General features: G+C 41.8%; 6 protein-coding genes across 19 annotated transcripts in view; 5 read left to right on the top strand and 1 right to left on the bottom strand.

The window, feature by feature from the left end:
• LOC113010685 (C2 calcium-dependent domain-containing protein 4C-like) overlaps positions 1 to 1,187 on the top strand; it is a 2,919-nt gene extending 1,732 nt beyond the window's left edge. Inside the window, exon 3 of the mRNA XM_026149868.1 lies at positions 28 to 1,187. Within this exon, the coding sequence (XP_026005653.1) occupies positions 28 to 582 (555 nt within the window). The 3' untranslated portion in view covers positions 583 to 1,187. The remainder of the gene's footprint in view (positions 1 to 27) is intronic.
• Positions 1,188 to 4,591: 3,404 nt separating this feature from the next.
• Positions 4,592 to 8,351, top strand: fem1a (fem-1 homolog a). The gene has a single exon (XM_026150284.1). The coding sequence runs from the start codon at positions 4,812 to 4,814 to the stop codon at positions 6,663 to 6,665; it is 1,854 nt and encodes a 617-aa protein (XP_026006069.1). The 5' UTR covers positions 4,592 to 4,811; the 3' UTR covers positions 6,666 to 8,351.
• A 2,914-nt stretch (positions 8,352 to 11,265) lies between these two features.
• ptprsb (protein tyrosine phosphatase receptor type Sb) lies at positions 11,266 to 82,762 on the top strand. 14 transcript variants are annotated; one of them, XM_026150886.1, is made up of 37 exons: positions 11,266 to 11,601; positions 24,698 to 24,911; positions 28,249 to 28,394; positions 29,726 to 29,867; positions 38,673 to 38,861; positions 48,383 to 48,493; positions 49,241 to 49,252; positions 52,516 to 52,530; positions 53,947 to 54,216; positions 54,617 to 54,996; positions 55,947 to 56,148; positions 57,012 to 57,148; positions 57,406 to 57,550; positions 59,590 to 59,907; positions 60,013 to 60,206; positions 60,349 to 60,375; positions 60,633 to 60,750; positions 60,944 to 61,594; positions 62,332 to 62,426; positions 63,379 to 63,632; positions 63,873 to 63,960; positions 64,170 to 64,388; positions 65,530 to 65,687; positions 68,184 to 68,198; positions 68,430 to 68,542; positions 70,261 to 70,358; positions 70,630 to 70,753; positions 71,231 to 71,406; positions 71,556 to 71,675; positions 73,570 to 73,724; positions 74,296 to 74,581; positions 75,272 to 75,450; positions 75,822 to 75,948; positions 76,052 to 76,177; positions 76,957 to 77,111; positions 77,275 to 77,410; positions 80,000 to 82,762. In XM_026150886.1, the coding sequence occupies exons 2-37, from the start codon at positions 24,767 to 24,769 to the stop codon at positions 80,066 to 80,068; spliced, it is 5,895 nt and encodes a 1,964-aa protein (XP_026006671.1). In that variant the 5' UTR covers positions 11,266 to 11,601; positions 24,698 to 24,766; the 3' UTR covers positions 80,069 to 82,762. The 14 variants fall into 14 exon arrangements, with proteins under 14 accessions (XP_026006671.1, XP_026006668.1, XP_026006670.1 ...); XM_026150883.1 differs by having other exon boundaries at positions 68,427 to 68,542; XM_026150885.1 differs by having other exon boundaries at positions 28,249 to 28,397; positions 68,187 to 68,198.
• A 10,122-nt stretch (positions 82,763 to 92,884) lies between these two features.
• LOC113011416 (GRAM domain-containing protein 2B-like) lies at positions 92,885 to 100,803 on the top strand. The gene is made up of 13 exons (XM_026150989.1): positions 92,885 to 93,099; positions 93,736 to 93,879; positions 94,030 to 94,075; positions 94,672 to 94,741; positions 94,995 to 95,098; positions 95,427 to 95,513; positions 96,869 to 96,940; positions 97,047 to 97,106; positions 97,212 to 97,302; positions 97,449 to 97,505; positions 97,609 to 97,690; positions 99,624 to 99,734; positions 100,436 to 100,803. The coding sequence occupies exons 1-13, from the start codon at positions 93,059 to 93,061 to the stop codon at positions 100,449 to 100,451; spliced, it is 981 nt and encodes a 326-aa protein (XP_026006774.1). The 5' UTR covers positions 92,885 to 93,058; the 3' UTR covers positions 100,452 to 100,803.
• Positions 100,804 to 103,682: 2,879 nt separating this feature from the next.
• On the bottom strand, positions 103,683 to 110,733 carry LOC113011065 (alpha/beta hydrolase domain-containing protein 17A-like). The gene is made up of 6 exons (XM_026150437.1): positions 110,550 to 110,733; positions 109,752 to 109,837; positions 108,521 to 109,002; positions 108,154 to 108,348; positions 106,927 to 107,106; positions 103,683 to 106,105 (listed from the first exon to the last, which is right to left on the bottom strand). Exons 3-6 carry the CDS (start codon positions 108,997 to 108,999, stop codon positions 105,880 to 105,882), a joined length of 1,080 nt encoding a protein of 359 aa, XP_026006222.1. The 5' UTR covers positions 109,000 to 109,002; positions 109,752 to 109,837; positions 110,550 to 110,733; the 3' UTR covers positions 103,683 to 105,879.
• Positions 110,734 to 112,976: 2,243 nt separating this feature from the next.
• The window catches only part of LOC113009927 (semaphorin-6B-like), a 65,433-nt gene continuing 52,289 nt past the window's right edge, over positions 112,977 to 126,120 (top strand). Inside the window, exon 1 of the mRNA XM_026148584.1 lies at positions 112,977 to 113,088. The gene's annotated coding sequence lies outside the window, so the exon portion shown is untranslated. The remainder of the gene's footprint in view (positions 113,089 to 126,120) is intronic.

Raw genomic sequence — 126,120 nt, 5'->3', positions numbered from 1 at the left:
ACAGTTGCTTTTCCTCTCTCCCCCAAGGTGTCTCGTGCCAAACGCTCCCTGGCACGCCACAGTTCCCTCTCCACTGATGAATGCAGCTCAGCAGACAACAGCCCCAACATGCAGCGCCGCCGAATGCGCTGCCCTCCCTCTCCCGCCTTCCGTGGATGTAAAAGCGGTGGCTTGAGGGGAGCAGCGGCATCGGACCTCTGTCAGCGCGAGCACACTATAAACCTCAACAAGGGGGGGAAACTGAGGCTGAGCACTCACTATGACAGGGAGGCAGCCCGGCTGAGGGTGCGCGTGCTCGCAGCTGAGGCCCTTTACGACAGGCAGACAGACCTTAAAAGCATCAACTGCTGCGTAGCACTCTACCTGAATCCTGGTAAGAAGCAGAAACAAAGGAGCACCATCATTAAGAACAGCAGGAATCCGGTGTTCAATGAAGACTTTTTTTTCGATGCTCTGCCTCAGGCACAGGTAAAGACTCTGGCCTTGAAAGTAAAGGTAGTGAACAAAGGAACCAGCCTGAAGAGAGATGTGCTTCTTGGAGAAAGAGAAGTGCTGCTCAGTGAGCTGCTCGCAGGCCTCTAGGGAGCCCCTGTCAAGACTGGCGGACACGAGCTGGTCCACACCTTGAGGGCCCCCAGTCTTTTTATCCCACCTCGCCCTTCTGACAAATACTGGACAGGAGCAAGCACACAGATGACAAGGAAGATGTTTCTTCCACACTGGGTTATATATGCGCACAGAAAAAAATGAAGGTCTCTGTTAAAGTCTCGCTTTGCCAATTCTTCAAATTCAAAATTAGGGGCAGCCCACAATAACCTATAGGCTTATCAGTGAAGTGACTATGTGAACAGTGGGCCTGTGATCCTCGTTTGTGCGTATTTCTCTTTGAGTATTGAGTTACAAACAGTTTTACTCTCACCGATGAGCGTTGTATTGTGGCTCAGTGTCATATCAGTTGGTATGCAATCTTGTTTAAGTTGGAGCTGCTTATTGTTTCGTAATGAATGCGGTGATATTATCTGTAAGCATTTGCACGTCACTGTGGAAATTAATAATGGCTCTGTGTGCTTGAATTTATATATAGGGAAGATATTCGATTTTAATTGCTAGTAAATGTAATGTTGATATGAGTGTTGTTTTGTGATATGCTTTTGAACTCACGAATAAAAACCATGCTAGGGCTTTTGTCTCGCCTTGCACTTTTTGTCTGTGGTTTTTGTCTTTGAATTAATCCCCAGGATCACATGAAATCCCCAGAAATGATAATAAACCTCTCATTTTCTCACTCGAGTTTTAAATTATTGCAAACAACCCTCAGGTGGGGTCTTCTGAGCCAGGCACAAGCTGGGTGTCATTTGTGAGCCTTTTGATTCCAAATACCCCCCCAACCCCAATATTGTTTCTGTGTGCATTCAAAATCCCTGTTTAATTTTAAAAGCATGTTTCCTATTCAGTCCTCCAGTGAGTTTCAAATAGTTATTAAGAAGGCTGGTGTTAATCACAGTTACTGGCACACACTGTCTTTCTCTGGAAATAATCCGTCTGCACAGGGAGGTTAGGTCTCGATTTATGAGTTCAACATTTGGGTTGACAAGTGGAAATGTATTTGTGCTACTATAGGATAATAAAAAAAAATGTAGAAGACACACTGCAATCCACACTTGTACATTTGGCAGACATACATGGCAGAAGTCCCACTACTAAAAAAGAAAAAGAAAAAATATTAAACGTGGACTTTTGCCTCCTCTGCTGGTGCAACAGCAGAATGACATGCAAGTGAGCTAAATCATCAAAACGTCACTTCATTTTTATAAAATAAGTGCTGAGACAGCCTTTGTTTCAATCACCACCTGCCCCCCGATATATCAGGCAGACAGTTTGGTGACCCAGAGCAGAAAATAATCCAGGATTTCATTAAAAATGTAAAAACTTGGGAGACGACGCTCAAGTTTGTGCACAAGAGTGATGACCCCTATTTCTTCACTGGTATAAGCCTGTGGGAAACATTCATCTGTAAGCTAAAAGGAGATGCATTTCCTACAAACTCAAGAGCAGAGCGATAAAACTGAAAGAAAATTAAGTGTGTTAGCTGCCGTAGTGGTAATACTCAAGAAGGGAAATTATGAAACTTGAACCATCTAATAACCTCCTAACTGGAAAAAAAAATCCAGAGCTCAACAACAGCCTACACAATCAAATGAAGATGAAGAGTTTTTTTGTTTTTAACTTGAGGTAATCAAAAGCAGAAATTAAAAGTCCTGATTGTTTCTGTGAGTGCAGTTGTTGGTTTGAGGTTTGCGGGTCTCGCTGGAAAATCTTCTCACACATGCATAAAGACATTTCCACACGGCAACCAGGGTCCATCAAAAATCTCCTTATTCATTAACAGACTGTTTGCAGCACAGTCAGATGGTTTTTAAAACAAATATTCAGCTCTGACGACTTAAAAAACAAACAAACACTTATGTAAGCATAAAAGCTTTAATTAATTTGACCAAATAATGTCTCCCCCCCCCCCAAATTTTACTTTTATGATTTCATGAGACAGACTGGAAATGATATTTTTAAGAGGCTTTAAAAGAGAAGCACAGTGGAAGCTTTTATTTGCATTCAGACTGTGTTTCCTCTTCATGTTTTACTGTATGCAAGGACTGAAAATGACTGCCGTGTAGCAGCATTTATCCTCTGAATTCATTTAATGTTTTAACCATCAGCTATAGCAACTCTCCATGCCACAGTGTATTTATACATATGTTATATGTTTCCAGTTTCCACTTTACAAATAAGATAAAGTCATATGAAGCACGTAGGCTACAGATTTTGGCACTGAACATTTAAGTCAATATTCTGGCCCCTGGCGTTGAGTAGGAGGACAGAGTGATGTGACCTAACAACTGTTGGGATCAGTGGTGTAGGTTTCCAGCTCCTTACTGTTTTCATTTGGATTTTTTTTTTTTAACTAAAAATGAATCTCATCCCTGCTGTCAAATTTAAAACTGTGTTATCCCCATAACATTAACCTAAGTAATAATCTTCCAAAGTAATATGTAGTCATATGGCAAGTAGGGGATGATGGTGACTGTTTGCTCACAGTGCAGGAGGCCTCGCTGCCTGTGAGATAGGATTCTGTCATTTGATTATTCGGTGATAATCATTAGATTTAGAATATTATGCTATTTAATTCAGACTGACTGAAACTCCTGATTTGAATTAAGAGCTGGTAGGATTCATGCACATTCAAAATGTGCATGCAGACAGTCACAGTTTGGCACGACGCAGCTGTCTAAAGGAGGAGAATCCAACATTTCAGCTGCCTGCAACAGGAGTTTTTTGTTTATCTGTTTTGTTTATTTTTATTGTTATTTATTTATTTTTCATCGTTTTTTCTCAAAACTGACCTAAGATACATATCTTAAGGGATGAACTAGAGAACAAATTTTAAATGGTCTCTTTTGGTGCTTTGTTGCTCTCAGACTGTCACAAAAACAACAACTACTTTGACTGACTCTATGAAAAATGCATAAGAAGATCTCACAGAGGTAACAAGGTGAGCCCCAGGGAACTTTCAGGCACAAATGTGACATCTGGGCAGGATGTGCAGGGTGTCCTTAAAATGTTTGAGGAAACCAGACCAAGTGGAGGACGAAAGAACTATTTACAGCAAATGAACAGTATCTGAAAGTCATATTCTTAAGAAGCAGAAAGAAAATCCAGCAATGACCTGATACAGAACCTGAGAGATGCGTCTGATCCTTTGGTTCCACCTGCTGTTCAATGACACATCATCACGAGGACTCAGTGGTTGGCTGTCAAGAAGCCATTCTTAAGGAAGGGAAACAGGGGGAAGGCTGACGTACGCCAGATCGCACCTGGACTGAAAATCAGTGGCAACAGGTCTGATGGAGTGATGAATGCATATTTGCATCCAAATTTCCCTTCTTTATTTTTTTTTTGTTCAAATCATCATTAATATGTATGAAGAAGACATCAATAAAACATGGAGAACGATTTTCATCCACCATGTAATACCACATGGAAAGAAACTGATTGGTGCCAATTTTATTTTTTAGCGTGACAACGAACCAAAACATCCGGATAAGAGCTTTGATTGTCCTATTCCTGAATACTACTTAAAGAAATTGAAAGAAAGCTCAATTAAGGCTGAGTTGAAAAGCAAAACAAATATTGATTCTGTTCGAAGTTTTGTTTGTTTTTGTATATATACTTTTTCCTCGCAAAATATAAAGAAATGAAGGGCGGCTCGAGGCTTCTGCACAGTACTGTATAATAACGGTGTACAGTTTTGTGAGACTAAACTATATATCAAACACAGCATATGTTCTACCAGCGGGTGGATTACACCGACTTTTATTATAAGTAGCCGCTACCGTTTTCATTACAACTCTTTTCGGGTATACTTGCTTTGTAAGCGCGGAATCAGCTGGAAACACTGCGCTTTGTTGGTGCGATCGCCACAACAAACGAACCCATCAGCTGGCAGCTCTTTAACTGACACACATCACGGGAAATGTAGTTTATCTTCCAGGAAACGCCTCCTGCTCTTGAGAACTGGAAATTCCCCCAACACTACATCACCCACAATGCCTCACCGTCATCGTAAACATAGACCTGTCAAACAACATAGACGCCATCTTGACAGCACCCTCAAAATGGCAGAAAGATGTGAGCTAGAAACCGAGTCCAAACTAAGATCTCAGCGCTCTGCTATTTAAAACCAGTCGGCGCCGTTTTTCCCCAACCGCGGGTGGTTATGGAGTTGGAGCCCAGCGAGGCAGCACAGAGCCTGTAACATGGATATATCGACGGCGGTTTTCAACGCGGCCAGAGATGGTAAGCTGAAACTTATCCAGAAGTTGCTGAGCAACAAAAGTCCAGAGGAGCTGGAGGCTTTGGCTGAGGAGAAAACACAGGGGGGAACCCCTTTGCTGATAGCCTCTCGATACGGACATTTAGAGGTGGTGGACTACCTCCTTGAACATTGTAAAGCGAATGTTGAACTCGGGGGTTCGGTGAACTTTGACGGCGAGACCATCGAGGGGGCTCCGCCGCTCTGGGCGGCTTCGGCAGCCGGTCACCTCCTTGTGGTGAAGACGCTACTGAAACACGGTGCCTCAGTAAACAATGCAACACTAACTAACTCAACGCCGCTCCGAGCTGCCTGCTTCGACGGTCACCTGGAGATCGTCCGCTACCTGGTGGAGCACAGAGCCGACATGGAGGTCGCCAACCGCCACGGCCACACCTGCCTCATGATCTCCTGCTATAAGGGCCACAAGGAGATAGCCAAGTTCCTCCTGGATCGCGGTGCGGATGTTAACCGCAAGAGTGTGAAAGGAAACACTGCCCTACACGACTGTGCCGAGTCAGGTAGTCTGGACATCATGAAGATGCTGCTGAAGTGCAGTGCCCGCATGGAGAGAGACGGATACGGGATGACCCCGCTCCTGGCCGCAAGCGTGACGGGTCACACCAACATAGTGGAGTACCTCGCCCACCAGCCTCGTACCTCCAGAGAGGAGCGCATTGATGCACTTGAACTCCTAGGGGCTACTTTTGTGGACAAAAAGCGTGATCTGTTGGGCGCCATGAGGTACTGGAGGAGGGCGATGGAGCTGAGGCAGCCAGGGGAAAAGACCGGTTCTCTTGCCAAGCCCCCACCCGGTCCCCCGATCCCCGCCTATGGCTGCGCACAGGAGGTGTGCACTGCAGAGGAACTCGAGGCTTTGATCACCGACCCGGACGAAATGAGGATGCAGGCCCTGTTGATTCGCGAGCGCATCCTGGGCCCGTCCCATCCAGACACGTCTTATTACATCCGCTATAGGGGAGCTGTGTACGCTGACTCGGGCAACTTTGAGCGCTGCATAAGTCTGTGGAAGTACGCTTTAGACATGCAGCAAAGCAACCTGGACCCTCTCAGTCCCATGACAGCCTCAAGTTTCCTGTCTTTTGCAGAGCTCTTCTCGTTTGTTCTTCAAGACCGGGCAAAAGGCTCGCTGTCAACACGCATCACCTTCCATGATCTCATGACTGTGTTGGGCAAAAGCGTGAGGGAGGTAGAGAGAGCTGTGGCACAGAGGGATAATCCCCCAGAAGCTCCTCAGTTCACCAAAGCCCTCTCCATCATCCTCCACCTCATCTTTCTACTGGAGAAGCTCGAGTGCAGCCCGGAGCAGGAGCACCAGAAGAAGCACACGGTGTACCGACTTCTAAAGCTGAACCCCCGAGGGCGGAGCGGCTTCACCCCCCTGCACATGGCCGTAGACAAGGAAACGACATCTGTCGGCCGCTACCCGGTAGGCCGCTTCCCCTCCCAGGCGGTGGCTGCACTGCTCCTAGAGTGCGGCGCGGACGTTGATTCGCGGGACTGTGAGAACAACACACCGCTGCACATTGCTGCTAACAACGGTTGTCCGGAGATTATAGCGCTCCTCATGAAGGCTGGAGCTCACTTCGATGCCACAAATGCACAGAGGAAGACGGCCTACGAGCTGTTGGATGAGCACAGCAGCGGGCACCCGGCCCTCTACCCGCTAAACTACGTCACCCTTCAGTGCCTGGCAGCACGTGCAATCGAAAAGCACAGACTGCCCTACAGGGGACTCATCTCTGAAGAGATGGAGGCTTTCATTGAGCTGCACTGACTTCCACTTCTGCATCAACCGCCCCCTTCTAATGAAGAGGCATCCCAGCAACTACTCTTCCCGTTCTCGCCTATTCTTTACTGTGACCTGACACAAACTATTCTTTTGGGGGTTTTTTTGCTCGACACAAGTCTCCCCTTGACTTCTGCTCCACTGCTGACTGTAACCAACGTTTTTATCAGACCAAACCAATAGCAATAAACATCCAACCTCTGGGCTTAAGTGTCTGCCAGAGGTCTGGTCAGTTGTTGCTTTATTCTAACACAGACTTTTAAGGTGATTGTTGGTTTCCACTGCTACTTAATGCCAGGTGAAACGTTAACATCATATAGACTCTATTGCGTCTCCTCTCAGTGTCTCCTTCTAAAACAAACAAGCAAAAAGGGAGCGGTACAAGCTGATGGGGGTTTGTGTGGGTTTGCTAGTGGCTGAAGTGTATGAGAAATGGGCTCGTTTTTACTGACACAAAGCATCTGATCAAAGTAGCCAGATAACATGCATGAAAATGAAGTGTGACTGTGGTAGCTCACTTGTTGTTTAGCAGATTCATTCAGAAAGGAAATATTTGAACAAACTCAACGAGTCACTGGCATTTTTTTTTCTTTTCTTTGTGCCTGGTTCTACTTGTTCGCATTCGGTGTACCATCTGTTATGTTTCTCTGACGCTGGGAACGTGTTGAAAGTACTGTGCCAAATGTTCCGTTACAAACTGTAAACCGGTGGCAAAATGGCAAAAGCAATGAATGTTTTCTTCCTGATTACAAGCAAAAGTAATAATATGAAGTTACAGACATGAACCTCTGAGCTTGAGGAGAACATTGACTGGACTGTGACAGTATTTTGTCAGCCTGCTGCACCGTCTGACTTAGTAAAAAAAAAAAAAAAAGAGAGACAGGTGCCATTATTTAACACTCCCCAGTCTCCAAACAAGATAACCTATGCAGTTGTTAATATTATTCCAAAAATTGTGAAGCTAAAAGTCGCTGCATGAACACGATTTACATGTTGTTTTTGTTTTTTTGGGGTTTTTTCCCCTCTGTTGTACATGTTCATCCTAATATGATGACTTAAATGATTGGGGCTGCTTCTTTAACAATAATTTGGTATCTTCTGAATATTTAAATCTAAGAATGTTTTGTTAATTTCTACTTATTTCTGAATGAACAGTTTCTAACAGAGCCTGACGCGTACCTGCGTGCCTCCTCCCAGGATTATGAAATCCACAAGAAAGACATCCAAGTTAATGCAAAAGAAGCAGCCTCATGACGTTTGCGGGGACAACGACGGACCTTTGAGCGCGCTCTCGTCGCTATAAAAAAAGGCACAAATCAACTGTCGAGGATCATGTGTTGGTTTTTGCCTTGCAGTGAATTTTCCCTTTAACATCAGATGCAGTTCACAGAAAACAAAAAGGAACAGATGGCTCTTTGGCCATTCCTGCATCTCAGTCTTATATTTAGTTGTTTTTCTTGTGTTTTCAGCAATATTTTATTTGTCAGTCTGTGTTAAGCACCACTAAAAAGTTGAAATACACACTGAAGAGGCTCTGGAAGATCCTAAACACCTTATATTCAGGCTCTAAACTGTCGCTGCCTTTGTCTTTCCCAGCAGATTTGCGATAACTCAAGATTAAAAGTGTGTTGGAGATGCCTGAATAAAATTCAGTATCACAACAGAATCCCTGTATGTCGGCTCAGCGTTCCTGTGGCTCTTGTCTGTGTGCAAAAATGTGAATGAGAGTTGTTCTTGACTTAGGCTGGAAAGCTGGAAATGAATCCCAGTTTTCGATGTCTTGATTTTAATTATTCAGTCTGAGCGCTGTTGCTCACATGGCAGCAGCGTTTGCATTGTGATAGCAGCAGGACATAACAGCCTTACCATGCCATTGTGACAGCCAGGTCCATGAAATGATCTAATTTGGACACTGGAAGTGACATTATCTTGGAGTGCACACGTATCAAAAACAAAATCTGCGAGCTCTCATTACGCAGGCTTTCCACAGCTCACATAAACTCCAGCACCCTGAAATAAAGCATAACAGAAACTTGATCTTTCAGAGTCCTGCACTCTTAAAATATAAATAGAGTGCAATTAACGTCACTGCTGCAGGGTAGTGCTAGAGACAGGCCACTTACTCTGCTAATTTTAGGGATCTTTTGCCCTAGCTTCCACTCTGAAAATGGGAATACTGTAATGCTATACAGTCAGACAGGCAGGTCACAGGGTGACTGGCAGAGACGGCGCACGGACAACAGAGACGGCATTATTCTTATAGTAACAGACACAATATTAGCTATCCATCGATAAAAGCTTAACCTAACTACATTAAGTCGGGCAGTGTGGTGGCAGCTAGTCGAGAAACACCAGGTGGTAAATGTAGCGTCTACCCTGCATAACAGTCATGAAATAAGAAACTGTGAACACTGACGTAATCCACATGGTCTCCCATGGCTGACCTGACCCCTCTGTTAAAGGGAAAAATGGTCATTAACTTATTGTGTTAGATAATAACTGTGGAAGTAGCCCTTCTTCATATAAGATATTTACAAGTGGTAATATTGGGATAAATAGAAGAGGAAAGTGTATTTTTGGTACTTGAAGGCAAAAAAAAAAGGAAATCCCAAAGCTCGGCTTCCTTTTAGGAACTTATCTTCTGCAAACTGAAGAGACTTGGCATAGAAATACTGACATACCTAAACCTGGAGTCATGAATTTTCTTTGTTCATATTTCCATCCTCAAGTAAATGTAACATCATATAATAGTAACTTCCCACTAGATGTCACTAGCAACAAAGAAAATCAATCAGACAAGAAGTCTTTTGTTCCTTTAAGATCATGTGAAATGCTCAGAAATGTAGCTCTCAGGCAGAAATGGTGGTGGTGGGTTGATTTTCTTTTTCTTTGTGTCTCTTTCAGCAGAGAGTCTGACTCTGACAAAGAAGTCTTTGTACCGATAGAGAAACAGAATGAGCTGTTGAGGATGGCATTTATTTGAAAAAAAAGAAAGAAAATGTAAGCACTAAATGTGCATTTTTAGGTAAAGAGGAAAAGAAATCTTGGTAGATGGGAGGCGCTGAGTCTTTTTGCAGGGTTTTCTATGGGGGTCAGCAGAAAGGTTAATATAAAACCTCCTTCGTGACATCCTCAGGTGCCATGCCAACGTCCAGCACCACACTCCAACACCTCACGATCTGCCCTTGTGGCTGTTGCTTTTGTCATGCTGCGTGACCCAAATAGCACCAGATCATTAAACTAGATATAACAAAGTCCTATGTTGAACTATTTCAATTTGCTTCAGGTTAAAGAATAGTGCTTTGTTGCCCTGTTTTTCTTTTCTTTTTTTTTTTTTTATTGATATTTTAAATCAAATTTGTGGGCAACGCCAGAAACGAATATAAGCTAATACACCAAATTGGTTACATTACACACACACATTGTTTAACTGCAGGCATTTATCCTGATAATTATATTTCATTTGATTCATTTCTTACATTAACCTGTTCGGCAGTCACTTCCATATATTTTTACCGACCCTTTGCTACTGTGATATTGATTAAATCCCCTGAAAACCATTTTTGATATATATGTACTGTAGATTAAGAAAACCAATGATAAAAGTGCACACATTTGACCCCACTGATATAAATGATCAATGAATCCACCTTTGTTAATATAACAGGACTGAATAAATTATAAGGAACAGCTCATTTATAATAGACTACTGCTAACTCCAGCCTAAAATAGCCAAGAATATCAGTACTGGTATATATGATGTATACGTATGCATCAAGAGATAAACATCAGCCGCTGCTACCAGAACACTCCTTCTCATTAATATTGGTTGATACTGATGCTCAGCCAGTGATGTAACCCTAAAGTAAAGGTAAAACTAAATCAGCAGCTTAAATGAAAGCTGACCATAACCTTGATGAACGTGGATTTGTTGCACTGTTGTTGGCTTTAATAGTTGTTCATTTTAGGCAAGTGAACCTATAAACTTGCTACTGAGTCTGTCTCCAGAACAATAAATAATACTTTTAAACTCCTTCCATCTGTTGTCCTCAGATGCTACTGCGTTATTTACCTCCTGTGGAATTATTAATGCATTTCCATAACATCTCAGCAGGACTTGTATTTCCCTACAATATTTTAGAGTCCAGCTGTAATTTAGTGTGGGAGTTCTGCTCAGTGGGAGCCGTTATGAGCCTCTCACTCTTTATTCCTGCCAGCAGCTATAATTAGATGCTATGTTATGGGAATCTAAGAGGTCTAGGGTGCTTCTCTTCATTTTAGCTCCTTGGGGAGCAAAGTGGGGGCAAATAAATAAATAAATAAATCAGTCACTAATACACAAGACCAACCTGCCACAGCTGCTGCCTCTTTTGCACCAGTCAGCGATACCAGAGAGAGCTGGAGGAGGTGGGGGTTGAAGTGGGGAAGTAATGGGGGTAATAGAGGTGATGGGGGATACGGTTGCTATTGGAGATCTTGCCTGCATCACGTCATGTGTAAGAGGGAGGGGTGGGGGGAGTGCTCCGGTGTGTGCATGAAAGAGAGAGAGAGAGAGAGAGAGAGAGCTGGGAGGGGTAGGCGAGGAGAGGGAAGGAGGAGGGCATTAAGGAAGAAGGCAGGGAGTATCAATGACATCAACCAGCAGTATCTGAGGCCGCCCGATCAGCAATGCTCTCCCGACAAAAGGGCTGAGGAGCAGCCGTGACCCGCTGCGCTCCGAGAGGTCGGTGGACAGCCAGGACGGTGTGTGGGGGGGGGAACGCCGGCGATGTGTGCATGCACCCTCCACAAAGGAAGACCTTCATCTGAGTGGAGCTGCCACTGGATTACATTTATCCTTGCTGTTTCTAAGGAAGCTTCCAGCTGCAAATCCACCCACATGAATCTACCAGACAGTAAGGAAGACGGAGCACTTCCTACCGAGGTAACCCGCACCATCCATTTATACATATGTATATTTATTTTAACAGTTAATGTTTGCAGTCGTGCACCCCACCCAGGCTGGTTACATTTTTACTTGTCGATTAGCCTTTTGGAAACTAAAGCGGCAAGAGTAGATCCCAGCCCGGATGGAATTTCACCGCTCAGTCTTTCCCGGGGTGTTTCTTTGTGGTGTTTCTCTTTTACTCAGCAGCTGCAGCATCACTTCAGATTTTGTTTCAAGCGTTTGGGTAAAAAAAAAAAAAAAAAAAAAAAAAAAAAACACACACAAAAAAACGAGGTTGTGCAGATCAGGCTGGTTGGCAACAACGCTGTGAGTGCGCGTCCCTCTTCATCACCCCCTCCTCCTTATTGTTGGCTGGGCAGCATGAGGGACCCGGGCAGACTGGCAAAGCCTTTGTTCCTCATCAACTGTCATTAAAAGTGGCTTTTATTTTGATGGCCCTTTAAAGCGCTCTCCAGGCGCGACGAGTCTATGTTGAGTCCGTTTTTTTTAAAGACTATTAAAAAAAAGAAGAAGAAAAGAAAAAGAAAGAAAAATATAAACAGTAGACTCAGACAAGAAAGAGCTCATCTTTATGATCAAATCTATGTAACACAGGCATCTTGTATATCTGCCAAGGATATTTTTTAAAAGAAAGAAAAAAGGAAGAAAACTCTTAGTTCTGTTTCTATTGTGTCTAAATTTCACTGATGCCACGCCAAAGTAAATATAACACTATGATAATGTCATTATGTCAGCATGCTCAAAGGGGCCCTCGCAGACACATTATGAATCCATACAGGCTATTATACCAGTATTTGTGAATCATTTATGGTATGGAAGGCACCAGGTGGCAAAGCGGATGGACTTATTTAGCAGGACTGGTTCCTAGACAATAGAGTGGTTCTGCTGCTGCTGCATCTGCTACTCTCCAACATTACTTAAAACAAGCCCATCTGCACATATAGGCAGTGTTTCTAGTCCATAGACCTCTCAGATGTCTATAATTATAAACACAAGGTTTTGACTGTTAACACAGCCAGTCACGCGTGCAGGCAGAATGTAATTTAATGATACGTCGATTCATCCTGACACATTTTCCGATGGCTATTGCCCGTTTGGGATTTAATCATGTAAACTTCAAGGGCCTGTTTAGTTTTTCTGGGTTTCCGTTGTGTGGCCTCTGTAAACTAGAAAATCACGCTGTCGTGGTGAATTTGAGGGAGGTCTTCCTCCTCACACACAGATGGGAAATGTTCCCTGGGGCACCTTGTGTTTGCTGGTTATTGTTCCAGACCATTTCCACATCCCTAATTATTTTAATCAGTCGTTTTTATGCATGGATTCCTCTCTTTAGCAGATCCCCTCCCGATTTTTTCCCTCTCGTCTTTTCAGCTCCACTCTGTGTTTAACAGAAGGCTACACTATGCACCTTCATAAGATGGCAAGCAATGTGTATATTTGCATCATTATGACAAGGAAGTCATTATGGTGGAAGCAGAATAACTGGACTGGTTGATTACCTCTGTGTGCTGGAAATAGATCAGATTTTCTCTTCCAAGAGTCAAGAGATTCTTGGCCCCATAGGTATTCATCTACGCGCTGTTAGGAGCGGTAGCTTATGAAATCAGTGATGGCATGTACTCTTTAAATAGCATTTCTAAGGGTTCAACCATGGGCCTCAATGGTTTTCTGCTCCCTCTGAACAGATACCACTGTAAGATCCATCCAGACTTTAATATGCCGGGTGACGTGTGCTCCCACTGGAGCAGCTTTGGTTTCCAAGTCAAAGGCTTCATTGAAGTCTCAATCCCACATTCTCGCTGCAGCGTCACCCTAACTGCTCTGCTCTCTTACGTTCTTCCCCTGTGTTACATGCTATGCCCATCTTTGGATTTTGCCAGGCTCTGTGCCTACCCTCCATTACCAGGAAGGAAGGAAGGAAGGAGAACATAAAGGCGTGCGACTTTGATGCTGGGAGCGTAGCCACCTGTATTACAAGAAGGAGGGAAAAAACAACTTGTTGTTGTCTAGGAATAGATATTAATTGACCTTTTCAAAGCCTTCCAAACAGTGAGCTTTTGTCTGCTTTGCCTCTGTTTATTTATATGCTCCTGAAAGCAATTCATATACAGCATGCAGAATGAAGCCGATACGCCTGTGTAATGTGGTTGGAGGCACCGCATTACTCAAAACAATACCCTTTAAAAATCAAAACATCTATTTTTTGACCTAATAACTGGAATGAAACTTGAATGAGGGACTATCAGGATGCACACTAAAACTATATTGTTTTATATCCAAATCTAACCCTTATCTTTAGTATGGCTGGGCATTAAACCAGCTTTCCTTATTATCATATCATCGTAGCATAGCATTAATGCTTTTCAAAATTCTGGTGGTCGAATTAGTATTTCTGAGCTAATCAAATTCATAAATGGTTAAATGAGGTGGCTGAGCCTTTCTATAGCATGTAGGAAGTATATTCTGTGGTATTTTATATGTTCATTTTGGTAATCGTCCAGCCATCAGATTATTCATATGACGACATTAGTTGCAAAGAAACACACACACAATTATCAACAATCACATACTAAATGACCACTTTATGGCTTCATCACCACATCTAATGATAAAAGTTCAAAACTGGCTCCAAGAGTGCGTCGAGACATGCTTATTGTGTAATGGACTGGTTCTTATATAGTGCTTTTCTACTCGAGTCAAACATTCAGAGCTCTTTATACATCAGGACCTTTTTTTATGTAGCATTCACACTTCAAACAGCATCTTGCAGACTGGAGCACCCAGGGATTAAACCACCAACCTTCCAGTCAGTACATGACCTGCTGTACCTCCTGAGCCACAGCTGCCCTACTTTAAAATTGATGATGTGTACAAATAATTAAAGTACACAAAAAAGTATTAGGTAGCTGCTTTAACAGTTGAAACCTGCACTATAATCTAGTTATGTAAAGATGCGTCTCTTAAACCAGACCCATTATGATCCTTTCTTCGACCACAAGGGTCACTTGCGGTTATGTGAGTGTGTCTTTTCTTCATGGGTCTGTGTTCCCGTGCGTACACATGAGTGAAGGCTCAGAGATAGGTTTTGACTTGACTGATGCCCTTCTCCAGATGAATCAGAGATTCTGATGTGTCAGCAGGGATGAATAATGCACGCTGCTCCACTACCTCTCTTCTCCACCTCTTGTCTTCAGTCATTTGCTTCTCTTTTCATCACAACTGCCACATCTGAAGAGATCTTCACCTTCATTTTCAGCCCTCCCCCCCCGGCCTCCTCCCTTATGCAAACGAGGTTTTGCTGCCGCCGCCGCCGCCACCTCGCTCTCCCCTGGGTCAGCCCTGTTCTCCTTCCGAACAGCTAACTCGTTCTTATCATCGGGCGTTGCAGAAGTTTCTCCTGTTGAAATTTCGGCGCATTTCAAGATGAGGCGCGTGCAAACATTTGCGCTGAAAATGGCCAAGTGCTTTGACGTGCACAGCTCGTTATCAAGTCACGGGAGGACGACGTGCAGCCATTGACACGGGTTGACAGTTACATCCCTGACTGACAGGAGTCATTAGGAGGATAAGGTTGACTGACAAGAGGGCTGATAAAGCAGGAGACAAACTGACTAATCAGGACTTGGTGAAAGAGGGGATACCATTTGTTTTGAAGCGTCCAGTTAGATGTCATTAAATGTTTGACAGAATAATCCATGCTCCTCCACAGCAGCACTTGGCTGCTCTCTGAGGTATTTTCAACTCGTGGAGTAAAACAAGCAAACAAAAAACCCTTCTCTTTGAAGAAAGTGTAGGTTTCCATCAGTTAATTTTGGATGAAGTGATGCCAAAATCATTCTGATTGGAGGTCTTGTAAAGCATAAAATCATATGGCTTTGGTTTAATTGGTGTAATAAAGCCAATGCAAATGCTCATGGAGGCAGAAAAATTGCATCTGTATAGCTGTCATATACTGCAATCCCTTTTTTAGTACCATTATGTCATTATGGTACACGCTGTGTGGCAGAAGACTGGATTTGATAAAGTTAGCTCAGGTTTCTTAGCCGATTGTGGCTTTAAGGATAGCACTGTCAGTCTATAGCTATTAGATGTAAACTCATACACTTTAGTTCATGTTGCATAGAGGATGAATCCTACTGTTCAGCAGCATGATTGCTGATCAAATACCCACAACGCTAATAGCAGTCCCAACCCCCCAAGGCTTTATTTGGATACACTGTGTTTAAAACTAAACAACAAACTAGGTTCACAATGCAAACATTACCCCTGCGTTCTTGTGTGTTCAACTCCAAGCACTGCTGTTAATTACAACCTCACCGGCAGCTAGTAAACTTAAAATAGTCTTTATGTGAGTAATTCCGCATTACAGCAGACTTAATGATTTTAAATTTCCCTGCAAATAAGCCCGGTGCTTGTGCCACCTATTTAAACCCTGCTGTCAGCGCTAGTCGTCCAATAAAAGAAAAGGTTTTGGCGTGCCTCCATATGCCAGTTGCCTTTGAAAGAACATCTTTATTGCTTTAGTGAAACAGCTTTGCTATGAAGACCTTTACCATGCAGGATGGTAAAGGGACGATGTCCAGGAAACTTGTGGCTCTATTCCATCGTCACAAATCACAGAGGGGAAATTTAAAAGCCGGAGGATTAGGCCTGATTCAGCAGGAGCATTCTGCAGTCTTTAATGTGTGTGTGTGTGCAGGTGCCGGGCCTGCCTGGTTGACATGGCTCTTGAATGCACCTCCACATTTGTCTGTGGCATTTCATGATTACTCTGTCTCCGCAGCACTGAAGGATGCCAGTTTGGATGAAGTGTTTGCTTGACAGGGGTGAGAGTAATGGCTAGTCATTGGTGAAAGGCGTCCGTGCACAAGTCTGTTACCCTTGACAAGCATTTCATCTCTTTACTTACTGAGACAGACTCCCCGACTGATTTCAGTTCTGAGGCAGAGGACAAATGCAGTTTTTCTACCCCATTACTTCGCTTTTCAATTCTATTCACAACTTTATTGTCCCTCAAGGAGAAATTCATTTGGCGTCACAAATCTCATCTCCATCAGGAAGTCATGCAATGGCTGGTTAGTGACAGACCTTTTAAGAGTAGCGCCTGTGTAGCACGTAAATAGGATTCGTTCACCGGCGTATGCGGCAAAAACATTGCAAGTTTTCAGTGTTTTGCCTTATTTTATATGTTTTACATTGACCTTAACTGCATACCAAACAGTGTGGCGTGTGAAATGAATGCTGATGCTCTACAGATGATCTCAGTGTTGCTGGAGAAAAGTGCTGCAGTTGTGAGTTAATGAGCTCTCAGTGGACGGCGTGTCATGTGACCACAGGAGACAGGTGATACCATGGCAGCGAAAATACTCTGGAGAGAGTGGCTTCTTGGGCAAACAAACAATGTGTCGACAGGAAATGAATAAGGACCTGCCGAAGCGGTTGCACATCGTTTACCTGAGCAAATATTAAAAGGAGGGTCGCTTCAAAATCGCAGCACAAAAGCTGCCTTTAAACACTTGTAAGGTTATGCCCGGGGCGTGTTGGACTTTAAACCATCTGCTGTGTGTTTGCAGACAGTGATTTTCATTTTTATAAATCAATAAGAAGATGAATCGGTTTGAAGACTCTCCGTGAAGCTTACATTAATGACATCCTCGTTGTTGGGTTATGTATGAATGGTAAATCAGAAAGGCGCTGTCTTTCTCAAGGCTGCTGTTATTACTCTCGAGGCTTTTAACGGGCTCTGAAATCCGCTTCACACAGCGTGGCTTTGTCTCCTAGCTGATGTGTAGGTTTCGAGAAAGAGCTGAAACGTGGAGGTAAAAATGTGTGGCATGTCCCATTAATGAAGCGCAAGTGAAATATGATGATGGTCAGGACGATGACAATGACGTCCAGGAAGATGAAGGTGCTCTGTGTTGTCAGGGAGCCTCAGTCCTGCTGCAGGAGAAGCTCACTAATTGGTTGTCAGTGTGTGTTTGTGTGTGTTTTGCTTGATGGGCTTGATAATTCATCTAAAACACATTTATTACCAGTGTTTTGGATTTATGTAAAGAAGCAATCGCCCTGCTTACATCTGAATCAGGAGCGGACAATTTACACTCTGCATCTTTTCTCATATGTCAGAGCTGTTTAACAATTAGGGACGTACATGCAAGTGCATAACTATGTGGACATCAGTATGTATATACAGTTCTTTCTCCCGCTGGGATAAGAGTCTGTGCCAGCCTTGGATATGCTAATTGGACAGTGAGTTGACAAGGGCTCAACCATCAGCCTGCGTAATGAGCCGCTGCACAGAAGATCGGCTGCCTCTGAAGAAGCGGCAACAGAGGAGGCAAAAAAACAAGGGGGTGCGGGGGGGATTGGGTCGCTGAAAGAAAATTACGAATTATGTTTGGGTGTTTGCGAGCTCAGTGTTGCCGTTTCAGCTGAGTGAGCATTGCGTAGGTGTCTGCATGTGGACACGCGCGCATCCTCTTCCTCTGCTTTTGTCAGATAAAAACCTTCATCTGTCAGGTGAAAACGCATCTGCTAAAATGTCAATTGTTTTTTTTTTTCTTTTCTTTTTGTTTTTTTTTAGGGAGGAAAGAGCCATGTTTTAGCTGGATGACAATGCATTTTGGCATTACCCTAAGGGATTTGAAAGAGGTTTATGAGCCTAAGGGGTTGAAAAATTGACTGAGCTCACGGAGGAGCAAATAATCCTTGAACTTATTTGAAAGCGTGAAAAATTGTCAAATTGAAGCTGCAAGGTTTTCACACAGTTCCGTGATGCATAGATCATGAATATGGGACCTGTTGTCAGGGCCTATGGATTCTGGGCTGACTCTTAAATATCCTGGCTTTCCTACCAATCTTAACAAGTATAAAGATTACACACAACGTTCAGCTGAGAATCAGATCCATCTGGCCCTTGTGTGTACTGGCTTCATAATTATATTACTATCATATTTTTTCAAAATCACTCATTCGACTTGGAGCCTTGTCAGACAGTAACATACTTAAACTCGGTGTAAGCAGCTAATGGGTAAAACTACCACCTCAGAAAACAGGTGGCAGGGTATTAAAGAACCCTTAGCTGTTAAAATAAAGGTCAGAGAGTAATTTAATTTTTTTAATTAAATGTAATCTAATACCAGTGCAATGAATGTGTTTAACAGATGTGTGACATTAGGAAAGGATCTTTTTCTCATTGAAATGTTAAGGACACCAGAAGGATCAAATCTAACTTCTTGCGAGGAGGCGACAAGGACTTCCTTAGCCAGTAAATGCGTGTCAACCCTCTGACCTCCCGTAAGATAATCAGGCCTGTGTACACTTTTATAGCATTTTACAGGCATTTCCTGCTTAGCAGGATCTAGTCCATCTGTTGCTAGGCTTATCTGAGGCTGTTTTATCCATCAGAAAGAGATGCCTCTTTCTAGTTGTGTTGGTCAGTCTGACCTTGGAGCCCCTTTTAAGACGCGTGGGTGTACATTTGCCTCACAATTGTTGGGATACGGCAGCTTTAGTCCGTCCCGGGTATGCAGCGATTGAGGTCAAAGTGAAAGTTAGTTTGGTTAGTCACGCTTCTGTCTCTCCTCTCCACCCCTCCCTTTGTTCATCATCACGAATCAGTGTGTCGTCTTGGCTCGGAAACGTAGTTTTGATGGGGAAAAACTGAAGCGCGTCCAGATTTTTCTTTATAATGGGGAACAGCGATTTTAATGCTTAAATAGTCACATGATGCTCGTGCTGCTCTATAATTTTATTGATGTGCTGATGTGCAGAGAGAAAGGCTGTACTGGTATCTTCTCTTAATGCTGGGATTAGAAAGAGGGGTCAGACACCCAGGACGTTGCTGCAAATCTGGCTAAAATGAGGAAAGTCAAAGCGTAGAGTCCAGGAAAGCTCTTCTCTTTTTAGCTGTGGTTGATCAGTTAATTAAACTGTGACCTAAAGCTAAATTCACGCTCCCCACCAGAGAAAGCCTGAGAGAGTATGTGGGTAGATTCAGTTTTGAATTTTGTTTTGTTATCATCCCGAGAAAGTGTATTTAATCTGTAAAAGCTTATTTCATCATAATGAGAAAGCTATGCTGCTTTTTCTTTCTGAAGAGCTTATAATAAGGTATAAAAGGAAACTTCCTGCTGGAGACAGAAAGATTTGAAAGCACCCACAGTAGCACCCACACCAAACCCACCCCTGAATACCTGTGTATGTTCACATCAAAACTGTGCAAACAGAAATCTCTCTAAAACATTCAAGTAAAGCAAACCGTCAGCTACATCAAGGTGTCGAAACAAATGAGGAATTAAAGTCAGCACTCACCTGTCACACAGTATGACCCAGAAACAAATTAAACAAACAGAAGAACTGATGAACAAAGACACATGTATTAATAATGTATGCTGTTCTCCGTCTACTAATCCAAATAGGAAAATGAAAATGCATAATTTTCAAATAAAAAAAGACGACAGATAATTTCTAGTGATTTGTTTTTAAATGTACTTTTTAAAATTGTTGAGATGTTGTAAGTCAGATCTGGCAGAGTTAAGGATAGTTATTTATAATTTTACAACAAGATACTTTGAGCTGCTCCCTTTTTCACACGGGCTCGCCACAGCAGGTAGCGCTCCGTGCTTAATTTGGCAGATGTTTTTTTTTAAATACCAGATGCCCTTCCTGACGTAACCCAAACAGGTTTGTGTTTTCTCCTAGGATTGAACCTGGGAGCTTTCACTTGCTAAGCAAATGTGTAAACCGTACTGCGGTACTACCACTACTAAGTACTACCACTCTAATCCTCCAATCTTATTTTCTTTATGAGCAAAGCTGTTATTCTCTCTTGGACAAGTAATCATTTTGTGTGCAATTAGTGCTTTCATTCATAGTTCACTTTAGTAATTATTAACTAAGTCGAAGAAAAATGCAAGTCACAGAGTGGTGCCTTTAAATTGCCTTTTTTCCCCTGACCAACCATCAAGCCCCCTAATTACTCAGCTCAGTGTGACATGATTTAAAGCAAAATAGTCACTTAGTGAAGATAGAGAATAACAGTAATTGGGATAAGGCTTAAATGAATGGATGACAGAAAAGTCACAATCTCATCAATGAATTGATGATCCGCATTTCCCCTCGGTTATGTGCTACGTGACGATTAGAAAAGAAGGCAGCGCACGCGACATATATGGGTTTTCCTTCCATGCCTACATGTTTCTTAGGCTATTTCTGTGAGTCATGTTTGCTCTCAGAGGTGTGATTTGAAACTCCAGCAGCAGCCTTGTTTATAGGCTCAGACCCGTGATGAAAATGGTAGCTGCGGGTTGGGAATTTTATTGGTGTTTGTCAAAATGTCCCCTGATAACGCTGTTTGGATGCGCGTTGTATGAGGCAGCCCCTGCTTCAGCATCCTGCAGCATTAAGCAAGACCGATGGAGGTTTAGTTGGAGTACGCAGGTCTACATATGCATTTAAATTCCAGGGAGGGGTAGGGGGTGGGGGGCATCTCCGTGTTTGAGTGACAGCTGTTTTTTTTCTTGTTAGAGAGGAGCCTCAGATATTTTATTTCCACTGCTAAAAATGTAACCAGGGCGGTGTAGCTCATGCCTGCAGTAAGCCGTACTTCATCCTGTGCTTCTGATCCTCAGCGTGTGAGCATGTGTGTGTGTTCATAAACGTGTGTGTGTCTGTGGGCTGTGTGTTTAAGAGAGAAAGTGAAGGGAAGTGTGAGCGAGCGAGTGCCAATCTCCCCCATGATGCTTTGCCATCTGCCATGTTTATGTGTGTGCGTTCGTGTTGTGTGCGCACGGCCCTGTGGGTGTGCAAGCATTTGCGAGTGTCGTTTGCCTACAGGGTCCAGGGTCGTAGAAACATGAAGTAATATCGCTTCTAGTCTGGCCATGTATGTTAGTGATACAGGATTTCTACTCCAAATGCCTCCACTCCAAGCTGGCACTAAAACGTGCATAATTCAAGACATGGTTATATTTGTGCCGAAAAAGTTTAAGTGCCCATATTTGTGTACATGATTTCAGAATCACTGATAAAAATGTGAGAGAAGGCTAACTGCAGTGCATGCATTCTCATTAAAATCCAAAAATAACTCAGTGGTGCACAGCCATGTGTTTATTTCTGTTTATTTCAGTTGTGTTCCCTGTAATTATAAATGCCAGACTACGTATATACATATGTATAGTTGGACTGATTCCTCCTCTACAAGACTCCTTTGATGCTTACTCCCAGAACTGGATCCAAATTAAAGGTAAAAGGAATCAACACGAGCCTCCTTATCAGGTGTGCTCACTCACAGCTAACGTGGTGCAGCAGGAAACAGATCTGGTCCTTCCATGAGTGCTCGTGGCTCGTTGTCATGGAGACGGGCCTTGGGAGACCATCTCAACCCACTTGTGGTGCAAGGCATCGCGGGTACGGTGGGAAGGGAGGGAGTGAGGAGGGTGGAGGGAAGGAAGGTGCGGGGTGGGAGGACGAGGTGAGGAAAACAAAACATGTCATCTTTCCGAGGGGCCCCAGCAGAGCAGGGCCAGGTTGGATGCCACCTAAACAATGTTATTTCATCAGCCTGATGGGGCACAATAACCGGTGTACGTTTCACCACCTGAGCTTTGGTGTCATTATCGGCTTCCCCGCAATAAATAGCACACGCATCCCCATCAATCTATCTGTCTGGCTGACCATCTGTGTTGTCACACTGAAAAGGTAATAAGCACAACCCCTGCTGTCCTCTCTCTTTCCGGATGCTGAGCTCGGATGATCGGGGTGGGGGGAGTTGCAGTATCTCTGAGGGGTTATTGGCCTGAGTCATGAGAATTTTTGTGCTCGCACCTTTTAATTCTGCTTCGGCAATGAGCAACGTGCCTGGTTGTTGACTGTTTGTATGCTGAGAGGTGAAGACGATTGTTAGTTACCATAAGCACGAGCTCAGATATGCTTAGATGGGCCTGGTCTGCTGGGTCTGCTCCTGCTGGGGCTTCTGTGTATCTGTTTTGGCTTCTTCCCTCAACTTTCACAGCTGTAGGATGCTCTAAGCTCTTTTGTTTGAACTGTGTCAATGGACCAACAACAGCTGGAGCAGCCGGTGCAGGGCAGCTGGGGCGGAGGAAGAGGATTTGTATACAAGCAGGGGTTAGAGTGCGTATAAAAAAAACAAAAACGAGTAAAGGAGATGAATGATCGGGTATCACAGAGAAGATGGCATCGAGGAAGGAAAAGAGAAAAACGGGGAGGAGAGGGGCGGAAGCGGATGAAAGGAAATGGGAGAAGAGGAGATTTCTGGAATACTGAGACTAATGCAGGAGTGTGACGAGAGTAAGATTAAGGATTAGAGGCTGTGCGTCTATAGTGAAGGTAGAGGTAGAGAGGGGTTTTTGTCAGTAGGTGAAAAGACAACAGGGAGGAGGGGATAAACGAAATGATAGAAAGGGTTGGACTGAGGTCACAGAGAGATATTAGTGCCACAGCAAATCCAGCACACAGGACAGTGGTAGCAGACGCTGCATCATGCAAGGAGTGCCTAATGTTTCAGTGGCCATGTGGCTCTACGCAGAACGGTAACCCTGGTTAGATTAACGCTGGCAAATTGAGTTTCCGTAAGAGGGGAATTTACTTAACATGCTACCAATGGTGCTCGAATGAGCTCTGATCTGATTTTTCTTATCACATTGTTCAATTGAAAAGGGGACGCTGAAAGCTTTTCTATTCAGCGGCTATTACACGGCGTTAGATAAGGCGAGGGCAGAGCGGCGAGAAGAGTCTCTATCAGATAGACGGCCATGTTTTCAGTCGAGCTATTTTTAGTGTAGGAACTGGCAGACAGTAATGTTTATGAGCAGGTCATTAGCTCAATAAGTGGTTGGAGGAGACTTTGAATATGTAACTCACCAGAAATGCCGCTTTCGCTTAGGAAAGGCGACTAAGTGTCGGCCTGATCGCTGCTCCTCCATTTCTGGCAGCGTATCGGCGGATGTCAGGGTGAAAGTGTGCTTATGGGTGTTTGCGCATATTTATGTGCCAATCACAGCCTGCCCTGTCACCTGTTAATGCTTATTATGTCTCCCTGGGAGCGTATATGTTATCCCGTACTGCTGCTTGAAAGGAGAACATGTATGTGCGTGATTTATGACAGGTTAACAAAGGCTCCTTTCTCATTTGGCCTCCCCACCTGCGTTCTGACACATCGGGTGAGAGGGGTGGGGGTCGGAAGAGCTCGATAGGACTGAGGAGTTATTGACTCCCAGACGGGGAGCTTCTGCACAGCTTGTCTAAATCTCTGTAAGCAGACAGAGCTGAATTATGTTCAGTCTTACAGATTTGTGTGCCCATGTGCGCTTGTGTTTGTGTGAAGAAAGAGAGTGAAAAAAAGAAAAAAAAGAAATGCTGATGGAGATCCCCCCCCAAGGCTAGGGATTAACAAGAAGGGGGTACATCTATTAAAGCAGCAGCTTCTGATACGTTTGCCGTTATTGAATTTTGCCGCATTCCTACTGACCCCCCCCTCACTCTTCTTTGTTTGAGTGTTTTCCATTACGGTGGTACACTCTGGATGTATTATTCCATTAACACTTTTATGTGGCACCAGAAAACTAAAATACTGAACGCTAAGAAGGAATTAGGCCAGAGCAAAATGAAATTATTAGGACGTCTTAGAAAAAAAAAGAACTTAAAACTGTATCATTGCAGCTCATTTCACGGCTCACTAGAAAAGAAGACTTATTAATACAGAAGCAGTATGCTGGAAACTATTTCGGTCTGTTTCTTGTCATAGTTATTGAGCAGTGGCTCTATTGTTCTGGTATTAGTTCAGCCAGAGCTGGCCTGCTTGAGCTGTTAATCCCAAGTCAGAAGTGCTCTGACTAAATCAAAAGACCTAATCCTGCATTAGCATGAATATGTCTTTAATTTTCTTCGTGTTTTTATTATTTTTTCTACATTAGTATAAAGTATTGTATGTTTTCCCTCTTCCTTCATGGTGCGTTGACATTTCAGATGCTGCTCTAAAAGCAGAATGATGAATCAGAGGTGACGGAAATATGCCTGACCTTCCTTCTTTTTTTTTCTCTTGTGTCTGCAGAGTGCCTATCCCTGTTGAGTGAAGCCCTACTCAAATCTCCGTCATCTCTAACCAATCCACGGTGGTGCCATGCCTCGGCCCAAGACTGGTGGAGTCCTGGCCCAGGCCAGAAGGCCAATCCTGGGGCTGTGGATTAGCCTATCTCCCCTGTGTCTGCTGTTGCCTTTGATTATCCTGCTAACCAGACCTTTGAGCAGCGTGGGTGAAGCACTAGGTACATCTATCTATCTATCTATCTATCTATCTGTCTGTCTGTCTGTCTGTCTGTCTGTCTGTCTGTCTGTCTGTCTGTCTGTCTGTGTCTATTTATGTGTTGGTAGTCTTTTTTTGTCTTTTTGTCTTTTTCTCAGTTGAATGGCAGCTGGTATATTGTCAGCAATGAATGCGAGGCACAGACGTGTATATATATGTGGCTGTGTGTGTGTGTGCGTCTTTGATTCTGTGTGTGTGTGTATGTGAGTCTATGTGTGCGGTGTGTGTTGTATATGTGTGTGTGTGTGTGTGTGTGTGTGTGTATGAGAGGAGTGGATCCAGGCCCGTCAGCACATCATCTTAGGGCTGTAGCGTTGTTAATGTGTTGTGATAAGCCAGGAGGTTCCATCAGCATGTTCCTCATCATCTCCTTGATTACAACATTTCCACAAATTTCCTGCCTCAGTTGGCCACACACATAAGATACACAAATGCACACACACACACAGCTGTCAGAGCTCTGAAAATGTTACTAAACTGATATATTTAGATTTTCTTGGATAAGAAGGTAAGATAGGTTAAAGACAGAGATGGCACCTCTCACCATTAGATACGGCAGTTGCCTCGTGCATTTTTTTTTTCATCTCCCATTTGCGTAACCAATTTGCGTCCACGGTTCTTTTATAAGACTGACATCATATCTGAAATCTTTTTATATTCAGTGAAGAGAAAAAAAATTACACAACAGCCAACTTTCAGCTGAAATGTTGTGGGACTGAATATTGCTGCTTTTTGACCACCTACAGTGTTGCTCAGCAGAGCAGATAGTATTGTGGAGGGGAAAATAATCTTTCTTTCCCTGTAGATCCAAATCTCTCTAGCTTTCTGAGTAACGAAGGAGATAAAATCATAACTGGAATTCTTCCATTAACAATATGTATAGCAGAACAATGACCAAATTAGCCTAGGTAAACAGATTACACCATATAATGGACAATAAGTACTTCTAAAAACGAGAGATTTGCTAGTAGGCCCTCAGTGCCTCTGAGTATTTACTGGTTCAACTCAGCTCTTTTCCAAATTATTGAAAATTAATTTCAGATATTATGCTTCACCATCACTTTGTCGAATTTTATGCAAAACATGGTTAGCGTTTCCCTGACAGCGATCCTCTTCCGAGACAGTGTTCCTTTTATTTCCGTCTCTTATGTGCCCAGCAACACATCGTACTCTGCAGTCATCATCTTTGTATCACAGGAGGTTTTATTTTTAAATTTCCTTTCATTTTTGTCACGCATTTAGCCAGGAAATGCAAACAAAGTTGACAACAAAAAACACACAATCAGGAAGAGATGCATTATTAAAGTGGCTTAAGGGCTTGTCAGACCACAGCTGGTTGCACTAATACCTTTGCCATAAGTAGCGTCTTTTAGAGCTGTACATTTCACAAGAGGTTACTCTAATTCCCCCAAAAGAAAATTTCCAACCCAAACTTATTCCTCTTTAGCCCACAGCGTTACTTGAAACAAGCTCCGAACTCATGGCACTACGCCTGCAGGTGCCAGCTGTATCTCAGCTCAGCAGCAGTCAGTCTTTCAGTCAAATGATTACCGGTTACAAAGGTGCTCCCTTAAAAACAGACAATAGGTATTTCAGTGGTAGACCATCCTGTTCCGTGGAAACAGAGTGGGACTTGGTATTAAAGAGCCACGGTTTCTCATTAGTGCCTCTTTTTTCGGGGCAGCTTTCTGGAATCTTCCTCTCATAACTAGTTGCTGTTCAGTCCACATCCATCCAGAGCCAGTAGCTTGTAGGGCTTTTCTCTGGCTTTCAGAAGAGGCTTAAGTGGTAACACTGCCAGTGGGGTAGGTTTTGCACGCGGATTGGTGTTGAAGTACATTAAAAAGAACATAGAAAACGTTTTGGACTCAAAGTAAAGCCACCGAAAACCATGTTCAATCCCTAAGAAGAACATGAAATTCATTCATAACCCTATAGGATGGAGAAAGCAGTTTCAGCCATGGCATTTAGTCTTTTTTGATTTATTTTTTTTTTGATAGTTCTTATATTGTTGTCAGAAAAAACCAGCAGCCTGCTCAATAGTCTGTGCTTTTCTAAGAGTCCTCAGAAAAAACTACCCTGCTCTTGAATCCCAAAATGGTGGGCATAAATTTGTTCTGATTGACTCTACTGTACCAGCTTTTTGCTTCTTCCTGTGCGGATTATGGCAAACCACTTTATTTCTGACATTCAGAGTGGGTCTTTAAGAGACAACACGGGGCAGTCGGGACAGGAGCAGTCTTTTGACATAATGTTATTCCAGTTACTGTCAAGGCACTGGGAAGTGTTCTGCATGGCCGTTAACCAACGAAGTGAGTAGGAGTGGGAAGACGTGCAAAAAGGCTTTAGAATCTGCTGGTGATTTCTTGATAGGCATGGCTTCTTTTTTTTTTGCTCCTGTGTGGTCTTCAGAGCAGAAGTGAATCAACACAGGCAGACCTCACCCACCCAGATGTAGGGGAGGAGGCATCCAGGTTGCCATGGTAAGGGTCATCCTGATTTCACCCTGATGGATAGCGGTGTTTCTGTAGCTGAGGAGGAGTTAAGCTGGGCACCATGGAAACAGGCCACAGACAGATAGCAAAGGGTGGATGCATGAGGTTGTTTGACTGATCTGACTCAGCCGCTGTGAGAAGTGTAGGTTCGCTACGCCTGGCTCAATATCACACTTGGAAATTGCTGTTTTCGTCTTAGAGGGCGACCGCAGCGCTCATACGTCCCACCTAAGATGCTTTCGGCCTCCAAGATGAAATTGTCTCCTTGAGTCGACTCTGAAAATTAACAAAAGCCTGTGCTGCTGTGTTCATTGTGTTTGCTAACATCATCAGGATCTCTGTGCAGTTCTTTGGCATGCACAGGCATAAAATGACACCTCTGATATTAATACATTTAAACCAATTATATGCTGTGAATTTGCAGCCAACACTTCACCTACCTGTGAAACACTCATGTGTCATGACAGCCTGTGCTGCATGAAATACAATGGCAGCCTGCCCTCGAGAAAGCAGAGAGACGGAGAGAGAGAAAGAGATGTTCCTGTGAAGCCCAGCCCCATCTTTTATTTATGGCCCACAGGAAGTCCTTCAGTTTGTCCTCTAGATGATACCCAGGAAGTAAGCACAACACATAGCCATCAGAACACAAGTCGGCCTGACCAGTCACTGACAGTGAAATGGGGCGTGGTCAGCGGGGACGGTTGTTGCTGGTTGTGGAGTTCATTTGTAGCCCTCTGGTGTCTTGTTTTAATTTTCCCCCATCCCTCACTCACTTTTCTCCCTGCTTTTCTCTCTCTCTCTTAGCTCCCCCAAAATTCACCAAGACTCCCACAGACCAGATCGGAGTATCAGGAGGTGTAGCATCATTTGTGTGCCAAGCCACAGGCAATCCCAAGCCCTCTGTCTACTGGAACAAGAAGGGCAAGAAGGTCAACTCCCAGCGTATCGAGGTGGTTGTCACAGTGCTCAATGTTCAACTCCTACTGTAACTGCATGACAGATATGAATATGCAAATCCATTTAAAAAACATGCATATTATTTGAATGTATACATTAATTACAACCTTGACGTTACACTGTAAATAAATTTATACAGAGAGTGGATAGGCGAAAAACTGTTAAGATAAAACTTTGTTATGTATGTGAGAAATAGTTTTTTTTCCAGTTATTTTTTTTTTAATTTTAATATAAAATACTAAAAATATGTTTTGGAATCAAGGTATGTTCACAAATTTTTGAAATACACAGACTGGTATCTTTGATGTGTCTGATTAAATAAGAGGCTACACCAGTGCGCTGATTAGCTTAGCTTAGCATACAGAATGGTAGCTGGGTGAAGCAGCTATTCGTTCTTTTTAAGTCTCTGAAAATAAAAATATAAAGGTAATTCATTGTTTGTTTAATCTGTACAATAAGTATAATATGCCAAACGTATTAAAGGGTTTATTATTATTGTTTTTACATGCTAAATCAGTACTCTACGCATGCAATTAGCCAGCTAGCTTGTCTATGCTGAAGCTAAGTGTAGCGCACACCTTCTTTAATGCTGATCTAAGTTAACTGACCTCTTGGCTGCAGCTCCAAAGTTAAACAGGCGGTATCAGTATTATCAAGAAGATAAAGAGACCCAACATTTAAACTATTAGTGAAAAATAATTGTTTAAAAATACATGTTTCCAATATACAGTAGATCACAAGGTTCCATTAAACGTCCGATCATTTTACAAACCTAAAATAAAACTAATCAATGGACCCTTAAGTATTACTGACTTCCTATTGAATTCACATATTGCTGTCATGGAGCTATACAGCAGCCTAGTCCAGAGAGTAAATTCTTGTGGCTCAGTAGAGGCCTGACTGTGTATTGATCCTGTGACCTAATGGTTAGAAATACTCAGTTTCTACCAGAGGACCTCATTCAACCCCCCCATCTCAGTAAGTATCAACCCAGATGAAGTGTATTTGTGCAAGAAACTGCCTCCTTCTTTACCCGCTCCAGGTAAATGTGTGAGCACAGGTAAATGTTTTGTATCTGTGCCTGACCTCTAGCATTTCTGTAGAGAAGAGCAAACAAAATCATTATTTGTATGTATTATTATTATTTGTATTTCTTTTTTTCTGGTGGGGCATGATGAAGTGCTTAGCTGTAATTGTTGTGATATTAACACAACACACACTGGGCCGAGGTGCTGACATGCAACATTATAGTCAGCTGCTCTAATAGTAGGGTTTATGTGCCTCCTCTGCTGTGACTAATATGTCTTGTTCTGTGGCTGTCCAGACCATAGAGTTTGATGATGGTGCAGGTGCTGTGCTGAGGATCCAACCACTTAGAGGTCCCCGAGATGAGAACACCTACGAGTGTGTGGCACGTAACAGCGTAGACGAGAAGTCTGTCACTGCAAAGCTGTCCATTATCAGAGGTAAGACAAACAAAAAACCCTCACATATACTGTACACACACACGCACACACACTGTGTCTACTCAAGAGGTGCTTTCTTTTGCACGCTCGCCTTCAACCGGCATCCCTGCTTCACTGAGCTGTCAGTCGTAGATGTAACAGCGAAGCAGGGCCGCACCCTGCCAGCACAGGAGGCTGCAGGGAGCTGCTCTTTTTATAGTCCCTCTGAGTGCAGCGAGCGTGATCTGGCCACAGAGAGGGCCAGCTAGCATGCTAGCTAAGGGGCATTTTAGCAAATTGTACCGGCTTGCTCTAAACGTTGCACTTCCCGTCCAGAGCGAGGGTGTTAATCGAATGTACACTGGCCCCTTGAAGGAAAACTTATCTAATGTGGAGCTCCAACATGTTATGGACTAAAATTGCAGCATGTGGCTGATAGCTTGGCATGAGAGCACCTACCATCTACCCAGCACAGCAGGAATGAAAGAAGAAACAGAGGCATGACTGCTCAGGCTGTTAATACATGAAGGAAAATCAAGGGATTACGCCCTGGTTTGGCAAAGAACCTTTGCTCGCTAGGAGTAAATAAGGAGGAAAAAGGGAAAGGGGGGATGGAAGAGGTCAAATGGAGATGATGGAAGATGAAAAGATGGCAGTAAGTTGCGTAACACAGCAGGATGCTGTGAAACAAAAGAGATTGAATGGGATGTCATAGGAGATGGGGTTTGGTGGGAGGTGGGGGTGTAGGAGTGAAGGAGATGGATGAGGATTGTGGAGCTGGCAGGGCGGTGTGGTAAGCAGAAGGCTGGTAGCCCAGGGAATAGACTCCTGTCCATCTGTTACCCAGCCCATCCTCTCTGCACACACAGCCCCAATCTAAAGCACATTACCACATAAACTACACCTCGAGGGCGAGCTTCCCAGTGTGTGTGTGTATGTGTGTGGTCGTGTTCGTGTGTGGGTGGTAGTGTGTTCCTGGTGCCATAACCTATTCTCTCAACCCGTTCTGTGTGCGGTGATGTCCCCATCCCTTCAGTGACATTATAATCTTCAGTCTTTGAGAGCAGAGTGAAGGGTAGCAATGAATAAGATAATATTTCACCGAGAGTACCAATCAGAATCAGAGCTGACTGTAGCTGTAATAGTTAGATTTGGCCTGAATGATCATGCACAGGCACGTCTCTGGCATTCAGTTGGCAATAAAGGCAATAATTTTGTGTATATATTATTTTTTTTGAGAGTTTTATGCTGCTTAGAAATTTGTTGCACATCAGCCATTTTTTGTAAGCTGTCCCTTTAACGTATCAGGGCGCATGAAGTCATTCTGGAAAGTGCTGCACATCAAACAACGGTGTAGGCTGGTTGTCAAGGTTGTCCACTAATCCCGGGGTTGGTGTTTTAATCCCTGGCCATTACCCTCGGACAATACACTAAACCCACAGTTGCTAGTGATTCCTGTTGAAAACCTTGATTTGCGTGAGCTGAGGTTAAAATTTTAACATGATGAACAATTTATTTTTAGATGATTAATGCCTGTGTATTTTAAATCAAACTTTTCAGAAAATTTTAAAGTAAAGATATAAAATAAAATAAAAGTTTGTTGCCAAGATGTTTCTAAGTGTTTTTAAATTTATATTCAAAAGTAAATCTAAAGCTTCTTTGCTCTATATATACATAAACACGAGGAGAGGGATTTAAATTACCTGCAAGTTACTGCGCAGTTTTACTTCAACTTTACACAGTGACGGCACCTCCTCCTACTTCAAACATGACAGGATACTCCCAGTGTCTTGCACCCATGCAGCCTACTGTAGGCTCAGTGATATTCTGCAGAATAGATCATGCCATCCAAGAATGCTGTTAAGTGCACAAATGTCTGCAGAAATTGTGCTTGGGTCAGTCTTTAAAAAAGAACCAGTCCATCGTAGAAAAGGTCCACCACTGAAGTAGAAAAAAGGCTTTCCATTATTGGCCAAAACCCTTCCACTTCCACTGAAAAGTCTTTTTCATCCACTGATGTGCTTTATCTCATCGTTCTGTATAATGGTGGACTAAGACTAATAGCAGTTTCGTACAGAGTGAGGGGCTTGCAGTTGGCCACAGGATATTTACTGCTGCACTGTTGGCTGCCTAATGGGTGGAGATGTGGTAGGTTATGGGCTTTCACCAACATCATCATCATCTTTATCATCCTCACACATTACCTGTAAAATGACCTTTTTTCCTCCTTATATCTTTCTTTCTTTAACTCCAGGAGCCGTACTTTGGCCCTACAGCAATATCCGTTTCTAATTTCTTCTCTTCTGTTTTATTCATGCTTTCATTTTCTTAGCCATCTATTCTGTCTGTCTGACTCTGTTTTTAACTCCTCCCGTTGCATTGCTACATGCCCTCCGCTGCTCCACCCCTTCCCCTTTCCATCCCAGCTGCTCTTTTCTATGGACACTGCAGTTGTGTTGCTCTCCCTTCAGGAGACATGAATATCTGCAGCTCTGCATGTTTGAAAGCCTCTTGTGGGCGAGAGATTCTCATCACCGCAGCGCTGTATGTGTGTGCGCTGGTAAGCGTGCGCACGGGTGTGTGCGTGAGTGCATACATTTGTGTGCGTGTGTATGTCTGGTTTTGTGCAAAGTAATCCTGATTATACTCACCTCCCAGTGTCCCATTTTAGGAGAAAGGCAGGCGGGGGATGGGGGAGAAACAGGGTGAGAGAGAGAGAGAGAGAGAGAGAAGAGGGAAGAGAGATGTTCTGCCACCACGGCAAACACCCTTCATATGAACAACAGAGTCAGATCAGTGATTCCCCCTAGGCGTCTGCTGCATTGGCAGGCCGGCGGCTCAAGCAGCATTTCGGTCTGGAAACAACTAAGAGTATCTACTCAGCCTGCAGGAGGATTACACTCCTCGAGTGGAGAACTGGCTGTTTCATCATTTTTAACCCCTCGTCTTTGCTGTTTATATTTGGTCCTTCTTTCATTTTTTAAATTCTTCTTGAATGTTTATATGTGGTTCGGGAATCAGCCTTACATGTGGGATCCTGTTTAGTCCTGGCCCCCTAAAGTAGGGCACACAATGGTGAAGACACATGGGTTTTTCATGTGATTGGTCTACAAAGTCTGCATTTGCATTGCATTGTGATCTATTATCATAAAGGTCTATTAGCATTTAAAGTGCTCCCCTTCAGCCCTCCTGCAGTCAATAGGAGTCAAAGCATTAGAGCCTCTGAAGACTGCTGAGTGCGAGCAGATTAATCCTGAATCAGGCTCCCCGAGATCGGCTTTTATTCAGACTTCATTCATGCACATGGCCATTTCCCACTGAAATGAACTGAGAGATGAATAGGCAACCTGTTTCTTAACTGGGAGAAATAATGATTTTTTTCCGCGGGGAAGCGGGCGTGTTTGTGTGTGAATGTGGGAGAGAGAGAGAGTATCTGTTTGGGTTTCTGTGCGCGTGAGACGGAAATACAAAGAGGCACGGGGAAAGAAAACCTGGATTCATGTTTGTTTGTTTGCATCATATGCATTATGTGTTTGACCCTTTGGGTGTTTGTGTCTTTCCGTTCTACTGCCGCATGCGTGTGTGCATGCACGGACACACAAATTGCATATTTGCCCAGAACTGGTTGGCTCTACTGACTGGTTTTGGGCACTAGGCCTGATTGCCCTTCTGCAAACATAACCAGGCCAAAATGTACGCGCTCAACCTCTTGATACACACAAATACACGCAAACACAAAGCTCCGGGGAACAATGCTGCTCGACCCTTGCCAATGTTCCCCCAAACGCTGTTGACACACAGAGTGTTTGTATACACATGCCACATTTTTCCATAGGCTATCTTATCAATTTAACCAGGAGATGAAAAATAAGCGGCACTTTTGTGCAGCAGTGTTTGCTCTTGATAAATGATTCATTTTAGAGGAAAGTGTGATCAAGGCCATGCCCGCAGTATCTATTTCAAGCGGTCGCTGACTCATCCAGGAGCCTGGCTGAATACCTGTAGCTCCATATTCTCCTCTCTGGTGAACTGTACTTTAGTGTCCTGTACTGTGGAATGGGTTATCTGCATCTGCGGGGCAGTGCTGTTGCTGCTGTGTTTGTGTCCTTTTAATTGAGCCAGTCTATTAAAACAGCTGGCTTTGGTTTTAACAAAGCTGTTTCCTACATTTTGCCCTTTAAAGAAGGGTTTTGTTATCTTATGTTGCTCTACAGTTCAGTGGAAAAGGCATTAGAGACCTTGCAAACTGATGCCTTCTAATTACTATTATATTATATTATATTATATTATAATATATTATATTATATTATATTATATTATATTATACATTGATGATGATCAGGTCCATAGATGGATAATTTTCTTATTTATGAGTGATGATATAAAAAAGTTAAATTAATTACAATTACAAATGAAAATGTCAGTGTTAACAAACTGAATGAATTAAAGAAATTAGGACATTTTTTTAACTTACCTCATTAATGCAGCTACCATCTTGGCATTAGTGTTAGGGTATTAAACACGAGGATTTAATATAAGATAATTCATAGACGTTTAAAACAACCATGAAACATTAACTATCATGAAATGTTAATCAAATAAAGCAACAGATGAGGGTTAAAAAGGCCATTCTTTAACAGGCACTCACTTTCCGTCTGTATCTAAGAAATATGAGAGCCCAGGTAAGGGCAAGCAGGATATTTTAGATAATTAAAGCTGTTTTTCTAACACAGCTTTGTATATATCATAACATCATAAGGATTGTGCCATCCTTTTGAGGTTTTAGATCATCAAACATCTTTGTCAAATTGTAATATTACACAAAGATAACCTGAGAAAATGTAAAGAGAAAATCTTTTCATTTCATTTCCAAACCCCCTAACCCCTAACACAAATCCTGTGTAAAAAAAAAAAAAAAAGGAAAAAATTAATTGTCTCTGAACCTAATACCTGATAGTGCTACCCTTAGCCCAAGGAACTGCAATCAAGCATTTGTGCAACGAGTCTTTCATTTCGCTGTGGAGGAGATTTGGCCCACTCCTCAGAATTATTTTAATGCAGCCACAGTGGAGGGTTTCTGAGCGTGAAAAAGGTTACGCCAAAACATCTCAATCTGATTGAAGGCCAGGTTTTGATTAGGTGTCTCCAAAGCTTCTTTTTCTTTTTTTGAGCTATTCAGAGGTGGACTTGCTGGTGTGTTTCGGATCATTGTCCTGCTACTTGAGCTTCCGGACACAAACTGTTGCCCACACATACTCCTCCAGGATTTTCTGGTGGAGAGCAGAATTCATGGTTCCATCAATCACAGTGTCGCCCTGAAGCATCAAAGCAGCCCCAGACCATCACACTACCACCACTATGTTTGACTGTTGGTATGATGTTCTTTTTACAAAGGACAACAAATCAGTATGGATTTAAAGGAGCTTGCAAAGAAAAGCGTCTGGACTTCTTTAAGTTACTTGAAGACGTTTCACCTCTCATCCGAGAAGCTTCTTCAGTTCTAAGGTCAAATGGCTTCTCGGATGAGAGGTGAAACGTCTTCAAGTAACTTAAAGAAGTCCAGACGCTTTTCTTTGCAAGCTCCTTTGACTACGATGACCTGGATGACTGAGAACCTTCACAGACAGTATGGATTTAACTTAAATGGGGAGCTAGCTTTAAAGGGAATGGAGTTAAAAATGTTCATTTTATACAGAGGATGAATTGGATGAACTGGGTGCTGCAGTAGAAGATAAACTCGGATTATTTTAAACAGTTAATGATGCAAAACAATTCTACTCAAGCTTGAAATGAGCAGAATTTTAAAGTTAAAATGACTAATTTAACCCTTGTTTGTTTTCTACACTGCTGAATATCCTTAGCTATCTGAAAAGCATCGTTGGGTTCTGGATGCTTGCAAAGATTCACTACTATTTTTCCTCTTTTTGTGGTATTTTACAGCACGGCAGTAAGTGTCTTTAATCCCTCTCTCTATCACTCTCTCTGTTTATCTGTCCGACTCTCTCCATTTCTTCTAATTCTCTCCAAGTGTTCAGTCCAAGGTCCACCCACACCATGTATTTGCAGCATTAATAAAGACCTGAGTGGAATATAGAGCCACACGCCCTACAGACACACACACGCATGCATTGTATATGCACATGCCTTGAGCCCAGTGCTGTGGTGTGCTCTAATTAACAGCCAGGGAGTCCATGTTGTGGTAGCTGGCAGAGTGATAAAAAGACCATCTGAACCCTCTCAAGAGAGGGGTAGGATTCGGGGAGGGTAGAGGGGAGCAAATGTAGGCCTAGCATATTCCTCGCCTTTGGGAGTTCACCTTCTGACCTGCCCATCGATCTCCCTCTTCTCTTTCCTTTCTCTTCCTGTCTATTTCATCAGTGGCCATACCACTAGCCTCCATTCAGGTAGATCATTAGTATTGATCTGTCAGGGATGCTGAAGGGTTGGGGTGGGGGGGGGTCTCAGAAGTGTTAGCGTGGTCCACTCTGCCCACTCCAGTCTCTCCTGTCTTCACGAGGCCTAATTGTTGCACTAAACATCTTGATCATCAAGTTTTGATTCCTCTCTTGCTTTTTTGTGGCATTTCTCCACTTTCTCTTCTCAGGCGCAGCATCAGCAACAGCTTGACATTCCTATCTGACGAGGTCTCTCTAGCGCTGATGACTGTAGAAAGAGAGAAAGAGAGCGATAGATCCTATCTCAACTCAGCCTCTCATCCCCATCACAGAGTGTGTGGGAACAGATGGTATATGTCTGTCATGTGGTTAGGTAGCAGGGGGCCCGGAGGAGGAGTGGAGGAGAGGAAAAACACACAGACAGTTGACGTGGCCACGGTCTGCATCTTGGACTGCGTTCAGCTCCAGATATGTCTGTGATTCTGGGCTCAAGCAAAGCAAACTTTAGCAGGTTTTGTTTTGTCTGACAATCAAGATGTTCCGATGGGTTTGATTTATTAGCCAAGGAAATTGCCATCTCGTTGCTTCGCTGCTGCGGGAATGTGGATTTATAATTATAGTTCCAGGTATGGAGGAGGTGTCTGTGTGCATGTGTGAGAAAGAGAGAGTGGTTTAAAGGGTAAGGAGGAAAGGAAGCAGGAGGGCTGATGGATGCTTGATTACGTGTCTGGCCATCTGGACTGTTGTCACTGAGACTCTTAATCCCATTCACCAGAGAAAGTGTATGTGAACGTGTTTGTGTATGTGTGTGTGCGAAATAGAAAGCAACTGCTTTTTTGCGTGCACACACTTATTTTCCTGGATATGTGCGATCGTGCCGCTCAACATTATTCGACACTTTGCAGAAATCTGTGAAGATGCTAATGAGAACATAGCCATAGAAGCAAATATGTACACACAGCCAACACACAAACACACACACACACTTGTCCTCAGCTCCTACAACGTAATAAGACATATCCAGACGCATTCAGACACATCCCAGATCGGCCTCTCTAATCGTTGGTACATTTTAACAATTACTGCTAACAAGTCCTTATTACCCCCAGTGCCCTGCCCCTCCTCTGGTCCCAGCTTCTAATTGCCGCTGCTGTTTCTGAGCAGCTTTCTGAATAGTTATTAGACAGGAATCGTTAGCACCACATAACACAGAACCACACCTTTGAAAACTCGTAGTTCATCGCCACTGCCACCAAACACCTGTAATTCTAGGTTAGTAATGTACTGCAAAGCCTGTGTGTGTGTATTTGTGTGTGTGTGTGTGCGTGTGTGTAGGCACTTAAGTAACTCCTGCTGACTGGGCGGTATGTTTATACTCTTCCAGAAATGGCCTGTCAAACACACAGAAAAATCCTAGCTGTGTTTCTGCCCGCCTGCTATATCACCTAATGACTAGCTAGCTGTAGGAATGAACACACAACTTTGATCACCAAGGCTATAGTGGCTCTGCTGTCTTTGCTGATATCTTTGCTTTCATAAGCCTACTAATGTTTAAGCAGCTATGAGGGGGGAGCTTTCACATCACTGCATGTGTGGGAAAGGAAGGACTGAATGCATGGCAGTAGAAGCTGATACATCCGTTATTTGTTTTAGAAAAACTGAGCCTTCACTGTCCTCATGAAATAAGTACACATACTGCACTTCGCCCCACTCTAACCCTGTACTTTGATTTACACAGATTCAGAATCAGAATACTTTATTAATCCCGAAGGAAATTAGGGTTACAGCAGGCAGCACGCTAATGGCGCATGCGCACTTACAAAGTCATGGACCTCAGAGGATGTCCTATGGTGTCTGGCACAGGGACTTTGGGACTTTGGCAGCAAATCCTTTGGGTGCTGTGGTGGTTGCCGGTGGGGCTTCAGTAGAATCGTGTTTTTCAGGCATACTAAAGGATTTCTGAGGAATTTGGAGACGTGGTTAGCACCATAGGCTCTTTGTCTTGTACCTTGGGTTGTTTAGGAAAAGATTTTTGCAACATGGTGAGGCGTCTTGCTAGGGGAGGCTGGTGCTCCTGTTGCTATGGGTTGATGTGATTGGTTAGCAACAGTGTTGAAGGGTGGTATGTGTGAAAACAGCATGCACATGTGTTGTCATGTTTCCTAGCACTGCACTGTACTATATGGGGATGATCACTGTTCAGTGTATGACGTCTTCCTGTTTGCCTCTAGCACTAATTAGCAGATCGTAGCATGCTTACATGCTAAACTAATGGTCAAAACACAAGTCATTATATGTGCTAAATATACATGTTAGCTCCTGTTATCATATGTTACCAGCAGACATGCGCAAGTAGTGCAATTAGACATTTATATTTCATGTTTTAAATGCTGCACATTTCATACTCTTTTCTTTCTCTTGATGCTTTCAGAGGACCTGTTGCCATTTGGCTTCCCTAGTATAGACATGGGCCCTCAGTTGAAAGTGGTGGAGCGGACAAGGACGGCCACCATGCTGTGCGCTGCCAGTGGCATCCCGGACCCCGAGATCTCCTGGTTCAAAGACTTCCTGCCTGTCGACCCCAGCACCAGCCAGGGTCGCATCAAACAGCTCAGATCAGGTGAGACAGGTGACTTTTAGTCAGACTGTTTGTATTTTCCACCAACGGAACCAACAGTGCATTTACAGCTTTGCACTTTTTTGCGATCAGGTAAATCCCTGTTGCTCTAAATTTGGTGATTATTTTAATTATGATTGAGGGATTACATGCTGTTCTCTAAGTTTATCTCTCTCCTTTGGGGGTATAAAACCTTTTTAAAGCCAATTTCATAAAAAAGGATAATTGTGCCATCCTTAAGCCATGAAAAAAATGTGCTGTTTATTAGCATTTGGGAGAACGGATTATAAAAAATATATATCACTTAAAAGGCAAAATTTGCTTTCCATTAAGTATCATAATTATAAGAAAAAAATAGCAGCATATAATTGTATAGTCATTTCAAATGGGTTCAGAAATTTCACATAGAATGAAACTGTCTTCCTCAATTTATCCCAAAGCAACCACAATATCCTCTTTTCTGATGTCAAATGTGTTTGGCGCTTCTTAAAATTAAGCATTTAACTGGTGATGCTTTTATTTTGACCCACTGCCTAAATGTGCGCGACATAGCTCAGTGTCCCAAAATGTGAAGGTAAGCTCACTTTACCAGAGACACAAAAAGAGAGCAAAGACGATGTGTCTGCATACCAAAGAATCACATTGTGCGCTTAAGACAGTTTATTCAGCTTTGTTTATGCTCTTCTGTATAGATGAGTACAGTGTCTCCAGGAGAAGGCAGAAACATTTTTTTTCTCAGCCTTTCCCACTCAGCTGTCCTCAGGGGGAATGAAAGTGATGGTGAAGCGAAACCATTTTGTTGTTGTTTCATCCATATTCTCTGTGCTGCTCCGGCCTGCCAGCTCTGATATATCCCTCCTGTCAGCCAATATCCTTTACTGATCACCAGTGCCCTCCGTTAGCTGTGTCTTTGCATTTCCATTTGCCGAATTTATAATGTTTAAATACATTTACCATGTTGTCCCAAGCAACAAGTTACCTTTCTTAATGGCTTGTGATCCATGTCAAAGAAATCCTAATGAGAGCTCCTATACAGTGTTTTATATCACTGTTTAGGACTGGTTAACAGCAATAAAACAAACCATGCTTTAGGGCATGGGAAACATTCTGGAGTTACAGTCTCTTTGTTCCCTTGTGTGCTCTTACTATATTTGGACATTTGAAGAGCACACAAGGAAATAAATATGTTTTACTCACAGCTTCAGGAAACCCAGCATCAGTAGATGTGGCCGGAGAAACAGGCTCTGGCAGGGACCGGGCATTGGCAGGTGTGGCGGAAATGCAGGCTCAAACTGCGGCTCTGCAGGGCACACAGCATCAGAGGGCTGGGGCTGCCAATTCCGGCATCAGGAACCACGCTTTCTCTTCTAGGGTGGAAGCGTGGTTCCTGATTCAGCTCGTCAAGAGCTGAATATGTGCAGCAGTAAAGAATATAAGCAGTGCTGACAACCCCATTTACCTATGAAACACGGAACAAAATTTAAAACAGACATGATTCTCAGAAAAAACCCAGGAGCTTGACAGTGTGGATACTTTACACAGACAACTGTAGTTAAACTACAGAATTATACAGTTTCTTTGTATTTCAAATTTTAAGACAAGGCTTTTTAGTTGAAGACTAATTAGTAAGATAAGATAAGATAAGATAAGATAAGATAAGATAAGATAAGATAAGATAGAACTTTATTAATCCCTCGGGTGGGTTCCTCTGGGAAATTCGATTTCCAAAAAGCACAGCAACGACCGAAGTTACAGTTACAGAATTGTTATATATATATATATATATACACACACACACACACATATATAAATACAGAGACAAATATAAATAAAATATACAAAGGGGATAAATAGAATAAATAGGAATAAAAAAATAAAAGTAGGTCTGGCAGTTGTACTTCTCATTTGGCTACCATGTTTGGCTAAGACTGGACTGGAGTGGAACTGCAATAAACCACTGGACAAAGCCATAATGTCTGCCTAATCTTAGATGGCATGCACAACCAGCTAAGATGTGTTAGTACAACACTTTGATACACCTTGAATCCTGGAAATAGATGAATATTAACTAAAGATGAGTTTAGTTTCCTATAGGTAGTGAACCAGCTAGCAGGAAAGCTAATGATTGCGGCTTATTGAAAGATAAATAAACGCATGTGTAATCCAGCCAGTTTCGTTTCTTTTTTCCTCGCTCATTCGTATTCTTCAAACACAGCTTATCGTCCAGTGCACGCTGCTCCAGCACCTGCAGAAATACACCGGCTGTTTCAAGTAGCCATAATTATGAAGAGAAACCCTAAATTGAGTTCTCTAAAGAAAAATAGGACTTTTAAACCTGCATATTCAGCAGAACAGTATTTTATTATTCACAATAAATTATATTCATTTCTTTTTATTCATTTTGGTCCCCTTGGTGCAACACCAAGTACAGAGCCTCCCCTGGTCACGCACGCAGAGCAAAGGGATGGCAAAGGACGGCCACGACCACTACTGACTAGTCTGGCACATACAACCAGTGGGGAAGCCCATTAGGGGAGCTGCACATATACTAGAACTGCAATTGCAATTATCTTATGACCTTCATGAACAATAAAAAAACAACAAATGTTGTTATTTACTGTTTCTTTTTCACATTGTGTACTTCTACATGGCAGTGGGGATATAGATAGAAAGATAGAAGAAGACTTAGAAGACATTTACTTCAAAGTAAAACAGGAAGCAACCAAAGTACCAATGCGAAACATGGAGGCAAGAAGACTCCCAATAAACATGAAAACAGAGACGGGGAGTACTGAGGGGCAAATGCATAAACACAAAAAGACAAAGTCGAGGAAGGAATAGATAATGAAACGCTGAAGCAACCGAACACAGTCAAAAAATAACAAACTCAAAATAGGACCTGAGGCTTAACACAAACAAATAATTCAAATTTAAGAACAGTAAGGCAGTCTAAACTGGTACCCAAACCTCCCCAGAAATGAAACACCGAAAATCAAATAAAACAAAAAGAACTAATGCTGAAAATTACTAGAATGATAATGAAGTCAAGGTAGGAATCTAAAACTCCACCTAACAAAAATCAAAGTACCAAACGTACATGTATAGACTAAGAATTTGAACCTCAAAATCCACACAAAGCACACAATAAGAGTGAGTGACCAGAAAACAAAGACTATCACTGTTATTACATCAGAATGTGCAGAAATAAAAAAATTACAAAACATCAGTATCTGTGCCACCTCGGTAATGGTTGCAGCTTATACCACACCTGATCATCACTGGCCATGCTTTTATTTTTATTTTTTTTATTTTAGTTGTCCTTTTTTTAACTAAACTATAACAACTGCTAAATTGTAGCCACCTAAAATTGTACATTTACTTGATCTGCTCTGAGACGTTTGCTCCCTGCTTGTGTGTCATGCAGACATGACAATGATTCAGTGGTACAGTATGTTAGGACACATATCACATCAATGAAACAGTAGCAAGACGAATGGCCTACTGAGATTCACCCCAGGCTTTAATAGGATTTGAAATCACCAAAACCATCACAAAGCCAAACAACAAAATGTGCTGTATAATGAACCGAACAGTGCAGCGAAATGACTTGGAGGAAATCAATTACACCTGAGCTGGGCAAGAAATGCGTTATGGATAAAACACTCCTTTAAGATTTGTTTAATGGAGGCACTTTCCGAGCAATGCTTCTGATTTAGTGGATAGCTGCCAGCTCTTATTGGACTGCAGCCAGGAATGTGTTTTGGCCACAGTCATTCTGTTCTCTCTGTCTCTTTTCTTCTTCTGTTGGCTCTTGGAAATACTTTTATGAGCCATATGGGTCAGGAAGAAAAATGAGATAGAGAATGACTGCAGTAGAATCCCACAAAGGATGTCTCATCTTAGCCATTTCATAGCTCATAAGTATCCATCATGTGTGGGGGCTTATCACTGCAGATAACTGTCCACGGTGGCCTTTGACAGCCGTGAACTCTGTGTTTACCCACCTCAAATGCACACATACTCACCCCATCAGTCCTCGGTGACAGAAACATATGGGGTGGTATAGAGATGAACTTTTGCTGGCATCTGTATGCCTCGATCAGGTATCTATCTTTTTTCCATGCCATCTGCTGCACCAGTTTGTATGTGCATGAGGAGAACCATGACAAGCTATCTGTCTGCCCCTGACATTTGGGACTTAGAGCTGGAAAGTTAACCTAAGCACTTAACAGCTTATGTAGACCCACACTCTTAACAGATGGCATTCAGTACGGACCCTGAGGTTGACTCCAGGATTACATATGCAGACTCTTTGGTAAGGACTAAGACGTGATGAAGGTTAATGGTGTATGTCAGTTTATCTGTTGACGTCAATACAGAACACTTTTTTAAAGTAAATTTTTGCATGCACCAAACAAAATTGGTTATTCATTTTTAACACCTATATAGAGTTGCGTCAAAGAGACTGACCCAAAATCGCGCATCATCGTGAAATGCTATTTTCACAGAGTTTATATTTGGTTGGCTGTTACTCAGCAGAATATTTCACAACCAGATTTTAAGAGAATTTGAAATTGGGACTTTAGCCAAAGTAAATCATTCATTTTTGGTAACAGTCTGTTTCTAAGAAAAGAAAAATCTAAAAATGGTGAGCAGTACAAATCCTTTGACAGAACGTGCTTTCAGGCTGACAGAAAAAGTGGAACTTGTGACACGGATAAATCTGCAGACTGACAATTAGGAATCGTTTCTGTCTCTGTGTGCGAGAATAAAAACCAGAACTAAGTCAGAACCTGGAAATTTTGAGCGTTTTTGCGTCTATATTCATTATCGATTTATTAAGTAACTGCTGCGTTAAACCATACCTAAATTGCTGCGTAACACTTTGCTTTGAGGCTTTTCTGTTCATGTTTTAGTGAAATGTGAAATTAAAGAGCAGGTTGATAATGGTTTGGAAACAACAGTTTCGGTTTTAAAAATTACCAGCAGTTTATTCGTAACTGTGTTGCGTTCGTAGTAACTGTCCTTTGTGTCGACGCTTGTTAACATGTGCCTCCAGTTAATTTAATGTCTCAACTTGTGGGAGACTGGAGCCCAAGTGATCTGTTTTACCTCAGTGTCCCATCAGAGCTATCAGATTAACAGTATCCGCTGTCATCTGATCAGCTGAGTCTCAGCCCACAGAAATAATACACCATCCACGATTTCACAGTAGCTCAATTTACTTAAGTCACATCTTATTCTGGGCCTGTCAGCATCCCAAAACTGCTCTCTCTCCTTGTCTCTCTTCTTTTACTTTTTCGACCTTTTGCTTTGCCGTCCCACAAACCATCATCACGTCGTTTTGACGCCCGTTTTCTGTCTGCGCTATGTGCTTGTGTACATAAGTTTTGACCTGCTGACCTTTCTATGTATATATTCAGAACACCTGTCCACCCCAGTGTAATGTAATGTCATGTTTTACAGCAGTAGATTACAACTGGCAATTTCAAATTTTCGCTGCTTGTTAGCCACACGAGCTGCTTCCAGCTGTCGCACAAGTTCTCGTTTGCAGATCTAAACCGGTCCATTTCTACCTCTCCACCTCCTCGCCATCTTTCCTCCCACTGCTCCTTTCTTCCTCTGCTTTCTGGTTGAGAAGAAGGCTCTTCTTGTAGAGCGGATAATTTATTCCTGTTTGTTTCCCAACTCTGCCCTGAACCACAGGGAAATGAGAGATGGAAAATAGGGAGAAAGAGGAGGGCACGAGCTGTTCTGCTGTCATGTAACTGCAGAAGACAGAAACAAATGGATGACAGCTTCAGCGAGCAGCGTCTCAGCTCACCTAACACGTTCCCTCCTTTAACCCTCTGAAATCCCAGCATTCAAACTTCTTCATAAGCTGACCTGCAAGTGTGTCTGTGTATGTGTGCGTGTGCAAAATCTACATATACTAAGACACACAAAATCTGTCTGTATGTGTGTACATAACCTTAAATATGAGGTTTTATTTTGGTGTAACAACCACCTTATTAAGTGTTTGGTGTTGATCCACTGGGATTTTCCCACACCGCTGTCTCCAGGAAGAATGGTAGAAAAAAGAAAAAATATCCAGTGAGCAGCGGTTCAAATGCCTTGTCGATGTCAGAGGTGAACGGAGAATGGCAAGGCTGCTTTGAGCTGAGAGGAAAGCAACAGTAACTCAAATAACCACTCATTCTTACCAAGCCATGCAGAAGATCTGAGCTCAGCCTTTGACACCATTTCTCACTCTGTCCTTCTAAGCAGACTTTCCTCTCTCGGCATCTCTGACTCACCCCTCGCCTGGTTTCAATCATATCTCCTCGACCGTTCCCAGTTTATTCAACTAAGATCATTCCGCTCTCGTCTATTCCCCGTCACCTCTGGTGTACCCCAAGGCTCAGTTTTAGGCCCTCTTCTCTTTATAATATACATCCTCCCTCTAGGTACCATCTTCCGCAAATTTGATCTTCAGTTTCACTGTTTTGCTGATGACACCCAGTTATATCTCTCTTGCAAACCTGATTCCTCCCTCCCACCTTCTTCCCTTACAGAATGTCTATCCGAGTTAAAATCCTGGTTTGCCTCTAATTTTCTAAAGCTCAATGAGGATAAAACTGAGATCCTCCTTATTGGCACCAAATCCAACCTTTTGAAGGCGAACCATTTCTCACTCACCATCGATAACTCCACAGTTTTCCCCTCTCCTCAGGTTAAGAGCCTTGGTGTCATCCTAGACAGTTCACTTTCCTATAAATCTCACATCAATAATCTCACCCGTTCTGCCTACTTCCATCTACGTAACATTAACAGATTGCTTCCTTCTCTTTCCACCCAGTCTACGTCCATTCTTGTACATAGTCAATACGGGAGGTAACAAGACTAATGCAATTCTCTTTTGCATGGTCTCCCCCAAAAATCCCTCCATAAGCTTCAACTGGTTCAGAACTCTGCTTTTATTGTTCTTATTCTGCCATTGTTTTACTAAGTGTTTTATCTTATTGTAAAGTGTCCTTGGGTGACTTGAAAGGTGCTCATAAATAAAATTTATTATTATTATTATTATTATTAAGAGCATCTCTGAAAGCTCTTCTGCAGTTTTTTCCTATCTTCATGGACAACAGAAGATTCTGCCTGCTGTGACAACGTTATGGTTGGGATTTAGTGTAAGGATCATGAAAACATGGATCCATCCTGCCTAGTATCAGTAATAATGGTGTAATGGGAAATGACTTTAGTATGAGTTCAGTATATCCATCTTCTGATGGCTCTTTCCAGCAGGAAAACGTACCATGTCACAAAAATCAGATCACCTCATACTGGTTTCTTTAATATGACAATGAATTCACTGTACTCAAGTGACCTCCACAGCCAATATGTCTAAACCCAGTAGAGCACCTTTGGGATGTGCAGCCAACAAAGCTGCAGCAATTGTGTGATGCTATCATGTCAATATGAACCAAAATCTCTCTTTTTTTTATTAAAGCAGTTTATGCCAAATAAGGGTCCAATTAACCAATGCACCTAATGAAGCATCTATTTAGTGTATTCTTTCTAAATATTATTACTGTGCATTTTATTTTCTTTACCATTTTTAAGATATACAACAGATAATATTCAAAAGAACATTTGTACATAATGATGAATACAGTAAAAGGCATCAGTCAACCATCCAGCACTGGAGCAGATGGTTGAGGTATTTAACATGTGCCATCTTTTGGCTCATATTGTCTGTCACTGCTGTGCACCTCTGCCTATTATATCAATGACAATGTCTATCTCTCGTGGAAGAGGTATTCCACATCTGCTGCTCTTCCCAAGGTGACCTCAGTTTTCCCCATTAAAGATCTTTTACAGAGTCTTTCCTTAAGGTCAGCTTACTTAAAGTGAAAAGAAAATGTCTATAAATAATTTGTTTCTGGTCCACATGAATTAATAAACCCACTAAATTTAGCAGCTCAAGAGTTACAACATACAACAATGACATGTGCAGTTATCTTCAGAGATGGCAAAAGTACACACATTTGTTCCTTAAAAAGAAGTCGTTGTGTTTAACTGATTCGGCTCACTTTAACCTCTGACTATAGAGCTGATGCATTAGTTATATGCTTCTCTTTGCCTCTTTCTTATCTTTGTGTGATAAGCACTGGTGATAGATAGACCAACAGGATTAGCGTTTATGTTATATGGTTTCCTCCTTTAGGTTTACATCACTTTTACAGGGTTACGGTAATAAAGTACTTGTAAGTAGTACTCTGTTACTTATCTTTTAAAATTAAATAATATTTAGATTGAATGGTTGTGCATATTGGTGTAATGCACAGGGGTTATTTCGCTATTACTTCCTTTTAATATCAATATAAACGGAGGGATTGTTTTTAAGTATTTTGGCTTTTATTTTTGTATTTTATCTTGTGTATTGTGTATGGAAAATAAAAAATCTGTGCAAAGCGATGCACAGTATATCTTGCTTTTCTCTAAATATCCCTGTGCTTCTCTTAAAAGCCAGATGCCTTTTATCAGTCTCACAGAAGATCTGATATAAAACACAGTGCTTTGTATGAGACTAAAACTTGCTCTTTTTGTGTGGCTGTTTATCTACACACTCCCGTATGTGTTTCCATCCTTTCCTTAAAAAGTGTGTGTGTGTGCCATGTGCATTTAGATTTGTGTCACTTTCTACTCTGTGCAGTGCAGCAGAGAGTGATGCATGGTTTTGTGCCTCCTCTTCGGGCTCCGTGTCAAAGTCAGTTTCAAATGAGACGGATGTGACAGAGCAGACTGAAAGAGGGGGGGAAAAAAACAAAACCAGAGAAAGAACATCTCTGCTGGTAATTCAAAAGGCCGTTAGCTAAGAAACACAGCAATAAGAATAGTACCACGTGAAGCAAAAGAACACCTGACGAGTGCCGTGTGTAATTATAGCACGTTTAGGGAGACTAGGATAAAAACTGAGGAAGCGAAAGAGCCGAAGAGCATCGCTGGGTCGTTGCCCTGGGGTAAAGCTGTGTAGCTGCTGCCAGTTAACTGCAAAGATAGAAACAGGCTTTCTTCATTCAGCAGTGTGCCTGCTGCTGGAGAGGAATCACCAGCTAGTACAGAAGTATAAACTAAAGGCGCTTTAAGTGTCATCTAAGTTTGTAAAAAGTCAGTTTGAGACTTGTTTTTGACTTCCAAACTTTTCGAAAGGGAATTCTGAATTTGTGAATATGTTGCCGCTTCCTTTCCCCCTTTCGGTAGCAGGATGGGAGACGGGGATGGTTAGAGGAGACGCAGTTCTTTGTGGAAAATCCAACTCCTGATACAGAGAGAGTGTTGTGCGGACCATTCATTTCTGCCTTGCAGAAATAACAACTGAGCTGACTTTATTGGATGTTGAAGCAACAGACAAAGAGATACCCCAGGGTCAAACTATAGCAGATATTGCAGGATGAAAAGGAGAGGATGCAAAAGGATGGCGGACAGTGGCAGAAGCATTTTCTGCAAACATATTTATCTGGGGTTTTCTTTTTTTTCTCTTGCAGGAGCGTTACAGATTGAGAACAGCGAGGAAACAGACCAAGGGAAGTACGAGTGTGTGGCCACCAACTCCCAAGGCGTGCGCTACTCTTCTCCCGCCAACTTATACGTGCGAGGTAGGACCTGAAACGCAGAACACACATGCACGTACACGCACGAACAAGACACAGACACCGAAAAATCACTGTGACGAAGGTGCCTTAGGTATTACTAGTAAAACTACCTCTTCTGTATTACTGTGCTCTTTAACAAGTATTACTAACCCATCCATTGTCTACAATATATGTTGACTCTGTTGTTTGGTATTTCTCACAACCACCTTTAACAAGTCCACCTTAAACCTTGGTGCGAGCTCCGACGGTTGAATCAAAGCAAGGATAAAGTGGGGACCACACCTTGGTTTAACTGCATGGAAACATCACTGATCTGTCTGCTAAAGTGGTTTCTGTACTAGAGGCAGATTAATTGGTTGAGAGATTTGAACAAAATTGGGAGTGAGAGTCAAGATGTAATTTTGGCTTTACAGTGTTTCACATTAATGGGATCACTGTGGACCCCACATGCTTAAATAAATCTGTGGGTGCTGTTGTAACACTGGCTTATGGCTCAAAGGCCACAACCAATGTCCAGTATTGCAAGTTCTAGTTTCTATTTTACGTGGGATAACAGAGAAGTGTGAATGCAGTTTGACTGGTGCGTGCGTGTGTGTGTGTGCGCGCGCGTGTGTGTGTGCGTGCGTGTGTGTGTGGTGCAGTGAAGCGAGTGGCTTTGCGCTGGCCGTTTTTATTCTCTCTGTGTTTCCCCGTTCTCTCTCTCCCCTCTCACGTCATTGTGTTCTGCATCAACCCCCTTCCATCCCTCAGAGCTTCGAGAAGGTTGGTGCGCTCTTTCTTTTCTTTTGTTACTCCTTTGTTTCAGAAAGCTTCACTTATTGAAACAGAGGGAAACAAAAAAAGACGACAAAAAACAAACAAACCACAGTATGAGTTAAAGGACAGCGGAGTAGATTTGAAGTGAAATGATTCAAACCTGTATCCAAAATGATGAGAGTAAAGCTGCTGCGATGATGAAGCGGTCTGCCTACGCAGCAGAGTGCATTGACTGCATTGTGAGGCCTTGTGTGCAGAACCCTTGGTATTGCCTTCACTCCCCGATCAATGTTTTCTGCATGGTATGATCTTGTTGTCATGGAGACCCAAGAATTGGAAGATTAAAAAGAGGCAATGTTTGCATGGAAGGAGTGAGAGAGAAAGAGAAAGGAGCACCGCTTGCATGTGTGTTGACTGACGGACTGACACCAGAGCATGGCACAGTGTGTTATCACGCTTATTGATATGCTCAGATTGTGATCTGATTGAACTTGCTGTCTTGTCATGTCTTGCTACTGTTTTTTTGTGTGTGTATGTTTTTTTTTAATTCTTTTCCCCTTTGTACCATCTTGTTTGGCGGTTTGTCTTTGTTCCCATGTCATCACATCTGCTCCAGTGCTGCACTTGTTGAGTGGAAGTCTTGCACTTGCTTGTGTATGCCCCCTTGTTCTGCAGTTTTACGTTCGGTTTGTCAGACGAGAATCACTCACTGGTATAAATTCATGACGCAAACTCAAAATGGCAAGAGGACGGGTCACGTGACTGATGATGGACACTAGTGTTGAAACTAACATTAACGTTGGCTAAATTATCCGGAACCACTGCACTACAGTTCAGAATACACGTGTTACGATGGAGCATCATAGACTGTACATAAAAGATGGATTGTGAGCAATAATTTTTTGTTTGCTTTCTTTTTTTTCCTTTGGAGCCAGAAGTTACCATGTTTAGATGAAAAGGTGGATGCGCATTAGCAAGACCGATTAGCAAGATGCATCCACCGAGATGCATCTCTTTAGGATACTGTGTTAACCATTCAGAAAGCCATTTTATTTGTCAGACAATTGCATTAATATCATGTCCATAAGCCATAACATTAGAGACACTTCAAGACAGCTAGCCGCAGAGCCTCCTCTGCTGGCACACACGTCTGTCTGCCCCACTCCTAATAATAACACCCAGCATTGCTGCTTGTGTTACATACTCAAGCATAATATGAAAAATAGGATGCCTTGCTTTAGACATTATAGAATACTTAAATTAGCTACACCTCAACCAAGTTCATTTGATTTGTATTTTCCACAGCTATGAGACAAAAGACATAAGGTTTACAAGGTTACAGGTTTTATTTATTTGTTTATTTGTTTATTTTTTCCCCTTTTCCACCTGTGTGCTTTAAATATTCATACTAATGCTGCACATTTTCTACAGGTAGCCTCTGAAGGTTTATTATACAGTAATAAGTAAAATAAGCTCTCTTTAATGGACTGTTATACAGTCTAGGCCATGTCTTACCTTGCTTGACTCTCCACCAAACACTGTGATACGTCTTTGTTGACTGACATTTGAAATTAATTATATCCATTCTCAATCTTAGATATTGAGAGGGGTATTAATGATTCTCTCTTATTACAGTGGTTAATGAAAGCTGTGTCCTTGAGACAGACAAGATGGTGCTGAGTAAATGTCAGCTATATAGCGATGCTGAGATTCAGCGGTAATCCTTATGGCTGTGCCAAGGTCTCCCCAGCCCGTAGCCTCCAGACTCCCTGCAGAGAACAGGACTAATGATAGCTCCACTAATAAAGAGCGAAGCTCCTGGCTCGTACAAACTGTATAGAAAATGGTGGGGAATCATGCGTCCTGGCTCGATTAACTTTAAGCTAGAGGCTCTGTGAGCACAAAAAGGATTATCCCTTGTTATGAGCTCACTTTATTGTAAAGTACTCACCTTTGGCTCCCCAGTGGATTCTTCAGTCGTCGTCTGTGTTCACGACCGGTATTTTTAGAACTACTCCACCGCTTGATGTAGGAGATTACCGAACAGTCATCTTGAGTCTTTACTTTCATCCTTAAACTTAAAGCATTATCAAATTAGCCCACATGCTTACATTGACATCTTTTATTTATTCTTGCTGTGTTGACAGATACATGCCCGTGTGGCTTAAACTGACGTTTTGGTCCTGCTGCATTGCACCTGCTTTGTCTTGTGCATGGAGCTGTCATGGATGCAGTCTGTGTGCGTGTCTCTCCAGCATGCTCAGATGAGGAGATGCCTGCCCAATCATGTCTGTTTTCTAACAGATCTACCTGTTTTTGTCTCTTTGTCTCTTTCTTGTCTTTAACTTCTGTATCCAATTCTGGGTATATTTTTAAGTTTGATTTTTTTTTATTGCTTTGGTTTGTTTTTCCAAGTTGCTTTGAACTTTGTTATTCGTGAAATGACCACAACTATTTACTTTTTTTTTTAATTTCTTGAAATCATGCAAAAATGTTAACTTCTATCCAATTGTCTCTAGATGCTTTGAGTAGGGGGGATGTGGCCCACGAAGATTCCCAGTAATGATGTCACTCATTAAGGAGTGGAGGTTATGCAGCAAATTTATCAATATTTATGTATTCATTCAAGTATTTAATTTGACATTTTCTTTCATATAGCGTTAGATTTATTGCTGGATTTGCAAGTAATTGAGAAAAAAAAGACTAGACTCTTATTGTTTTGCTACTGTAGGGATATCTTCTTTTATTCGTAATCTTTTTTAAACTGTCTATTTTTAGGGCTTGTGTTGTTTATCGCACATATAAGCTTTCTAGTTTTGAGTTTAGTTTCAACAATGTTTCTGCTCTTTGTCTGCCTTCCCTTTCATTCTCTCCTTTCATCCAGAGATGTTTGTCCGTTACTCTTTTTGTCTCTTTCTGTTTCCTGTGTTTTTGACCCACGGGTATCCTCTTCTTCTCTGTTCTTTCAACATCCGTTCTCTTCAAGTCCTTTTCTCTCTGTCTCTCTCTCTTTCTCTCTCTCTCCCTCTTCTCTTACTTTTGAAGCACCTTCTTTCTGAATGGGCCTGACTCTGGTATACAGCCGTGTTTTAAAATAGATCCATGTGTTTTCTTCTTCCTCGCTCCTCTTTTCTTCCCCCTTTTCCCTCCTTCCCCACGAACCCTCTTCTAATCCTCTCTCCCCTGTCTTTTCCCCTCCTTTCCCATCCCCTCCTTTTTTCTCTTCTCCTTCTTCTCCTTCTGCATTCTGTCTGCACCCTGATGTGTAGGAGCGACAGACACATGTACATAAGTTTATTAACTTATAAACATGCACATACTACCTCACATATCTCTCTTTTTGCTCGCACTCGTTCTTTCCCGTTCTGCCTCGTTCTCTCATGCTGTCTTGGTGTTCTTTACTTAAATGTGTCCGATGATCACTTTGTAAATGCCACAACACCTTTTTAGAACCCTTGATCCACTCCTGTCCACATTTCCTATTCATTTGACTACACACTGTATCAGTTTTGAATCCTATGTATTGTACAGTATGTTGTTGTACAATGTGGCTGTCCTTTGCTACATTGCGTTTCATTGTCTGGAAGAGAAGCAGAGCTGCCTCTCTCTCTCTCTCTCTCTCTCTCTCTCCCTCCCTCTCGCTCTTTTTCTTTGTCTCTCTGTCTTTTTCTTTTCTGTCCTTCGATCTGTCCCTCCCGTGTCTCTGCTCTTATCTTGCTTCTCTCTGTCCCCCCTCTCAGTCCACAGTTCTTCGTTCTCTTCTTTGTGTTTCTCCACCATTTTATCCCTCTTGAGTCGCCCAGGCATGCAAGTGACCTATGAGTTCAGTCTCTCGATGCATCTCTCCCCTAATGTGTAGTCAACCGAGCTCTGACAGATGCAGTATTGGATATAACTTGCCACTTTGCTTGTTCTTCTCATGGGGACACAAATAGCAGGCAGGGCCTATTGATTGGCCCCCATGATGCATATACTCTCTAAAAGGAGCCCATCTACCGCACAGGCACCTCAAGGCACGGCAATCTGAATGAAGAAAAGTTTTTTCCCTCATAAGTTACTGCTAAAGTTTAGCCTGCTTAGTCACTGCTTCGAGGTGGTGTTTTATTAATAATTCTGCATAAATCTGCTTCCTGCATAAATTGATAACCCGTAAAAAAAAAAAAAAACCCGCTGTTGTCGTTTTTTGGGTTTTGGTTTTTTACGAAAGAGAAACTGACTATAGGTGTCATGTCCTGGATGAAATGATACTCAAGAGTTTGTCACTTTATTATTTTGAGAAGGCAGCTCACTCTGAGTGGTTGAGCTCAGCACAAGATTTGTGTCTTTTTGTTGGATTCATCAGTGCCATAAAGTAATTGGGACTAAACTTGAAATATCCCTATGTAATTTTCTGTAAAAACCCTGAAGTTCATTCTCCCCCTTCCTGTTACCTCTCCTCTCCTTCTCTCTCTCTTTCTTTTTTATCTTTCTCGCCCTCTCTCTCTCTCTCTTTCTCTCTCTCAATCTCTATCTCGCTCTCTGCCTCGCTCTTTTTCTTCTCATTCTCTCCCCCCTTTACTCCCTTGCCCCCTCCTCCTTCTTTCTCTCCACCTTTCTCCTTCTCACTCCCTTCCCCACTTTTCTCCTTCCCCTTCCTTAACCCCTCTCCCCCACCCCCGTCCCACTTCCTTTCTCCCCTCCCGACTCTCCTCCTTTCCCAGTGCGCCGCGTGCCCCCTCGTTTCTCCATCCTCCCTTCCAACCACGAGATCATGCCAGGAGGGAGCATCAACATCACCTGCGTGGCTGTGGGTTCACCCATGCCTTATGTCAAGTGGATGCTGGGTAACGAGGACCTGACTCCCGAGGATGAAATGCCGATTGGACGGAACGTGCTGGAGCTCAATAGTGTCCGCGAGTCTGCAAACTACACCTGTGTGGCAATGAGTAGCCTGGGTATCATTGAGGCCAGCGCTCAGGTCTTAGTGAAGAGTAAGGGCCCCGGCAACCTTTAGATGCCTAAGAATGTTTTTAATTTTAGCCTGAGAAAGTAGAAAAGTTCAGCTGTCTTCTCATATGTACTCAGCAGGGTTCTGGCATCCCTTGTAGGTGAAAGTGTAGCAATTTAAATAGTATAACGTAGCATCCTTAATTTATTAATCAGTGTATTTCAGGTTAAATGTTACTGTCACTGGACACTGCAAGTACCACTAAAGAAATGCAGTTTAGCAGGTTGAATCTAAATGTAATATATGTTAAACAAAGCAACATTTATACTGTAAAAGAATCAAGTATTTCCACTAAATATAAAATGTAATTTCAACACTGAGACCAAGAGAGTATTTTTCTTTTTTCAAACGTTTAAATCACCTGCTGCCACTCTAATCCCCAGCTTTACCAAAGCCTCCCGGCACGCCCATTGTCACCGAGACCACAGCCACCAGTGTGACCATCACATGGGACTCTGGCAACCCCGACCCCGTCTCCTACTACATCATTCAGTACCGAGCCAAAGGGCCCGACAGCAAGTATGAGACAGTGGACAGCATCACCACCACCCGCTACAGCATCGGGGGGCTCTACCCCAACACAGAGTACGAAATCAGAGTTTCAGCCTATAATACCATCGGCCAGGGGCCCCCGTCCGCTCGCGTGGAGGCTCGTACGGGAGAGCAAGCCCCCGCCAGCCCGCCGCGAAACGTCCAAGCTCACATTATCTCTGAGAACACTGTGATGGTCCGCTGGGAAGAACCGGAAGAGCCCAATGGACAGGTGAGATGAGGATTGGAACAGCCCTGTTTGATCTGTTATCAGTAGAGGAAAACACACATTTTTACATTTCCTTTTATCTGCTGGCATGCTTCTCCAGCTGTCAACCTGAAAAATGTTCTCAAAAGGGTGGTGAATGCCTGCACCGAGACCTCAGATACCCAGCAGAAAAAGTCCTTCATTTTTGTGCTTTGTGTTCTGTAACAGAGAGGACGGACCGATGGATGGATGGATGGATGGATGGATGGATGGATGGATGGATGGATGGATAGATAGATAGATAGATAGATAGATAGATAGATAGATAGATAGATAGATAGATAGATAGATAGATAGATAGATAGATGTCTCCCTGTGCTCTTCTCTCTAAAGAAGGAAAGGGTAATTGGACAGTCCTCTCTAAGTCTCTAAGTACAGAGCGCTCCCTCCAGAGGCCTGTTTCCTTTTTCAAGCCTACCAACCTGCACCGTAGGTCCATAAAAGTACAAGACTGAAACTGAGTGCATATGAGGATTATGGATATTAAAGAGTAATAACAGGAGAGCTATACTTTGTACTACCCATAAACTAATCCCACAGACGAGGAATATCGTGATCACATTTTAAATGCTACAATCTGATGGCATCCACAGTATTATTTATTTATTTTATTGAAGCTTTATCAGGACGAAATGTAAAACTGCACCTTATGACAGTGACCTCTAGGAAACAGTAATCTGTTGGACCATCTGGCCTGAAGTCAAACAATAATTCAGACACGATGACCTTGGCTGCCGTAAATTCTTGTTGTGTTAAAAGATGGCATTATGGATTACCCCGGTTGTAGGACAGTGGGATTAGGTGAAAGTCACGTAATGCATCCCAGTCCCCGATGACCTTAAAATCCAGTCCCAATCAAAACAAACTTGTCCGCACGATTCACTGGGTGGCTTTCCTTTTGCTATGTTTTGTAGGTGAAAGGCTATCGTGTGTACTACACCATGGATCCGTCCCGGCCTATAAACGAGTGGCAGATTCATAACGTCCAGGATAGTGTGCTCACTACCATTCAGAACCTGGTAACCTCAGAGACCTACACCATCCAGGTCCTCGCCTTCACCTCCGTTGGGGACGGACCCTTCTCAGACCCCGTCCACGTTAAAGTCTTGCGTGGAGGTTAGTGCGCGACCGTGCATCGACATAATCATCGGTAGACGTTCGTGAAAGAGAATAAATTTAGCCCGCATGCTAGTGCATTGATAACGGCTAAGTAGCCATTTGCATTTACTTATGTGTGGATGAGTAATGGTTATTTTTTCAGACGAGCATGTGCAGCAGAGCACAAATGAGTAAGTACTCGTGATTATGTGCAAGTATACAAACCGCTCAGGAGCTTATTCGAGGAGCTTATGTAAAGTTTGAGTAGCAAGCCACTGTGAAAGTTTGACCTGTCAGAACATATGACTTCTTCAAAGTGAATAAATTCTACCAGCCGGGACCGAAGTGTGGAGATTTATGTGAAGGAAACAGGGATTAACAGCGAGAAATATCCCTCATGCCCCGGTGCTGATTGTGTCACCGTGACAGCTCCTGAGAAGCTGCTAGGTTTATATGATGGGAGGTGAAAAGAGATGACAAAATAAAAAAAACTGCGACGGTATTGCTGGTTAAATTTCTGTGGCACTTTTACTTCTGCTCCACTTTTAGTCTCTAACAGTTTCTGACACATAAAGAAATGAAAGTATATGTAAGAATCTGATTTATGATTAGATGTTTAAGGGTTAGTACTTAAATGATTAGTAATTAGGTTGGGTTTAAGTACATTTTTTAAAACCTTTGTCTAAATTGAAGTCTTTCTAGCACAATTACCAATAATAATGATGAATACATTATCAAAAAAATATTCATTGCATTTGAATGACTCAATGAAACAGAGTTATACATATAATAAATAATCTTTATGAATAGTGCAAAGCCAAGTATTAGTACTGCTGTAAGCCAAGGTCTTATTTGAGTGTGTTTTGTCCTGTTCCCTGCAGTCCCTGGCCAGCCAAGCAAGTTTAAAGTGGGTAAAGTGACAGACACGAGCATAGAGCTGACCTGGGAGCCTGTCCACAACAAAGAGAAAATCGTCAACTATGAGCTCCTCTACAAACCTGTCAAGTTTGGCAGCTTGGTAAGACCTCTTAGTCTGTTTTTTTAATAAATCCACCTGCTGAGTGGATTTCTTATCAAGACAAAGGCTTGAAAGGGAGATAAAAGAAGATTTTTTAAAAGATTAACCCCAAAGTCCTGCACCCTTGTGTCTAGTGGTCGCACTCTCGGTCAACTTCTCTTCTCCAGCTCTTCTCTAATGTCTCTCTTTTTACTCTTCTCATCTCCCCCCCTCCCTCATCGTCGCACCTCTCTGCTCCCCTCTCTTCTCTCTCACAGGAGAAGCTGACCTTCGGGCCCAGGAATTCTTACACTGTGGAGGGTCTCAAAGCGAACACCGAGTACTCCTTCTCCCTGGCTGCCATCTCAAGCAAAGGCATCGGCGCTTTCACTAACGAACTGGTGCAGAGGACATCACAAGCCAGTACGTCTCGACTGAGCCGGATTCACACAGTGTTCCTGCACACACCAACGCATATCCCACAAATTCAAATTCTATTGTGTTTATTTATTTATTTATTTAATGTATTGTGCCGCGAATATCTTGGAAACATTTTGTCCTCCAAACGCTCTCACACACAGCTCGTAGCGGTACATTTCCCTCAGCTCCCGGCCTGGTAAAACCTGGAAGCCGTCTCTGCATCTCTCCATGTGTCTCGTTTATCAACCCATACGTCCAGCCCCACCCCCTCCTCCAACCCATCCATCTCTGTTTGACCGTGCCTTTCTTCCACCCCTCAGCCTCTCTCTTTCTCGCACAGCCAAAACATCATGACAGATGGAGATGGAGCACCGATTAATGTTTCACTCTTCCTTTCCTTTGCCCTCTTTTCACTCTTTCCACTCTATCAGTGTCTAATGTCTTTGAAAGGGTGCAACTGTCTGCCACTTATTGGCTAGCAGCCAGTGGTCAGGAGCATTAAAGGATGGCGGGTAGCCTGCTATGTTGACAGGTAAGTGCTGGCCAGTCTGTATTTTACCCACGCTGAGCTTAGATTCTCTCCCTTGTCTCCTTTTCTCTGATTTCTTTGGGTTTTTTTCTATTTTTGTGCAATCACTCTTAGCCAATAAGAGTTAAATGAGTTCCACCATTTTGTTCTGACACCAAGTTATTTCATATCTGCTCTCAAGAAAGGATAACAGAAAAATGGTACAAGGAAAAGAATTTATAAAGTCGATATGAAAAGCCCCGCAGTTCACCGCGCCGTTTTCCTTTAAGTGGTAAGTACTTGCAGTCACCCATCAGACTGCGTTTAGTGGGGTTCTCTTCTCTCTTTACTCCCAAACGGAAAGAGTAACCAAGGTTGTGTACCAGAGGATGTTGGGGGGGGGTGATATTTGGAAAAAGGGAAGGTGCTAGATAAGCAGACTATTTCATGCAGCAGAATTCATTTCCCAGGGAGGTTATGTGCGCTTTCTTATCGCCAAGCTTTGGTGCACATCTAGATTGTCCCCCGAGGCCAACAGAACAGTGGCTGTATGGCTGAGTGGATAGATACTTGAACCTGTCAGCCATGACTATTACACTCCCACACACACACGCACAAGCCTGGACCTCGGACATGCCCGCCTTTGTTTGTGTGTGTGTGTGTCTTACTTAAATGACATTATATTGGTTGAGCTATATCTGTGATTCGTAAATCTGTGGTGTCTTTTCGTGATTTCTGTTTCTGCACTCATGTCTGTGACAGTAAATATCCAAGCCTCTGTCTGATTCAGTGTCTGCAATTCATCATTCTAGCTTGACTTTCAATTTCCTGTCTTAGCTCCTTTTTTCCCCTCCGGGATCTCAGATTTTGTTTTGTGTTTTTTTTTTTCTTTTGTTTTTTTCTCCTTTACCTGCCTCCTAAATCCTTTCAGCACCGTATGAGATCTGGTTTAGTGGGTTTTTTTTTTTTTTTTTTATCTCCTGCTGCGATGTGTAAGACCTTTCTCTAGTCAGCCACAGTGAAAAATCTCACACCACCCTACCGTCTTGAGGACTCGAGGATTAGCCGGCTGGTCATGTGAAATGTATACATGTGTCTGTGCTGTCGTGCAGCTAGCTGTGCATCCCCATTTTTTTTGAAAGAGAACAGACATTTATCTGTTTTTCATTCATAAATCTCGAGCCTTTTTTGGCACTACCTATAGCCAGGGGATAAGATATAATCATTGACTGCTGGATGCACATTCTCCTTGGGTATAATTAAGTTGTCCACTTAGGGTCGATACTCTTGTCTCTGGTTTATTTCATTAGGCTCTCAGACTAACATTATGCTTTTACATTATGTGGTTGCTCCCCCTTTTTTTGCCCAATTCAGGTTTGTCCCAGTGTTATCTCTTTCAGTTCAGTTTACCTTAGTTTCTCATTGTTTCCTTTTTTATCCTTATCTCCTGTCCTTTTGCTTGTATTTTCCCTTCTCCCGGGTCATCTCTCCTAAACTCTTTGCCAATTGCCCTGCTTGCCCTTTGTCCAATCAGAGCCCTCAGCCGCACCAGAGGGTGTGTCCTGCGAGAGTGCCAGCTCCACCTCGCTGAGAGTAAGTTGGGGGCCTCCTCCAATGGAGGGCCAGAATGGCGAGTTGGCAGGTTATGAGCTGAGATACCAGAAAGTTTCTGGGGCAGGAGGTGGAGGTCTGGGTCCGGAGGTGAAAGACCTTCCTATCCCGGCCCAGCAGGGGCAGACAGTGGTAGAGGGGCTGGAGAAATGGAGTTGGTACAACATCACTATTGCAGCCTCCACCGCAGAGGGGACTGGACCCAGCAGCCCTGCTGTGCTCTGCAGAACAGACGAGGACGGTGAGCGTGAGAGCCGCAGATCAGACCTAAACGTTATTGACTGCTAAGTTGATTATTTACTGGCTAGAACTTTGGTCACTTAATTAATTCCACACGTGTGCTCAGTTCCCGGCGCAGCCCCTCGTCAGGTGGATGTCCAGCCGCTGAACTCCTCGGCTCTCCGAGTCACGTGGCGCCCAGTGTTGCCACGGTTACGGCAAGGCCAGATCCGTGGCTACCAGGTGCATTTCAGCCAGGCAGAGAGCGGTGAATCACGCAACCTTCCCCGGATCAAAGACCTCTTATTGGACGAGTCTCAGGTGACAGCATAGCTAAATATATAAATGATTAAATGGTGTTCATTTGTTATATTCATCCTCCCTTTCTCCTCCGCTCCTTTGACTCACTCCTTCTCTCATCCGTCTCGGCTGCCTGTGGGGTGTGTCTCGTCTGTGGGATAAGATGGAGGAGGATGACGCGACTCAATATGTGAGTGCAGACTACCCGTCCTCTTCTCATTATAAATGAACCAATTATTAATGCATACAGCGCTATGCTGCTAATAGACCACAGATTTAATTATCAACTCTTATGTAAGTTTTCTTCTTTTCTTTTTTTTTTTGCTGATGCACAGTTCTTCCCCAAAAAAGGGGAATAAATCAATAAATAGTGTCTTTTTTTTTTCTAAGATTGAAAGGAGTGAGTTTGCAGTATTTGATGGTGGTATTTTGTGTTTTCTCCCGCAGGAGCTGATTTTAGGAGATCTGAAAGCAGAGACTTTGTACTCTGTCTCTGTGGCAGCATACACCACCAAAGGGGATGGAGCACACAGCAAAGCCAAGCTGGTGCAGACCCCGGGGATTGGTAAGCATATGTCAAGTATACATTTCAGTGCCCCAGATTTAGTAGCATACTCAAGAATTGATCGTACAGTAAGCTGCGCCAGGAGATGGCAATAAATAAGCCGACAATCAATTCTAATTCTTCTGTATTTGCGTGATATATGTTTATCTCTATTCATTTTCTTTTTTTCTGCTGCCTACGCTGTTGTCTGCAGTGCCTGGTCCCCCCTCCCTTTGGGTGCGTCTGGGATCGAGCCCGTCAGTTGTGGTGCGGTGGGCTCCTCCGCTGGAATGCTCTGATAGCCGGGGGGCCCCGGTGGAAATCCAGGGCTACCGCCTACAGTTTGGCCTGAAGAATAGCTCTTTAGACACCACGGTGGATTTCACAAATCGTGAGAGAAACTTCACTGCGAGAGACCTCTCCCCAGGCTCCTCCTACATCTTTGTGCTCGCCGCAAAGAGCCGAGCAGGCTATGGAGATGTAGTCCAGCAGGAAATAACAGTCCCTATTTTTCCTCCCGTGGGATACCCCAAAATATCTGACTTTGTTAATGTCACTTGCTGCTCCCTGCAGTTGTCCTGGCTGCCCCCAACCCCAGAGGAGAGCAACGGTGTGATTACAGAGTACACTCTAGCCTACAAAGAGGCTGCACACACCCAACCCTCTGCTGACCCTGGCCCCTCCGCTTTTCCAACCCCCTTTGCTCGTCCACGGCTGATAGCGCTACCAGCAAGTGAGTCGAGCTACACCATCCTGGGCCTCAATCACAGCAAAGCTTACGAGGTGCAGCTCAGAGCCCACAACAAGGCAGGGCCGGGCCCCTTCAGCCCACTACTGGTGCACCTCACCCTGTCCTTGGAAACAGGTAGGGCTGGCCTCCGGCCTCAGGAACACCTTTCTAAGCGCTGGTTCAACTTCACATCTCCCCTTACTGTGGATTTCACTCCAAAAACACTAAACTTAATGAAGTCTGGGCCAGTTCTTACAGGTCTGCCTCTCACCAGTGCACCTCAGAGAGGATGAGAACTGCAAAGTGCGGGACACAACTACTCTCCCCAATCTCCTCCACTCACTCACTTATACCTTCATCACCTACCCTTCACCACCAATGGAAGCAGGCTGAATGTTAATGGATGTTTGCTTCAAGAGCACTGCTTATCACAAACCCTCAGGTAAAAGTCAATACAGGGCTCGGATATACAGTATCTAATAGCGAAGGTAAGTGTTCGGTCTGATTTGAAGCGAAAACCGGCGTCTGGCGCTGTATCTGCAGGTAAGCTTTTTTTATCTGATAGACCTTCACTACCACCTTTTCCAAAGGCTTTGCTGAAGTCTGAGTCTAACAAACACAACCTTACACTCTAACAACGTGGCATGTCACATTTCTGCAGCCAGTCTGTCTCTTACTTGTACTTATTACTCTTGCCATCCACTTTCCTCATCACCTGCCTATCCTCCTAACCATCATGTCTTTCCCCCTCCTCATCAACTGACCGGGCTGTTCTCCATTTTTACAGGTCGAGAAAAGCAGAGGACGCCGCGATTTTAATAAAACGCTTCATCACGAGTGACTCTCTGCCTGTTTGTTTCTTCACTTCCCAGATGTGCCGAGGAATTTTTCGGTCAATCTGGCCACTGAGACCAGCGTTCTTCTTACCTGGGAGTTTCCAGAGACTAGCAACCCCTATCGCTTTACTGTATGTTGAATGGCACGTGCAGTGCCTCATTGTGTTACGTAAAACTCTAATGTTTTAACATCTGTGGGATCCTTAAGATTATAATACTCAGCTTTATTTGGGTCAAGTTTTTGGAAATTATAGAGTGCATTTTAAATAGCAAGAGTTAATTACAGATCAGCACATTGTAGGACAAACAACATCTCAGACATGCAGAAAAAATGTATGACAGGAAAGAGGATAGAAACTATTTAAATAAAGCGTGAAATACTGAGTAACACAGATCTAATAAAAATGTATAAAATTAATATATAAAAAGAACACAAATAAAAAGCAAAACAGGCAATATTTTTTTAAATCCAAGATTGATCAAATAAAAAATGTGAAATTTAAAAACACTTATGAGCTGCTGACTCATTTTTAAAATATTTTTAGCATGCATGACCCCGACACAATAATACACCCACAGATCTACCCACAGGCATTCATGTGGAATTTCTCTGGACTATGAGAAGTTCAATTAAACTGAGCATTTACTGAATATAGCAAAATCCATCTACCAGCACTTTAAAGTGCACTTATTATCTCATTTATTGAATCCAGAAAAGAGGTTTACTGGGATTATATCCCTTGCTAATAACTGACTAGGTTTACTAACTCCTAGTTTACACTGGTCCTGGCTAAGAATAGTTTAGCACACATTCCTCCAATAAAACGTCAGAAAGGGCATCTGGTATAAAAAAAATTAAAAAAAACTAAATCTGCCGAAGTGAATGTGCAGAGCCCCCCGCTGTGATGACCCCTTGGGAGCAGCTGAACGGAATTTTAGTTCAAACTCTCAAACAAACCCATCAAAAAACTTTATTCAGGGCATTTTACAAATGTTCCTTAATTTAGTTCTATAGCATTAAATGACTATTTAAACAGCACACAACATAAAGATTAGCTTCACCAACTCTTTCCCACCCTTCAGGTTGAATATAACCGTCAGAAAATGGAGGTGGACGCTCGCTTGAGAAAGGCAGTCATCCCAAACCTTCAGCCTAACACGAGCTACGACTTTAAAATCACTGCTCCTGAGGGGAACCCTGGAGGCCTTCGCCATCGCATCTCTGCTAAGACATCCCCAACGATCACCATCCGCCGCCCTGAGATCGACCGCACTCGTGACTCCGAGACCACCGTGACGCTTATCTTGCCATCACTGGAGAATCGCAGTCCCATCAAGTAAGGCTGAAAGACTGAGCCTTAGATGCTCTTACAGGCCTTGAAAACGTTGTCATGTCATATAGGGGTGACAGTCATCTGACTTGCTGTGTTCAAGTCTGGTGATTACAGTCACGGTAACAGTATGGGGCACTGATGATAACAGTACATGACTGCTCTAAAGTGAAAATAGTTACAGACAGTTTGCTATTGTGCAACTGCAGCTGTTGTTATGTTGTTTGTCCTCTTGCACTCCTACAGGAATATTTATGTTGTTGTGGTTCCGCTGCGAAGGCCCCGCGGCGTCATCAGACACCTCAAGAGTCCAGACGAAATGGACCTAGAGGAGGTGAGAACCACAACAATAACAGCACCCACTGATGTCTGAGCCTGCGAGGAGGAAAAGACCTATAAACACACACAATCCTATCTCTGAGAACTCCTGGCAACGCTTACCCTTTTTAATTCAATATCAGTCTTTAAACATTAGTCACAGTTATTGGAGCGGCTTATTTTGCTTGTCTGTGTCTTTTCTCTCTTTCTCTTTCTTTCTTTTAGCTGTTAAAAGACATCAGTCAAAGGCAGAAGGATACTCGACAGCAGAAGCAGGTGGACTTGCGCCGGGCTTACATCACAGCCCGTTTCACACCTGCCATCCTGCCGGCTTTCTTCACCCTGGGGGACCAGCTGGACTATGGCGGCTTTGAGAACCGAGCTCTAGAGCCAGGGCAGGAGTACGTCTTCTTCATTCTGGCTGAGCTGAACTCCACATCCGGGGTATGAAAGACACTACTTTACATGTCTTTTCCCTGTTTGTTTTTTTTAAACTGCTCCCACATTCCAGGCTGTCCGCGTTTCTCTCCTGCAGGCTGTCACTATACATTGTAATCAATACGGCCGAGCTGCTAAAACAATAAAATGCCCATCAGTCAAAGTGTTGTAAGCAAAAGGCAATAACCCTCACATACTTCCATCACCACTGCTAATAAAGAGTGAGTGTACCCGCTGTGGCAGTGGAAGAAATATTGCCTCATGCACCCCTGCTATGTATGTGCATTCAAACTGGAATAGACATAAATATACAACTTAAAATTAGACTAGGGTCTTTATATTAGATTTTTTTCATTATTGGATCCCTTCTAGCTCAGGGGATGCTCTTCCAAACTTCTGCAGAACTAATAAAAAGCAACAGTTCGAGCAACAGTAAGGTTAGGTACATTTTTTTGAGCTACTGTCTAAAATGCTGAGGAAAAATAAAGGCACAAATGCCTGCACATTATATGACTGATCACAATTATACGGACATGTTTTCAGTCTAATGCAATCCACTGCAACAGCTCAGCAATAATGCAAACACTGACCCTGTTTTACTTTTGCAAAAAAAAATGAAAAACCTGAGGGAGAAAACAAACGATTCGACTCTACACTTACTTCTCTGTGTCATAGTCTTTAGAATGACATGACAAAAAGAGCAAGAGAATGAAGGCCGATAAATAAATATTTGCCAAAATACATCAAAAGAGTGTTAAATAAATTTTAAAAATAACCAGTCTTATCATCGGTATTTTCACTACGGGAGCAGGATGGATGAGAAGCAGTATTTTGAATGGCACAAATCAAACAGAGATGCATTGGAGTGAAGATCTCACTCAGCCTGAAGAATGTGGGGATTTGTTGTGAGGAAACACCAGGCTCAGGTTTTCAGGTTCTCTCCAGTTTTCCTGGTGATCCTAATCCACACCTGCTGCAGTAATCCACAGAGATAGAGAGTGCATCAAATTGGAATTTAGTCTCAGGTGTTCACGGTAGACCAAAGTAAAACACAAAAAAATAAAATGCCCTTTTTTGTCACTGTCTGTCCACAATTTTGTGATCATCTTCTTCTGTGGTGTTTTTTCGTTTACGTTTTTTTTTACAGAAGATGTACGTGGCCAGCCCGTACACAGACCGCGTGATTGCCCCGGACTCAGACCCGCAGCCATTCGATGCAGGTGACGGTCTGATCTGGGTGGTTGGACCAGTCCTGGCTGTAGTCTTCATCATCTGCATCGTTATCGCCATCCTCCTGTACAAAAAGTGAGTGGGATGGACTTCATAAAAATAAAATGTCAAATTTTCCAACCATGACGCTAACTCACACTCTTGGTCACACTGGGTAAATGCCACAGCAGCTTTGATTATGACTCTTCAAGGATAAGACTGACTTTAGTCAAAACTTTTCACAATGACATCAAACTCCATGAAATGCGCAGAAATCTTTTCATGTGTTTCAGCCTCGCTGTTTGTGAATATTCATTCTAACTGAATATGTCAATCTTTGAAGATGTCCCACACATATAATACATTATATATTCAGTAGGGGTGCAACGATACACAAAATTCACGGTTCGGTTCGGTTCGATACTTTGGTGTCACGGTTCGATATTTTCTCGATACAAAATAAAATGTTCATGCATTTTTAATTGGTCATTTATTAAAATTATAAATATATATTTTAACTCAAAAGTAAGTTTTTAAATTTAACCCTAACCCTTGTGCGTGTTTTTTATTTTGACAGCGAATGCGCACCTGTGGACCACTTATGTGCAGCCCTGGTTATTTAGCTCGTCATATTGCAGCCACAGAAATTATTTTGTCCATGAAACCATAAAGCTGCACTTTCTTTTTGCCTTATAGTCTGATTTGTCATAACTTCTCCGTTTTGTGGTAAGCTTTTCTTTGGCTGTCACTTCTTCACCCTGACCTGTCTTATTTGGCTCAGCAGAACTAAAATATATATCCTGCTGCTTTTACACACGCACTCACATAAGCTCAGCGATTCTCTGCACGATCAACCTCTCACATGTTTAAGCTGCGGGAGATTTCACTTGTCATGTTTGCGTGGTAAGCTAACGATTAATAAGACAATGTCAGAGGAATTGGTGCACAAATTATCATCACTCACAGATCAGTGCTGTCGCTCTATATACACAGTTCACGCGATTGCAAAGTGAAAGCAAAAAACAAGCGCAAATTCAAATGCGATTTCAATATGTCACATATTGACAGTGGCTCACCGATGCCAATGACATAATTACCCAGCTACATTTCTGAAAGAATGCAAAAGCATTGACATATATTTTTCCTTCCTATGATAGGCCGACGGGCAGGGCAGAGATAGATTTTGGTAGCCCGACTGGAAAAATCTCTAGCCCCAGGACGTCAGGCTAGCGATTTTGCGAGCCCTGTATCTGATTGAGGAATCACTCATCTTTGGAAAAGAGAGTTTATTACAGAGAAATGGCTCTTTCCAAAATAACAGCTATACTATCCGCTTCTTCTGGGCTATATTCTCAGCAGCATATTAAACATATCAGGTCCCCATAAGGAGAATCATGTGCTAACGCTGTCTAAATGACTCGGGTAAAGTTTGTAGCATGCATGCTTGTTGTTTTTGTCTTTGCACTAGGATGATGTTGGCATAAATGTGCAGTCATATTCGTTGTGTTCCCACTAGTGCTTTCAGGTTAATCTCGTTAAAATGACCTTAACGCCACAACACGGCAAATCTCCGTTAACGAGCTACCCTTGATAGCCCGTGCATGGGGCTAGACAGCCAACACTTAACGAGCTAACTGCGCTAACACGCTAGCTCCCACCCATGTAATTGAGCATTGCGTGGCACATCCAACATACTGTTTTACTTTAGTCCATGACTCGCTTACCTTCAGGGTCATACGTCACATGAAAACCAAAATAATTCCAAACGCCAGATCTGAATGAGGGGGGGAGGTTCAATTTGCCATGTTGCAAGGAGAGCTTAACTTCTGTCTTGCTAGCTTGCCCTGCGCTCTTCCTTCTGACTATGCTGTCTGTGTGGAGCGCTCAGTGGATCTGCGCTCGACAGTGCAGCCTAGGCGGAGTAGTCGAACGCAGATTCACTGAGCGCTCCACACAGACAGCATCGTCAGAAGGAAAGTTGATAAAATAAATTACAAATGTTGTATTGTTCGATACATATGCGTACCGAACCGAAAGCACTGTATCGAACGGTTCAATATCGATACGAATATCATTGCACCCCTAATATTTAGGGACTGTTTTTTTTGGCAAATAAATATGTGTCAGCGACTATTTACAGCAACTAGAGTAAAATACATTTGTGGTTGCTAGTGAGTATTTACAGCAGCGCGATTATGCGTCAAAACTCGAGTCAAGATAAACGACGGTGCCATTACTTATCATCCATGTTCCAGCTGCGCCCGTGTGGCTCACTGATGGGTTTTAGACAGTGCAGCAACATTAAGCATACACACTCAGGTACTATGCTTATATCCTTGTTGCACCTCCTGCTGTTATACTCTTCCACGACAGCTCAACATTCACCAAATTCTCTATGAATTTGGAAATTTTGTTCATTCCTCAGACAGCCATCAAGCAGTCTGACCCTGCTGTAAGCCTGTGATATCTGCTGCAAGCCTTCAAGCATTTGAATGCTAATGCAAAATATTGATTTTCCTCTCTAACAATCTGTCCATTTCCTTCCCTTTCTTCCTCTAATTATTCCTGCCCATGCTCCCGTTTCACTGGAAGCAGCAAACCTGACAGGTAAGATTAAACCAATGTCAAGCTCTTTGTACATTTTAACCCACAGTAATTACAAGATACCAGATGCTGTACAAAGAACTTGTACAAGGACTTAAACACTGTATCTGTTAATGCTGTGTTTACGCGAATCAAGCGGCCATGCTAATGACGTGTCAGTACCGAGCCTGCTTTCCTGTCCCCGGTTTGTTTGCATGTGCTAATTGCTCTTTTGACTCACTGGTGTTTCAGCAGTAAGCGCAAAGACTCTGAACCTGGAACCAAGAGCCTTTTGAGCAACGCCGAGATGATGGCCCATCACCCGACCGATCCCGTGGAGATGAGACGCATCAACTTCCAGACTCCCGGTAGGCAGCGTGCGCCTCCACGGGCACCTGAAGAAACACTTTTTGTTCTGAACGATAAAATCTACTTTTGATTGCTCATCGTTTGAAAATGAAATATTCATGCCGGCAGTTTTATTCCTGGTAGAAACCCACAGACGAGATTGAGAAAGTTTTCCTCCTCATCACAGCCAACACATACCTGGCAGCTTCTAGTTGTTTCTGAGATCAAAATGGCTTCTACCCAGGTAGTACAGTCACTGCTTAGTCACGGCTGAGTCATCACGGTGTGACAAAATCTGATTATCTCCGCTCGCCCACAATCCACATGCCAAGCTGCAGAAAGTAGCATCAGAACAAACAGAAATGACAGAAATCTGCCTTATCAATCTTGAATGTTTAGAGCTCAGAGCGGATTCTCAGAAGTTATGCTGTGGGTTAACAGTGATCATTTGTAAAGCAATTGGCTCTCTTCTCGCCAGCATAACCAACCAAAGCCTCACTTTGAAGTAAATACACAGATTTTGCTGCTTCCCACCCCCTACCGAGCGAGATCTAACAACACAGCTGCTTCGGTCGAGGCAACGGGCCAATGAGGCTTCGCTTTCACTTCTTCCCGTTCAGTTAGCACCATCCTAATAACACATGACCTGAAGGAATTTAATCACCGCTCTCTGTGTATTTTTTGTGGTTGCAATTTATAGAAGCGTTTCGGGGTCCTTGTTGAAAAAGGTGGCGAGATGTGTCACCACAGAGAAAGGTCACCTGCCAGGATATTAAAGGGCAAATGAGAAAGATTTTTATTTAATCAATAGATAAAGGTCTAAAGTTTCTTTTTTTCCCCACATGTTCCTGGGAAGCAAAGAATCCCCCTCCCCACACACACACACTCTCACACATACAGAAGAAAGCACTTCAGAGCTTCTTTCATCATGAGAATTTTTCATGCTCGCGTGGCAGCAACCTTGACGCTCCCTCCTCGCCCACTTCTTCTCCCCTGAGATTTGTGCTTTTGAGACGCTGAAATTTGTTTCCAACAAAACCGGCCGATCCTATCTGAGGTCATTCCGGTCCCGACTTGAACGTTTTGTCGTGCTTACCTGCGGGTGCTGCAGTGCCTGCCTTTAGAGAAAAATCAGCGTTGATGTGAGCACGTGTTTGACGGCTGTAGCAGCACAGCGTGTCAAATGCTTTTCATAGTGCATCTGCGTGCATTATAAATCACCCAAACATCGAAAATGCGTTCTGGAATCTGGCATTGTGAAATCTGTTTATTGCACACAGAGTTTGTGTTAGTTTGATTTATTGTTGAAAGTGTTTGCCTTTTGAATGGGGAATAGATTGCTATAGCTTCTCTAAAGAAACGACTGTACGAGGCAGAGGTTGCTTCCTTTGTGTGCATCCGTGCGCGCGTGTGTGTGTGTGTGTGTGCGTGCGTGCGTGCACCGCCCTCCTAATTAGTGTTCTGTCTGTGTTTGTTTTCTCTGAGTCGCTGCTCCTCTGATCACAGAGAAAGCAATTTATCAAAGAAAAACAATTTACAAACAAACAAACCTCGCCTCACTTTGTCCGCGCACATGGATCAAAATTGATTTTCTGCCTCAGCGTGTTCCTTAATGATATGTGATGTTGTCTGATTGTATAATTATCGTCGCATCTTTGCATATGAGTGATGTCGAGCGGCGGCAATTTAGGTCGCTGAGCTGAAGTCTGCGTGACCTCTGACCCTCATTGTAACGCAGGAATGATGAGCCATCCTCCCATCCCCATCAGCGAGCTGGCTGAGCACATAGAGCTGCTGAAAGCCAACGACAACCTGAGACTCTCCCAGGAGTACGAGGTGAGAAATACTGTATATTATCATTCCATATAATAAATAGATACCATTCTGTTATTTGGCGATGTTAAGCCTGTTAAGCCTTCATAAAACAAGTGTTACTTAACATTTGTTTACCTGCGTGCAGGCTGCTTGTTCATGATTTATTCAGCAGCGCAATTTATTGCTGTAACTCGTCTACATTACAGAGTGCTCTCTTTCCATTATCCTCAAATGCACCACTAAATATGCCAGCACACGCTATTAATGCACGTATTTTGTTGCTCTCTCGCAGTCAATCGACCCGAGTCAGCAGTTCACCTGGGAACACTCCAATCTGGAAGTTAACAAGCCCAAAAACCGCTACGCCAACGTCATAGCGTACGACCACACCAGAGTCATCCTGTCTCCCATAGATGGTGAGGATTTGCTGGAAATGAATGTCAATTAAAGAAGATTGTGAGAGTTCCTAATGGAGGGGGCGGGGCATGTTTGAGCTGACGGGTGGGTGCATAGCACACAAAGAGTTGGTATGGGGAGAGTGATGCGAGAGCTACATGATAGATGAAATCTGAATTTGCGAACAGTGCTGAGACCAACTGTGTGCAGTGGCATGAGACTGACAAACAGCGTGAGTGCATCCAAGTGCAGCCCGCTCTCCTCCAGAACAAGGAGGAGGGGAATGGTTTTGATCTGGAGCTCATGAATTTACGCCGACAGATTCTTGTTTGTTTGCTGTCGTCCACTAGTCATCCAGCAGCCTGTCTGCTGGAAGCCACGGCTGTCAGAAACAAACAGTTCGTTAGGCTGTTGGATGTCATACACGGGGGTTAATTTATTGTGCCACTTGCGCAGATTGCAGTTTAGCAAGAGACTCAGAAGTGTCTCGCTTGCAGGTATCCTGGGGAGCGACTACATCAACGCCAACTACATTGATGGCTACAGGAAGCAGAATGCCTACATCGCGACGCAGGGGCCGCTGCCAGAGACGTTCGGGGACTTTTGGAGGATGGTGTGGGAGCAACGGGCTGCTTCTGTCGTCATGATGACACGCCTGGAGGAGAAGTCACGGGTAAGAAAGCAAGACCTTACCCACTGACCCACATCTGCAATTTCAATTATCCAGAGTCATACTGCATACATGAAACTGAAGAAGAACGTCGCTTTTCTTCTGAGAACTGCAGTACCGATGAGGCTAATGCTTTTCTTCGATCCTCGCAGATCAAGTGCGATCAGTACTGGCCGAGTCGTGGCACGGAGACATACGGGATGATCCAGGCCACGCTGCTGGACACAATGGAGCTGGCCACTTTCTGTGTTCGCACCTTCTCCCTGCATAAGGTACATTATTTCACGCCTCCTGTTCCACCTGTGTGCCCCTCGATTCACTTCTCTGCCCTCACCTCCCTTAAGTTTACGGACATATCCACAGAGAACAGCTTTGATCTCTTGAACTTACAATTTGGAAGCAGGAGCAACTGAAGTAATCATGAGCGAGCAGCGCGTGTGGACACAGAGGATAATAGATTAGTCTGGGCTTCGTGGAGTGTTCAAACCAGGCCAGCCTCCCTGTGTCAGGGACTGTGATTTGATCTCTGTTGGAGGCAGAGCAATTTCTTGTGGCACAGGGCTAATCTAGGACCGTCAGACTGGCGCGTCTCTCTCTGGCCTACTTACAAACAGAAACTAGGCCAGCTGTAGTTTCCAAGTAATACTCCACCTCTCGAAATATTTGTTTATGTGTTGTAAAATGTTGCGTTAGATTAACAAATGACGAAGAGAATAATAATAGTAGGCTGAAGTACTTTTATGTACGAATAGCTTCTTTCAGCTGCTCACCTTTTTTACAGCGGATGTCCTTACCCAGCCAGCCCCCTTATGTTAGGCTGGGGACCAACAGTGGGAGCAATAGATGTGTATCCTGCATCATCATAATAATGTTGGTCCAGCATCAGCATTGCAGCTGACAAATCGCATTGTTGTGATGTCATAGCTTTGCAATGTGGAGTCGAAAAAACCCCACTCTCTTAATATAAAACTCTTTTGGATCAAATAGTCGGTATTTCAATAGCTTTCTATACAACATGGTAAACGTATGATTAAACTGAGGTTTGTTGTTAGCCACATTTAGCTTACTAATCTTGGTTTGGTAGTGATAGTTTTTAATAGCATTAGCTAATGTCTTGGCTAATGCTAACTGAATACTCATACAATATTGTTGTGATGATGTAGGAATAACACCAATACTGGGTTATCAGATTGTGTGTACACTAGCAGTCCTCTTTTTGATATTGGGGTTGTGCTTTTCTCTTTCCCCTGTGAGCTAAAGACATTTTGTGATGTTTTGTAGCTATCCATACATAAAAAAGTTAGCAAACATGCTAACTCCTACATATCAAAATAACCCTTTGTTTCTTGTTTTCAGTTCAATTATTTTGAGTAAATTCTTTTCGTCTTAAGACCAGTGGTCAGTTTTGTGTTTTTAAATGCAGATCCCTGTGAACTTTGATTACGCATTAAATAATTTGCATGAATGAAAACATGTATAAATTTACATTAATTTTAGAGGAAATTTCTGGGATCAAGATTTAATCCGTGTTTGTTTTTAAATTACATTCCTACCAAAATAAGAAACTGGTAGGTTTATGAATTTTATTAAGCATCTGATTTCTTTGCTTCATTTGCATTCGGCTTTGTATCTATTGCATCTTATTATAGTCATAGTTTAATGTGTGTACACACCTTACTCAGTTTCCACTTTTTCTAACACATCAAATATTCTATCTGTCTTAAAACTGATTATTTGGTATATTTGCTAAAAGTCTGACTAGTCCCGTTATAGCCACTAAGTTAAAAACATTATCTTTCCTATTTGGTTTAAATTCTGTATCCTGTGAGATTTCTCTCAAATAAAATCATTCCACTTTTCTTTCTGCATTGCTCTACAAATCCTCCTCCAGGTTTTAACTGTACTATTGACACACTCATTTTATTCCCAAAGGAAATTATTGAACCATTTCATTCCTAAGCTCAAGATGGTTTTTGGAACACACACTTGCAATAATAGATAATTAATCTTGTCAAAGATGGTTAAATTTAACAACTTCCACCTCTTTTGTTTAATCAACTTTTTTTATAAGAGTCTGTGCTAATGAAGCTTACAAATGTCGCCATACAAGTTGTTTTGGCTTAAGTGACACTAACCTCAGTTTTTCTCACATGTTTCTCACATCAGAGTGGAAGCAGCGAAAGGCGAGAGGTGCGTCAGTTCCAGTTCACAGCTTGGCCCGATCACGGCGTGCCAGAGTATCCCACCCCCTTCCTCAACTTCCTACGCAGAGTCAAAGCCTGCAACCCCCCTGATGCTGGACCTATCATTGCTCACTGCAGGTATGCTCACACCCACATTTAATCTATCTTGGAGATAAATAGGATCAATGCGGCTTTCATCATGACTGTGAAGCTTTATTGAGGGAGCGTTTAACTTGGAAAAATGACTGGGAAAGTGGCTGATTTGCTACGCTAATTTCATCTGAAGGTAACAATATCCGACCCTTGCGGAGCTCACTAAATTTCACAGCTGTTTGATCTGCAAAAAACTGAAGAGATTGAAAATTGCATTTTCACTGGTTGGTTATGCTGGGAACTGTTTCTTGGCTGAGTACAGAAAATTCCTTAACTCTCCAGTGGTCAACAGAAATAGTGTGAGAGGACTTGCTATCATTGCGTAGGATGCAATGTAGCCACTGGAAAAATACAGTTTGTCCTGTTCATTCTTTATATTTTTAGTAGATTATATCATTTCGGCTAATTTTTTATTCCCAGTCTTTGGGCCAAGCATCAGCTATTTTTACATTTGACCTGAACTTCTGAAAAGACCCATAAAAACATTGTAATCTTTAAAGAAATCTTACTGAAGAAAATATCAGTATATAAGACGTCTTTCCTCCTCCTATGTCAGTGCCGGTGTTGGTCGCACTGGCTGTTTCATTGTCATCGACGCCATGCTAGAGCGCATCCGACACGAGCGCACTGTGGACATCTACGGTCACGTGACCCTGATGCGCTCACAGAGGAACTACATGGTGCAAACGGAGGACCAGTACAGCTTCATCCACGAGGCCCTTCTGGAGGCTGTGGCATGCGGAAACACTGAAGTGGCTGCCAGGAGTCTCTACTCCTACATGCAGAAGCTGTCCAAGGTGGAGAGCGGAGAGCATGTGATTGGCATGGAGCTGGAGTTTAAGGTGAGAGTGGAGGCAGTGGAGCTGGAAACCATTTAAATGAAATGGAAGGCAAGCAGATTTGACGTCTGATATTTGTTTGAGATGTAGAAAATATTGGCAACATTGTCTCCAAATTTCAAAAAAGAAGTGCCCATTTGAAATAATTGGTTTGATAGTGTGTCTGTGAGTTGTAAACCTTTAAGCTAGACGTGATCTTTGCCTCACAGGTTGGTTTAGTATAGAAAATATTGTTAGAGGCCCAATGATGATATAACACCCATATCTTTGTGATAAAAATAAAAAAGATAATTAGAGCCTGTACTATTTTCAATTTATTAAGTAGTTAAGATAACTCTTGGCTTGTTCCAGTTTCTCAGCTATGACTACATGAATTTATGCTGTTGTTTTACTTTTTGGCAGCAAACTGATTGTTTTGTGTGTTTGGGCTGTTGTTAAACAGTTATTGGATTAAATAATCAATTAAATAATCAGAAAGATGATTTAAGAGTGATTTGAAAAACATTTACTTGATTCATATACTTAAAGATACAGTGTGGAAAATGTCACCAGCAGATGTCAGTAGAGGGTAGATTTCTTACCCCTCTCAATTCAAGTGCATGATTCTATCCATGATGCCCACAGTAGGAAAAAAATTACTGACTGCGCATTTAAAAGAATATAAACACTTTCCTTCATTTTCTCTCCACCCAGCGCCTGGCTAACACCAAAGCCCACACGTCCAGGTTCGTCACAGCCAACCTGCCTTGCAACAAATTCAAGAACCGACTAGTTAACATCATGCCCTATGAAACCACTCGCGTGTGCCTCCAGCCCATCAGAGGACTGGAGGGGTCCGACTACATCAACGCCAGCTACATAGACGGTTACAGGTATGTTTTCGTCCTGCAAACGCTAATATGACCTGACCTCCTCCCTCCGCTGCGGTCCTCTTATGATGGTTTGATGAGTGAATGGACTGGATAGCTTTTCACCACATTGCTCTCACCTGTCACTTCCTGTCAGATCTGTCATTACTGTGTACATGTTGCCACTATTTGTCTTGCTGCATGGCACTCATTTTGGTCCAGTGAAGACTTTCTGATGATTCAGGCATTCAGAGTCATTGTACACACATGTTGTGACTGTTGCTTTTCTTGCCTGCAGCCTGACCCCCTTTTAAGTCTGATTCTTGACAGATGAAGAAACAAGGAGGGAAAAGGAGGTGACAACATAATGTGTGTTTGTGTGCGTTTGTGTGTAGGCAGCAGAGAGGCTACATTGCCACCCAGGGTCCACTGGCTGAGACTACAGAGGACTTCTGGAGAATGCTGTGGGAACACAACTCCACTATAGTAGTTATGCTCACTAAGCTGAGAGAAATGGGACGGGTATGGACAAAATACACAAAGCTAAATAAACAACAGGTCTTGTAACATTGCAGCCCTCTTGCATATGATTACTGAAGACTTCTTATGTGTTCTGCTCTGACAGGAGAAGTGTCACCAGTACTGGCCCGCTGAGCGCTCAGCAAGGTATCAGTACTTTGTGGTGGACCCCATGGCGGAGTACAACATGCCTCAGTACATCCTCCGAGAGTTCAAAGTTACAGATGCCAGGGTTGGTTCATGCTTTGCTTAAAGTGTCCTCTTGCATGTTGCATTCAGAAAACGGTGTAACATCACACTCTGAGGTTATTCAGGAGTATTTTGTCAGTGCTGTTAGCAGGCAGTGGCGCACAGCATGTACTATCGACCTGTAGTGTGTGCTGGTTAGTGTGTGTTTTCTATGTGAATGTGTGTAACACAGCAGGTTCAAGATATTGACAGACTCCTATGGATCACTCATTCAACCATGCTGTCTCCAGATTACCTTGACATTGTGTGTGTGTGTGTGTGTGTGTGTGTGTGTGTGTGTGTGTGTGTGTGTGTGTGTGTGTGTGTATTCACACACACACACACACACACACACGTGTCAGTCATACATAAATCCAGTTAAGCCTGTCCTGCCCCGACGCCACATTGACAGATGCTCTATTGATCTCCATTAAAGGGGAGTCAGAAAGGCTGAGCAGAAGAGAAAAGATGTAATTGCCTTCTGAGAGGCTGACAATAGCAGACGCACTGACGTTAAAGCTTTAAGTTAACCACAACCACTGATCCAGGATCAGATAACAGTAATCATTAGAAGGAAGAGAGGATATTGCCTGGCAGTCTCACTCCTCAGTCAATACAGCGAGAGGAAGCTTTGTAAATAATCATTTCGAAATAATCACCTTGCATGAAGACCAACTGCACATTCAAGGACAAGCGTCTGAATATGTGAGAAAGACATCAGATAGATGTTCACATCCATATAGTGTGCAGGTTATTGTTTTAACTGATTCTTCGCTCCCCCAGGACGGCCAGTCACGAACAGTGCGTCAGTTCCAGTTCACTGATTGGCCAGAGCAAGGTGTGCCCAAATCTGGGGAGGGCTTCATCGATTTCATTGGCCAAGTGCACAAAACCAAGGAGCAGTTTGGCCAGGATGGACCAATCTGCGTTCACTGCAGGTAAGCACCGGACTTTATATTAGACAACTCGTCATTAGTAATTAAATCACAGTTTAATGTGACTCTCGCCTTTGTAATAACAGTAGTGTGTGTGAGAATCCAGCACACTGTTGATCTGACACACTACATACTCTAGTAAAATTGTTTTCCTTTGTGGCTGCAGTGCCGGCGTGGGGCGGACAGGTGTCTTTATCACTCTGAGCATTGTCTTGGAGCGGATGCGTTACGAAGGGGCGGTAGACATCTTCCAAACTGTCAAAATGCTGCGGACACAGAGACCAGCCATGGTGCAGACTGAGGTAAACACACACTCATTAACCAGGGCAGAGACAGTGAAGTAGAGCGCTGCATTAATGAGAATGGTGGTATTTGACATTTAGCTTATTGTTTATTTTAACTATTTGGTGATTAAAGGAAAATCTCTCTATTAAAGTCTTTTTGTAAAGAATAATGTGGATTAAGAAACCATTAGATTCATATTATCACCAAGCGTTTAAAATTCACCCAAAGTATCAGAGATGGAAATGTTAACCACATAAACGAGATCATAATTCCACTGGTTGTGTATGTATTTGCAGTCAGATCTGGGAAAAGAACAGAAATGTCACTAGCATAAGAGTTTAGAATTATATTCATTATCTGCCCAAGAAGCTAAAGTGCTTCGCAGCTTGGCATGCTGAACTGTACTGCATATTTTTAATCCATGCTACAATAACACAGGCAAAGCCTTAATGTCATTTAGGCAGCGCTAGCTATTGATGAGCAGTCCCACCCACATCAATATACATTTGCATTAGCATAAGTAGGACACTGAAAGGAGGAAATAGCCCCCAGAGTGTGAATTTTTCATTGTAAACTGTAACAGCAACACACACAAGCTGGTGGAGCACTTTGTAACAGTGTCATGTTATATTCTGTATACAGAAGCAAGGTATGCACATGGTTTAATTCATAGTTTTATTTGCATAAACATGTGAACGCATATTTGATAAAGTGCTGTGCTTTAAACTATGCACTAGTGCACTGTTTTACTATATGTAAAAATTAGAGATGGCACGATACCACTTTTTTATGTCCGATACCGATATCATAAATTTGGATATCTGCCGATATGATATGAATCCGATATAGTGTTTTTAATCAATAAAACTGTTTTTTTTTTTATATCTTGCTGCATTTTGTATAAGTTCATACTCAAGTTTTAAAAAACAAGAGACTGAAGCTATTCTGTTATACCTGTATGCAAAAAATACACTGCAACCAAAATATTTCATAGTTCAGCAAAACTGATCAATCTAATGAACTTAAACCTGCTCCATCCTTCCTATTCTGGTATTTTAAAGAGTAAGCAACCTAACTAACAGGGTTGAAAACTCCCAGCAAAAAAAAAAAAGAAAAAGAGAAAGGGAACCCTCCACCCTCCACCTCATGATGCTTAATGATGCATAATCAACTTTAATTTGATGCAGTGTGAAGAAAAATGCACAGAAATCAATTATTTTTCTACAGTATTTAAATAGATTCAACATCTTTCTTCAACAGAATTGCAGACTGCACAGATGGTATCTTCCCAAAGGAAAAAGTAGTATAGCTTACTAGGGTATATTAGACTTAATAGTTACTATATACAGTAATGGACTTCTATATATTTCACATCAGATTAAAACTTTGGGTGTAAGATTCAGATAATTATTTATTAAAAGCTAGACATTTTAAATGAGAATAAGAAAGAAAAGTATGTCTTTGTGCCCCCTTTTCCCTGTTCATGCCCCTGGCTAAACTTTGCCAGGGGGGCCCCTGCACAGTTACCAGCCGTCAGCTGCGTAGAAAAGGATCCTGGTGTAGAAAGTAATATTAAATACATTCTAACAACAGATTATCAAGCTTAAACGTGCTGCTGTTGTTCAGCCGCTGGTTTCCTCTTTCTGGCGCAAAGTGGGCAATAAACAAACAAGTGAGAAAAGCCGATCAGCTGATCATTGATCAGTTTCAGGATTGAAGTAGCAACAGGAGAGGGAGGGAGAGAGAGGCAGTCGCTCCATATATCGGTGGTTAAGCTTAACGCTGGAATGCTTTACAAACATTCAGAGATGAACTTACACACTTGCTTTACTTCTCTCGGAGATGAGATGAGGCTCCAAATGCTCAACCAGACCGTCGACAGGTCTCGCGCCACAGCCACTCTATCACCTGACGCATACTGCTCCAACGTGCTACGGTTATGAGCCGAGTTACGTTTTGTGAGGTGCTTTTTTGATATTTAATGGATCGGATTACATTTTTTTATTTCTCTCCGATATCCGATCTAGTAATTTAGGTCAGTATCGGACCGATGCCGATACGTAATATCAGATCGGTTCATCTCTAGTAAAAATCTGACTTTTTCATGTTAATTGTAAGGAATTAATGAAAATATATTTCTAAGTGTGCTCGAGTGCTAAATGCATATTCATAAGTATACAGCATTGTGCAAAGGTCTTGAACCACCTGATTTCTCTATGAGCAACAGTTCTCCTGGCTTTCTGCTGATCTTTTAAAGATTTTCTTTGGACATTTGCTGCTTTTTCACTCATTTTCAGGCCAGTCTTTTTACCTGAACTGAGCAGTGTTTTTCATTTGTTCCTAAGCCACTCAACACTGACCTATGAATCATTTGAGAAACATGAATGAAAAAAAGCATATACCTCAAGGGAGAAGCCACTGTTGTGTCTATACATAACAGAAACCTTAGCTAAGAGCCAGTTTTAAAGTATCTGTAAGCACTTTGTTACTAGCAGCTTGTTGTAAAGCCACAGGCTTGGTTTGGAACTGCATTTCTTCCAAATATATGACACTCTGTTTATGGGAAATATATTTTTCCCTTATTTGTACTTGTGTTTTTCACACAGGACGAGTACCAGTTCTGCTACCAGGCTGCTCTCGAGTACCTGGGTAGCTTTGACCACTATGCAACGTAAGAGAACAGACAACCATCCATCCATCTTTCTGCTTTGAGGTCCACAAACAAAACCAACCGAGTGAGCCAACAGAAAGACGGCGTGAGATAAACGTGAACATTGAACCTTTTCCGGGAGCGAGATTCAAATTCTGCACCAACGAGGACAAAAAGCAACAAAAACAGCAACAAGAAAATCTCTGTCTAACAGCGTCTCAGCAGGAGTTTCCCTGAGGAGCTGCTGGGTGTGGAGACTATCCATGTGTAATCCATATACTTACCTCAGTGTTCCAGTGTGAAGGACGTATAATACATGTGTGTTGTGGTCAGCTATCTCCAATATGAACCAGTGAAATACAAATGGCTTCTGAACAGGAATTATGATACTCTATGTGTATAAAACAAACAAACAAACAAAAAAAGATTTTAAAAAAACTAAACAAAAAAAACACAAGAGCCTGGATATTTGCTGCACCCTAAATGGGCTTTTTATCCTCAACTTTGTATCTATTGGTTTGATGTACTAAAGGGGTTACAAAGTGCAAAGGTGAACGTTTCTATGTGTCTGTGAGTCTATTTCTAAGGTGTCTACTGCTACCATCAGTAGTCCTGCCTGTAGTTTGACTAGGTCGTGGCTCAGCAGAAGCCTTCAGTATGGACTCACCACCCCGAGGACTGTTGGAGAAGCATGTGGATGATCATTTACCTGATGCACAGTGCCAAGAGAAACCATGCAGCGTGAACATAAACTGTGGCCTAAAAGGAGAGGTGACTCCTTCTTTCATCCAGCATAACATAATCAGACTAGAGACCGCTCCTTAAAAAAAAAAACACAACACAATAACAAGGATGAGTTGGCAGTCCCAAACAGCTGACCTCGAAACAGCGATTAAAACCTACTGCTTTCTTCACTCAACAAAGCTTGCTCGCTATTTGCTGTAGTCCTTGTTCATCTTCCAGCTCGGCTCCTCTTGATGTCAGTCCTATCGGTTCAGTTCAGCAGTGGCTTACTGAAGAGAGGCTTAATGAAAGAAAGAACTGAGCTCCAGTCAGTGTCTTTCTCTCTCTTGAGTTCAGAGAGCCATCTTTCTGTAGATTTTTCTGTTTTCACTGTATGTCTTTGCCTTACGTTGACTTTATTTTTTTTCTTGCGTCCTTCACATGCTGCTTCATGCTCGCGCAAACCGTGTTAAAGCTTTTATTGCCGTGCATTGTCTTCACTCGAGGATGAAAATTTTTTGTTTGGTTGGTTTTGTCCCGATCATCTTCCTCCACTGAAGTTCTCCTACTTGAATTTTGCCGCTTCTGCAGTTGAACCCTTGTGTTAATTGCTTTTCCTTGCTAAGGCTACCGTCAGTGAACGATTACAGGAAAAAATTCAAATTACATTCAAAGCTAGTAGTGAACCGCTCACTTTCAACAGTCCTCTGCCTCTATCCCATCCTCCTGTTAACCCTATTAAAAGTTTCTCTTTTCCTTAAACCCTTGTTGTACAGAACATGCTCAGCTTTACCGACTGATAGATCCCCGCCCTCCCCTTCCAATTAAGTATGACTGCACAACTCCTCGATATGGTTGTTTATCTTTTTCTGAATTTGAAATGTAGTCATGATTGGTCCCACGTGGTGATTAAACAGCACAGCGATGTTCCAATATAGCAGACATCTCGACCGAAATCACCGATTGTGTACATACAGTCTATCATTGGAGTCCTATACAGTACAGTTGCATAACGTCTGAGCACAAAATATAACGTGGGATTGGATGTGATGTAGTACTTATTGTCGCGAAAAAAGAAGAAAAAAAAGAAAAAAGCCTTATTGTTATTGTTCACTTCGTCATATTTATTTTGTATGATTTTTTTTAAAGGATATTTATTATGACTGTTTTGTTATTTTTTAAGTTTGTTTTTATTTATTTGGGATTTCTAGCAGTTCTATCCAATAAGACGATGTTTATTTGCTTCTTTGGCGAGCCATTGTTAAAGTATGATATTGTCACTTTTTTTATTTTGTCTTTAACCGTCCATTTTGGTGCTTTTTTTTCTCCTTTTTTTTAAAAGAAAATTGCTTTATTGTTATAACGTATGCCCTCAGTGTAGGGTGCTATTTGATACTGATTACTGATGTCCAACTAGTCAGCTAGAGATGTACGTACAATAGAGGCAGGACTAGCTTCAGTTTACAGAGATGCCCTTTCGATGCTCTCCCTCGTTCAACCTCCATAGCTGGAGGTACGTTTCACCCCACCGTGATAGGTGTAAGGGCATCAGAGAAATTAGATATATAGAGCAGACTACAGGGCAGATCGGTGAAGACCTCCTGGCAAGCTGTTGGTGTTTAGTTTGCTTGAAAGCACATGGTAGCAAGTGTATTTTTGACAGAGAATGGATAAGAATTGCCTAGCTACACACTTTACACACCCTGAAAAGTTATTGTTTGAACCTGAAATTATTCTCATATGAACTCTATGTGTGGTCCATAAGTCTTGACAATGTTTGACATATATGAAATATGTTATTCCTTCGATTTCTAATGATTATTGTGTCAAGAGAAATATAAAAGGCACACGCGAAACATTATATGAAATGTGTTGAGGGAAAAGCTCTGGTGATGCCATACCCCTCACTTATGTACCTGTTCTTTCCTTTCGAACCATAGATGTAGATATTGTATCTCGACTTTGTATTAAAAGCAGGATGATTGGATATACAGCACAATGAGCTGCTTGATTCTTGTGGGGGGGGGGGGGGGGGGGGGGTAGCTCTTTGGTGTGATTCACTCTTCGATCACTAGATGGGGCCAAAGTCGCTGCACCTACTCTTCAGTAGTGCGCACACAAACAGAATCTGTTTGGATTCGGTTTAGCCTCCTTTTTCCACTCAAAATGTACAAAATTCTTTAGCTTCAGCTTTTACTAAAATCTTGAAAAATTGCAGGTGAGTTCTTGGTCTTGCAGGTACTTCTTGTGCTAATCAAGCAAAAAGCCCTGCCTGAATGTAAAAAGTGCAGATGGTTGACTGAAAATGTTGCCCTATCCAAACTGAGAGAAAGAGACGACCATTTACACTGATTGGTCACTTCATTAGTTCCACCTTCCTTGTGGTTGTTTAAACGATGATCAGTTGGTACAAAGGGCTCAAGTACTGTTGCCTTCCTATCAGCTCCAAACAATGTACTGATTCTTCTCTGACTTCTGACATCAACAAGGGATTTTGGCTCAGAGAACTGGAGCTCCCTTACTCGGTACTCTTGGTGTTTTTGTGGGAAAATCCCAGCAGATCAACAGTTGTTCTGCACTGGTGCCAGACAGACTGGTCCGCCACTTAAAATCAGCTCACTTCCCCATTCTGTTGCTCAGTCTGAGCTTCATGATCCCGTATGCACACCGAAATGCATCAAATTGCTGCCATGTGATTGGCTGATTAGATGTTTGTGTTAAAGAGCAGGTAAACCCAATAAAGTGGCCGGTGAACGTGTATGCACTTTCTAGTCTTACTAACCACTCAGAGGGTTTTCAGCAAAACAAAGAATATTCATGCATTCAGATACATATTCATGTAGCTCTTTATCTTACCTATAATAATGAATGCATGAGGCACAATTTGACGTTGACCAATATTCTTAATTTTAGTCTACCTACCTCGTTCCTGAGCCTCGGCCACCTCTACATCTTCAGTATCGAGGTTTATTAATGAGTTTTTTCAAAGGATTAACTCTAAATATTAACAATAATTTTTTTTTAAACTTTGACTTTTGACTATTTAAGCTCAGCGACAAGTTTAAAATGTTATAATCCCAAGTTCACGTATCCATAAGGCTTTGACTCTATACAGTTCTAATACATTATATCTAATATATCATCTCTATAGCACAGTAGTGACGATGTTCATTATAAAAATCTATAACTGTTGTCACATCACAGGTTCCTTACTTGATAAAATTAAGTAGGCAAGTAAATTTTATTCCTATAGCACATGTAAAACCAAAGTGCCTTATACTAACATAACAAAGAATATTCAGGTTCGTGAAAAATGTATGCCACACACATTCACAATGTTTACATGGAATAACTTAACAACAACCAATCGTCCAATCACCATTCCAGAAATCAGCAGTTTCTAAAAGTTTGACAGAAATGTTTGTTTTTCCAGAGTTTCAGTGTAACGACTGCAAAGGCACAAGCCCCGACCTCAGGATGATCAGGAGTGTTTGAGAATCAGATCTTAATGATTTTAAACAATACATGGATGCCACAAATCTGTCACGTGCAGTAACAAGACCATTTAAACACAAACAATTAAATTGTTAAAAATAGAGATTTTGATGTGTCTGTTGGGAATTTAAACCAGCCTAATAATGAACAGAACTCCATTTCAGGTATTTTAAATGGAATTTTATTCAGTTAAAATTAAACTTTTAACATAAAAATTATATTTAAGATACCTCCACTTCTTCTAAATAGTCAAAAGTAAAAAAATTTCACATTACAAAAATGTCTTTCATCCCTCACCCCATCCATTTAAAGCCACTCGTCAAAAATATGGATTGAACAAACCAGAATTTATGGCAGATAGTGACGGAAACCAGGACTGGACAGACTACTTTCCTTTCATCAGGAATGTTGCTCCTCGGATTAGTGATAGGGTCTGTTTTCAAAGCACATGCCATGCACAAAGAGATTATCAACTGCTGTTCACTAATGCTCACGAACTTGCCTGTCCTAGGCAGAGCTCTACACGTGTCTGACGTCTGGACTAAATCTGAAAAATCTGCCTGCCATCCTCATTGTTCCTGACTGTTATCGGTCTGATATGAACATCTGCTGCATCTTACACTGTTTCTTATCAGACGGGGCCAAATGTTAACTTACTATTTCTTTGAAATCTCTCTAAAAGCCAACCCCTCACTGCTGTTAAATGTTGCACAGAGGAACAGAAAGGGAAAGTCAAGAAATGCATTGTTCTGTCCATGAAAGGCACGTTTACATGCGCTTTCATGACTCCATGCTGGTGCACGTCCTTAATGAGATGTGTTAAAACACGTCAGGTATGTTACAAAATCAACATTATTTGCCTGTACACGGTTTTGTGCCCCAGTTGGTTCCACACCTACAGACAAGTCACAGCAGTCAGTGTGAAGCACCCGTGATGGTGTCAGCGTTAGGGCTGAAAAATTCCTATTATGTGAATTATTTAAACACATATGCTTGAATTTAATTTCACTCTGATTGACATTAATTGTACATAGCGTTTTTCTGTCGGTACATTTTAAAAACTCATAAACTGTACAGGTTAAAAAAAAACACTCAGTTAAATTAAAACTTTTATGTTTACACAATTTCTTTGATTACCTTTCTTTTTATAGCAGTTATCACTAAGGAAAATCTGATCATCAAAAAAACAAACTGGCTGCTCAGTGGAGGAGGAAGGAAAAGAAAACCAAAGAAAGATCCTTAACCTGAGTTGATTTTATACTTCATAACAGAAACAGTCTTTCTACCGCAAGAACTTCTTCACTGCTTCCATAATACGCAGTATTACTCTGCATGTACATGCAGTACATAAGTGGGCGAAATAAATACTAAAGTGTGTTGCATATTACTAGAAAATGCAACTGTATAAACTTTATTTTCATTCTTGAACTTGTATACAAAAACAAAGAGATTTCCTAAGATCCTCTGTCAGAGCAGACACTTTTGTTTCAGTTCTCAGAGGTTGTGGCTCTGTTTCATTACAACATCTCATTAAGAAAACATTGCTTCATTATTTACACCTGTGCTTTCCCCCTCTCGCATATCAAAATATGCCGCGATGCAGAAGAGCACAGTTGTTTTGACAATCTAATATTTCATTAATTTGCAAGGTGGTCTGCAGATGGCACCGGGGTGCAGAGGTTAGTGCGATTTCCCAACAGCAGCTGAAGCCTCCTGCTTGGCTCCTCTCTGTGTGAGTTCTCTTTGTGTCTGCACCACTTTTGTCCCATATTCCAGAGACATGCTGCTTTAATTTGGTATTTTAAATTGGCTTTAGGTGTGTGTGGTATTAGCCCTGTGAGATGGACTTAAAAATTCTAAAAAATGGTCAAACTGATTCGACTTGTTCACTCGAGTCAAAGTAAAGAAGTACTGAAAGTATACAAGAAAAAGTAGATCTTTATTTATTTGCCAAGCCATCTGAACCTCATGTCACATTAATATTAATGCAACTTAGATCCAATTCTAATGAATGCACCCAGCTTGAACATCTGTTGCGTAGAACACAAGCAGAGAAACTTAAAAAAGGAACTATTTTTGCTGTTGCCTGCATTGTAGATGGGTGACCTTCCCTTCAAAGCTAAAATAGAAAAATGAATAGACCCAGAGGTTAAAGTGGGGTTTGGCAGGTGGAGAAAAACAGTTAGAAACAGCTACAGTAATTTCCAATGTGAACAAAGCCGATTTTTTTTTATGATATTTTATTATGGTGATCTATTGTACGTGTAATCATGCATGGAAATTAGCTATCAGCTAACTCTGGTACAATGCATCAAATGGCAATACTGACAGCCCCTTTTTGAATAACATTCATTTAAAAAAGAAAGAAAGATGTTGCATGAGCTAACACGGCTGATTTTTAGCCTCCAGACAGTATAAAGCTAATATACAGGTGGAATTCAGTGAGTGAATCTAAACGTAACCTAACTCTGACCATGAACACCACAGACACTCTGCACAAGTCTCACACAATGCATAAGTGTAAACTTTGCCACAATACCTCCGCCTGTGTTAAACTGCCTGGAAATTTCATGCAGTCTTTAAAAAATAATACGTTAGTATACTTCAATTTGTTTTGCAGGATGTTTCACTGTATAAACAACATAACTTCAGCAACAAATCTTGTGTAGCTTCGATATCCGTACAAAAAAAACAAAAAAAACAACTGAAATTACTGGTTTATCAAATCTAAATGAGTAGTGCTTACGTTTAAAAAATAATCTCGTATCTTCCTCTTTTGTCTTTCTGATATCTTTCTGTATCTTGGAGTGATTTTATCTCACATTCTTTTCTCTGTCTGGGAACTACAGGAGCGAAACCTTTACTTTTAACTTCACCTTTGTACACAAACAGGTCGCGTGTTTGCCCACATTTGCTGAGCTATTAGAAAAATTACCTGCAACCTTGCTTCTTTTACATACATATATATAATTTGTTCGCATTTATTTATTTATTGTGGAAAAACGAACCCGACATTTCTGATAAAATGTAGGGAGTAAAAGTACACAGTGGCGTGTCTAGAAAATTTTTGTTGGGGGGGCCAGGTAGGGGCACAGATTTGGAGAAGGGTGGCAGATTTAATTGGCAGATAATGTTAAAAACAATTCTACCAACCGTTAACCATAATTCAATAACCCTATAAACCTAATAACCGAATGAACTTTTAACTCTTATTAGAATGAGATTTTAACCACTACGGTGCAAAGTTTTTAGATACTGCGTTGATAAAGTACAAGAGATACAATCAGTCAGTGTTTATTCAGCATTCAAGGACATCAATATTTGCATAGTATTTTTACTGACATGTAGTGCACATATGTTTTGGGCAAAAACATTTTTGAATATTAAAATACGAACATTTGTAACAAACAATTGGCAAATTAGCCAATGCCAATGCAAAACCAATGCCTGTTAAAAAAAAGAAGATAATCTTCTCACAAACTGGTGTCTGATGTTGAAACAGGAAAAAAGTGGGGAAACAACTGAAAAGACTAACATTTGAATAAAACCTGAAAGCAAGTAAATACTTTCTATGCTGCTTTATGGTAAACTTTGGTAATATTGATAAAGAACAACACTGGCTGATGATGAAATACAGTCAGCTGGCATGGTGACACTGCCAGTATTAACCTGCAGGGCTGGACTGGGACAGAAAATCGGGCATTTTGACTACAGACCGGCCCACCAGGTATTAAAGCCATAAAGCCTTTGAATGAAAACAAACCCTGTTGTGACAGTGATGTACAGTCTTTTTGGTATATGTATGATTTCTATACATTTTACGTCAGATAAAAACTTTGTTCGCAAGATTCAGATAATTATTTAATAAAAGCTAGATGTTTTAAATGAGAATAAAAAAAAAAGTATTTCTTTGTGCCCCCCTCTCCCTGTTAATGCCCTACTTGGCACCCTGGAAACACTTTGCTAGACCCGCCCCTGCACAGTTACCAGCTGTCAGCTACCTAAAAAAGGATCCTGGGGTTATTTGTCTCTCAGAAACAGTTCATAACTTCCCTTCAACTCATTCATGTCACCTAAAAGGTAAACCTGTTTCTCCATCACCTGTTCAGCTCTGATGATTCAGTAAGGACATCTTACTGATATACAAACAGATATACAAACCGACATCATGACCAGCAGCTTTACAGCTGTGGCTCCAGCAAACGTCAGCTGATACTAGAAATTAATATTAAATAAATTCTAAGAACAGCTGATCAAGCTTAAACGTGCTGCTGTTGTTTAGCGTGACATCTGCTGGTTTCCTCTTTCTGGCGCAAAGTGGGCGATAAACAAACAAGAGAGACGATCAGCTGATCATTGATCAGTTTCATGATTGAAGTAGCAATAGAAGAGGCAGCTGTAAATACAGAATAACTCCAGCTTTGTGTCTTTTTCCATTCTAGCTAAAGTCCGGGACAAACTGCGTCTCTTCTCAGCTCAATACGAAACGTGTAATATTTTCTCTGAATGAGGGACCATTCAGTGGCGTGTCTAGAAAATTTTTGTTGGGGGGGGCAGGTAGGGGCACAGATTTGGAGAAGGGTGGCAGATTTAATTGGCAGATAATGTTTAAAAAAAAAATTCTACCAACCATTAACCATAATTCAATAATCCTATAAACCTAATAACCAAATGCACTTTTAACTCTTATTAGAATGAGATTTTAACCACTACGGTGCAAAGTTTTTAGATACTGCGTTGATAAAGTACAAGAGATACAATCAGTGCTTTGTCAGTGTTTACTCAGCAGTCAAGGACAACAATATTTGCATAGTATTTTTACTGACATATAGTGCACATATGTTTTGGGCAAAAATATTTTTGAAAATTAAAATACGAACATTTGTAACAAACAATTGACAAATTAGCCAATGCCAATGCAAAACTTTATCTGCCTGTTAAAAAAAGAAGATAATCTTCTCACAAACTGGTGTTTGATTTTGAAACAGGAAAAAAGTGGGGAAACAACTGAAAAGACTAACATTTGAATAAAACCTGAAAGCAAGTAAATACTTTCTATGCTGCCTTATGGTAAACTTTGGTAATATTGATAAAGAACAACACTGGCTGATGATAAAATACAGTCAGCTGGCATGGTGACACTACCAGTATTAACCTGCAGGGCTGGACTGGGACAAAAAAATTGGGCATTTTTACTACAGACCGACCCACCAGGTATTAAAGCCATAAAGACTTTGAATGAAAACAAATGCTGTTGTGACAGTGATGGTATATGTATGATTTCTATACATTTTACGTCAGATAAAAACTTTGGTTGTAAGATTTAGATAATTATTTAATAAAAACTAGACATTTTAAATGAGAATAAGAAAGAAAAGTATTTCTTTGTGCCCCCTTTCCCTGTTAATGCCCTACCTGGCCCCCTGGCAAAACTTTGCTAGACCCGCCCCTGCACAGTTACCAGCTGTCAGCTACATAAAAAAGGATCCTGGTGTTATTTATCTCTCAGAAACAGTTGATAACTTCAACTCATTCATGTCACCTAAAAGGTAAACCTGTTTCTCCATCACCTGTTCAGCTCTGATGATTCAGTAAGGACATCTCCTGGTTTCATCTTCATGTTTCCCTCTCACCACATATCTAAACAGACATCATGACCAGCAGCTTTACAGCTGTGGCTCCAGCAAACATCAGCTGATACTAGAAATTAATATTAAATACATTCTAACAACAGCTGATCAAGCTTAAACGTGCTGCTGTTGTTTAGCGCAATATCTGCTGGTTTCCTCTTTCTGGCGCAAAGTGGGCGATAAACAAACAAGAGAGAAAAGCCGATCAGCTGATCATTGATCAGTTTCATGATTGAAGTAGCAACAGGAGAGGGAGGGGGAGAGAATGAGAGAAGAGGCAGCTGTGCAGCGTAAAGACAGAATAAATCCAGTTTTGTGTCTTTTTTCCATTCTAGCTAAAGTCCGGGATAAACTGCGTCTCTTCTCAGCTCAATACGAAACGCGTAATATTTTCTCTGAATGAGGGACCATTCCATTTTTTTAAGGAGCCGTTGGCAACTCTACTAACTTTATGAATAAAATAAAGTTCACTATCAGTAACATCATAGCACCCACCCAGCTGTATAAAAACTCCGTCAAACTGGCTAGAACGCAGTATGAGTTATTGCAACTGACAGTAAAAAGTCAGCAACATGAAAATAAACTGCACCTAAACTTAGTTTATATCTGACCCAGATAGACTGCAGGTCATAACTTCTTACCTTAAGTTCAGTTCACCTGACACTCGGACTGGCGGCTGCTTCCCTCATCCACCTGTTGCCTCTGTGGAAGCCCCGTCATAGCCACCACCAAACAACGGAGTTATTTCTACACATCGACCTGCATCTGGCCAATCCACCACCTCTCATTGTTCATGCCATTACAATAAAAAATAAAAAATAAGTCATCAGCCCACCATGCAAACGTCCGATGGCCAGTCCAGCTATGTTAACTAGTTAATCTTTCGCCGAAAAAATGTTTTCTGCGGTGCCGTCTTTCGTGCTTGGCTCTCCTACCTTTGCTAACATGATGCGCATAGTGCAGAAGCCGATGCTACATTCACTTACACTCGGATATCTGAGCTTCACTGTGAAACCATAATCGTACATTTGATATTTCATTAAATTTTATTGTTTTATCTTCGGGGTGGCACCTGGGGTGGCCAGTCTGGTTGGGGGGGTGGCCTGTGCCCCCCCCCAGGCCACCCCACTGGACACGCCATTGAAAGTACAAATTTATTATAAAATAAAACTCAAATAAATGCTAATTTCAAGAAAATTCAACTTAAATACAATATGTCTGCCTCTGGCCCCAGGACCCCCTGCACCCTAACTTGGATATGCTATTAAGAAAATTAATGGAGACGTGTAATGTCACCTGTTACGGTGGTAGAAAGGGACTTTATTTACAACTGTATAAAATGACTTTTATCAAAAAATTATTTGTCATCCTATTAGATAATGTGCAGTGAAATCAACTGTGCCATTGGAAGAACAGTGTGCAGTAACTAATGAACTAAACACAACGATATAAATTAAACACACAGCAAATGAATCATGTACATCAGGAAAAAGGCGCTAGCTTCAGCTTTTGCAGTCTTTAAATCACCTTCAGCAACAACATTCATAAATCACCCACAGTCCTGTGCTGTAAATTACTAATTAAAGTGTTGAGCTTTTTCTTTTAGACTCTTAAGGAAAAGTTAGCAAGCATCAGCAATTCTACTTTTTCATTACTTCAAGACCAAATGATTTGGTAACACTTTATAATCATGTCTTCCATTTAACTACCTGGTATAAGTCCCTGGTAATTATATGTGCCTTATATTTAAAAGGTGGGTACACTGGAACAAGTCATATTTTTACAAGAAACAAGGAAATAATTATGCAGTAAGTAAATTTAAGTTGTGCATAACTAATTTTAAGTTGTATCTAAACTGGGTATTTTACAGGAAAGGAGACACTAATTATACAAAGTAATATAGTCATTTTGAGCACTGTGTAATTTTGTGGAAAATCAAACAGTATTTCTTCATGTTACATATAGTACACTGTGCTTTTTGGGCCTTTTTGGATCATATTATGGATTTTCCTTAACTTTGCCTAAGCTGCAGGTATGTTATAGGAAAGGAGACATGACTTTCTGAAGATTATGTTTGAATCGAGTTTGAGAAAGAAAAACAAAAAAGTAAGGCCAATAACATTTTAATGTAGATAGGCCTGGAAATTTTTTGCGGTATTTATACGATGGGTGGATCGACTGGATCGACTAAAAATCTTCAAATCTCTTTTCTGAAAATCGTCTGAATGCAATAATTTAAAAAGAAAGTTACCTAGGATTTTCACATTTTTCAAAATTCTCTTACCAAAAATCTTGGACAAGTTTTGGACACCTTGCACACCTTGGCCTTAAGGTTAAAGGGCAGGTTTTCAGAAAATCTTGTGAATGCAATAACTGGAGAACGTGGCGGTGTAAGATTTTCAAATTGATACCATAGGCGTATCTACTAAAATCTCAGACAAGTTTGAATCTCAGTGTCCTAAAGTTCAGAAGTCCATTTTTTGGGAAAATCCTGTAAATGTAATAACACAAAAAGTAAGCATCGTAGGATTTCAAAAGTGGTAGCACTGGCGGTTGGCAGTATCTTTTTTAAGCTACTGTCTGTACAGTGATGCAATATTTACATAAAAATATGTCATGTCACGCTATCCTCTGCTGTGTGTCCGTCATTCTTTCCATGTGATATTAATCTATGCAGGCTGAAGGTTTTGCATGACAGACAACAATGTTACTGTCATATCTAAATCTCATGACGGTTGTCTCTGCATACCTTCTCATTGTGTGTGCTGATGCGTGTGGGTCTAGAAGGTGTGTCTCTAAGTCAAAGGGTGAACATAGACAGTGCCGCCCATAGAAAGATCTTCCTATGAGGAGCAAACTCTGCATCAGTGTAGATTTTCCTCCTTCCTTCACTGATTGGTTTTGTTATGCAAAGCTCCACCTCTCACAGCTAATTGGTTAACATTAAAAGGCAGCCGTCAGGAGGCTGTCTTTGTCCTTTGTTTTTTCTCTCATCTGTGTTCACCTGGCCCTTGGTGATTTAGAGTCATTTCCAGGAAATACAAGAGAAGCAAAGCCCTGCACAGAGCCAGTAAACGTGGATTACAGACATAAAGTTATACAGTTACACTATGTATTCGAGTGTATGACTTTGTGTGTGCGTGAGCCGGAATTGTTTATGTTCCATCATGACTCTGAAAAACAGGAAATTCTCACTGGACAGCTCTGGGTGAGTGTTTATCTTATCACATTTCCTCCTTTGTGCCTAATGTACATGTTTTATCGGTTGACAGTGATATTGACTTTTTAAGCGTGCAGTGTAAAAACAAAAAGCCACTCTAAATACCAGCTGTAGAGTACAGTTTTTCATTGTGCTCGGGCTTTGTGGCGGCTGCTTTTGCAAAAGTAAAACCATCCTCCGGAGAGCCAAGTCAGTTGCCCGGAGACAGCAGACTAACCACCGGTCTGCGAGGCAGACAGTCAGAAAGTTGGCACAGCTGGTGCTTAAAAGGCTGCTCAAGGACTTGGAAGAGAGTGTAGGAACAGCATATTATTTTCTTGTACCTTGTTAATGTTCAAGAGTGCTTTGATGGCGAACAGATCTTTCTTGTACCTGTTGATGAGCTCCATTCATCGTTGTGAAAAGTCATTCTGTGACTGATGCAAACAAAATAGCTGAAGATTGTAACAGTTTCCCCATCGCCACGCAGGAGCTGGCACCCATCCATCAGGGAGAAATGCATTAATTTCTATTTTGCTGTGATTTCATTACCTTTTTGGTGTTCTATATTGATAGCGTGTGTCTGTGGGTAATATAAAAGCTGGATCATCAGTCTGACATTTATATCCTGGTCTCTTGGGACAGTATCGTGGAAGGAGGTGATATTTTTGGCACGAGAAGAAGCAGTTTTAGATCTAGTACAAAGAAAAATAAACAGAGCACGATGCTGGACGCAGTACAACTGGAGGGCCAACTAAATCACAGCCTTGACTCCAACATGGCCCTGAGGTAGAGTCTTCCTTCATCACTACACAGGGTTGGGGGGGTATTTACTAAGTATTGGATGGTTTAAAATGTTAAAGCTGCACAGACTGTCAGATATCTCCCTGAAAACATCCTTATCTCATTTGTGTTACTATTGTGCCTTTGTGTCATCAGAGAGCAGACCATAGCAGAGGAGAATCTTCAGCGATCAGATGATCACGTAAGCCTGCTTCCCTTTACCCTGCTCCTTCTTGTTCCCTTTTATTCACAGCACAGGAACTGAGGCGGCCATGAATCATGTTTTCACAGTGGCAATGCGTTATGTTCCAACATGAAAGCAATGTGACAAAGTGAATGCAAGAAACCTACCTGAATATGACGCTCTACTTGGATTTAAGGGGCTTTGTGGTTACCTTTAGGTTGTTATTTATCTTCTTGCTTCAGGGCTGAGTTTCAAGCTAGTTTCTCGTAGCATTTTCGGACATCCCAGGTGGGAAAGCTTTACAATGTAACATCAGATACACATGGTTATCAACTACATGAATGAGGAAGTAGACAATTTAGAGCCACGAGTGATCTAAACTAGAGTTCAATGCAGGCTGGTTATTGGCCATTTACCAGGTATTCAGAGACAAAGCAAATTCTAACTGCTGGAGGGTTTAAATAAGTAAATGTTTGATGACAAGCTTGGCAGCTCAAAAGTTTGTATACTGATGCTGAGTGCAGGTCTCGAAGTCAGTTAACAAACCTGATTCTTCTTCTTCTGTATCTGAAACAAGTCTGAATGAAAACCTTTTGTTTCTTTATTCCCTGCAGTACTTCAAGCACAATAAAAGCTTCAACAAGCTGTTTCCAGAGATTCCTGTGTGGGACAGCCTGGCACACGGTGAGCTGAGCTGAGGTCCAGAGGTTGTAACTCATTTGCGAATATTGATTATGGAAATGGCTTCGCAGAGTGTCCCCGATGTCTTTGCTGCCAGATGAAGTGCCACTTAATGCTTTGTTTTCCAAGCGGTCTGGGGTGACTGCACGGCCGAAACGCTTCAGTAAATGTTTCAGCAGTCATGGCTCTGGTGTTGTGTGGGTATCACCTTAGAAACAGTGACCTAATGCCTTCGAACTGTGTGTATCTGTTGCAGCTTTCACGTGTTCCCTGCAGAAGGAAGTGCTGTATCACGGAAAACTCTTTGTTTCTCAGAACCATGTGTGTTTCTACTCATCTGTGCTGCTCAAAGACACCAAGGTAACTCAAACTTACGCCACACACTGAAATGTGATGGCAGGAGCTGCAGTACTTGGACTTTCCCAGCTGCAAAATTACAATCAAAGGGAGATCATTTGGATTTTCTAGATAAAGATACAGTGGAGCAGTCAGCATTACAAGTCCAAATCCTGGTATTTCACTAGGATTTTTAGCATTTATCATACCTGAAGAGAGAACGACACAGCAACTTGCTCTGGGGTTTGTTTCTGCTTGTTTCACTTTGTGAACGTTTGGCATGTCATTTTACTGTAATGAGCTCTGTAAGTTTCTAAAGAAAACCACACTCATTACCATTCATACATTGCAGGTGGTGATTCCTGTTTCCAGCATAAAGGATGTGAAGAAACATGGCTCAGCCCTGTCTATGCTTTCTATACAGACTGCTGAAGAGAAGGTCAGCACACACCTTTAAAAGTAGCAGTTGAGTCTTTGCATTACAGATGTAAAGTGTAGTTCTGCGGTTAAGTATTTAAATCAAAAGCTATCAGAAACTTAAGTTGCTCTCTAATAAGCTGGCTGCTTTGGTGCTCAGTATCACGGGGAACCCTGTCAGGGTTTCTGGCCTCAATGACGAAGTTTACATCTAAAGGGAATTATAGTTGTGAAAGCAGAAACCTTTCTTTATTGTTGAACTTCTTACCTACAACTCAAAGAACTCCATCCAGCACTTTTCTTCCACTTATCCTTATCAGGGTCGCCCAGCTACCACAGGGCGAGAGGCGGGGTACACCTCAAACAGGTCGCCAGTTTATCGCAGGGCCTCAAAAAACTGAAAACATAATTTTTTAACTGGATACTTTTGAGTTCAGCTAAGTTGATTCGTGTAAGCATGGATGATCGGGAGGTTTTGGTTACCTCCACCACACAGGTTATGCTTGTGTTAGCATTTTGCATGCGTGCATGTCATTCTGTCTGTAAACACGATAGCTCAAAAAATTCTGAATTAATTCTGATCAATTCTGATCAAACTCTGTAGAGGTGTAGACTGAGGTCATGCTAACAGTCATTTAAAATTTGGCTTACAGCCACCAAGGACATAATTTTATTATGACTTTCTTACGTACATTAGAATAACAGGTTATAACCGTTTAAATACAAAACTTTTTTCACTTTATATTTGGTAATTAATGGGTAATTTTTTTTTACTAAACAATAAAACAAATATTACACATGTAGTGTTTCCAAATAAATAAAAAAAAACAATGAAAATAATTAAAATAGGTTGAAACAGGCCAATTAACAGAAGTCTGCACTACAAAATTCTTAAAGTATGTTTAAAAAGAACAAAGAAAACAAGATGAATGTACAGAAAAATCTATATTATTCCCTTAGAAGTAAACGCTGCTCAGTGAGTGAGCTGCCTTGGTGGACATTTGTTTTCTCAGACTGCTTGTTGTGTAGTTTTTACCTTTTATAATGTGTATTATGTGTTCCTTAATATGTGTTTTACTTTGTCTACTGTGTACGCGCAAAATTCATTTAGAAACCAGCAGCACAATGTAGCATCTGGTAGCATTCATTTATTTACAAATGACGAGATCTCCAAAAATAAGTGTTCATTCTTGACTTGACACAAATGTACCGGTTGGTTTAGCAGCTGGTAAAAGGAAATGATGGACAGTGTGTTAACTGTGATCGGGCCTCCTGCAGTGAGCCTGACAGCTTGTCGAGCTAACATTGCAGATTAACTTTCCGGGGAAACACTGAGATTTAAGCCTTTCCTCTGCTTGTTTGTTTTCTCTCCCTCAGTACTCGTTTGTGTCTTTGAGAAACCGTGAGAAGTGTTACAAACTCCTCCAAAGTGTGTGCTCATATGCGCAGGTACTGCTGCTGCTCCCCGGACACACATGCAGGTGCAGGCATCATTTCTCAGGCTAACACGAGCTGTTGTTTTTTTCTGAACTTGTTTTTCATTTGTTTCGAACAGGCGGAGGCTGTAAACAGCAGCCCTCATCTGGCCGTTGCAGAGAACGAAGCTCACAATCCGGTAGGTTTGACGCTCAGCAGCTGCAGGAATCTTGTAGCAGCTTAGCGACTATCTTGCCATACTGCGTAGTGATAAATTATCTTATGGCATCTCTCTCTTTGTCAGCAATTCTCCAGTTTTTCCAGTTTGGACGACCGTGTAGATTTTCCGAGCAGTGACTCTCTTGATACCAGCTTTCTTCAGACGTCCAGTGAAGGTAAAGGAAAGACACTAAAGAGCACTGATGGGTGATCATCACCGCTTAATGGTTTTGACTTTAACTGTTAAAGTTCACTTTTCTATTTGAAAAAATTACATTAAGGGGTTTAATTGCTGAGCTTACTTGTCTTAATGTCTTTTCAGGCCCCAGCACAGCCAACTCCACTCGTCAAAACAGCATAATAGATGAAGAAGACAGCGGTGTGTATTCAAATACAAACACACACATGTTGCGGCCATACAGAGTCGTGTGATTGTAGAACAAGTATTAATTTTTTTTATTTGTTTTTTTGGTCTATGTCAGCTGGACTGTGGATTTGGAGGTTCATTGCACAACTGCCAGAACTTAAGACTCTCAGTGTTGTCTTCCACATCTACATGGTGCTGTGAGTATAGTTTTCAGATTCATAGATAAATACTGCTTGAAATCTGTAGTGAGCAGTTTCTTTGTAGAAGGAAGAAAACATGATGTACCATTAGGGTCATCTCAACAGTAACGATGTGGAAGGAGATTAGAAATTTAAAGACGGCGCCTTCACCCAGCTTCTGTGTTATAGACCAGCTATGTGGAAGGCAGATTGTGGACCTGAACGCAGGACTCAGGGAAACAGGAATAAATTCAAAAATCGGCTTTATCGCTGGTAATACACAAGAGTGCAAAAAGATCTTTAGGGACAACACAGGGTAAGGAAACACAACATCCAGGGACTCCGACCAGAGTTATTATAAGTTCACATTTTCTAATTAGCTTTTATTTTTCTTTGATTTTGACTTTTTGTTTTTATTTCAGTTTAGTTTCCAGCGTAGATTTTCACCTTTCAGTTATTTCTTTTATTCTTTTTAAATGTTTACCCTTAGTGTAGTTTTTATCCATTTCAGTCTTAGTTTTATCTTGTATGAGTGACATATGTCAGAGGCGAGATTTAGGAAAATCAGTGTAGGTATTACAATAAAGACACGGAACGTTTTAAAAGCAATTCCCTCACGGTCTTGTCTCAATAAAGGCATCAATCAACGTCTCATCAGGAAAGCCGTATTAAAATTTTTACCGAACTAACAGATAATAAAACCCAGGATATTTCCTCTATATTTAGTTAACTATAATAATGAGGGGAGCGGAAACAGGTGGGAGGGCAGCTGAAACTAATCAACAAAACAAGACAAAGGAAGTAAAACGTGAAACATGACACAGAGAAATAAGATGAGCAAAATACAACAGGAAACAAGAGACAAAACTGTACAGGGAGATCAGATTAAAGTGAAACAAAAAGACAAACATACAGACAAGACTGAAGGAACATGATGGGAACACAAAAAAGGAACTAATTAGTCCGAGGTCATCTAGGTCATCTAGGTCAACTAGGTCAACTAGGTCATCTAGGTCATCTAGGTCATCTAGGTTAACTAGGAACTAAAGGGAAAAGTTTTCTTGATGCATGCTCAATCATCCAGGTAAGGAAATCCAAAAAAAGTTGATTCTGTTCATCTGGACGTAACATTTTTGGTGGGAGAAACATTTCGTCGCTCATCCAAGTGACTTCTGTACTCTCAGCAGGTTTCCCCAATCTTATAAACAGTACATTTGCACAATGACTGAAACTAGCACCACTGAAGGAACATTAGGCTGTGAGGTCAGCTTCTTGATCATTAATATGCAAATTGTCATGACCACTGATCAGCAACCACTGCTCAAGGTCTTTGATCAGTGGTTGGGGTTGGGGAAACCTGCAGTCAGCAGAGACTGTAGACGTCACTTGGATGAGTGATGAAACGTTTCTCCCACTGAAAACGTTACGTCCAGATAAACAGAATCAACTTTCAGGGGGTAAAAGCAGGAAACTATAAATAATTAAACATGAATCACTTCTCAAATCAGAAGAAATCACATAAAAACACAAAACCCAGGGTCCATGACAACACGATTCTAGTCACAGCTGTGAGTTTGACTGAAACTGACTGTACATCCTAAAACACTGAAGGTTTGAAGGGAAAAAAGGACCATGAGCTATTGCTTTATGTAGAATTTTTCAGCAGACCAAAATTCATATTTTTGAGGTATAAAACTGCAAAAGCACTCACACATCTACTGGATCTTGGCATGCTTTTTTTTCTCATACTGATTTACTGGAATGGCTGCAAACTCTCCAGGAAAGACAAATATCTAAACCTTGGTTGTGGAAATGTTATCAAGGCTGCACACAGATCCAAGTCTCTGATATCCTGCTGTTAGTCCTGTACAACATGTACTCATCCTAGACTCTCAGGCTGTAGTTCTTCCTGCACAACACACATTCAAGACTTTACTGTGGGTGTTTGTAGGCTGGTGTTGCTCCTGTTGGTGTCCGGATACATCGGGCTAAGGATTTTAGCGCTGCAGGAGCAGCTGAACTCTTTGGGAGCTTTGACTGACTGGTCTTCACATCACAGAGAGTGAGTTGACACATGCACGCAAAGGGGAAGCCACAAAAAGAAATCTGTTGAGGAAGGGGGGGGTGTCTCAAACCGGTTTTTGGAGACTTTTTTTTTGGAGACCAGTTTTACTGGTTCTTAACAATAACACAAGGAAAAGAATAGGCTTCCAAGGAGAATCACACCCACTCGGGATTATGCATTTTAAACTGTAGGCAGTGAAATGATGCTTTGCAACAGGCTGGAAAATACGCCTGAATCTCATTGTAGTTAAATTGTTTTAGTAATGGGAATGGATGTAATAAGTTACATGGGCAAAATACTCAAAATGTATCGATACTGTCCTCTAGTTTTAGAGGAAAATATTCAGCTTTTTTATTTTTGCTCTGATTTTGTGAGGCTGTGTTTAGATGTCGATTTGTTCATGGAAAACATGTCATTACGCCGTACGAGGCATAATTAGATGCTGAGCTACCTCGCATTTTAAGTTCAAATTATCTCCACTTTAACCGGCTTGCATCTATAATTAGAGTCAACCTGAAGCAGTTAAAGACTTTGTTTTTACATTTTCAGTATTTTTTTATTACATACCATTTCAAGCACATGGGAGTTTCATTTGCATTTTCATATAGTAAGATTGCCACTTTACTTTATTAAAAGATTAGTACATGCCCCACCACTGCTCTCTGTCTCATGCTTGCTCCTTGTTTTATTTTAACCAGGTACCAGGAAACATAGCTGTTGGCTGAGATCTTTGACTGCTATGATCCTTTTTGTACATACTGTACCATTGTTCTGCTGTTGTTTGTCCAAAGAAATGTTCAGTATTGCACACACACTGAGTAGACATGGAGCTCCTGTGGTAGCACGATGTTCTACAGAGGGCGGAGGTCAGCGTTGGTGTGTCTGAATCGAGGCCACATGTGGTGAACGACGTGGATGACCGATGGAGGACAATATTTTCTGTTAGGAGCACATTGATTCTCTGCTGACTGATCAGAAAGTGAGGGGAGGCTCTCCTGCATGGAGCCATATGGAGGCAGTCTGCTGAAGCCATGTTTATTTGCTGGCTGATAAACGGCTGAGCTCAGCTAGCAGTAGTTGGCTGTCCTTTTTCTTTTTTTCTTTTTTTTTTTCCTGGAATCAACACAATCTGCAACATTGACAACAAACTGAAGATGAAGAAGAGTATAAATGAAGCAATTTGTTACTTGATTTAAATTGATGTTAAAGAATTAATTTAGGGCCCCATATTGCGCTCATGAACTGCTGGAATCCGTAGGCATGCTTTAGAAGAAGGCTGGTAATGACAAGAATTAGCCAGCAGAGGGCAGTCGCTTCCATTAAACGCAGACGAGAGATGAGATTTGTTTCAGTTGCACTCACTGCACTTTCACACCGACTTGAGGCTCTGATATTTAAACACAGTCAGTGAGTGGTTCATTAGTCCCATCATTAAACTTATTTCATACAGGGCTTGTGCACATTTTGGCCAGTGTTTTCCTTGACTGCTCCATGACTCATGCCCAACCCTTCATAAATTGTATGTAGTAAACAGTACTGTGCAAAAGTCTCCAACCACCTTTTGTTTCTTTCTATTTTGGCAGGAAAATGGAAAGTTTATGCAATTTATTTGAATTTGCTAATATAAATGGAAAGGCAACGACAGAATTCTAACAAGGGTTAAAATCAATATTTGTTATGATCACCTTTATTCTTCAACACAGGCAGCTTTCTTGTAATTAATTTAAGTAGTCTTCAGGAATAGTTCTCCAGGCTTCTTGAAGGACATTCAAAGCTCTTCTTTGGATATTGGCTGCCTTGTGTTTTGTTCTGTCAAGATGTTCCTGCACTGCTTCAATAATGTTGAGGCCAATCCATGACTGATAGTGTTTCATTGTTAGTTTTTCTGTACAGGTTTGCTTTTCCTGCAATGGTAGTGTGTTTGGGATCATTGTCGGGCTGAAAAACGATGCTGTAGCAATCAGACACTTTCTAAAATGCATTTTTCTGCATGTAATTTGCCATAACTCAGCCTTTTCTCCATTTCTCTTCATTAAGAACAGCTTCTTGACAGCCATCCTTCCACTGAGACCATTTCTGATCAGGTCCAGGTCAGCTCTCTGCTGTTTATTAAGGGCAGAGTTTCAACTGCTCATCAATAGTTTTTTTTTTAGGCCTGACACTTGTCAGTTTCCTACAAATCTTTAAAAGCACACTGCACACCATGCAGAGATATGCTGTGATTTTTGGCTAATAGTTCTTTGAGAATCACCTTGTACCCCCCAAAAAACTATTTTATGCTAGTTAAACTGTGTTATTGTTGGCATTTTCTTAGAGATAAGAACAAATTGAAAATGGCCAGGGACAAGGGCCAGACTGAAAACGTCCAAAGACTTTGAGAAAGCCTGGAGAATTATTTCTCAAGAAAAGGTTCAATGAGAGTCTGACTGCTTGGAAGCAAAATATAAAGAACTGAGGGACAGCTCGAGACTCTTGCGCAGTACCTTATATGTGTCAAACTATATTTAGGTACATAAGTTTTAGATAAAGTGCAAATGCAATATAAATTATATTACATGCTATTTTTATTTAAAGCTCTACATGTCTTTCAAATCTTTATGTCAATATGTACTGTAATTTTTCAAACGCTGCCTCTCAGGTCTTGTACTCCAACCTATTAACTTATTGACTTTGGAAAAATGCAATGACTGTCTAAAATCAACCCTACCAATTGTATCTTTTTGTAAATAAGTGATTTTATTTTGTTGTCCATAAAAAGGTCAAGATTCAGTCCCATGAATTAATTTCATTACATCATATTCTCAGTTCAAAAAAAGCAACATAAAATTACAAATCATAATACAAAGAATAGAATAGGTAAGTACAGTAACCATATAAACAGTCCACTAATATTATCTAGCCCCACCCGCCCGCCCGCCTGCCACTGCCCCACTCTAGCACAAAACTCAACAACACATCAGTTAGTATCAGCGATAAAAAAATTCAAATGTCCCATTTTTTTTTTTCATTTTTAAAAAGCGCTTCAATGTTTCAATGCCGTGAGTTCAGCTTTACCCTCCCGCAGACTACACGATAGATAATGAACCACCCCCTCATTTGCTCCGCAAAACACAACAGACATGCATACAGTTTCGGTTTTTTCCCCACTGTTACCCCCGCCCCACCCCACCCGCGAACCCCCACCACATCAATAAACATTCAAGGCCAGAGGATACAATGTACATCAACTATAGTGGTGCATCAATAAAACGGTAGGTTTCCACACAGTTTCTTTGACCCCATGAGTGAGATGTGGATACAGAGGATTCCCTGATAACTCGACCTGTCAACGAAAAACTCAAAGACACTGTTTACTTCTAGAGAGAGAGAGAGAGGAAATAAATAACTCTCAAATTCATCCGACAGTTCAGATCCCTGGTTCGAGAAGGTAGCAGTTTTCCGTTATTCAAATATCAGACAGAAAAAAAAAAAAAAAAAAGCCACAAGATGAAACCGGGAATATTCCCCAGTTTAAAAACAATTAACAGGAAGTTGAGTGGTGTTCAGTAATTCTGCTCCGCTGCTTACCAAGCCCCACTGGTACTCCCAAAATGAAGTAATCAGATCAGTGCTAGTTCAGTAAATGTTCCCTTTGACAAAACGCAGCTGCTATCACTGACACCGGCGGGTCTGCTGTGCAGTAGGCACCTTCTCATGCTTTTTTTTCAGGGCCTGTTAGTCCAAACAGGACTCTTGTATCTTTGATGCTGGCCTTTAGAACACACTCTATAGTAATGAAGAAGACACAGAAACTTACATTTTATACCCTTATTACACTTTGGATACTTTGTACAATAGTGCTGAACTTAAGACCTGCTTTCGTCATGCTTGATCTGATATATATAAATGTGTAAATATACTGTATGAGACAGTATGTGTGTGTGTGCGGGTGTGTGTATGTGTGTGATGATGTGCAAAGGTGTGTGTATGTGTGTGTGTGTCTGTGTGTGTGGTGGAACCTGCACCACACCAACAGTGAGAGGCTCAAATATGGCTTGTGTCACACATGAAGCGTGCTGCCACCCATAAAAGAGCTCCTGTACATTTAGGGCCACGGAGGTTAAACCAGAGCTAGTAGACATGATCTCCCTTCACGGCAACCTGATCCGAATCGCACTGTTAGCCTTTACCATTAACATGCGTGGTTCTGAAACAACCCATGGCCCATTCTAAAACAAACACATTACAATCATGACGAGAAATAAAACAACAACAAAAACACGCTACAAAAATTTTTTTTAAAAATGTGCGGAGGCTGACTAACCCTGGTGATGAGTGCTACGGTAACAAGACATCGAAATCAACTTGTGCTGTAAGACTACAAATTCTCAGTACACTTCTAATGAAGCACGGTAATTCAGAATAAAATGAACATAACATCTTATGGTTTAGGGGGAAATGAGCAGCTATTTTGTCTCCTTATTCCTTTAGAGCCTCTGAATCCAACCAGAGCATCAATCTCCACAATTCACCAGAAGAAACTACAATTATTCACAACCTTCTCAACAGCTGCACTCCAGGCTTAAAATGTACAATCTGACATCTGCTAAATGTGCATATTTGCTTCTTTTTTTGTCGTTGTTGTTGCTGGAAGTCACATGAGATGAATGACACACCTGTGTATATATATGTGAAGCGACAACCAGCAATTACCAGCTTACAAGTAAGACTGGAAAAGTGGAGGGGAAGCCAGCCTGGCTCTAAGCAAAGGTGACAAAATCCACTCAGCAGCCACTATAAACCTTACTATATAACCCTTTGTATGTGACATGCAGTTGTTTTATGGGGTGTTACAGGCTGGACAACTTCTTTTCTGGGTGCAGTCACCTTCTGGGACAATTGTATGTGTGTCCCAAATTGCCAAACCTTTCCTTAAATCTTGCCAAACCCATGCACTCCAACCTCTTAACGTCATTCATTAGTACCTGATGGGCAACAGATTTCTGTTAAAATGCGAGGTGAGAAATACTGAGTAGACCTGCTTTTCTATAGCAGTATTGTTAATGTGCCTTCTGACAGGCTTATTTCCATTTCAACCACTTATTAATGAGTATGAAAAATGTCAAACTATACATGAAAAAAAAGAAATTAAAATAGTTCCCTGTGGCATGTAGCTGCAATTCTGCAGACAGTCAAATGTAACAGCCGGGAAATAACAGGGAGGCTCACCATTCTTTGATCTTTTTGGAGACAAAATAAGAAAAGAAATGTATGAGACACCTAAGAGCCATAACACTGTGACAGTACTCCAGGCTTGTCCCTTGCATTTCCACCATAACTGACACCAAAGGACAGGAGATGGACCCCCAAAACCACACAAAAAAGGAGGAGGGTAGTGTTTGCTGGACAACTTGGTAAATGCCCTGGCAGTCAGATGGATGTTCATTAACAGTAAACAAGGAGGGGAGGAGGAAGGGTGCACGTGCTTGACCAGTGTTTGTCCACAGGAGAGAGAACTGGTCAAGCTGTGGAGGTATTCTTCATACATACAGACACAGAAAACAAAACAAACAAAAAAACACCAATATCTGATAAATCTCCATAAGCCTCCTCCACTCTCAGATGTCCAAGTCATCAGGATGTCCTTCATTTCTATCAGCGCTCACCCACACACAAACGTGTGAACACATTATTCAGGTGTCACAGGTCCATGGGGGTATGACTATACAAGCAACACTCACAGTGTTAGCACACACATTCACCACCAGACACTTCACCATTACATCTGTATGCCTTTTTTTGCGACAACGCACACCGTGAACCAGGTGAAGACATTTTAAAGCTGCAAATCAAACTCTTCCCTCATTAAAAACTGCACCTGTGAGGTTGTTTCTTTATCTACTGTAGTGTCATCTATCCTTATTAAAAATGTTCTAACCTTTAAAACAGGAAACAGAACATAGTTTGTGTTTGTGTTTAACCTGAAGGTGTGCTGCTTCAAGACACACAGATGTGACCAAAAATCACACAACCCCTTTAGAGCCCCCCCCTCCCTTCACCCATATTTCTATGCAAACATGCCTATATCCACCCACCCCCCCACGTATTCACAAATACACACACACAGTCTCATTCATACAAACACAGAGAGGCTGTGTGTTTCTCAGGCATGCTGTGCAGCCAGGTCCTGGTTAATAAAGCGTCGTAGCCTCTCCAGGTACTGACTGTAAAGCTCAATGTCGTTGTGGCCCGCTCCCTCCACCCAGAGCGGCTCCACGGCCTTGGGACAGCGCTCGAACAGAGCCAGGCCGTGGGAGAAGTCGATCACCTCGTCCTCTGTACCGTGAATGATAAGCACTGGAGATGGGATCTTTGACACCTTCTCGATGCTGGAAGAATATTTACAGAAAATGCAGAGAACGGAATCAATTTCTCTGTCCCATTGTAATGCATTTGTCTCAGCACGTCTTATGGCATGCAGATTGATTTTACATCTAATCTCTTTTTCTTTTTTGAGGATCTGCATTTGAAACCGGTGGTTCTATAAGATTTTTAATTTCTTCTGTAACAAAGAACAGCATGTGGTCATTCTGAAGGTTTCTCTAAATCTAAATGCTAATAATTTCAGCAACAATCGAAACATGGTTAAACTCTGTATCATTCGATTTGGTTGTAAAACAGTACAATTTTCCAATCTTTCATTAAAAAAAAAACATTTACAGAGCAATGAGCAAGTACGAGGATTTAAAATGAACATTAACAAAATAATAAATAAAACCCCCTGTGCATCTGCTTTTTCCAAGCAGTCCTATCAAGTCTATGAAAATATCTTCAACAGACCACATCACACTGCTATACATCACCATTTAGAAATAAAGTATTAATATCCTGCAAGGGACTATATATAAAAGTAGCTTTGTGGCTAATCCAGGCATATTTATATCGATATGTTCATTAACACATGCTCTGTACCTTTTAAATGAACTGAATTTAAAATATGATGTCTCAAACTATCGCTCTATTGCAACAATCAACACTGTTAAGAAGTTAGAACATACAGATGGACTAATTCTGCTTCAGAAAAGAACTGAGACGCTAGTCAAGTTTCCTTTTCACTTAATTAAACTGTAATAATTCACTTAATTCTAAATGACTTCCAAGTAATCAAATCGACAGTCTTCAGGTTTGCAGTCTTGGGAAGTGAACTTACTTTGGAAAAGCATCAAAGCAATATGTTTTCTTAGTGTCGGGGAAGGCAACCCTCATGCCGGAGGTGAGAGGAGAGTGGAGGACCACAGCAGCACACTCAAACCGCGATGCCAAATCGACTGTAGGCACCGTGCCGATGCTCTGTCCGTACAGGATGATATTCTCAGGGCTGATGCCGTACCTGAGACACAAAAATTCACGTTTCACAATAAATTTTGGCAATAAGTGACACAGCCTGTCCCATAATCAGAGAGTTGGTGGTTTTATTCCCAGCTCCTCCACAAGACAAAACACTGACTGCAAGTTTGTCCTGATCCCGCACAGTCGCCATCAGGTGTGAGAGTGGGTGAAGAGGAACCACATTACCTCAGGTTAACAAATGCTATGCAAGTGCAAACACTGAACACAGAAATATGTTGAGCACAGTGTACAAGTGTGAAACTTCTCATGTCCAGATAAACGCTAATTTTCAGACTCGTGCTCTGAACGGTTTTCTTCCACCCCTGAATATTAAAGAGAGAACACGCTGTGCAAAGTTAAAGCGTTTTTTTTATGCTTGCACACATAAGCTTGAGTTACAGTAGTTAATCTGTTTACTGTTTGCTGTAATTGCTAGTTACACTCACAGTTTGCACAGTTGGCAGGGTGATTAGGCCAGCTGGCAGGATGGGGAAAGAAAAGAAAATGATTCGCGTGAACAAGAAAAAAATAAATAAAAACAAAAGGGATTCATGCATGTAAAAAAGTTTGGGGGAAAACTTGTTGAAAAGCACAAACATACGTGGCATAAGCCACAATGAAAAGCATAAAAATAAAATGTTGAAATAAACCAGAATCTTGTTTTATTTGTTCAGCGTCCTCTGCGGTGCCATCTGGAAATGTTAATTTTCTACCAACATTAGGCTCATTAACTATGATGGCAGCAGATAAACAAGAGGGACAAGTAAGAAAGAAGAATATTAGATGCACCACTTCACGTAGAGCACAGTATGTCATCCTACTGTTTAGCTGTGACTACACTGGCTGAACGACAGAGAGAAGCCACTGTGGTCAGCAGGGAAAAAGCTTTCATGAGCCAACCAAATGTTTTTTTTGTTTATTTGGGTTTTGTTTTTTTCAAAAAGTTACCAGTCAGTGATGTAAGTGGCCCTTAAAAACTTAAATGGCATTTCATGCTTGCTGCCCATTAGGTTTGGACCCACCAAGGACTGAATTTGGGCCTTCTTACCTTGAGCGCAGGGCGTGCCAGGCAGCATCAATGTCAGCATATAAGTTCTTCTCAGAAGGCTTGCCAGTGCTAACGCCGTAGCCTGAGTAATCATAAGAGAAGATGTTGCAGTTGATGCGGGTCCCTAATCCGATGTAGAAACTGCTCATCTGGCCCAGGTCTACTGCATTACCGTGGGAAAACAGAACAGTGAACCTGAGGGACAAAGCAGAAAAATTGGAAAAAAGGAAGTTAGGCAGCGAGTTGTGCGGCCCAGGGTTGGTGTGAAATCCCACAAACAACTGCATTCTAAATACAGACACACAAGGTTGTGATCCACTTATCCAAAAAATGTCTCATGGTTTCCAGGTGCTGCTGTGCCTCTCACCTGGCATTTGGGGCACAGCGAATGTACATGCATCCAACCCTGTTTCCTCGGCTAGATCTGGTCAGGAATACATCCGTCACGTCCAGCTCTCTCTGTGAATACTGGAACTCTGCTCTCTCTGTGAGATGCAGCTTCCACCTGCCCTCACTCCCAACACTGCTGCCACCACCACTGCCACTGCTGCTACCACCACCTCCTCCTCCACCACCGCCACCACCTCCAACACCACCGCCGCCGCCTCCTCTGTCACCTCCGCTAGCAGTGCTGAGTCGAGAGCGAAGTCCAGGGGCTCCGAGAGAAGGGAGACCAGTCGCAGACGTGGACCCAGATGCCGCTCCAGCCCCAGAAACTGGATCTGGGTCAGGGAGAAGAGCATAGGTGGGCTCTGGGGGGAGGAAAGCCAGTTTGGCTGCAATGCGGCTTGGGCATGGGGGGCAGCAGAAGAGGCAGCATAGCTCTCGTATGGACAGACCGTTCATCTTCTGGTGGAAATACAGATATAGCAGACAGAATAATTAGGAGTCAGGAAAAACAGAACAAAAACAACATGCTACAAGCAAAGCCTTTAACCACTAGTTCACAACAGGGTTTCCCACAGTTTCTTTCTTTGTTTAAAATTTTTTTTTTTTTTTACATATTTATTATTGTTTGGCTGATTAAGCTTACAACGCTACAATGGTGCAGTTGATAGAACTGTTGTCTTTCCTTTACATGTTATTTCTATGTCTTTGTGGGTTCTCCAGGTACTCCAGCTTCCTCCCACATGCCAAAGTCATGAATGGGGTCAGATTAATTAGTGATTAGCGAATGGTTGTTCTGTCTCTATGCAATAACCCTGCAAAAATTGGTAACCTGTCCAGGGTGTACCCTGCCTCTTATCTGGACTAGCTCCAGCCACCCACACCCCACCAACCTTAATTTGGATAAGTAAAAGATGGATGGAAAGATGATTTAGCTTATGAGAAGAGTAGTGGTATCACATCATTCAGCAAAGGAAAAATATTTAATCAGTGAGGCAAAGATTTAAACTGCCATCTGCTAACTACACTGAAGATGAGATGTGATGCCAAAAGAACTATAAGTTAATTTAAACAGACTGATTGGTGAAGAGTGTTTTTCAAAGTGAATAAAAAAATTCGGTTTTGGGTGGATGGCTACACACAAATAGTTTAACCACCTCTGCTAACCAGCTGCCTTGGGGAAACCCTGCTATGTCCTGTTATGGACGTACCTGGATTCAAAAATCCCAGTATCTTGAAATCTACTGGCACACAATGGTGCCAACGTCCTCTGGTCTTGTCACTGAGCCAGCTGGATCTTTTTTTTTTTTTTAGGAAGAAAAAGAAGAAGATGAAGAAAGAAAGAAATGTTTAAAATGGTTTTGCGTCGCGCAACACGACAAAATTATACATGGCAATATACAGTTACAAAGGCGTGGCCGCTTTATGAGTCTCAGTCTAAAACAGTCGCCGCTGCTTTGGATTACATTTAGGTCATATACAATTATAAAAGTCAATAGCATCCTGGAATCGTATGAGGATGAGATCAGCTTTGTGGAAAGTATGTGACAACCCATTATTTGTCTGCTGTTGTTGACATCATTGCACACGACCCATAATCTTAAGTAAATATGAAATATTTAACTTCAGGTGTGGACTGTAGCTCCTAACCTCTCAGGGGGAGATTAAGGTTATTTAGATACCCTTGAAACGGGTGGACAAGAGTGCTTAAATTCAACACCCCCTCAGCAGACAGTCACACAGAGCGATATGCTAACGGTAGCTACATGGTTAACGATAATAACCTCTAGTGTTAGCCATCGATGTTGGCTGTATAACTGCAGCAGACTGCTGGCATAGCAATGCATGCGACCGATGAGCTAGATAAGGGCCACGCTGCTGCTGCACACTAGCCGGTGCACACGTTAATATCAGCTCCGAGTCGAATAGATCATCACTTAGCGTTAGCGAGGCAAGCAGCTAGCGGCGGCTAGCTCGTTAGCAAGGTATCCTAAATGCGAGCTGCTTACCGATTCACAGTAGGCTTGGAGGCAGGAAGGTGTGCCCCTATTTGTACACAGAAGCAGCACAAGACTTCGATATTCCCTCTTTTGCCTTGACATGGATGATTTTACTCAAGTGTACTAACAGCTGTCGGTGGCTAGCTAGCTGATATTCATGGCAAACAGATTTTTTTTTCTACTACTGTCTTACGACAACCGGAAGTGACGTAAGAACGTAATCCCTTTTAAAGCTTTATTATAATGTGGCAGCAATAATTTATTATCTTGAAATTAATTTTTTAATAGATATTGTCCGCAAGTAAATTTAAACAGTGACATTCAGTTATCATTTTATTTATCATTGTTTATTATTGCACACTGTCAATCTTTTCTATATAGTGTCAGTTATATGGGTAACACCAGTGTAATTACAAAGGACAAAATAGGTGGAGGGGTTTACAAAGTTCTTCAAAATTTTAACAAAATAATAATACTAGTACTAATGCTAATACTACTACTAATAATAATAGTAATAATAATAATAGTAATAATAATAATAATAATAGAGCATATTTAATCAAATCCGTGAATCTGGGAGATTAAATTAAAATAGCTCGAACAGCAGGTCACAGAAGTAAGGGTTTGTTTGTTTTTTCATATTCACTGGAGACAAAATGTATTTGAAAATGTGCTATTTGTTGGAACAGCAGTGAGGATGAGCCAATGCCACAGTGCAGAAAATACTCAATCAGTAGTAAATATGCTGCATTTAAAATCTTAATTATAAGCCCAGAAGTACTGCAAAAAGCAGCTGTGTCGAGCTTGAAGGTGCTTATTATGCAGCAGAATGGATTTATGTGTGTGTGTGTGTGCACGCTCTATTATTTCAATAACATGGAGTAAAAACAAAACAAAATGAGACCAACTAGATATCAGTTATTTTATTTATTCTTAGTTTTTAGGAAGTCCTAGCTTTCTGAATGCAAAATCTTGTCTTTGTTTACTGCCTCGACAATTATTTGCACCCCCATCCCAAGCTCTCAGATCCACTGCATTCTTAGCACTCACCACTCACACTAATAACCCTCTCAACCCACTCTTCGCATTATGCCCAATTATGTGATGAAGGACTTAAAAACAGAGACCAATGTGGCATAGCAGCCCTTCAAAATTCCTTACTGACTTAGTTTGCATTGATCCAGACATATCTGTGTATATGCATATGTAAAACTATTTGTATAACTATGTGGTGGGAAACAGGGTGGACAACCAATGTCCTGATACCTACATGTGATGAAATGCATATGTCTGTAGGTAATATGAGACAGAGAACTATAAAAGAGAGATAAATGTAATAATACAATACCTCAAATAAGGTTAGTAAAAGAACATGGCAGGAAAAAGAAAAAGAAATAATATAAATACAGTATGCTAAACTAACCTTATAATGAATTTGAGAGCAAGGATATTTTTATTAATTATTTTATATATCTGATTAACACTTTTTGCTTGTTTGTGTGTTTGTTTGTTTGAGTTTGCTTTTATGCAATGAATAACAGATATATATCCATATATTTTCATGTCTTTTTGCTGATGTCGTTTACAATTAAAACAAGTGTTATTTGGTGATATTTTGGTATAGATCCGGCCCTACATCTGTCTACTTATTATTTCACCATTTTCCTAAATAAGAAGTAGAGGTGCATGTCTTTGTCTTTAAACCCTCTTTGTATTCATTAAGGTGAAGGCGTCTGCCAGTTATGTATTTAGTCATAAGCTTTATTCGGGTATTTTTATTATTTGGCAAAATATTGTTAATGTGCTAGTTCACTCTGCAGCTTTATGTTTATGTTCTGTAACTCACAACATGCAGTACGTATAGACCTGTATGTGTTTGTGCGCGCGCGCGCGCGCGTGTGTGTGTGAGAGAGAGAGAGAGAGAGAGAGAGAGAGAGAGAGAGAGAGAGAGGGGTCCTCCATTCATCATTGATCCACTGCAGGACTGTGTTTCATGGGGGTGTGAATTATGGGCCCCTGTTGTCACTGTGCCTGCTCTGCGTTGGACGTTTCACCTCGCCACTGTAAATTTAAAAAGGGGATTAGATTTTGCTGACAACTGATTTCAAAGCCGCAGCTCGACCAAGTGCAGAAAACTGCACGGTACCTCTTGAAAGAAGACTTCATACTGCCCCGCAATTGCAGGATTTGGGGAATTTGCAAGGATCGGAACAAACCTAACGGGACGCAAAACGCATTCGAGATCACAGAAACCTCAGTAGATTTTACGCAATTACACTACGGACTCTTTTCCTTCAGGGAGGAGAAAAAAAACCAAACGTTTAGTTGACTGGGCGTTTTGGACGCGCAGTGATGCTACGGCGACGCACAACAGAGGGAAGGGACAGGTGAGGTGCGGCTGAGGAGCGCAATTTTAGAGAGGCTTTGAATACCCCCGAGCTGTGCTACCCAACCCCGGTTTCATCATAGAAAAGAAGAAGATCGACCGGCGAGGGCGAGTTGGCGATTGGCACCTGCCTCACCCTCCAATACCTGGCCATCTGGCGCGGTGAGTATGCCAAATGATGGTGGGGTTTGGAGATGGATAGATGAACAGATGCTTTGAGGGAAACGGAGGGTGGTTGGGGTGAACAGGTAGTGTATAAGTGTGCAATTTTATTACTGCCACTAAACGCCATGCTGCATTATTACAGTCCTCCGGCTTGGATGTGGTACCGTCTGGACCTTTGTGGGCACGAGCTGCTCTTTGTGTCTGCTGTGCAAGTTTGGTGTTATTTGCGTATGACGTGCAAATCTTCATCATTTTGCTTTCACGTGTTGCATATGGTTTTGAAATGCTTATTCTTTATAGGCTTGAGTGATGTCTCAGCAAAATAACTAAATATTTAAATAAATAAAGACTCACAATGCACATTACCATGTAACATTAAAACGACGGATACGGCTTAATTAACATTTTCATTTGGATTGGATCATAGGTCGTGATTTGTGCCCATTGCTCCCCGGTGACATATTTTACTGCCCCTCTGTGTACATTTATGATGGTTTTCTTTAGTGTTTGCAAGTGTTTTTTTTTTTATTTCTTTAACAAGAGAAAAGGTCAGATGTGATCATTTAGAAGCCATAAAGTCGATTGATTATGTCATTACTCACTTGTGTGGTTACAGGGTGAATGCGCAAAGAAAACAGTTGATAAATGAAATGAAATTGAAGAAATGGAAAATTGTTGTGAATTTACACATAGACACATGTGCCTCAATATTTTCATCGCATAGGTTCAGTCACAGAGTGACACAAACTGAAGTCACTTTATGTCTTTTCTCCTAAATGTGCCTTTTACAGTTACAAGAACTGACACCCGAATAGTCCATAACCAGCCTGCGCACTCACAACCTCTATAGCCAAAGTTAAGTGCTCAGTCACCGCTGTCCCAGCTTCTACTGAAGTGATTTAACAGTTACATGTAGTTCACTGTTTACAACTTCACCCTTCATACTAAAAGCTATCAAGTTCCACAGAAGGACTATTACAGCTTCCAGCTGCTGTAATTTGTGTTTGTTTTTCTGTGCGAGCTGAAAGGCAAAAAGAGATGGTTGGTGACAGACAGAAAAAGACAGACAGGCTAACAATGCAAAGGATGAAGCAGTCCTGGCATAAACTACAGGGGGGGTAAAAAAAAAACACAGAAAAAGAAATGATGGAGCAGAAAGCACAAGTGTTGAGGGAGAGGGGCTGCAGACAGCACTTGGAGCGGGTGTGAATGGTTTCCCTGTTATCCCTGCTGCCCACACAGACATCCACACAGCAGCCGTGCGAGCAGGTGCTAACCCCACCACACAGCAACCGCAGGGAACAACAGGTGCAGCCACTCTTTCCTTCAGCCTTCCTTTGGAAATCCATCTAACACCTACCCATCAAAAACATACAGCTACACCAAACCTTTCTAACATCCCCACCCCAAAGCCCACAGCCCATACTGAAGGGAACCAAATGGATACTTCAGTGTACATTTAGGAAAATAGCAGAGGATGGCCAGGAATGAGGAATTTAATTATAAAATCTATTATGCCATAAGCAAAAGTGAAACTACTTGAATTGATAAAGCAAAGCGAGCTGCAGGTAAACACAATGTAGAAAGCTTCAGGTTGAGATAGCTTCCCATAGGGACATATAATGAACTCTATTGATCACATAGGACTCTATTCAATCACATATGCTAAGCCACAAACGGAGAAATTCAGTCTTGGAGGGAAAAAACAGAGAAAGAGATTGGATTCCAGAGTAATACAGCCCAACACAAAGAGAGTAAATCAAAGGCAGATTACTGTGATGGGGTTGTTAAGTACCACATTTCTAAAAATGTGTAGAATGACAGTCTCAGATCCTGTGTGTTAAGCAGAGTGAGATGAAACAGACAGAAGATGTTGGAAGGAAAGAGATGTTACCTAACAGCTTCTCTGTTCCTATTGCCAAGAGAATACGTCAAGCAATTGGCGACAAATTGCTCCTCTTTACCTCTGGTACACAGAAAGGAACAGTCAGACACCCCTGGTTTAACACTGGGAGGCTGCAAGCTGCTGCAAAACCAGTCGCTTTCTTATCAGATTTACTTGTTTCTTTATTTGCCAGCCCCGAAGATCTTTTATACTCAATAAACTCGGTTGGGTGAGCAGATTTTTGTGAAATAAGTTAATGCTTTCTGGGGGGTTTTTGTTTGTTTTTTGTCCTTTTCTAATTTTCTCATTACATTTAACCCGTAAGTTGCTCACTGTAGATTGCCTTGTTCTCACACAGCCTGGACATGCCTACCACCCACTCAAGTAATGGTAACATACGCTCTTACAGTGTTTGGATGAACTTTACTTTCCAGACTTGATGAATGAACTCCCACCTGCCCTAACAGTAATTTCTGTGTCAAAGCGGAGACAGGATTATCCACTAATCTGATTGTAAAACAAAACAAAGCTGCGTCTAGTATCAAGAGATTTGAAGAAATGCTTATTTTCCTCAAAAGGAGCCAGCATATTACGAGGCTCCAGTTTCATACAGGGAGCCATATTTATCGGGTGGCAGGGTTTGGTGGGATTCTTCAGAACAAAATTGACACTTCAAAGGGGCGATGGAGTTCTCAGACCTCGGGGCAATGAAATCAGAAGAGTTTAAGCAGGCAGGCATCTGCTGGGTGACTTATTCCCGCTGGGCCCTCGGTGCATGGACCTCAGGGAGTCATTCTGCAGGATTAAAGGGGGCCAGAGGGTCAGGAGTCATGCAGGCGTGCTTTCTTTCCTTGGCAGAACTTTGTTCCCTATGCTGAGATAGGTGTTTAAAATATACTCCTTTACGCAAAGCTTCTCTGTGTTGATGTGAGAGGCTTTCAGGAGTTTTACTGCCCCCCCCAGCAAGCCCCTCCAGATGTTTTAGACGGAAAGAAGCAAGATAGCAAGTACAGAGGAGATAGCAAGATAGCAAGTACAGAGGAGCGTTACCTGTGGAAAACTGCTGTAAATTGTCCACAACACCATAAAGTGCACACTGCAAGATAAATGATGTTCAGGTGGCCAAGGTGGCTGAAGCATGTGGATTTAGTTGTTGCATCAGCCACATGCGCCGTGTAATAATACCGTGCAGTTATTTCCATGTTAAAATCCCTTCAGAGTGGCCATACATCTTCAGTTTTATGACTCTTCTTTCAGTGATTCCTCCCTGAGGGTGCTGCTCTTTTTATGTATGCCTGTGCACATTCTTCACACGCTATAAAGGCCTCGCATGCAGGGATGGATCATACTATTATGAAATGTAATCAGCTGCCAAATACAAGCTACCTGCAAGCTTTTGAAATAGTAAATGACATCAAACATAATCTGAGTAGTTTTGGATAACTTGATACATGAGCATGTTAGATTACTCAAATACATGTGTTCTTATTGTATTGTTCTATCCACTGTCTTACCTCATCAGCACCTCCCATTACTCCCTCACCCAGAGGTGAGGAGTGGGAAGGTGTACGCACATATTTCATGTGCGCGTACTACACGTGCGTGTGTCGCACATGAGCTTGAAAAAAGGAAGTATGTCTCGCAAATCAACCCTCTCCTTTGCACGTAACTCGTATTCCCGTTTAAGTGGCTAGAAATTGGGTTTGGAGCGTTATCACAGCTGTTTCAACTCAGACAGATAGAGACCGCCTAATCTCCTTCATTCTGTGATCTCATTTACATCGCAAAATTGCAAAAGGGAGAAAATGACCATCCACTCCATGCTTTCACTGAAGCACTCGCACACATCTACGCGCGCACACAAACAAGATAAGCAAATAACCAGTAACCTTTTCTCAAATGCCACCACTAAGACACTTGACTTTTTACTTCTCTGCACAAAATGAATGGGGCTTTATATATATATATATATATTTCTTGGGAGCTTGGTCTATCTTCTCATATTTTGCTGCTTTTGTTGTCCAACACATTCAGTGAGCACCTATGCCAAAAAGCAAGCTTTAGTTATGGCAGCTTAGCCGGAGGGATTTGGAGGACTTTTTTTTTTTTTTATTGGGAGATAAAAGCATTGGAGTCCTTTGTCTTTCCAGCTACTTGAGACTGTTTTGTGGCCTGGTGAAGCTTTGTTGTGGCTAATCTTTCTCTCCCCTCTCTGTCCTCGCCTGCACCCATCCCATCTTCGCGGCAAACACAACTTTTCTCTTTTAATTATGGCTTTTCTTCTGGGGACCCAGTCACAACTGAACGGAGAGGAGCAAAGCATAGCAGAAACACAATTATACCTGCGAGGAGGAGAGAACTTTCTCAGGGGAGGTGTCAGTGTATGGGTGTTTATACGCTGCTGCTGCTGCTGCTGCTGCTGCTGCTGCTGCTGCTGCTGCTGCTGCTGTGGGAGTGTGTGTCTGTGCAAGCATGCATCATGTACATGTGTACAAGCAGATTCTTTGGCATTTTTGATATCTGCAGTGAGAAGACCACCTATTGTGGGCTATGATCCTCTTAGCAGGCCTCTGCCAAAAGAGCTATATTTACTGCTGCCGGTGATCACAGCACACAAAGAACAGCATGTCATGAAAATGAGCTACCTTTCAGCCCCTTCTACACCGGCATAAGAGAAGCCACTAACAGAGTGTGAGATGTATGGTAATGGATGCCGCGCAGGGACATTAGCACAGCCTATTTAGCATAGTCTTTGTTGAGGTAGAAAAATGAATAGGCAGGTGGATGACGAGTGCTGGTCAGTGAAAAACACAAGGTAAAAAAAGAAAGAAAAAATACAACAAATGCAACGATTATTTTTGGCTGCAAAATCCACAGTTTATTTTTGTCAAAAGAGAACCAGTTACCAAGCAGATTTCTTTCCTTGTAATGAATGTTAAAAAATAACGAGGCTTTGCTTCAGAAATTGATAAGAAGGGAGTAAAAAAAAAGATTCTGCCTGGAGACAGATGTCATGGACACCATTAAGACTGTGTGACTAAACAGGATAATGACTGTATAAAACCAGGTCAAATTCATAGGCGAAAAACCCCTGTCGCTGTTGTGTAATTAGACTGCATCTTCACTGGCGTCGTACGCACAGGGGTGTGCGTGCGCTTGACTCTGTGCTCATAGTGTGTGTCTGAGTGTGTGCACTGCATACTCATGTGCCTGCCTCCAGCTCGGAGCTGTGCAGTGAATGTATATGTGCTTACTGCAGTCAAACTCTGGTTAGCAACGTTTGCCCTTGCTGCAGCTTTGTACAGCACGGTAAATGTTTTCTGTGCGTGCAAGTCTATGTGTGTGTCTGTCTGCGTGTGTGCGTGTGCTGTTTCAGACGTTTTCATATGCATTTCTATCCCACAGTAGCAATAAAAAGTACATACATTTGCCTGTTTTTTAGCCCACAAATTGTTGTTATTTGCATATTTAGATGCATCCTCACAACTTTCTGCACAAACCTGCCTGTCACCCAGACACTGATAGCTCCCTGCATGCTGTGTGTCTGTCACTACCAGCAATTTAGCTTTAGGCAAAGGGCCTGTTGGAGAAGATGTCTGAGGGGAGATGAAACCCTCTCTGGCTAGACTCCAGCTCTGTCCATCCTATTTTAATTACCTATGGCACTCACCCAGGGGAACATCACTTCCTCTCTGTGTCTTCTCCACCCTTTTCCTCATCTCCCTTCTGTCTCTTTTTTCTTTTTTTGCTAGCACCGTCTCTTTTCATCTCCTTGAGCCTCATTATCTCTTTCGCAGTTTTTACCTTTTTCCGCTTTCACCCATAAACTAACAGCACACAGCTGCGTCAGAGCTATACGCAGAGGTAACCTTTGCATTAGCATATAAATGACCCTATAGATTGAATAGTATTTTAGGATATTTAACAGCAGGAGACAGATTCCTTTAACTCTGATTAGACCCGTTCTAAGGAGACAAGCAGCCACTTGAGGGAATATCGCCTCCACCTCAATAAAGATAAAGACCGCGACACTTCCACTTCTGAGGAGCGCGTGACTGTGTCCGTCATAGACATTTGCTCTGTCCTGTCATTGAATATGAGCGCATGTAAACACATCAAATATCTGTGTTTTAATTTAGCTTCTTCCCAACCTGCTTCCTTTGACACCATGTAGTCTAGCCACCTGTTTTGAGAGATTTTCACATTAACCATTCTGAACTTGCGTCACAGACCCAGTCCCGGATTTACAACAAAGACACATGTCATTCATAAAATCCGAGTTATCTATAGAGCAATGTGTGGGAATTTACCCAATGAGCCATGTCAAATTAACATTTTAGGGATCCATGCTCATTTACTTTCCTTCTGGGATTAAAAGACAAGTTCATTTAGCTAAATACCAAACCCGAAAGCAGGTGAAACTTAGCTCTGTCAAAAAATTGAAAGAAAAATCCCATATTACACCTTATAACCGAAGTGTAAAAACATTCATTCACACTTTTACAGGAAGTTTTTAAAGACTTCTCCATGAAGCTCCCAGCCATAGAAAGAGTCTTGTACATAACACATGTAAAACAGTGATAAAACACCTTGTTTTTGCTTTTTCCAGTCTCTGCAAAGAGCTAACCTTCTGCTCTTTACATTTAATTTCCAGAGCAGAAAAGAGGAAACAAAATGTTGAACTGCCCATTAACAGAGATGGCATCCTCAACGTGTACGATAAAGACAGGAGCTGTAACCCACCTTCAGAGTCTTTGGATCTTGGAGCGATGACTCCAAGAATTCTCAGCTTCTCTTTTGAAATATAAAGCTCATGTTGATTCTGTTTTTAGTGTCGAAACAGATTTGTGCATGAAGGCTACCACATCACAGTTTGATCTAACTATTTAACTGGTATCACTCTATTAATGGACAAAATTAAAATTCATCATGACAAACACCCTGGTCAGCTACAAACACAGCTCATCACATTTTGCCTGAATTGAGTCTACTGTACAGTAGCAGCACATACCAAAGAAGGATTCTGGATTTTTTTCACTATTTTTTACCCTTCCAGTGCACCCTTTTCATTTTCAGCTCATATCTGATTGAATCCTATTAATGAAACGATACTGATTGTAGCGCGGAAAACTGAAGTCTGAAGGTGACCCACTTCTCCCATTTTAGCCCGTGTCTGTGTTTCTACCCTTAGGCCATCTTGCTTTATTCCGGGCTTTAACCTGCATACTGTCCTCAAGGAGCAAGTGTGTTACAAATGAGAACAAGGTCTAAAGGATTCTCTCTCAGCTGAGTCTTTAATACTGCCATAGCCAGCATGAAAACTCTACAGTCCAGTTATCCTTGTAAGTATATTGTATATCGCATATTAGTAAAAGTCAGTCTGTCATAATAATACAGCAGAGGAGGTCTCAGAAGCTCACTGGGGAAAAGCATTGAAAGCACTACACATAGTTCTTTAAGGCCAAAATTGTGGACTCAGAGTTTAAACTATGTCCAGCATATATATATATATATATATATATATATATATATATATATATAAATTTAGAGACCAAATTGCTTGTCTCCCATCCCCCTCCATGCGGGGACCCACACCTCCTTACATCTGTGTCCATGTACACGACTGCGCGTGTACTTGTGTTCCTGCTTAAGTGTGTACGCATCAGTGTGTGTTGTTTGTTTGACTGCGCCCACATATGTGGGTAACGTATGAGTTAGAGGGCAGACCCGCCCTCCTCACGTTTACATCTACTGCAATAAAACATCTCTCCCTAGCTTTGCTATTGGTTGCTACGGTAACAAAGGCACAGAGTGGAGTGGTTGCCGCAGCCAAACAGTGAGCGAGAGACTGAGAGGAAAAAAAAAAAAGATTCTGCCTGTAAGACCTAATCACAACAACAGATTCGGTGCATCGCACCATAAAACACAGCTTGGTAACAGTCATGAGTAAAATGTCAACACCATGAAAAGATAGGTTTGGATTTTATTCATCCATAATATCTTTATATATATGTGTGTCTGTGTGTCTGTGTGTGTGTGTGTCTGTGTGTGTGTCAAAGGATTAATTAATGGCTGTAGTGTAGCTGGGTGCAGCACAGGTCATAGCATTGAGTTGATGTCTGCCTGTATGTGTAGATGTGTGGGTGTGCGTTGGCGGCCTCGTGTGCCTGGGTGGGGGGGCTAGAGGGTGTTGCTCAGGCTTTGCTCATGGCCAAAGCTCATCAGTGTGAATAGGGATGGTGCTCTTTACTCCCTATTTAGCAGGATGAGAGTGTATTGATCTCACTCGGTAGCTTTAATAGCTGAGATGTCATGCAAATATGAGCATGTGCAGCGTGTATTCAAGGCCAATGAGGCATTTAGGGACAGGATCATTGGTAAATATTGAATAGTTGATCCTCGAACTAGATGTCCTTCACGTAGCTTGTTGACATACTGGAGGTTGTATAGAAGTCCCCAGCATGCTGCTCACCCCCTCTGGTTCCTGTCAGATCAGCTGTGGCAGGCGAGACCTCAGAGAAGAAGACTCACTGTCAAATGAAGCTCAGTCACAAGTGACGAGTACCAAACATATGGTCAAACTGATAAGAAGTGAAAGCCGGTGTGTGCGCTCCTTTAGATGACCCGCTGATTTGCTAATTATGTGGGTGTTAGCAGGTGATTTGCTAATGAGCTGCCTGATGAGGCTAGATTGCACCGTGCGGCTGTCGTCGTCATTACATGCGTCCCATGATACGAGTGTCAGTGTCACACCATTTAATCCTATCACACCAACATGATCTGACACAAATAGCATAACATCCTTTCTTCTGCTCCACTTGCTCGCCTCTCCTCTCCTGATTTCCTGATACTCATCCTGTCACCAGTCTGGTTTTTATAGCTTGATGAGCTGGAAGGCAGTCGCAAGTGGCATCGCTCTTCCTCCCTTTTTGTCTTTCATCTTTCACTTCTTTATTCAGGATTTTGGCTCAGCTGGGAAAACTCAGAGCCCTTGATAATCAAAGAGTTGCCCCAAACCTCTTTTTTTTTATAACTCAGATCATTAAAAAAACAGTACCTTTGTCTTTGCACTGGATAGCGGCAAAGGTTTAATAAGTTGGCTTGGCCCAGATCGTATTGCTTATCTTATGGATCAATAACCGTAATCAATACACTCTCTAATGAGCAGGCTTAATTAATCTTTTACCAGAGGGTTTTAGTATGTTTGGGAGTGTGTGTTTTTAGCCTTTACAGGCTTTCAGAACAATCATTATATAGAACACCTTTATGCAGCACAAGATTTTTGTGCAAGTTAAAATTATTTTGGTTTTTGCCTTCAGAGCTGCTTTAATTCTTCATGGCAGTGATTCAACAAGGTGCTGGAAACATTCCTGGGAGATTTTAGTCCATATTGACATGATTATATTAACACACAATGGCTGCAGATCTGTAAGCTGCACATAAATGATATGACTCTACCATTCCACCACACCGCAAAGCTGCTCTATTGGATTGAGATCTGGTGACTGTGGAGGACATTTGAGTGCAATGAACTTATTGTCATGTTCAAGAAACCAGTTTGAGAGGATCTGAGCTTTGTGACAGAGTATGTTAGCCTGCTGGAAGCAGCCATAAGATGATGGATACACAATGGTTATAAAGAGATGGAGTCAAGGGAATATCCTTCAAACCAGAACACAACTACCAGAAGCCTGAGTCGTTAATATAAGGGAGGATGGATCCATGCATTTGCGTTGTTGTACCATTAGAATGATGCAGCCAAAATCTTCTTCTGTCCAATTTTGTTTTAGCTGTTTTACCTTAGTTTCCTGTTCTTAGCTGACAGGAGTGGGTCCAAGTGTGGTCTTCTGCTGCTGCAGCCCATCTGCTTCAAGGTCTGATATGTGTGTTCAGAGAGGCTCCTCTGCATACTTTGGCTGAAATGAATATTTGTTTGACTTACTGTTTCCTTCTCATCAGTTCAAAGCAGTCTGGCCATTCTCCTCTAACATAAACAAGCCATTTGAACTGCAGCTCACGTGATGTTTTCTCTGTTTTGGCGTATTCTCTGTAAACACTAGAGATGGTTGTGTGGGAAAATCCCAGTAGATCAGCAGTTTCTGAAATACCCAGGCTATCCGTCTGGCACCAACAACCGCATTCATCATTAAACATGTCTAAGATAAAAGATATGATCATTGATTTTAGAAAATGTATTCATACACAAGAGGTCATGTCCATTAAGGATCGGACAGTGGAGCATCTTCAGTCTCATAAATGTCTTGAAATAATTATTGATTAAAAGCTGAACTTAGAAGCAACTGTGAGGCAAAAAAAAAGGTATTGGTGTCTAAAATGCTCGCATTTCCATAGTGATAAAACCAGGATGATTTTATTTGATCATGCTTTGATTGAATCTTTTCGTATCCTTTTTCTCTGTGTCATGGTTTGGAAACATATCTGTAAAGAACAGAAACTCACCCAGTCACATTGTTAAATGGTCTTATAGGCTGATATTTTAAAGGCGCCACAGCTGAACCAACATCGCCGTACACCAGAGAGATACGGGGTTTAGCTGGTTTGATTTTACTTGATGACTCACATTGCTTAGTAGTCTTAGTTTTTATTATAGATGTAACTATTGTTTTCACCTCTCGATCATCAATTGTCCGCTTGAATCATCAGTTTATTTATGTATCTGTTTATTGCTGAACTGTTAACTTTTCTGCACAAACCTGTTCTTAGATGTCACTGAGCTGATCTGTCATGGCACCCCCTGGCAATTGCAGAAGTAGCCCCTGGGGTATTTTTTTTTACCCCACTGGGAATCACTACTGCTGGTGTATTTGAAAGGAAAAAGCTCCTGTGGTTCAGAAATATAAGATCATTGTCGATGGGGCTTTCAGATTTGTAATACTATTAAAAGTATTCAAATGTGTTTGTCAATTCTTTATGCAAAAGATATTTTGACGCGCGTAGTTATTTGTTTCATTTTGTATTTCTTGAACGCAAATCCAGTTGAACTTTTGATGTAAACAGGAATCATAACCACATAAAGCAAACACCACTAGAGTAGTTCAAGTTTGTATTTGTTTTTATTTTTGGATATTTAGCAACATCTAACACTTGAGAGTGGTTACTGCTTCCTGTTCGTAATGAGCTCATAAATATACAAAAACCTATAAGTGAATTTATTCACAGCGAAAAAAACATGACGATTCTCAAGCAGGCTCAGAGTGAAACAAAGCGTGTCCTTTCAGTGATATATATTACGATTTATGCACGTCTATTTAGAAACGCAGTGTAAGTCACCAAACTTAAGATAAACAGAAGGAGCACAATTGTTTAGCGGCAGTGTGTTCAGGCGTATGATAGCTAATCTCACTGGAACACACACTTCATTTAATTCCATCTATCCATCTTTCAAATCCACGGACAACAACAGAATTTCATCGTAGACTTAAGCATCACGTGTGGACCCTCCTCGTGTTGTGGTCATAATGAAACGAGGCTGACCCTAAACCTGACTCCATCTGTTTTAGTCTAGGGTATCCCAAAGGAGTTTCAGATGAAACAAACCCTCTACTCCCCCTCAGGCCTCATCCAATGCATCTGATGAGCAGCAGGCTTAGAGATGTCAAACCTACAATCTCTGGGTTAGAATTACATTTGAAGTGGCCCCAGAGTATAGCCTCTAGCCCACATCAGCTCACAGATGTCTTCAAACAGCATGTCTCTCAATCTTACACAAAGTCTGAAGTACTGGCAACACAGGTTACTGTGTACTTAAGTATGTACGAATATATGTGCCCTACATCTGTGCGCCTCAAATAGCAGTTGTCATCTCCTTAGAAACGAACACATTTACCTCTCAAACTGGTTTTCTATCACCGAAAACAACTGTAAGAGGTTTTTTTAAGTGGGTACAGACTAGATGAGAGGTAGAGAAATGAAGGGAGGTGGTGTGCAATGGAGGAAGAGAGATGGAGGAAGAAAGGAAATAAGCGGCTCGGGGTTGGGGAAACATGGAACATGGTATCCGGGTTGATTTGATGGGAGCAGCATTGATATTGCTCAGATCTCTTCTTCCGTTTCCAACCTCTCTTTTCATTTACATTTTGTCATTCTTCACATTTCCCAGTATTACAGCAGCTCTGTTAGAAACCCAAGACAAAGCCCAAGTACTCCGCCCTTTATGCTCTCCCCAGTTTGTCTTTTTTCTTCTCTCCTCGTTATATCGCCTCTCCTCTTTCAAAGTATTTTCCACATCAAAGACAGTTTGTGCTACCTCGCAGGCGGCTACAGCTGCACTGTTCCAAAAAATAGTAATGTCAAAGTATCTTACTGTATATTTTACAGTTTTGTACTGTCTTTCTAGAATATCATTACATTTACATAAGTAGACTGTGATTTTACATGTCAAAGGTAAAATAACATAACATCACTGTAAATATAGTAAAACACAATTTACTTGTTTTTTAAATATATTTTTTTGTACATGTGCATATTTAGATTGTAAAAATACATTCAGAAATGTATCATAATCTCACAAATATTTGTCTGTTATGTGAGAGAATGATCTGTTAAATTTAAATGTAATACTATGGAAAAGTATATAAAATGATCGAAAATTAATGAGAATAATCAATAATTAAAGGAGTATTTGACTTATAATTTTGCTGAAAATTTCATGTCATCTAGGTCTGACTCAATAATTCAGAGGTAACAAGTGAAAATATAATTAATAGGAATAAAAACAAAAAAAACCCATATAAAACATTGCACGGCCACGTTGTGCTAATTATATATTTTAAAAAATAAATGTAAAGGTAGGAATTGCAATTAATATAAATCTCGAAGTATTCACAACATTCCTGAACAGAAATAGGTCTCTGCACCTGGGGTGTGGCCATGAAAACAATGTGACGTTGGGAGACATAATAACATGACGCTAAGCATCGGCCAATGAATGTGAGCTAACAACCACAAGGTTGCGGGTATGGCTGCACTGTAGGAAAAAATCCTAATATAAAAGTATTTTACTGCATTTTACAGTTTTGTTCTGTTCTTCGAGAATATCATTAACGTTACGTAAATAGACTGTGATAGACATTTCAAATGTAAATGAACGTTAAATCACTGTAATGTAATAAAACATAATTTTC

The sequence above is a fragment of the Astatotilapia calliptera genome, chromosome 18, assembly GCF_900246225.1.
Source record: "Astatotilapia calliptera chromosome 18, fAstCal1.2, whole genome shotgun sequence".
In the NCBI taxonomy this organism is placed as follows: domain Eukaryota; kingdom Metazoa; phylum Chordata; class Actinopteri; order Cichliformes; family Cichlidae; genus Astatotilapia; species Astatotilapia calliptera.
This window is presented reverse-complemented; position numbering and strand designations above follow the sequence as displayed.

Coding starts and splice junctions, on each gene's coding strand:
- fem1a (XM_026150284.1), top strand. CDS start 4,812: ATGGATATATCGACGGCGGTTTTCAACGCGGCCAGAGATGGTAAGCTG.
- ptprsb (XM_026150881.1), top strand. CDS start 24,767: ATGCCTCGGCCCAAGACTGGTGGAGTCCTGGCCCAGGCCAGAAGGCCA. Junction 24,912..28,248: donor CAGCGTGGGTGAAGCACTAG/GTACATCTATCT, acceptor TCTCTCTCTTAG/CTCCCCCAAAATTCACCAAG. Junction 77,112..77,274: donor CCAATCTGCGTTCACTGCAG/GTAAGCACCGGA, acceptor TTGTGGCTGCAG/TGCCGGCGTGGGGCGGACAG.
- LOC113011416 (XM_026150989.1), top strand. CDS start 93,059: ATGACTCTGAAAAACAGGAAATTCTCACTGGACAGCTCTGG. Junction 95,514..96,868: donor TACAGACTGCTGAAGAGAAG/GTCAGCACACAC, acceptor TCTCTCCCTCAG/TACTCGTTTGTGTCTTTGAG. Junction 96,941..97,046: donor GTGTGTGCTCATATGCGCAG/GTACTGCTGCTG, acceptor TGTTTCGAACAG/GCGGAGGCTGTAAACAGCAG.
- LOC113011065 (XM_026150437.1), bottom strand. CDS start 108,999: ATGAACGGTCTGTCCATACGAGAGCTATGCTGCCTCTTCTGCTGCCCC. Junction 108,349..108,520: donor CGCTGTGCCCCAAATGCCAG/GTGAGAGGCACA, acceptor TTTGTCCCTCAG/GTTCACTGTTCTGTTTTCCC. Junction 107,107..108,153: donor TGGCACGCCCTGCGCTCAAG/GTAAGAAGGCCC, acceptor TTTGTGTCTCAG/GTACGGCATCAGCCCTGAGA.